The sequence below is a fragment of the Spermophilus citellus genome (genome assembly GCF_964194105.1).
Source record: "Spermophilus citellus genome assembly, chromosome: 3".
Classification (NCBI taxonomy): Eukaryota; Metazoa; Chordata; class Mammalia; order Rodentia; family Sciuridae; genus Spermophilus; species Spermophilus citellus.
Genome location: NC_138184.1, coordinates 104,272,706 through 104,389,494, shown reverse-complemented (window position 1 = coordinate 104,389,494; position 116,789 = coordinate 104,272,706). Strand labels below are relative to the sequence as shown.

Genomic DNA, 116,789 nt, shown 5'->3' with positions numbered 1-116,789 from the left:
TAGTTCCCCACTCCCCAACCGCCTGCTCTAACAACTGCTGATCTGCTTTCTCTCTCTATGGGCTTTTCTGTTCTCTATTTCCTATGAATGGAACCATATGGCTTGCATCTGGCTTCATTCATTTGGCATGATGTTTCCAAGGTTCACCCAAATTGCACCATGTATCAGTACTTCACTTTTCTGTGGCCAAAAAAATATTCCATTATGTCGATATATCTAGACATTTTGGTTGTTTCCACCTTTTGGCTATTGTGAGTAATTCTCTTCTTGCAAACAAAAGTTTTCTTAGCACTATTACATTTACATTTGGCAGGAGGTTGCCTCCCTACCTTGAATCCCTAGGCAGTAAATTGCAAACTAAATTAGAACATAAACTGAAATGTAACTTAGAAGTATACTTTGTAACAAATGCCTGGGTCTTGTGAGAAACAGGCTGACCTGCCCAACCCCAAAGAATGGGCAAGGAGACATCAGGTACAGAAAGGAAAAAAAAAAAAAAAAAGTGAGACTTTAATAACAGTCTTGCAAGATCTGGAGCCTGGGGGTCCGCAGATCCAGAGCAGTTACAATCAGTGTTTTATCCCCAGAGCACAAGGTCCCTCCCCTGGTTCCTCATTGGCTGAGTACTGTGGGGTGTACAGTCTTCTTGAAGTCGCCTAGATTTTACTGTCTCCTGTTGAGTGATTTAAAGAAATATACCTTTAATTGTACCCACCTCCCCCTTTGTTCTCTTGTGGTGGGAAAACTTTGTAATCCCAGTAGCTTGGGAGGCTGAGACAGGAGGATCTAGAGGTCAAAGCCAGCAAAAGTGAGGTGCTAAGCAACTCAGTGAGACCCTTTCTCTAAATAAAATACAAAGTAGGGCTGGGGATGTGTCTCAGTGGTGGTTGAGCGCCCCTGAGTTCAATCCCCAGTAGCCCCTCAAAAAAAAAAAAAGAAAGAAAGAAAGATACATTTAGCTGTCCCCTCCTCCCTTTGTTCTCTTATGACAGGAAAACCTTGAGGTGAATGCTTCTTTTTTTTTTTTAAGAGAGAGAGAGAGAGAGAGAGAGAGAGAGAGAATTTTTAATATTTATTTTTTAGTTCTCTGCAGACACAACATCTTTGTTGGTATGTAGTGCTGAGGATCGAATCCGGGCCGCACGCTTGCCAGGCAAGCGCGCTACCGCTTGATTGAGCCACATCCCCAGCCCCAAGGTGAATGCTTCTGACATATACACAGATCTAACTTCTTTACCTAAGTTACTCTCTCTCTCTTTTTTTTTTTTTTTTTTTTTTTTTTTGGTACTGAGGATTGAACTCAGGAGTTGCTTAACCACTGAGACATATCCCCCAGCCCCTTTATATACCATATTTGGAGACAGGGTCTCACTAAGTTGCTTAGGTCCTCCCTAAGTTACTGAGGCTGGCTTTGAACTCTCCATCTGTCAGGAGCTGCCACAAAGGAACCGAGCGCCCCTTAGCCTTGAGTGATGAGTTTTCTTATAGATTCTTGTAGATTCCTTGGGTGTTATAGATGTATGATCACATCATCTGTGGATGGTTTTACTTCTTTCCAACTTGGATGCTTTTCTTTCTGCCTATCCAGTTACTCTGGCTAGACTTCCAGTACAATTTTAGATAGCAGTGGTTTAAGTGGGCACCCTTGCCTTATTCCTTCTCTTACGGGAAACATTTCCAATTTTTCACCATTGTGTATGATGTTAGGTGTGGATTCTTCATAAGTGTCCTTTATCATGTTGAAAAAAATCTTGTCTATTATTAGTTTTCTGAGAGTCATGATGATAAAAGTGTATTGAATTTTGTCAACTTTTTATGCATCAATTAAATGGACCCAGGATTTCCCCTTTGTTCCGTTTATGTGCTATATCACAGTGATTTGTGTTCATTACTTATTTATTTTGTGGTTCTGGGGATCAAACCCAGGGCCTTGTGTATGTGAGGCAAGCACTCTACCAACTGACCTATCCCAGTTCATTATTGACACACTCCTGAGATACTGGGATGACTTCTACTTGGTTGTGAGTCTGAGCCTTTCAGTATTCTGCTCCATATAGTTGCTCTGATTTTGGTGAAGATATTTGCATCTATATTCACAAGGGATAAGGTCTGTAGTTTCCTTTTACTCTAGTATCTTTGCCTGGCTTTGTTATAGGGGTTTGAGGATCTTAGTCTCATAGAATGAGTCCATTTCTTAGGAAGAGTTTGACAAGGGTTGGTGTTAATTCTTTAAATTGTTAATTCTTAAAAGTTCTAACTTTCAAAATTTAGAAGTGTTAAAGAAGAGGAAACAATTCTCAATACACCCTGTGAGGTCAGTGTTACATAAGAAAAATGCAGAACAATGTCCCCTATAGATAGAGATACAAGAATTCCCAATGAAATCAAAGCCACTCTGGCAATATCACCAACTGGCCAGACTGGTGATATGAGCTGGGTTCAAAGGAGCTGGCTGTATCAATAACTAAGAAAACGGCAAAGAAACCTCACAACACACGAACATAAGTTTCTAAGGCAGGACAGCTTGGTGACCCAGCAGTCAGCTCCAGCGCTGGAAGGAGCAAGAGAGGGAGCACACCTGGAACCTTCTATTGGGGAAAAGACATTCAAGAATATTCCAATCGAATAAGGCAAGGGATTGGGTTTTAAAAGGTGGAGTCTTGCTTGCTGATGTCTTGAGGTCAGCAGATTGACATCTTGGAAAGACACACCCATCTCAGGTGCTGCGTGGGATCACAGGCAGAGTGAGAGGAAAGGCACACATATGTCACACAGCCCAGTCAGGCAGCAATGTCAGGCCAGTCCCCTCATGAGCGCAAATGTGTATAGCTCACACACACAGCCCATGGCTGGCTCGTGACATGACAACATCCAAAAGGTTTCATGCCTCATCCAGGTGGGGTTCTGGGCCTCTGGAATGCAGGTTAATTATATATCCCCAAATCAGTACCATTATATACCACAAGAGTGAAATAAAGGACAAAAGTCACATGATCATCTCAGTAGGTACTGGAAAGCATTTGAGAAAATGCAGCACTCCCTGATAAAGACACTCAACTAATTAGGAATGAAAGGAGTTCCCTAAACCTGATCAAGCATTTGTATGAAAACCCATAGTTAACACAGTGGTTGTCCCTTGTTTTCAAATTGTAGTAAGAACATCATATGAGAACTATCCTCTGTTTTTAAATGCCCAGTACAGAATTGTTGACTGTTGGCACGTTGTAGAGCAGACCTCTAGGACTTATTCATCTTGCATAACTGAAACTCTACACCCCTTAACAGTGACTCCCCAGCTCCCTGCCCTCCTGACCCTGGCAGCGATCCTCTCTGCTTCTGTGACAGCATCACTCTTGATAGTTGAAACAATGAATGCATTCTCTCTACACCAGGGGCAGGACAAGATGTCTCTCTTGTCACTCTTGCTAGATAGTCACTGGAAGCTCTTACGGAAGCAAGTCGGCAGTAAAAACCTGGAGAACCTGGAGGAGAGGACGAAGGACACCTGTGTCCACTTGCAGGGGGCATGATGTCCAATGGAACCCTCAGAGCACTGAACAACAAGTGCAACAAGGTTTTGGAATACAAGATCCATATACAAAAATCAGTTGTATTTCTAACACTTGCAATGAATAATCTGAAAATTAAAATAAGAAATAATTCCATTTAAAATAGCATCAAAAAGAATAAATTAGGGCTGGGGTTGTGGCTCAGTGGTAGAGCACTTGCCTAGCACTCGTGAAGCACTGGGTTAGATCCCCAGCACCATATAAATATAAATAAGCAAAATACAGGTATTTTTTAAAATGACACCATGTTTTTTTTAAAAAAATAAATTAATTAGGAATTGCCAGGCACAGCAATGCATGACTGTGTTCCCAGCAACTAAGTAATTCATTCTGCCCAGTTGCTCCAGGTTTTTTGCCTACTTGCTTCTGCAAGAGCTTCCAGTGACTATCTAGCAAGTGACAAGAGATGACATTTTGTCATGCAAGTTCCAGGCCAGCCTCAGCAACCTAGTGAGACACTGTCTCAAAATAAAAATTGAAAAGGCCAGGGTGGTAGCTCAGCTGTAGAGCACCTCTGGGTTCAGTTCCCAGCACTGCAAAACAAATACACCAAATGTTTAGGAATAAATTTAAGCAAAAAGTAGTACACATATTATCAAATGATACCCTGAAACTAATAAAACATTTTTGGGGGGTACTGGGTTTTTGAATCCAGGGGTACTTTACCACTGTACTTTACACCAACTGTTTTTGGTTTTTTATTTTGAGACAGAGTCTCAGTAAGTTACTTAGGGCCTTGCTAAGTTGCCAGGGCTGTCCTTGAACTTGTGATCCTCCTCCTCGACCTGCTGGGATTACAGGTGTGCACCCTCCGCTCAGCCGATAAAACATATTCTAATTCAGGAAGGTCTAATCCAATGGAAAGGCCTCCCAGCTCATGGAGCAGAAGCATAATGCTGTGGAAGTCGAAGCTCACAGATTTACACCAGCTTCAGTGCAGACCCATCCATGCCCCGGAAGCCTTCTGTGCTTGTAGAGGGGGACATCCTGGGCCTAAAGTTCATATAGAAAGGCCTGGACCCAGGACAGCCACAACCGCCTGAAAGAGGGCAGAGGTGGAGCACTCACTTCCCAACTCAGAATGCTCAGTGCCACGGTCCAAGGGTCACCCAGTGAGCCAGCAATCCCCTCACGGTGTGCACCTGGAATCAGAGACCTGTGAGGTGGAGTTGAGGGCCCAGGAATGAAGTGTGAACATGCAAAACGGAGTAAAACCAGTTGAATTTTGACAATAGTGCCCACATAACTTATTGAGGAAAGATTAGTCTAATGGTGCTGGAACAACGGAGTCACACTCAGAGGAACAAAGATGGACTTCTTACGTGACCCAGGTGTAAGGGTTAACCCCGAACACACCGAGGACCTGGTGCAGGAGATGAACCTGCAGAGCCGAGCAGGAAACGCAAGTGCACGTTGGTGACCTCCGAACCAACGGATTCTAGGAAAGGAGACACAGCAGGCCCTCTAGGGCAAGGGGGCTCTGCTCCGTTCTGCACGTGGGCAGCGGGTGTGGGCCTGGCGGGCACGGCAAGTCTGCCAAGTAGGCAGGTTGGCTATGAGCACAGCTAAACCCGTGTGCTGCAAAGAACCATGGGAAAGTGAGGACCCCACAGAGGGGACAAAAACACCTGCTCTGACTTGTACATTAAAGGACATGTCCAGAATGCATTGTTAAAAACCTTACAACTCAAGGGCTGGGGATGTGGCTCAAGCGGTAGCGCGCTCGCCTGGCATGCGTGCGGCCCGGGTTCGATCCTCAGCACCACATACAAAGATGTTGTGTCTGCCGATAACTAAAAAATAAATATTAAAAATTCTCTCTCTCTCTCACTCTCTTTTTGAAAAAAAAAAGTATAATTAAAAAACCTTACAACTCAAAATGTCAAATAACCAGTTTGATTATTTGGCAGATTCAAAAAAGTTTTCCAAGGAAGTCACACAAATAGCCTCGCTGTCCAAGAAAAGGTGTTCAACACCTAGAGCTGGGGAGTGGCTCAGCCAGAGCACGCTCTACTGGCCTGTGTGAGGCCTGTGTTTCGACCCCACAGTCTCCTTGGAAAGGGGCTCAACAGGTTGGTAAGGATGCAAATCTAAACCATGATGTGCCCCTTCACACTCACCAGGCAGGCGTCACCGAGAGACAGCATCGGGTGCTGTTGAGAGTGTGGATCTTTTCCATGCTGTGAGGGGCATGAGACCCCACAATTCCACTTCCAGGTGGACACCTTCAGCAACAAAAACAAAAACATGTCCTCAAAGAAATAAACATGCACAGCAGCATTATTCATGACAGCCAAAACTGGCTGGCGCCATGGCCATGCCTGTGATTCCAACTCAGGAGGCTAAGGCAGGAGGATTGCAAGTTTGAGGCCAGTCTCATCAACTTAGTGAGGCCCTAAGCAACTTAGTGAGACCCTGTCTCAAAATAAAAAGTAGGGCTTGGGGTGTAGTTCAGTGGTTGAGTGCCCCCAAGTTCAATTCCCAGTACCCACCCCCACCAAAAGATTTTCCAAGTGAAGAAAAATTGAGTTATTCAATTGAATTCTAAAGCTTTTGGTTTAGGAGTTGTTTCTCTCTGGCAAGAACAGAATGAAAACATTTATATGTAAGGCCGAGGACAGGGCTCAGAGGTGCATCCTTTGCCTGGAGGTGCATGAGGCCCTGGGCTCCATCCCCAGCATCCAAACAGAAGCTGTCTCTAAATGACCGTGTAAAACCACGTCACAAGCAAAAGTCTAAACAGGCTTCCTTAGAAGACGTCTTCACTGGCACAAATCATGGGACTGCAGCTGCCACAGATTTCCACTCATTAGCACCTGTGACCCCTGCACCGCAGTCACTTGCTGAGCACTGTCAATACGCAGAAGAAGCCCTCTCCCTTTGACATCAATGGCCCACGCCAGCCAGAGGCTGCCACTTTCCTTCCTTCACCAGTCATATTATTCACATTTATTGTGTGAGAACACTTACTTACCATCATCCACCTATTATTTTTCCTTTGCATTGCTGGGGACTGAACCCAAGGGTGCTCTACCACTGAGGTGCCCCTGGCCCTTTTCTGAAACAGGGTCTTGCTGGCCTTGAACTCGCTGGGATGACAGGTATATGCCTGTTCCCACCCTATTAAGCTCTGAATGTACCCTGTGTTGCTATGGCAGCAGCCTGATGATGTCCAGCATCTCGAGAGTCTGTCCATCATGCTGGACCAACCTGTTGCTGCTGAGTAGCCCCCGCCCAGCCCAGTAGATTTTGTGGATTTGACTCAACCCTCCAGCAACTGTGGTGACAGAAATCCTATAGCTGCCTGCACAGCAGGGTCTCCTGGCAGGTGGCTGTCCCTGGACAGTGCCCATCTGCCTGAGGACATGTAGGTTGTTTTCCTCTAGTCAGCTCTGTCCCTATGGGTTTGTTTGCCTGTGCCGGGTGTTTCTTACAGATGAACAGACTTGTTGCTCTTCTGAAATCATAGAGTCTTTCTAAGAAATGTCCTAACAGCCCTTCTGAGGTATGATCCACGTGTCCTAGGATTCACCCATTCAAAGTTCCTGGCTTCAAGTAGATTCACAGGGCTGTGTAAACATCAAAATGGTCTGATTTTAGAATATTATCTGCCCAGAGAAAAGCTGAACTATGGCCAGTGCCCCCTCTTTTTCTCCCGGCCCCAGCACCTTCCCTGCTGGCCATGTGCACACACCAGTCTTGAGCTGGTACAGGTGCTGTCTCTCTGGCCATGCTGACCATGGCTGTCTCTGGGCCCTGCTGGCCATGGTTGCGGTGAGAGAGATGCTGTACAGCTTCCTGCAGGGGGAGGCAGGGCCTTGTGGCTTTGGGAGTGTGGTCCTGGGAAGGCAGCCAGGGAAGGGGTGGCCATGTGGGAGGAGGCCCTGCTGGCCAAGGACATGCTGCAGCCCAGCCACCCCAGCCCCCTCCATGTCTCTGACACCCAGTGGTGGACACTGGCCCTCTAGTCCAGCTGCTCGAGTCCACCCAGCCACCTTGCTGCTGCCCCAGCAGGTCTTGTCCACCGGTCAGTTTGCATGCATGGGGATGGCCGCTCACCCTCTCTGGCCACTGAGTGGGGAGCTTTACTGTGCAGAAGAGAAGGTGTGTGAATGGGGAGTGCCACCCTCAGTCCTGTCTCCAAGCACCAGAGCCCCAGGGGTACCCAAAGTGCCCCAGCTCACTGCCCACTGCCAGGGAAGGGCCCTCAGTCCTGCCAGGCCCTGACCTCACCTGCCTGGAGCCAGCCTTCTATTCCCTCCTCCCTGGCCAGCGGCAGGCTCACCTCTAGGCTCTCCCTGTCCAGCACAGGTGGCCACAGTGTGACCAACAGAGGACACACAGGCCCTGCTGACCCTCCCACGCCCTCTTCAACCACCCTGTCTGGCCGTCTTTGCCCTCCGCCTTCTGTCCCCTTGTCTGGGGCTCTCTACCCTCTTCCTTACCTCTGAGTCTCCCTGACCTCCTTGCTGAGTAGGTCAACATCAAACCCCTAAAGAGCCCACCCTCCGCCTCCCTGCAGGCCACCAGGGCCCGGCTCACAGTAATCAGAGACGAGTTTGTGTCCATCAATCTGCACAGACAGACATACTTGGAAACAAAGTGAAAAAAAACCCAGGCTGTTCAGAGTCAGGTCAGCTCTGCAGTGGACACTGACAGGCAGGCCGGGGCAGGGCCTTCAGAATGGGGAAGGGGCCCTGGTGCCCAAGTGGACTTGTCATCTGGGGAAGCGGTGACCCATGTGCTGGTGAGGGTTGTCTTTGGCTCTATCTGCTTGGCCCTGAGCCAGAGGTGGCAAGATGCAGGGACCACAGCTAACTGGTCAAGACCTGTCTGGACTAACGGCAGCAGAGGTTCCAGCTGCCTCAGGCCCCCTGGGGGGCAGTCCTGCCTCCTCGTGTGTCTGTGAGTACAGTTGCATGCCGAGTGACAAGGACTCTCTGGGCTGAGGGTGAGGCAGGAAGGACAAAGAGGAGGTGGACACGACTGGGCAGCTCTGGAATATCTGGCTGTGGGCTGCCCAGGACCTCTGGGCTTCGGGGCTGGCATCTCTCCTGCGATCAGCAGCCTGGCTGGTCTCACTTCCACACAGAGGAGCCGTGACACCAAGGACAAAAGGTAGGCCCAGAGTCCTCCAGCAGCACCTGCTACCGTCATCAAGGAAGCCAGTCCCGGGAATCAGCACCTTTCTGTCCCTCTGTAAAGTGTCCGAGAGGCTTTTGCAGCACCCAGGGCCCAGGGCTGGGTCTTTAGGGCTCACTGTGTGCTCCTGGGGTGGTGGCCCTCCACATTGATGCCAGAAGCCAGGCCTGGGCAGCCAGGGCCACAGCACCAGTGGGAGGGGCCTTGCCAGAAGGCAGCTCAGGCTCAGGCTTCTTCACTGGGATCTGTGACATCCTGGGCAAGAGTCACCTTCGCCTTTAGGACCTGAGAGAGTGTAGCCAGCTGATGCTCAGGAGCCAGGAAGGTCCCATCTGAGGCTGGCGGCAAACACCAGGAGGGACCTCCCGTATGGGCGGTTCCAGCACAGCCAGCGCAGTGGCTGCCCCTCGGGGTCATGGGCAGCTGTGCCCCGAGTGCTAGCCCCATCGGGCTGGACCTCCACTTTGGCTTTCCCAACACACTAAACTTTAGGTGAGCACAGCCCTGTGGTGTGGCTGTCACCACCTCCCCAGCCACTGCTACCCTGTCCTGCCATCTGTCTCTAGGGCTAGGTTATGGGGGTCCTCATGGAAGGGGCTGGGCAGGGTAGCCCCTCAGTGCCTGGCCAGACCTGCTCAGCTCAGTGTCCTCGGGGCTGGTCCTGCTGTGGAGCTTCAGAACTTCCTTCTCATCTGTGCAGACCATGCTTGCTTTGCCCATCTGTCTATGGGACATTGGGTGGCGCCCCCGGGAAAATGTGCACTGAGCTGCCATGCGGCAAGGTGGCTGGGAACCTGACGAAGCAGCGTTCATGGTGGTGGGGGTGCTGCTTTCCATCAGTGCTGCACATCTGGGGACGGTGCCTGTGGGCTTGTTGGGGGCCAAGGAGAGGAGTGGGACTAGGGGGCGTTTCCCTGGTTCCGAGCACAAAAAGCACATCACTGATGTCCAAAAACATCCAGCTGTGAGCGTTTGGCTTGGCATGGTTCCTTTGGGCTGCACTGGGGGCTAATGTGACAGGAAGTGGCCATCAGAGGACACAGTAGCAGTTGGACTTGGAGAAGCTCTGCATGCCTGTGTTTCTGGCGACAGGACCCACTGTGAGGGACACAGCAGCAAGTCCCCAGGCCCTTCTACCCCACAAGTTCTTGGCCACAGAGCACTTCACACCTGCAGCGGGGACAGGAGGCTCAGGGAGGAGGGCCCAACGTGGGCAGAGGACCAGGGCCCATTGGCCCAGAGCCGTGGTGGGCAGGGAACGGAGCAGTCAGTGCTCCTGTGGGGAGGCAGGGCATCTGCAGGTCAGCTGGCAGCACGTCTAGCTTTCTCTGGTTCTGAGTTAAAACTGGGTGGAAATTGGAGTGGAAATTGCAGAGGTGGTGGCCAATGACCGAGGGCTAACCACAGGAAGCTGGGCAGTGCAGGGTCTGCCTATGTCTGTTTACTCCATCTCATGACCTCTCCTGGGGAGAAGAAGTGCGAGCTTGCCAGACAGAGTGGCCTGTGTCCACCCTAACAAGGAATAAACCGGCAAAGGGGCTTCCCCAGGAAGGGACCTTGGGCCCGATGCTCAGTGGTGCCCGGGACAGGCCATGGTGCTGAGTGAACAGGGCCCAGCCGCTTACCAAGGGTTCTTCTGCAAGGATGCCTGTCCAGTCTCAGACCTAAGCTGACACTGGCACCACAGTGGCCACCACGGCCAAGGTCACTGTTTCAACCCCTGCTCACCCTCCTCAGTTTGCCTCAAGAACTCCCTGCCTCCTCTGGTCCCAGGGGCTCAGAAGCCGTGGTTAGGGTGCACATGCCTCCCCCCAGAACCACCCCCCAGCCAGAAATGAGGCTGGCAGAGGTACCAAGCAGTCTTGGTAACCACACGACTCCAGGAAGGACCCCACACCCCTGAGGACATGCATGTGGCCAGGAAGCATGAGAGGGGCCTGGAGACACTGGTTGGCAGCCAGCATGGCTGGAACTGAGCCCAGGACCACTGTGGCTCCAGCTCAGGCCCAGGAAGCTCTGTGGGTCAAGCCTCTGGATGCCAACACGAGCACAAGGGGCCTGGGCTGCCCCTCTCGCCTCACGTCTCCCTTGCTGTTCCTACAGTGAGCCGAAGCAGGATCTGTGAACACGGGCAAGCCACATCCTGCCTCTGCGTCTCAAACACGCCAGCCTGTGGCCCTCAGCGGCACACAGATTCCACGGCAAAGCTCCTCATTCCCAGATGCTTGTCATGGTGGTGTTAGACTGAGAGGAGAAGGTCTCCTCTCCACAGGTGACCCAGCTTGGGGTCCAACGTGGAGAAACTTGGTGAACGTGTGTGAGAAACTTGAGACCAGGTGCAGTGGCCACGCCGTGATCCCACCCGCACGGGAGGCTGGGACAGCAGGATCACAAGTTCCAGGCCAAAATAAAAATAAAAAGGACTGGGGCTGCGGCTCAGGTAGCAGATGCCCAGGCTTAAGCCCCAGGGCAGAAAATAAATAAGTTAAACAGAGAGGGAGAGAGAAACCCAAGATGCCAAGCGTAGCTCTCAGAGCTGCCGTGCAGGGTGCAGGGGTGGACAAGGGGGCCGCTCTCTGGGGCTCTCGAGGGCTCCAGATGCCACCCTCACACGTGGGTTGTGTCCAGCAAGCTTTTTACTTTACTTCTTTATGTTTTGGTTCTGGGGATTGAACCCAGGGGTACTGACCACTGAACCACGTCCCCAGCCCTTTTTGTTGTTTGAGACAGAGTCTCACTAAGTTGCTTGGGGGCCTTGTTGAGCTGCTGAGGCTGGCCTTGAACTCTCAATCCTTCTACCTCAGCCTCCGGAGCCAGGGTCACAGGTGTGGCCACCACACCGCTCAAGGTAGCACATTAGAGGAGGAAGTGCTATGTTTCACTAAGCCTGGGAGGTGCCAGGGGCTCTTTCCTGGCTCTGCTTCACACCACCCTGCGTTCTTCTGACCCGTGCACCTGACTCTGGCATGAAGAATACCTGTGCTGCTCCATGGCTTATAGGAAACCTAGACCCAAAGCACAGACCCTCATGTAGCAGAGTGTCCTGCTGGGCGGGGCGGGGGCTCCGTCCTAGCTGAGGTGCTGCTCTGTCCTTAGGGGAGGCCCCCTGGGCACTGCAGGGTGACCCTCGTGCTCATGTGGGACGGGGGCGGGAGTCCTGTGACACAGTGGGTGCCGGAGCCCCAGACCTCCTGGGCCCCTCCCCTGTCCCACACCTGCCAGACCCAAGCCCCTCAGATTCACAGCATGTCCCTGTGACCACTGTCCCCAGTCAAGGGGGCAAATAGGGCAGGATGGCGTGTGTTCCGCAGCTGTGACCTGCCCTTGGGGACATTCTTGTGTCTGCTGAAACCTCAGTCCAAGTCCCCCCCTCCCCGCATCCTGCTCATCTTACCACGTCTGCCCTGGGGCTGGGGGTCTGCCATCTGTGGCCAGCACCCACCCAGGGCCCTGCCGAGCCAGCAGGCAAAGGCAGTGAGCTGGGTGGAGACAGAGCCCTGCCTGACCCCTGGCCCTCCCGGGAGGTCAAGGGCAGGTTGTCTGCTGATGTCTCCAGCAGTCTGGGAAGTGGAAACCCCCAAGGTCAGCTGCACTTTGCAACACCAGGAGACCTCCAAGGAGCCAAGGGGCAAGATGGCCATGACCGCAATTCACAGGGGGACAGCCAAACCCAGGTGACTTCGTCCCCTCTAAGTCCCTGGAATCCTGTCTGCCCTGGCTCAAGGGCACTACATCCTGCTGGGGCCTGCACCAGGGCCGGGTGGTGCCTCTCAGACTCAAGGCAGGTGGCCAGGAGGGGTCAAAGCCCAGCTGGGAAGAGTCCTGCATCTGTGTGACCCTGGAATGTGGCTGGCAGAGAGCAAATGGAGGCAACGCCAGGCAAGCAGCAGGTGCTGGGCACGGAGGGGGCATCTTCAGCAGCCCACCTGGCTGTGCTGTCAGGCACGGCTCACCCACCCTAGCCCTGCCTGATGTCCCTGCAGACCCCTGAGGGGCTGGCCACAGGTGTCAATGGATAGGCAGGGGATCCCTGGGACTGGCTTCCTGGCTGGGGTGCCCTGGATGGGAGGAGCAGTGTGCTGCAGACACTGAGGCCATCCCACGTCCACCTGTTCGCTGTGCGGAGCTCACCTCATGCAGAGCGCAGGTGAGCATGCAGCTCCGTCCCCCTGCGGCCCTCCGCTAGACAGCATGGCATGGTGGCGACCCTCACGCATGCTTTGCTGACACCCTGCCCAGTCCCAACTGCTGCCCGGCAAGGACGCCTGATGGGGAATGGAGTGTGGTTCAGTGGTAGAGACCTTGCCTGGCACCCACAGCCCCCTGGGTGCCATCCCCAGCAAGAGGAGGCCCATGCTATCCTGGGAGGAGGAGGCCCATGCAGTCCTGAGGGTGGAGGCCCACCTGGCCTGAGAGAGGAGGCCCACACTATACTGAGGGGAGGAGGCCCACTCTGTCCTGAGGGAGGAGGCCCACCCTGTCCTGAGGGAGGAGGGCCAGCTGTCCTGAGGGAGGAGGCCCACTTGTCCTGAGGGAGGAGGCCCACTTGTCCTGAGGGAGGAGGCCCACCCTGTCCTGAGGGAGGAGGCCCACCCTGTCCTGAGGGAGGAGGCCCACCCTGTCCTGAGGGAGGAGGCCCACCCTGTCCTGAGGGAGGAGGGCCAGCTGTCCTGAGGGAGGAGGCCCACTTGTCCTGAGGGAGGAGGCCCACTTGTCCTGAGGGAGGAGGCCCACTTGTCCTGAGGGAGGAGGCCCACTTGTCCTGAGGGAGGAGGCCCACCCTGTCCTGAGGGAGGAGGCCCACCTGTCCTGAGGGAGGAGGCCCACCCTGTCCTGAGGGAGGAGGCCCACCCTGTCCTGAGGGAGGAGGGCCAGCTGTCCTGAGGGAGGAGGCCCACTTGTCCTGAGGGAGGAGGCCCACTTGTCCTGAGGGAGGAGGCCCACTTGTCCTGAGGGAGGAGGCCCACTTGTCCTGAGGGAGGAGGCCCACCCTGTCCTGAGGGAGGAGGCCCACCTGTCCTGAGGGAGGAGGCCCACCCTGTCCTGAGGGAGGAGGGCCAGCTGTCCTGAGGGAGGAGGCCCACTTGTCCTGAGGGAGGAGAGCCAGCTGTCCTGAGGGAGGAGAGCCAGCTGTCCTGAGGGAGGAGGGCCAGCTGTCCTGAGGGAGGAGAGCCAGCTGTCCTGAGGGAGGAGGCCCACCTGTCCTGAGGGAGGAGGCCCACCCTGTCCTGAGGGAGGAGGGCCAGCTGTCCTGAGGGAGGAGGCCCACTTGTCCTGAGGGAGGAGAGCCAGCTGTCCTGAGGGAGGAGGCCCACCTGTCCTGAGGGAGGAGAGCCAGCTGTCCTGAGGGAGGAGGCCCACCCTGTCCTGAGGGAGGAGGGCCAGCTGTCCTGAGGGAGGAGGCCCACTTGTCCTGAGGGAGGAGAGCCAGCTGTCCTGAGGGAGGAGAGCCAGCTGTCCTGAGGGAGGAGGCCCACCTGTCCTGAGGGAGGAGGCCCACCCTGTCCTGAGGGAGGAGGGCCAGCTGTCCTGAGGGAGGAGGCCCACTTGTCCTGAGGGAGGAGAGCCAGCTGTCCTGAGGGAGGAGGCCCATGCTGTCCTGGGGGCAGGGCGTCTGCACTCTCTATGAGGCTGGAATGGGTGATGTTTTGGTGGTCCTCCCAGAGCCACTTGGAGTTGCAGCTGTTTGACTCGGCTTCCCCACCATCTGGGAGGGCCACCCCATCCTTTCCCCCACCAACAGACAGAGCACCCGATGTCCACAGCTCAGGCTGCCAGACACGCACTGCCCCTCCCGTGTGTGAGGGCTGGCCCTGGTTTTCTCTCCGCTCTGCGGTGACCTCTGCCCCACAGTGCCCAAGGTGCCTCCTGGCTTCCTGGGGTCTAGAACTGGGAGCCCTGCCTGGCTCAGCCAGCGGTGGGTGCACTCGCCCGGGAGGGTGGAAGGCCCTGTGTCTGCACAGGCAGAGGAGCAGGGGTGTGACTTGGTCTTCCTTCCTAGCTATTTGAGCTGCTATGAGAGACCGAGTTTTAAATTGTCTTGTCTGGAGCTTTTGAACTCCTGTCACTCCTCAGTCCTCGTGAGGCCAGTCAATTGTTCCCTGTAGTCTGTACCTTGGGAGGGGAAAGAGTCTCCCAACAAACCTCCTCCAATTCCACCCCTAAAATCCAGCATCAGGGTTCCTGCTGGCCCACTGTAGGTCCTGGTCTTTTCCTGGCCACTCCTAGTGCTGGGAGGTGGTGTAGGGGCAAGTGCCTTTGTCCACAGATGGTCGCTTATGGGGAGAGTGTCTGGGGCCAGTGGAGGGCCCATGGTGCTACAGGGCCAAGGGTCCCTGGTTGCACAGGGCGGGCCCTAGGAGAGCTGTGGACACACAAGCATGTAGGTGCTGCCCCTGAGAACTACAAACAGGGTCTCTGGTGCCAGTCAGGGAGGCCTCCCTTTGGGGCCCCCAGGCCAGTTCTGGGGAGAAGCAGCCCATGCACAAAGGCAGAGGTGGTCAGATCCCAGCACTCTGCCGATGCCCCACGAGCTCAGCAGTGGTGCAGCCTCACTAGGAGGAGGTGTTCACACTTTTCTCTTCTGCATTAAAACGAAGGCGCTAATGGCCAGAACAGGGCAGAGACGGCCCTTGGCTGTACCCTGCTAGGGGACAGTCTGTGGATGGCAGCAAGGACCCCAGTTTTCCCCTTTCAGGGACAGGCCAGACTCTAGAGATGCACAAGGGCCTGTGGGGGCCAGGCTAGGGAGGAGCTGGGTGAGTGCAGGGGTGGGGTCTTCTAGAGGAGTGGACCTACTCCGAACAGCGGGGTGGACACTGTCCATCAGGAGAGCTAGGCCCACAAGAGTGTGAGCCACAGACTTGGTGCTAAGCTGGTGGACTGGGACCCCCACGTCTGTTAATGATGGGAGACAGGGAGCTGTGGGAAACCTGAAGGGCGTCGGGGGGGGGGGGGTGGTGGTTGGAAGCCGTGGGGGAGGCTCATGGCTGCCTCTGTAGGCCTGTGCCGTCATGGCCCGAATGGTGTGGAGCCTGCTGCTGCTGCTGCTGCTGCTGCTACCACCACTGTTCCTGACAGGGATCCAGGACAGGAGGAAGGGGGGCCACAAGGTGAGGGCGGCCCTGCCCTCTGGGTGCCTTTGTTTTCTAGTGGGCCCGGAAAGGAAAGGCAGCCCAGTGGACTGGAACCGCAGCCAAGCCTGGTGTGGAGACCCAGGCCTCACAGGGTCAGGGTTGGGGTGGCGGGGAGGCCTGGCCTCCAGGCAGGACCTGAAGGGAGCTGCCATGGCACTACCCCGGACCCCTCTCAGTGGACCTACCAGGACACAGGAGGACAAGGGAGACCGCACCTGAGGGAAGGTGCTGGGTCCCAGAGCCTCCCTCACTCCTTCCTGGGCAAACATCCAGTTCCCCTGATCTCCCCCAAACCCTGCAGCCACATCCAGAGGATCTGATCCCTTGGAACCTCCCTCCCCTCTCTCCAACCTGCGTCTCTCCAGCACAAACCCTCAGTCGACAGGATACATGTGCCAAAAATCTCCCTGGGTGGAGACCCCTACGGGGTCTGCCTGCTCCAGCTCCTGGTTAGCTGTATGACCCTGGGAAAGTTACTTGTGCTCTCTGAGCCCCAGTCTCTTCACATATAAATGCCAGTTTGAGTCCCTAGTAGGAGGATGGTTGACCCCAGGAAGCCCTCTGGGGACCGCCCTCCAGGAGGCTGGGTCTACGGGGCGGGTCCTGGAGCAGCTAGCAGCGCCCAACCTTCCAGGTGATCCGAGAGCCCTGTGAGCACCACGAGGAGTGCCAGAGCAGATGCTGCGTCACCAACAACCTGAGCCCGCAGCGCTTCTGCACACCCAAGACCTTCTTCCTCCAGTGCCTGTCCTGGACCAAGGTGCGGCGGGGGCGCGGCGGGCGGCGGGCGGCGGGCGGCGGGGGAGGGTGCCGAGGCAGGAGGCGTGTGGTCCCCGCAGCCCAATGGATACAGCTGCCAGGATCACTCGGAGTGCCAGAGCGAATGCTGCGTGAGGAGCAGCCAAGTGCCGATGCAGTTCTGCACGTCCAAGACCGTCTTCCTGCAGTGCGTGCCCTGGCGCAAGGTGCGCGCCAGGTGGGCCGGCGCTGGGAGGCGCGGGGCGGCGCCTGGAGCGTCGCCTGGCGGGGATGGGGGGAGGCGGTGACTTTGGCCGGTTTCTCCAGCCCAACGGAGAATTCTGCCGAAGCCACAGCCAGTGCTGGAGCCAGTGCTGCCTCCACGTGCCCCAGATCAGCGCCTTCCGCTGCTCTGCCCGCAACGGCATCCTGGCCCAGTGCCTGCCCCTGGTGAGTCCACCCTGCCCGCGGGGTCTTCGCTGGACAGCAGTGCCTCGGGGCAAAGGGCAGGGGGCCCTGATGGACCCCGGGTTCATTTGTGAGGCGGGAGAGTGTATGGGGCTCTGGGTGGCGCTGAGCCTTCAGGTCTGGCTGCACACAGGTGCACATTAATGTAGGGCTGTCACAGAGGGGCCAGCAGCTGGACCAGGACCCAGAAGCCAAGCCCTGGGACTGGGTGGGACTGGCCGGAGTCACAGAGCACCAGTCCTCCTGCATGCCGGAGTCTGCGTGTCTGTGTGGGGTCCGCCACGTCAGGCAGGGGGTTGGCCCTTCTGGGGAGTCCCTGTCCAGCGGGGCTCCCCAGCTCCGCGGTCCTGACTTCTGGCTGCTCCTAGTCATGAGCAAGAACCTGCGGCGGCGCCGAGCCTGGACTGCCAAGAAACGGCGGGACTCCACGCTCCTTTCGTACTCCCGCGCGGGCTCTTGCGCCTGCAGGGAGCAGAGGCCTCGGTGGCGCGCGGGTGGTCGCTGGCGTGGTGCGCGGCCCGATTGTGCGATGAATAAACCCGTGACGAGGAGGCGGTGTCTTCTCCCTCCTTGCCGCTCAGGACCGCGGCCCCACCTCCGCGGAGGCCTGGGCGCCAGGGGCCAGGTCCACCGGAGACTCCGTAATTAAGCCGCAGAAACGCATGTGGCCACAACCGGTGAAAGCAGTAAGTTGGCCATTCAGCTGCAGAAGCGTCCTCGAGAGAAGCGCCGGTGGACGCAGGTCGGTGCTGCGCCTCCCCAAGCCCAGGACCTTCCCGCGCCCGGCCCTGGGCGCTCCCGAAGCCGGGCGCCCTCCGCCCCTCGCGGCGAGCCCTCCTAGGGTGGCGTGGGTGCCCAGCCCCGCGCGGTCTGCGCGGGTCCCGCTAGGCGTCCCACCAGGGCCTCGGCCTCGGGCTGCCGCGAGCCTTGGCTGTTACTGGAGAGCAGCGAGCGCCAGGCTGGGTCTCCAGCCTGGGTGTCGTTAGAAGCCCCGTGAGAGCCCCTCAACGTGGGCCTGAAGGACTACCAGAAACCGCCTCAGGAGAGAGCTCAGAATCCGGCGTAGGGCCCTGCAGCTCCAAGGGCGGCCCCTGGGTGGCGATGAGGCCTGGGGAAGCGGCCCAGGGCTGCTCCAGTAAGGGTGGAGGTCGCCCCCTCGGTCCCTGACTTTCCCCTTTTCAGAGAACCCTGAAGTGAACACCTGGCTGCTGATGCAGGGCAGGTGCCGGGTGAGGAACAGCCTCACAAGGAATGTGCCCTCTGAGGCCCAGGGAGAGGAGCTCTGCTCCCAGCCACTTCTTGCTGCTCTGCCTGCCTCTGAAGCAGCCCGCACCGCTGCTGACCTCGATGGGCCTCCCTTGCCGCCAGGAGTCACCCTGCTGCCCTTCAGAAGCCCCCCAGCTGTCTGCAGGCATGGCATGCCCTCTGGCTTTAAGGGAGAGTGAGTCTGTGACTTTCCTGACCATTGGAGGGGCCAGCGAAATTACTTTTTGTTCAGAAGCCATAACATGGAATTTTTTAAAATCCTGGTAAAATACACACAGCATAAAATAGGCCACTTTGTTATCTATTCATTTTGCAGTGGTGAGGAGTGAAGTCAGGGCTGCTGCCACTGAGCCTCATCCCTAGCCCTTTTTATTTTATTTTGAGACAAGGCCTTGCTAAATTGCCAAGGCTGGCCTCCATCCTGTGATCCTCTTGCCTGGGCCTCCAGGCTTGCATCACAGTGCCCGGCTAACACCCCCCAGTTTAAGCAGCTTTAAACGTGTGGTTTAGTGCAGTAAGCCCATACTGCTGTCACCACCACCTCCATCCACACTGCCTTGAAGTCTCCTTAGACTGGATGTTTGTCCCAGGATCCATGTTAAAATCCTTACCCCACGGTGTGTGGTGTGTTAGGTGGGACGCCCTCAGGAGATGGGAAGGCCCTGGAGCCTCGTGAGTGGGACCTGAGTGGGACCTGAGTAGGACAGGGTCCTGAAGAGAGACCTGAGAGCAGTCTGTCCCTTACCCGGGAGGACCCAGGCAGGAGGTGCCTTTGTGACCCAGCAAGTGTCCTCACTGGAAGCTGCCTCTGCTGCACCACCTCTTGACCTCCGGCCTCCGGAACATGGAGAATGGGTGCCTGTGTCTCTGAGCCACCAGGCTGAGACATGTCACAGTGGCTGAATGGACTGTGGTCCTGAATTGAAACTGATACTACTGGTTATTGGTGATGAGTCCTGTTTCCCTACATGTTGAAGTTTGAACATTAGAGAAGCAACCTAGGCAAGCATATGAAGCAGGTTTTATTTAAAAAAGGGTAACGTAGACTTCTCCCACGAGGGAGAAGGGGGCCATGACTGGTGTCCTGGTATCCCAAGAGGGGAGGTGTTCTGCCCTTTTTATGTCCTAGGCTTTCTTTGTTCTCCTGCCCTCTCCCCAGGAATGCTTGTGGCCAAAAGGTGGGAGACAGGTGGGATGAAGGGGGAAGGGCAGGTGGAGCTGCCAAGGACACAATGACAAACTTATAGCTCCCTGTGGGGAGGGGCAGTTCCTGGGACAGGTTACCTTGGCAACAGGTTGAAGCAGGGGCAGGTTCTTGATAAGGGTGGAGGAAGGGCTCTGAGGGAATTAACATTTCAGTCCCTCAAGGGACCTCTCCAACTTGCTGGACTCATTCAAAATTGGCCTCCTGGATCCCACCTGACTCAATTGACCTGATTGCCTGTGCAATTCTGGCTTCAGGTCTGCACCACTGTGCGCCAGACATTTAAAAAGGCCCAGGGCTGGAGCAGAGGCCACACCTGTGATGGGGGGGGGGGCGTCAAGGCAGGAGGGTCCAAGTTCAGACTACCTGGGCAAGTTAGCAAGGCCCTGTCTGGAAATAAGAAATGAGAAGCTGGGGTGCTGCTCAGGTAGAGCCCCTGGGTTCAGCCCCAGAGCCTGAGTAAGCAAAGCAGGAATGAATGGAAGGCTCCGGGGTCAGGGTCCGCCTGGCCTCGGCCTGGCTCCAAGCGCAACACGCGCTGCTCTTTGAGCATGAAGTACTCAGGCAAAGGTGGCTGGCCACTGTTGCTGTCCCTGCTCCACAGCTGCAGCTTGGGCCTCACGGACCAGAAAACAACCAGGTTTTCATGGGGCAGTTGGGGTACGGAAGCGTGAAAAACCAGCCTCTATCTCAGAGCAAAGCCTGTCCAAGGAAGGGACATGGCCTTTGTCCTTGGAAAAATCCACAGAGCACTCCTAAGCACATTCCCACCCAGCTAAGTTGTTTATCTACAAATAACAGGAGAGATCTGCTGTGCCAAGTGTCCCTGACTCAGTCAGGCTAGGTGGAGATCCATAGCAACCCCCTAGCAGCCACCAATCAGCATGAGACAGGGAAATACCTGGGATGCCAGATGACCCTCCCAGTTTATGGTGGTTGATAACATGATGGGAAACCATGTAGTTCAGCACGTATACCCCTCTTGGCTTAAACCAATCAGTTCAAACGAATACCAACCAATCACCCCTACCCAACTTGTTCCCGCCAGTGAATGTGCTAATCATGTTTTAGAGTTGTTATTTGATTTTCTGGTGGTGTGTGATGATTTGCTATGATGTATGTGAAGTCCCTGCCCTCTCCAAAAAATGTATAAAAATGCTGCAAACCCTGGGCTCGGAGCCTCTCAGCGTTACCAGTTGCTGTGTGTGCGTGCGGAGGACCGAGCTAGCTCGCAATAAACACCTCTTTGCTGCTTACATCGATCTTGGGTCTCTGGTGGTCTTTGGGGGTCCCGAATTAGAGCATAACAGGCGCAGGTGCTGTCAGGAAGATGGGGAGGCTGTGCTGCTGAGTGGCTCAGAAGGAGAGGCACCCTGGAGGGTCAGGAGGGGCTCAGCCAGAGGACAGCACTCCTGCAGGGGCTTGGGCCTCCACGAGGGGGAGAGGAAGGGCCTTGGGCAGCTCCATCTGCCATGGGGAAGTTGGAAACCTGCAGCTCCCAAGCCAGTTGGGCGGAGCTGCTGGGCTCAGCCTGGGGTGCAGGCCGGCCAGGTGGGGTGCAGGGGAGGGTGCAGATGCTGTGCTGGCAGGGACACAAGAAGGCTAGCCTGGGGGCCTGTGACTGAGGGTTTTCCCTGAAGCATGAATGACAAAGCCCATAGCCAAACCCCAGGAACCTCCAAAGGAGACTCCCAAGGAGTGGGGTTTCAGAAGATGGTAGGGAGGAAGGGAGCCAGGGACAGAATCAGAGCCAGATGGACAGAACAAAAACTCAAGGGTTTTATTCCTATTTTTTGCAAAGAAATAACAAATAATGATTGATGGAGAGAAAATACCAGCGTCAGGGATATGAATGGTGACAAAGTCACAGGTAAGGGAACAAAGCTCAGGAAGGCTGTTTCAGTGCTCAGGCCACTCCCAGCAAGTTCTAAACTGTCCAGGCTGTCCTCAAAGCCTGTGGACATGCCAGAGCCCAGTGGCCTCTTAGAATCAGAGGGAGCTGACGGCGGGCCTGGGCACACCCTGGGCAGGGGCCTACAAAACCCTGGCACCAGAGGACAGCAGCTGCCAGGTTCCTGTGAGGCTGACCCCTTGGGTGCAGCCACATCAGGAGGCTGAGTCCTGTGGGACATGTGCATGCAGCACAGGGGCCGCCTTCAGGTCCCACATGGGCTCAGGAGGTGAGTGGGGGTTGTTTGTTCGAGGGGCCCCCTAGAGCGCTTGACCCCTGAGCCACTGTCCCCAGCTCTTTTTTTATATGTCTTTTTTTTTTTTAAAGAGAGAGTGAGAGAGGAGAGAGAGAGAGATAATTTTTAATATTTATTTTTTTTTTTAGTTCTCGGCGGACACAACATCTTTGTTGGTATGCGGTGCTGAGGATCGAACCCGGGTCGCACGCATGCCAGGCGAGCGCGCTACCGCTTGAGCCACATCCCCAGCCCCTTTTTTATATCTTATTTAGAGACAGGGTCTCGCCTAATTACTTGGGGCCTTGCTGAGTTGCTGAGGCTGGCTTTGAACTTGGCATCCTCCTGCCGCAGCCTCCTGGGCTGCTGGTATCACAGGCGTGGCCACTCTGCCCAGATTCAAGAATATTTGAACTAGGAGTGCCTTCAGGGAGACTCAGTGGACACAGCTTGCAGGAGCAGATGTGAGTAACCCATGAAAACTCCCGGGAGAGGATGCAAAGGTGACTGGGGAGAGAACACTTGCTGTGCCTCTGGGGATGCTGTGGGCCAGGGGGGACTTGGTGGTGCTGAGGACTGCAGAGCATCCAACATCTGGGCTCTGTGCCCATGAGGGGTGCGGAGAGATGGCCACCCTTCCTGGAAGACAAGGAGTCACCTAAACCCCAGAAGTGGCAGTGGGAGCAGGAAGTGGGACCACGCCTGGGCAGCTGCACCTGGCTGAGATAATGGCCGGGGACTTGGGGTGGCCATGCCTGGATGACTACCCTGGGCTGAGGCCCAAGTCAGTTCTACAATCCGAGAGGCAGAGTGGCTGCCCCCCAACAATCCCCTCCTCCCTGAAAACAAGCACACTGGGGAGAAGTCCCACCAGGTGGCAGCACCCCTCAGGGTGGTGAGGAGGGGAGCCTACCTAGGGAGGTGAGGAGTGGGGAGGAACCCCACCTAGGGGGATGGGGGGGAGGAAGCCCACCTGTGGGGGACTGGGGGAGAGGAAGCCTACCTAGGGGGACTGGGGCGGGGAGGGAAGGAAGGAGGAGGAAGCCCACCAGGAGAGACTGAGGGGGAGGAGGAAGCCCACTTGGGGGGATAGAGATATGGGGGAGAATGCCCACTTCTGGGAAGCTGAAACAGGCAGCCACTATGCCCACTACCCAATATGCACCTCGCCTTCCACCTGGACCGCCCTGAGCAGAATGTGGGCAGGCAGCAGAGCCAGCACTAGAGGTCCCCAAAGAGACAGAACCTTTCAGGACAGGAGCTGCCTGTGGTCTGCTAGCAGCAGTGGACTTGCCTTGGGTCTCCTCTGGAGGTGGGTGGTGAGCACCCTCACCAGGAGGGGCCTGCCCAGCTGTGCAGGACACTGGCTCCCAGCAAGCAAGTGCCCACACTAGCCCCCGGGATCACAGCCTCAGGGCCTGGGTGCAGCTCAGGTGGGGCCTGGCCTCTGGGAGCTGCAGTTCTCAGGAGGGAGGGCCCCTTCCCAGTCCTGCCCCTTCCCAGCTGGGTCCATAGCCCGTCAGTGAAACGGGGCAGCTCAGGCCCAGGAGTCACAGGACAGGCGTGCTGCAGGGATCTCTCCCACCACCCACTGCTGCACACAGGTGATACCAGGTGGCACAGGCCTCAGCAAATGGCTATTTCTGTCGGGAACTCTCGCTCTCTCTCCTGCCCACGTGGCCCTGTGCTGGAGGCTCCCCTTTCCCACACTGCTCTGTCCATCCCAGCCCCTCACCTGAGACCTGCCTGCTGCTCACTGCCAGGCTGGTGGCCAGACCTCACCTGGTGTGGCCAGAGGCAGGCAGAGGGCTGCAGAGCTGAGGGCCCAGCCAGGCCTTGGCCTCGCCCAACAGCTTCCAGTCCAGGTCTGTTTCCCATTTCCAACCAGGACAGGCCTGATGCTCAGTTCTTAGGGAGGTGACCCTGCCCTTCAGCTCCATAGGGCTGTGGCCACATCAGGGTCTTGGCTGCCTGACCCTCACATTGGCTCCCCAAGGCCAGGCCTTACCCTGGACCTCACCCATCGTGGACCGTGCCTTTAATATCCTATTCCAGACAGTGAGGTCCTGCCCACTGTTGTGTGGATGCAGCCCTCTCCTGACCTCTGGGGACCTGGTTCCTGCTCCCCCCAGGGCTCCATGCAGGTGTGTCCTTTGGCTCTTAACTCTGGTATTTGGCTCCTGGGCTCCCAGGGGGCCTTGGTCAATGGGTGGCCCTTGGAGTGGGGTCCGAGGTTCTGCGGGTTACAGCAGGACCCTGGGGCAGCTGCGATGAGTGCCACAGTCCACCACTGCAGAAAATGGGTGGGGGGCTGTCTCTGAAGACTGGGTGGTCAGCAGTGAGACCAGGAGGGCAGGTGAGGCCGAGTGGTTCTGTGCACAGGGCCTGAGGAACTCGAGTGGTTGCTGGCCTAGGCACCACTCGGGTATCAAAGGTGTCGGCTCCTTCCACCATCCCGTGGCTTGCTGTGCTCATGAGCTGTCATTTCCCTGGCAAGTCCCCCCAGGGAGACGTCAGGGAGGGCTGAGGCCAGGCCTGACACAGGTGGGCGTGCCCAGGGGCCCAGCATTAGGCAGGAGCTGGCTCCCTGGGAAGACCTGCTCTGGGGTAGAGGCCACCAACCCTTGAAGTGCTGTTTACTCAGTGGGGGTCACCTGCTCCCTGGTGTGGGACAGGGACACATGTTCCAAGGGGGTCACCACTGCCTGCATAAAGACGGGCACTCAGAGACCTAAAAACCCTGCAGAATGTTCTGGAAATGACTCAGTGGCTGAGGCTGGGATGGCCAGAGTCTCTGTGACCACATCCAGCCCCACAGGGCTCACAGGGGACAGAGGCCTGCGCATGCTGCCTGTGGAGGGATACCCTCCTGCCTCAACCACACAAGACACTGCACCATGTTCCATCCACAATCAAGGCTGTATTTATCTTCGTTCTTGATATGGAAACAGAATGCTTAAAACAACCGGAGTCCACAATAGAAATGGCAGGCTGAAAATAAGACAGCACAGAACAGGCCCGGAAGCCCAGGAGACAGGAGCAGGTGTAGGGAGCTGGCCACAGCAGATGCTCACAGCGGCAGGAGAGCAAACCCAAACCCAAGCAGGGCAACATTGGGACAGGCTCTGGCTGACCTGATGGCTCCGTGGGGGAGAGAAAGAATTCTGGTTACCTTTTTCTCATAACTAATCTTTAGGCTCTTGCACTTCTAAAATCCTACTTATTGGCTCTGATTCTGAGGATCCACAGGTATGTTCCTTGAGGCCAGCCAATTCTAAAGCCCACATGAGCCAGAGCAGAAGGTGCCTAGGAGTGTCACCTGCCCAACGGCCACTACCTGGAGGCCCAACTGTGACCAAAGGCAGCCTCCCAGTGAGCTGCAGGGGCTGGAGGAAGTCCGCAGGAACCTCTTCCCCAGAGCCTGGGGTTGGGCCTTAGAGTGCTTGCATAGTTGAAGGGTGATGGCTGCAGGTAGACTTCCAAGAGTGTTTGCTACTGACAGCGAGTGAGTTTTGTGACCATGTTAAATCACCAGAGGGGCTTCTGGAAGCTTTATAAAGACTACCGAGGTTAAGAATTTAATAATGTCTTGTATTTATATTAAGACTATTTACATTTGTTTATTTAAAAAAAAACGAAAAAAAAAATCCTCCTCACACTTCTGCATAAAAGAATAAGGAGAAAAAAAACCCAAAGTTTTGTACGTTATTATTAATTCTTATTTTAATATATATCTGTAACTTCGGTTCCAAGTACCAAGGGGATGGGGTGGCCAGGGCCGGCCTGAGCGGGAGCCTCACAGTGTGCTGGACAAAAAGACCGCGTTCTCTCCATAAATAAGACAAAGAAACCCTGGGGCTGGAAAGGGATCTGAGGCCAGTAAATCACAAATCCCAACTAAAAATTCTTTTTTGGTTCTTTTAAATGTCTGAGAGCACAAAATTAAGAAAAATACAAAACCATTAAAAACGCTTCTCACCTGTGGGGGGAAAGATACAAAGGTGGATTTTCCCAGGGGCCTAATCTCGACTGGAAAACCGTCCCCTGCGCTCCAGGGCTCGCGCTGCGGGGACGCGGAGGGGCTGTGCTTGCGCGGGGTTGGCGCCAGTAGCGTTCGGGACAGCGCGCACCGGCTGGAGAGCAGCCCCAGGGCTACCGCGCCTCCACCTCTTGCGGGTTGCGCGGTGGGGAGTAGTCGCGCGCCTCGCTCGGGCCCAGCGCCAGCGGCGTAGTCCTGGGGCGCGCGGGGACCCCGGCCGCGGCCACCAGCGGGGGCGGCGCGCCGAGCGCGGCGGCGGGAGGGGTGCGCGCTAGCAGCGCGGCGGGCCCGAGGCGCGCGTAGTGCAGTGCGCCCAGCAGCGCGGCGCCGTCGGGGCCGGGTGCCCGTGCACGCTCCAGGTCCTCGCGGCGCGCGTCCCGAAGGCGCTCGGGGCTGTAGTCGTGCGGCTCGCGGTCGCGATAGGGGCGCTCGGCCGGCTCCGGGGGCGCGGGGCCCGCGCGGCGTGGCAGCTCCAGGCCGCGGTAGGCCTCGCGCAGAGGCTCCCATGAGAAGCCCGGTGCGCCCAGGCGCTCCCGGCCCGGGCCCGGCTGCGTGGACGCGGGGTGCAGGCCGCCACTCACGGGCTCTGGCGCTTCATCCTCCTTGCGCTCCTCCTTGACCTTCACGTCGCTCTGTGGCCGCTCGGGCGGCTCCGGCGGCCTGCCCGGCTCTCGGCCCAGCAGGCAGGCCAGGCGCAGGCTGTCGCCCAGGGCCGCCTTGCTGTAGGGCGACGGCGGGCGCGCGACTACCGTGGCGCCATCCTCCTTGGCAGGTGAGTGGCTCTCCTTGACCCGGGGCTCTGCCTCGCGCTCTGCCGGGGCCCTGGCGCGGCCCAGCTCGCCCTGGCCGCGCAGCAGGAGGCTGCTGATGGGATGGCCCACGGGAGCTGCAGGGGAGGCGCGGCTCAGCAGGCGTGTCTTCTCCAGGTGGTCTCTGGGGGCAACAGGGCAGACCCGTCACTAACAGGTGGCCCTAGACAGCTGTTGGCTGAGTTGCCTTCTAGCACAGTGGAGTCTGTCTGGGCAGGACCTTCAGTACCCTGGGTCCAACACCATACTTTCCCTGCCCCAGGCCAAGCTCACAGTTCTTGCCCACTGTGGCCACCACCCCAGCCCAAGGAAATGAGATGCTGGCTGGGCAGCCCTGAAGTGTGGCTTCCTTTTGGGCAAAATCCACCTGTGCTTTCAGCCTCTGCCATGGAAGACGGCTCTGGACTGAGTTCACTCACCCTTGTCCCCCAATACACACCTGTGCATACTAGGGGACCACAGGGCTGCCACACTGGCTAGTTCTGCTCAAAGTCATGCAGCAAAGGATCCTTGCCCCTCACAGGGAGCAGAGCAGAGCCACCAGGGCAGGCATGACTACAGGGCCACCAAGGAGAGCTGTGTGGATAGCCTCGCCCGTGAGGCTCCTGTGGCATGCCTGTGACTCCGGGGTCCCCTTCCCCACCTCCACTGAACCCTCAGAGGTGACACTGAGGCTGTAGCCTGTGTGCAGGCCCTGGGTCACCCCACATTCTCGTGGCCACTGTGACGTGCAACCCCTACCTCCTGTGCTGACCCTGATGGCTGCCCTCTCCCATGTATGTACCCATGATCAATGCCACCCTGACCCCAGAAACAGTCTGCAGCAGCAGGCAATGGCCCCCAAGTCCAGCAGGACCTCAGGGCCTTCCTGCTCCTGGGCCTTCCTCTTGACCTCTATCTCTCCGAAGAGATGCCCCAAATCCAGATTCTGGGACGATGACGTGGGGCAGTGCTTGTGGAGGGCCCTGCCAAGGCTCGCTGGGCCACGGGACAGTGATGGGCCGGTGATGCTGGGAGCTTCACCCTAGTACCCATGTCTGCTGGGCACCCATGGACACATGATTATAGAGGGTAGACAGGGCCACAGGTGGGAAGCAATACGCACATGACCACCTCTGCAGCCCGACCTCCCCAAATTCAATGCCGATACACAGACCAGGGACCACATGCCACCATGAGCCTGCGGCCAGCCCTGTGAGCCGGAAGCTAGAAGCAGAGCCAGGCAGGGACCCAGGTCCTCATGCATTCAGGCAAGAGCTCTGCCTCCAGGCACCACCACAGCGTCTCCTGGCTGCATCTCTGCCCGGCTCTGCTCTTCCCTGGCCAGCTGCTGGCCCTCCTGTCCATAGGGTGGGGTGGGGCTGCCTGGAATGTGGCCGTTGGGACCCTTAGGTTAGCTTTCACTGCACTCCCAGACTTCCTCGGCAGGTTGGGCCTGTGTTCGACACTGAGCTGTGCAGAGGGGGCAGGTGGGTGGGAGGGAGGAGGGCCTGGGCCTGTCACTCACCGCTCCCGCTCCTCCCGGCCCTGGTCTGGCTCTCGGTCGTGGCTGGTCAGGGCTGCGCTGTGCTCTGCCTCCTGGGGCTTGGGCCATGGGGGCGGTGTGGGGAAGGAGGGGGGCGTCCGGTGCAGCCGGCTCCAGGCCTCGTGGGGGCTGGGCAGGCCGTGTAGCGTGGAGCCCTCCTTGGGGGCAAAGATGCTGCCCCCTGGAGCTGGGGTGGGAGGTAGGGGCAGAGGCAGGAAGGTGAGCCAGGCAGACCCCCTCCTCTCCCCTTCCATGCTGACCCAGGACCCCAGCCCCTGCCCAGGGGTCACTCACTCAGTGCGTGGCTGCCCAGGCCTCCGAAGGCATGGCTGCCCAGGCTCCCCAGGCCCCCGAAGGTGCTGGATCTGCTGAAAGGGCCTGTGGGCAGTGGGAGCTCAGGGTCTGCAGGGCTGGGTGGGGCTCCCTGACCCCTGGCCCAAGGAAGGCAACTCCAGAAGCTTCCAGCAACAGGGCCACTTCCCACCCACTCAGCCCCAGCCCTGATGTCTGCAGAGAAGCTGGGAGGACTGTACAGGCCCCAGGGCACCCACCTGCAAGGTGACCAGCAGGCAGGAAGCTGTGATGGGCTGAGGGTCCGCAGAGGCTGGAGGCGGGGTGGGCGGCACCTGGGTGAAGGTCTGCAGTTGACAGAAGCCCAGAGAGCACACCTGGAGGTCCTGTCCGCAGCGTGGCTCATGGCTGGGACACCCCAACTTCCCCTGAGAACCCCCAACCTCCCATTCACTCCTCTTCATCCCACTGTGGAATAGGATATGTCTGGAGTAAGAGTGAAATTCAGGACTCTCCCAGATCTGGCCACAGGGAGGCCACCTGGGGTAAGGGAGGCTGGCTACAGTGGACTCCAGAGGGAAGAGGGCCAAAGGAAGTGAGTTCTCAGCCATGTGACTAAAAGTGATCCTAGCTACTTCAGGGATTGGGTCTTGGGTACTGAACACAGTATCCCCATCTGTGGACTTCTGAGACACAGGGCCCAGCCCACAAGAGTTTCTCTGGGTGCACTAGCACCCAACAACCAAGACTGTGGGCCCAAGAACCGAATGTGTGGGGGATGGGTCTGAGGTGCTGCTGAGCAGGACCCAGTGCTGGGGAGGCCAGGGCCTGCAAGTGGGGCATGTCCTTTATCTTGAAGGTGAAGCCTCCTACCCCGGGCCACAGGGGTCAGGGCACAGAGCTTCTGGTCTACACTGACTCCCAATAGGAAAGACAGTTCCACCCTCTCGACCAGAGACCAAAAAGCTAGGACCCAGCATCTGAAGCAGGACTGGCAGGTCAGAGCAGGACTCATGGTGTGAAGCAGGAAAAACAAGACAAAACAGGACCTGGAGGGTCAAAGCAGGCAGTGGGGAGTGGAGCAGAAACGGGCCCCTAGAATGCACATGCCAGCATGAAGGTGAAGACCAGCCTTCTAAGATCCCAATTCAAGTTCGAGAAAGGACAGCAATAGAACACACACTAGAGGGACAGGCTTTTAAAATACTGAGGGACAGACAGACTCTGCCAGGCCTGCGGTGGGGAACCAGAGGTGTGGGCCCAGGCAATTCTGGGAGCCACTGGGCCACCAGCTCCCTACTGGAAAAGCTCTAGTTATCAAACTAAGTCCAGAAGCAGCAGAGAACTTCAAGGGCCACAGAGCCAGCAGCAGAAAGGAACCTGCAGCTGAAAACCCTGGGCAGGGGCTGGGCCCAGGGAACCCTGCACTAAGTCCCGGGCTCCTCTCCAGAGCAGGAGAGAGGACTTGTGGCTGAACCGAGGGCCAGCCTCAGGACACCAGGCACAGCCAGCAGCGAGAGGCACTGCCCAGCGAGTGAGGCACTGTCAACAGAGGGGCCTCCACACTGCCAAGGTGAGGAGCTGCACCCCAAGGGTGATGGATGGCAGGGTGTGGACCAAGAGAGATGCAGGCCTCAGAATCAACATGCACTTCTATTTTCTAGCAAAAGTCCATAAAAAAATGCAATTTTACAAATGCCAATCACACATTAAGACGCAGAGCATTCAGGAATGATTCTGATATGCCCTGTCCATGGTTGGGAGGTGGTTCCTGAGTTGGCCTGTATGCTTAGCAGTACTTGGTGGAGACTAGCGGGAGGATTTAATTTAACACAGAAGAGCAAAAAGAGGGGACACCTGCGAGTCAGAGACCCAGACCCACTGGAGGTGGGGAGTACAGGGTAGGCCCAGTGCAGAGGAAGGGGCCAGCTACAGCACACAGCTGCAGACTGGGGCCACATCTTGGGGCTCCAAGGAGGTGACAGGCTTTGGGGACATGTGTGTGTGTGTGTGTGTGTGTGTATGCACGTGTGTACACACACAGGTTGGAGGTACTGTTCTCAGGGAGTCAGGGGTGCAAGGCTGGCCGGAGCGGGCCTCTGGGACTCACACAGGTCTAGAGAGGCCGCTCTGCACCCACAAGATGAAACTACAACCTTGCCTCATTTGCTGAGGTCTCTGCTGTACACTCCTCTCCCAGGCCAAGAACTGGTGCACACCCAGCCACCCTGTTGGTCCTGGGGACCCTAAGGCTGCTGCATCTCAGGGGGAGCAAGGCCAGGGTGGGCCCTTGGAGCAGCATCCTGAGAACCCTTCTTGGGCTGCTGGGCCAAGAGGAGACAGGGCAGTGGGAAAAGGAGACCCCAGAAGGAGAGGCCACAGGCCCAGCACAGGACCCATGGCTGAGGCCCCGACATGCAGATGAGGACCCAAGGCTGGGACGGGATGCCGAGAGCTGAGTGCCCTTTCTCCTGGCATAGAACAGCGGGCTCGGTGGCCCTCAGTCTTACCTATGCTGGAGAAGAGAGGGCGGGCCAGGTCCTGTGGGTAGTGGAACCCCGAGAACACACCTGGGGCAGGGGGCCTGCTGGACAGGTCCAGCTTTGTGCCCACCTCCAGCTTGTGGGGGTCCAGCTGCATCTGCTGAGAAGACGAGGCATGAAGGTCTGCTGTGGACCGGCTGCCCACAGGGACCTCGGGGGGGGGGCACAGCCACACCCCACACGTGCTAGCAGCCCAGACACATGCCCCGTGCCACGTTGCCAAGGGGAGGCCACCCTTCACAGGGGGCCCAGAGCCTGGGAGTGCCATTGTGCCTGCACTGCTTTGGGGGACGCGCTGCCTACACTGTGGCAAATAAACTCAGGTGGAAAAGCACAGTCATAGGCCTCAGTTACTCCAGTGAGCTTGAGTTTCCAGTGATGGAATTTAGTTATGTTTCAAAAGCTGAATTTATTAAAATGTAACAAAATCCAGACACACTCGTGGGTGCTGGCCACTCCCAGCTTGAGGGCCAGGCAGGTGGGAGGGCCCATGGCCTTCTAACCTCAGCTGATGTCGCTGAGAGGAACCAAGCCCCAGGTGCCCAGGGCACCACCAGGTGTTACTCAGATGGCTGTGGCCAGCTCAACCTTGCCACTGGCTCTCAGTGGGGACCCCCCTGCCTAGGCCTCCCCAGCATCCCTCCTTCTCAGTCCTCTGGGTGCACCCAAGCACCTGTACCCTGAGACGTGGCGTCTGCTCTAGTCCCTTCTCTGCCTTCTCCCTCAGTGTGTTTATGATGCCATGATTCTTAAGGAGTGTGCGTGGCAGAGTCCTGTGTCACAGGGCTTGTTCTGACAGCAAGGTACAGGGACACAGGGCCGACTTGGCATCCTGGAAGGACCCTCTCCTGCCCTGACCAGACACCTGCACGCACAGGACCCAGGGCTCACTCCCAGTCCTGCCTGGCTCCTCCCAGGCACCCCCACCCCCGCCGCTGGCCGCACACCCCTTCCCAGGCCCGCCCACCTCACCTTTGCCTTCTGCTGGTGGACATGGATCTGCCAGGCGATCTGCACGTGCACAGCGCACCACCGCCCCGGCTTCTGCGCGGAAAGGCCAGGCGTGCTCAGGGCTGCCCTCTTCCCAGCCACAGGCCACGGGTCACGCGGCCAGGTCCTCCCCAAACACACACTTACCCTGACCGCTGTCCGGTACGGGTCAGACACCTGCAGTGGACAGAACAGAGGAAGGGTCACTTGTGGGTCCTGCAGGGTACATTAGGGAGGGGACAGCCCCAAGCTGATGCTGCCAGGTCATATGGGGTGGGGGTGACTTCTGACACCTACCCCAGGGGCCTTCTGCAGGAGCGTGTGGACAGCACTGGCCCGGCCTGTTACCTCAATTGGGTTTGAAGTCTGGTGGTGAAGAGAGAACACGTCACCATGGCTGAGGAAGTCAAGATAACAAACCTCCAAACTTCCGGGTCCTAGGCTGGCCTATGCCCGGGCCACTGCCACCCAGGGGCAGCCTGGCTTCCCTCAGTCCAGGGAGTTCCACAAAGGTGGGAAGGGGGTCTTGACACCAATGGCTGGAGAGAGTGGGCCACCCCCAACTGGCAGAGCCACTTGTGTAAGGGCCATGACCACACTTAGGAAGAAACACAGAGGGCCCAGTCCCTACCCTGGAGCTGCAGGGGGCTGCCCTGTGGTCACAGTGGGCCGAACAGGGACAGCAGAGGCCCATCCTGCCCAACACCTGGCTCTTCATCTGCCCACCTAGGTAGCACTGCCCGCTCCGGAGCCCTCCTGTGTGAGACCAGCCCCTCCAGGTGTGGGCAGCTTGAGTACTGCAAGGGAGGCTACAGGGGCCTTTGAAGTCAGGGTCTGCTGGAACCTGGGAGGACTCGGGGCCTGTTGCAGGATTTGTCCCAGGTTTCAGGGCCACATCTGTATCCCCTCCCCGGCAGTCAAGAAACAGGTACAGACAGCAGGATGCCTGCATGCTGTGGAAGGCTCACAAGGCTGCCCTGTCCAGAGCTGAGGTGGTTCACAAGCTGGAGGAGGGGAAGGCCCTGTGCTGGCCGCTGTCCACACTGGGGACCTCTGAAGCCCACTTGGGAGAGTGAGCACCCAACATAGTCCCCTCTGTAGCCACCACCCCCTCCTGGGAACATTTCCAGTCCAGAGGCCTCCAGATCCCTAGAGCAGCTGCACAGACCTCAGACAAGCCAGTTTGGAAGATGTTCTCAGGTCAGTGGCCAGACTGTAACATGGACAAGAGGTACTCCCAGCCCTTCCTCCCCACCACCTGTGTGCCCACACCACCTGTCATGCACAGTCAGTACCTTGGGCTGAAAAGCACCCTGCAAGGACCCAAAGGGGCCAGGGTGTGTGAGCAGGGTGGGCAGTCCTGGGACAGCAGGAGGGAAGGGTGGAAAGAGCTGCAAGAGAAAGTGCTGGGTCACAGACCCTCTGGAGGAGGACCGCAGTGCCCCCGTCCTCTCCCTTCTCAGGAAGATGTGTACCCTAGGCTTGCCCCAGGAACGGGCTACAGAGGGAGACACTCACGTTGGAATGTCGGAAGTAGGGGCTGTCCAGCTTGGGTGAAAACTTGTCAAACTGTGGGAAAGGAAGTGGAGATGAGGCCTCCTGAACTGGCCTGATGCCCTCTATGGGCCCATCACCCGCCCACCCTGGCCAGTGGGCAGCCGCCCCAGGGTCCCTGAGATCAGCCCCTAGCACTGAACTCCGCTGGGGCTGGTAGACAAGGGCAGCCTCCCACTCTCAAGTTCCCTGCTACCTGGCAGTCTGTGCCGCTGGGTGGAGGAGAGGGCATGAAGCCCTGAGGGGGGGGCAGGGGAGCTGGGGGACACACCCCTGCCACAGACAGAGAAAGCGGCCCCACTCAGCTTTGGCTCAGGAGAGGAGCCTGGGCTCTGAGGAACACCAGGGCCCAGATCTGGCACCTGCTGCCAAGGGCTGAGCACCCAGCTAGAGTGCAGAGGCTGAGGGCCTGTTGCACACGTGTGGACACAGGCGCCTAAGGCTGGGACAAGACACAGAAATGGGCAGAAAGGCTGGGGGGGGGGACGAGCAGGATGGGGTGGAGGGGGCAGGGAGTGGCCACAGCCCACCCTCGGCCATGTGCACGTGTGGAGCGCGCGTCTGCGTGTGCCTGCCGTGTGCCCCCGCCCGCCCCGCAGCACGCGGCCTACGCACCGGCAGGGGTGCAGCGGGCGGCACGAGCGGCGTCGGGGGCAGCCCCGGGAAGGGGGCGAATGTGTGTTGGTGCTGGTGTGTGTGCTGGTGTGTGTGTTGGTGTGTGTGCTGGTGCTGATGGAACTCGGCCCGCAGCAGAGCCCCCGGGCCCAGGGAGGCGCCCGGCCGCTCAGCGCTCTGCACCAGAAACCGCGTGTTCAGCTCTTGCCTGAGCAGCTCGCGATCTACAAGAGAAAAAGAGAGAAGACAGAGAGGCACGTCGGCCGCGGGCTCCCGGCGGGGCGAGGCGGATAGTCACCTGGCACTCCCGGGTTTGGCAGGCCAAGCCGTGGCGGCCGCTCGCTAGGTGCGGGCCCCAGGGTGGAGGTAAGAGAGGAGCCTGTGACCAAGTACCAATCAGAATCCCCGAATGAGGCTGGCAATACATGATTGGCTGGTTGAATGAGATCAACAGGCTGGCATCTAGAGGCAAGAGAGAAGTTGGTGAGCCCGCACCCTGCGTCCCTCCCGTGCAGGACACCAGCCTGCCCCACCCAGCTGGCTGATTCAGTTCCAGCGAGCCTCTGGAGTCCCATCCCGGGGAGCAGGGGCAGGGGCTATCATTGCAGGACCCCCAGCCTCGGATCCTGTCACCACGATGTGGCACTGAGGGGTGGGGAGGGACGGAAACCCTGAAGGTCACCCCACCAGAGGCGGCCAGGGTCCAGATGGAGTAGGTCGATGTGGGAGGCCAAAGTGCAGGACCCTGGGCTGTCCGAGTATGGGACACAACCCGGGACTTGAAGCTTGGGACAAGGACAGCCTGCCGGGTGAGAGGGGCACCCTTCCCCCCACCTCTCAGGCCTCTGGGGAGTGCCTGTGGCAGAGTGATCCCTTTCAGCCACCTACCGGCAGGGTGTCCTGGGATGACCAGGCTGCTGGCGGGCAGCGACGGGGGCGGGGGCAGTGTCGGGGGTGTGGCGAACATGGCCGCCGCGTGGTGCTGGTGCTGCGCCTGGGACCGGAGCGCCAGGTGTGAGGTAGAGAGGTGGGGGCCGGACCCGTGCGGCGACAGCGACACGTGCTTTGCCAGGCCCAGAGGGGCGCCACTGCCCGTACTGCTGCTCCTGCTGGGGACATGGGGCTCAGTGCCACCTGCAGCCCCTGCAGACTGCCGCACCCACCCCTGCCCCTCAACCACAGACCCCACCCGGAGGCCCCGCCCACCTGAGGCTGTGCAGGTGCAGCCCGTTGGGCCCGGCCTGGCAGGGGCCTGGGCCGGTGAAGGTGCTCAGCGATGGAGGCACGTGCGTTGGGAGCGGGTCCCGCTGCTGCGGGGGTGCGGGCAGCGGCTGTGGAGCGTGGCAGGGCGCCGGGGTTTCCTTCTTCACCAGGGGGCTGGCACGGGTGCTGCACTCAAGCCCAGAGGGCGCAGCAGCCGGCAGGAAGGTCTCAGTGCTGAGCTCACGGCTGCGCTCCAAGCCCGACACCTTGGGCACTGCCCCAGCCTTATTCTCCGACTTCTCGCTGTGTGCGGGGTCTGTGTGGGAAAGGGCAGGTATGGTCCTGTGGCTGGCCCCACCTGCCCAAGTGCCACCTGCCAGAAACCTGGAAGTCCAGGCCCACTAATGCTCTTGGCAGCCACCAGGGGGTCCTGCGGCCACCGCTGTTTCCAATGGGGAATCAGGCACAGGTGGGTCCTGTACTTTTACCCAAGACCACACAGCCAGGGTCTGCTGGGTGCTGCCTCTGCTTCAGCCCCTCCCAGGAGGCCTCCCTTGGTTCCCAGCCTGAGCAGCCTTGCACCCACACAGGAAGAGTCCTTGCCCCCACAGTAGCCCAAAGGGGAGGCAATCAGGCCCCATCTTCCAGATAGGGCCCAGTCACCTTAGGGCTTGGTCTACCCCATGCCTGTCCTCACTGGCTGGTTACCATCCTCTTTCTGATCTCTCCAGAGATCAGGGAAAACAAGTAGCCCCACAGCCAACTGCTACCCTTAGCCCTCCCAGGTCCTGCACAGCTCTCTGAACCCCAGGGCCTGAGGCAGGGGCCAGCGGAGGACAGACTCACCTTTCCCAACTGCTGGTGAAAACAGCTTCTCGGAGCCCACAGAGGCCTGAGGAGAGAGCAGAAAGCTGGCCTGGGGGTGGAGGGGACAGGAGCCTGGCCCCAGCTCCCAAGGCTGGGCACCCACACCCAGGGTCTGTACAGGTTTCTGGCCTGTCTGGGTGCTGTGGCCTGGTGTAGGTGCCCTCCGTGCACCCCCATGCCTGAGGGCGAATGGCTGTCCTGCATGTGTTCACACTGGCCACCCAGGGACCCCTCTGCTCAAAGAAGAGGCCTAGGGGCAGGTACCCGGGGCCTGCAGACCTGTGCCTGGCTCTGCTGGGCAGAGGAAGGTGAAGCCCTCATCACCTCCTACCCTGGTTTAGTGAGCTGGGTGGGTGTGAGAGCCACCTGTTGGTTGGGAGGGACACAGCCCTTCTCCATGTTGGGGCTGGCGGAGTTCAGCCACAGTGAGGCGGCTAAGTGTCCAGGCACGTGACTACTGAGCAAGCTGAACCCCATGGGCTACCTGACCCTCTGTCAGTCCTAGAGAGTGTGGCCCTCAGTGGCCTGATGGGGGCAGGGGAAGGGAGAACGTGGCTTTGGAGGGCTCTACATGGGTTTCCCAGACGAGTTTGAGAGAAGCTTGGGCAGGTCCTTTTTCCTAGCCTTTGGTCTTTTTCACCCTCATTGAGTCATTGACTGAATATGCCCCTTGAAGCCTAGACGAACCCCAGGCCCTGATGAGATCTCAGGGCTGGAAGAGGGGGTCCCACGCAAGCCTCTATGCATAGAGCTCACTGTCCTCTTGCTGCTGCATCCAAGGGCACATGGGCAGGTGCCATCAGAACCAGCAGCAGCATGAGAGACACCAGATCTTTTGGTGCCTTAACCTTGGACTTCAAAACTGAGCAACAGATATATTCATAAGACCCCAGCTGGTCTGACTGGATTAAGACCCAGACACAACCCAGGTGCACCCCCCATGGCTACTGTACATTTGCAGAGTGGACACCCATCACTGGCCACCAGCCCATAGAGACCTGGCTTTCATCCCTGCCCTACCCTGGGTTCTCCCTGTACCTTCCTGCTCTGGACCTGCACACAAGTGCTGTCCCATGGTGGGCCCGCCCATGTGGTGTGCTTCCTACAAAGATCTTGGGGGCACTGCTGGATGGAGAGGACAATCAGGGAACACTGTGCAGTGCTTACAGACAGATGTGCTGCGGTCATGCTGACACATGTGCACTGTACACACGTGGGCATGCAGGATACTCTACAGGTATGTGCACTTATGTGTCCATCTACAAGCATGTGTACACACAGGTTACATGTGGCTCGTGTGTGTGTGTGTGATAGGGGTGTGAACTAAGTGTGCATGTTCACAAGTCCACCCTGCTAGCAAAACCTGAGGAAGGACCTGGAGGACCATGCCGCTGGAGTCTTGGACATGAGTGACCACCCCAGGGTTCTGAGACTCCAGAAGTGCCTCCCTGAAGGAGAAGGGTCCACAGGGTGGGCAAGGAAGGCTCTGCAGGGGGGAGGCAATAGGTCCAGCATCTGAACCCCACAGCTGCCACCCAGCCTCAGGCCAGGCCCACAGCCTGCAGATGCTCTCAGAAGGACAAGGACAAGATACAGATGAGGTGCCAGGTGTGTGCTGCGCAGGGAACATGGAGCAAGCCAGCACAGGGGCTGGGCCTGCCCCCAGGGCCTCCCAGGCTACCACGCTCCCTAAGCCTGTGGCTTCCTAGACCACCAGCACAGCAGGAACCCCCATGTGGCCACAGGGGCTGTTATTACCCCCACCTGGTCTCTGCTCCTGTCCCCATAACGACCAACTGGGCTGGTTTCAGCACTGTGGAGTTCTTCACATTGGCCAAGTGTCTCTAAAACCAGTTCAGAACAAGTTGTACCCAACTGAGGACATTCCAGAGCCGCCCCCTCTCTGTGTGCCCCAACTCTACCCTGAGGTTCCTGCACCCAGGGCTGCTGTGGTCCTCACCTAACCCTCCTGGTGTCTTGAAGCCTTGCTCTACCCTAGGCCCTTCCTGGACCATTGGCAGGGCTTACCCTTTCTGTGTCCTCTTTACTGTGGGCCTGCCTGTCAGATGCCCTATCTGAGCCTGGGCCACAGCCTGGGAGGGCTGGAGCCTTCCCTGCCAGACCAGCCAGCACAACAGCAGCTGCCCTTCCCCAGGGAGGCTGCAGGAGGTCCTGTCTGTGTGGCCACACTGACAGGCTGGGCTGCTGGGCATGGTGCCAGCTGCACAAGGCTGGATGGCCCAGCTCACCCACGCTGCCACAGGGCTCTTCTCGCCATGGCAGCAGATGAACAGAGGAGCCAGGGCCCAGGTGGCAGTCGCTGCCTGTGGGCCAGCAAGGAGGGCAAGGGCACTGAGGCCTCCCAGGCCTCCTCACACAGGCAAGCCAGTGTGACCTGCCATCCACAGCCAACCTGGAAGGCAGCCTCGGAAGTTCAGGGATCACCAACAAGAAGTAGGGGCTGTGGAAGACATCAGATATCTAGGCACCACATGGCTTTGCTCTCCCCTCCTCCTGCAGACTGCTGAAGGAAAGGTGTCACCTGAATGCCTGTGGCACTTAATCCAAACACTGGGGTTTCAACTCCAGTTGAAAGCTGGGTTCCCAGGCCATGAGATGGTGCCCCAAGTTCCAGGGAAGAATTAGGAGGGAGCTCGATTTTCCCCATGGAACAGCATCCCCACAAAGGCTGGCAGGCAGGTAAGCAGGTCCACCCAGACCTGCGCCCAACACTGCCACAGCCAGTCCACCTCAGCAGGCAAGTGTGCTCAGGGAAATAGAGGGCGGGCAGCCAGGGAGGCTCTGCAGGACCCTAGCATGGACCAGCTTCCACAGGCCTGAGAGGGCCTGGATGCCTGGCCAGACATAGTCCCACCAATCCAGGAAAGCTCTGAACTGACCGAGAAGCCCCCAGGTCCCAGGATCTCCTGGGGGGCCGGCACAGGTTCCAGCTGGCTTCCTAGAGCCAACAGAGACACATCTTTCTGGGGCTGACCCCCACTTCCCTCCCTCATCACTTTCCCTTAAATCAGGACTTCAGAGCTAGCTGGCTGGCTGGCGGGACCAAGGAGGGTGGGGGACCCGTGCCGGGCCACCGAACAGCTCTAACAACTTTCTGGGCATTATCTACAGGGGTGAGACCCAGGCACACCATCCAGCTCCAATCCTGGCGCTGACCCGTGTGCGGGCAGAAGGCGTCACTCTGGGCCAAGGCCACGGGCTGCAGGCTCTGGGTCCCGTGGGGCGTGGCGGCCAGGGTGGGCCCCACTAACCCCTTCAAGGTGCAGAACGCCGGGCTCCGGAGAGGTCCGCGCGCTTTGTCTGAGAGGCCTCGCCGTGGCCTGCCGCGCCCCGCCCCAGACAAAGAGCTCAGCTGGGGCAGGTGAGCGAGGGCCGGTCCTGAGGCCGCCTCAGGCCGGGCGCAGACAAAGGCGCGCGCCCCCAGGGGCCGGGCCCGCCCCCGTGCCCCTCGTGGGCCGCTCCCCGCCGCCACGCGCGTCGCGGGCGCCAGACTGACCTCGCCGAGCACAGGTCCGGCCGCCGAGCGCCGTCAGCCTGGGCCGTCGAGGCGGCCGCTCTCCGCCCCGCTCAGCCGCAGCCCGGACCCGGTGCGCGCGGGACACGCATGTCTACAGCTCCGACGGGCCAGGGGCGCGGGGGCGCGGGGGCGCGGGGGCGCGGGGCTACGGCCCGGAGCCGTCGGGGGCGGCACGGCTGGCGGCGGGCGCGCTGCGGGCGGCGGACGCGGCGGCGGCGAACGCGGGCGGGGGGCGGGGCGCGGGCAGGCCCGACTAATCCAGCCCCGAGGCGCGGATCTGCGGAGTCCTGGCCACCTAGGGACCGCAGGTCCCCAGTTCGGGCGCAGAGCGCCAGGGGGCCCGACTCTGTATCCTCTCCGCGACAAGTTATGCGCATCTGCCACTCGGCTTACGGAGGGCAAACTGAGTTGGGGAGGAGCTGGGCTTGAAGGGCCGACAGAACCCCGGAGTCCAGGTCCTCAGAGACCTGCAGCCAGCCGGGCCTGGGTTACTCCCACCAAGCAGGCTCCACGGAGTTGCTGCCGCTGCAGAGGGCTGCACAGCGCGCCCACCCGGCCACGCGGAGCTGCCTGTGGAGACTTCACAAGGTGGCCACAAAAAGATTCGAATGCGGATCCAACCACGGGCCCCAGGTGAAGGCCAAGTGTGAGTGCCACACAGACCCAGGCCCGCAGCGGGACCTCCCATGCCAGTGTACGCACATGCCAAAACCAGAATGCATGAAATTCCCATCTGCATAGCGCTAGAAAGAACATCAGGGGAGGGAAGTGGGGGGGACGTGCTGGACAGAGTGGACAGGGCCTTTGGGAGTCTAGCTCAGGCTCAGGACTTGAGATCAAGGAGGAGATGGGGGTCAGTCTTCTATTTCTGAGCATCCATTCAACAGAAGGTGGGAGCCAGGTACAGAACCCTGTGCAGGTTGGGCTAGCATTTCCCTTTCAATAGGTAGCTGGACATGCACAACCCCCCCCCCCCACACACACACACACAATCTCCAAGGGCACAGAAGAGATTGCCAACAACGAAGACCTCTGGGTGGGGATTTTAAGCCCTTTTCTTCTGCTTGAGTTATTGCCTAAATGCACATTCTCTCCTTACCAAACAATAAAACAAAACCACTCCCAAAGTCCTGCTGTCTCCTGCCATAAAAATCAACCTGTGCCTAAGCAGAGATAGAAGCCTGAGAGCCCCCAGCCCTGTGACCCTGACAGCCATCCCACACACAGACAAGTAAACAGCCTGCACCTGGCTGCAGAGCCCAGGGCTCAGCCAGGACAAGCCCCTCCCTGGAACTCAGGGAGAGCTGCAGGAGCTTGGGCCTCCAGGGGGCTGTGAGGCGCCCCAGTGGTGAGGCCTGCAGGTGAGGGAACGGTAGGCTCACACACCCCAGCTGGTTTTGTCTTTCCTGGCTATCCTTTGGGCCCAGTTCAGGGACTGCACTCTGTACTAACTGAGCAGCTGCCTCTCTGGGTCCCTTGAAGACCTATGCCTCCTACAGGTGAGGCCAGGACACAGAAGACTGGCACCAGCAGCCCAGGTGTGGCTCCCTGGATGGGGCAGGGGACCACAGCCTTTGCAGCAATTTGGGCTCCAGGAGCAGTGGGTTGGGAAAGCAGGGAGAGAAACTGAGCAGATGCTGCTGGAGCCTGGGGAGCAGGGTCACACAGCTAAGACTCTAGGACAAGCCCGGCCTGCTTGCCCAGGGTCGAGGTCCCAACACTGGCTCCTTGGGGTCTCACCCATCCACACACCCACCATGGGAAAATGGAGTGTCTGGCCACAGTCGTGATGTCCACTTCCCAGCATCACCTCTGAGGTCACCTGGGCACTGAGCTCTGGAAGTGGCACTGCCAGGGAAGCGCGGGGCATGGAGTCAGCTCTGAGAACCCATGGCCTGCCTTTAATTTTGTCTAGAAAGGAAAGTAGCTATGATATGAGGGGTTTGAAGAGGTTGGAAATCAGAAGGAAATGGAGTTAAGATAGCCAGGGAGAGGGCCATGGAGAACACTAGTTGTCTACCACAGATGGTGACCACAGGGCCAGATAGTACACGCAAACCCTACCCGTAAGTTAACAATAGGGGCCCTGGGACTGTCTGGGGCACCCAGCCTCCATGTAGCTTGACAGTGCCTGGGTGCCCTGGGAACCCAGCATGGTGCTGGGAGCACAGAGCAGGCCAGCCTGTTCCCCGGGCCGCTGCTGCTCTGCAGGAGACAGGCCACCAGCAAGGAGAGGCAGGGGCTGGATGTGAAGACCTGTGAAGGTGGCCATGTGAGTTGAGAGGTGCGCGCAACCTCTGCACACTAGAAGAGGCAGGGGCCTCAGTGGCCTGCCTTCCCCCTGCCCACCACACTGCCTGCATGGCCACAGCCATGCTAGGAATGTGGTTCTGCCCAAGCCTCTGTGGGGAGGGCGGCAGCCGCCAGATCCCTAGGGCAGAACTATGCTTGATGGTGACTGTGGAGAGGAGCAAGGCCTTGACTGACACCTGGGAGCTTGCTAACGAGCTGACCACACCGCTGGATGCACCCAACATCCCTGGCTGCAGCTTCTCTCCTTAGGACTGGAAAATGCAAGATCTGTGCAAAACGGCAGAGGAAAGTGCAGACTATGAGATGGGAGCAGTGCCCCTGGACAGGCCGTGCAGGTCTTGGAGGGGTGAGAGGGCCCAGTGGAGTCGGAGCTCAGGGCCAGGAAGCTGTGGGCCACCAGGGCTGCCCGGCCTTCTGCACAAGTGGACATGAGGATGAAGACAAGTTGTCTGTTGGTTCCCATCCATGCCCACTCTGAATTTCAGAACAAGAACAAGTCCTCATATGGAAACAGGGTCTTTGAATGTGGTCAAGGGAAGGAGGCCACTGCTCCAGGGACGGGTGTCCTGGCAAGAGAAGGGACAGACATAGGGAGGAGCCATGGAAGCGCAGAGACTATGGCCAGGCGGTCACAAGCCCAGGGATGCCTGAGCTACCAGGAGCTGGAACACACAGGGAGGCTACTCCGGGCTTGCAGAAGGACCTAGGGCTGTCCTTGGCCTCAGGGAAGGTGACTGTGGACCAAGGACGTTCGGCTGCAGGTTGCCACCATGGAGACCAGTCAGACAGCAGTGGTGGGCATGCTGGGGCCTGCCTGTGACAAGGCCTCTGTCTCACTCCAGCTGCTGGGATGGTCCAGCCCCTGCTGCTGCCTGGCACCAGGGGAAACCGGCAGGGGCTCTAGAGGGAGCATATGTTCCACTCAGCTTCTGGGGGAGCCAGGCCTGCTCCTCTGGAGAGGTGAGATGGGCCAGCACACCTGTGCCATGGACAGCCACCACCAGGCCTGTCCCCTCCCACAGCTCTGAAGAGCCAGCAGGTAGGATGTTGCCTGTGGAGCCCCCAGGGTGCCAAAGCAGCAGGACTCAGCCTGGACTTCGGGACTTCCAGCCTACCCTAAGTTTTCTTTGCCATGATGGGTGACAAGGGGGCTCTTAGGATGTACCAGAAGCTCCTGTCAGACAGCATATGTCAGACCAGAGCTGTCACATCAGAGGACAGAGGCTGGACTCAGTGGGTGGCACTGTGCTTGGATCCAGCAGCCAGACGGACGTGTGTTGCCCAGGGCCAGCCTTGGGCCCCTTGTCTATGTCCGAAGCTTCTGCCTGACTCCCAGCAAAGCTGGCCTGGATGTTCACCTCCACCCCGCAGCCTGAAGACCCCCATCTGAGGCTCGCTCAGGGCCCAGTAGGCCTGCAAGCCTCCACTGGGATCCAGTGTCCCCACTCAGGAGGACTCAGGGCCAGAGGGAGGCAGGTTCTGCAGGGGCTATGGCCCAAAGCACCCTCTAGAAGGGAGCAGATGACAAATACCAGGTGACAAGTGGCTGTCTGGGAGGGACCCGGGGCCACAGGGCTCGGCTTTCCAAGGAGCACATGGCCAGGTCTGGGAGGCCTGGCTGCCTCTCAGCTGAGGCTGCAGGGTGGGCAGCGGCCACCTGGACAGAGCCCTTGCTGCTCTGCCTCTCCTCTTGTCCAAATTCAGGTCTGACTTGGGTGTCTGCAGCCCCAGAGCCTAGTGGCTGGGATCAGGTGGGGCCTGCACCAAGTGCGTGTGCCCCACCTGGGCACACAGCCCTAGGCCTGCTCTTCTTCACCAAGGGCCATGTGCCCAGGCCCCTCCAGGACACCCTTGCTCCACAACTGCTCAAAGTGGGTCCTGGACCCATCCTGGGGATGTGCTGTTGCTCCCAGCTGGTCCCTCATGTGCCAGGGCCTCCCTCACACCCACCTTCTGGGGCCCTGCCAGTGCCCATGTGGGATGAGCAAAGACATATCCGTTCCAATGGATGCTATGTGGGTGTCCCGAGGGAGGCCACACTGAGGGGTCTGGGAGCCAGGCATCCTGAGCCAGCCTGTCCTGTAACCTCCCCCGACCCACTGAGGCTGTAAAGTTGGGTTTGTCACTTGTGACCCAAGGCACCCTGTGATGGCACCCTGGGGTAAGTGCAGCCCTGGTCCCTCTGTCCCTATTAGGACCCTGAGGAAGGAGCTCTCAAGATCGGGGCTGGGCAGGCCTGGTGCAACAGGAGCTGGAAGCTGCTTCCAGGGGTTGCTGTGCGGAAGCAGCTACTGCAGGGGTGAAGTGCACGCTGCAGGGGCCTGCGCCCAGCTGCTGCGTCCTCCGTCCACCCCAGTGCCTGGTGTCTGGCTCAGTTTCCAAGAACAAGCCCCTTGGTGGTGGGTCATGTGATGCTGCTTCAGCACCAAGAAGATAGGCCCAAAGAGGAGCCCAGTTAGGCACAGCTCCTGCTGGGGTCCAGGGTCAGAGTGAGGCCGCCCACACACCAGCCTTTCACAGGCCATGTTCACCTCCTGTGGTGCCTTCCACCTGCCCCGGCCACAGGCACCACTGAAGCTGGGAACCTGAAGGCCCACTCCACTGTCACGCCCCACCTCTGCTGCTGCCCACAGAGACCCATCAGAGCATCCCTGCTCTCCCCTTGGGAGCCCTTGAAGACCTGTTAGTCCCAGCCTGTAGCCACGGCTGGGGCACTGAGCACATGGCCTAGTGGCTGTCCACTGAAAGCCTTGGATGTCGCCAGAGGTGTGGGGCTGTGGCCTCAGGGCAGCCAGGAGGAGTACTGCCATCTCGCCAGGAGCTCTCAGCAGCTGACAGCCACACTGAACCCCTCGGGCTGCCTAGTGAGCCCCACATAATTTCATGCCTGTAGTTTTCCAACAAGAAAGCAGCCAGACAACAACCGCAGTCTCTCAGAACCATCTTCCTGCCATTTTCCTGAGCTGCTGACAGTGTCCCCAGCGCTAGAGCCATCATGCACAGAATCGGGTGGCATGGGGCAGGGCCAGAGGGGCCCTGAAGGTTGTGCAGGGAGGGGTGCTGGTGGCATGGTGGGGAAGGAGATGACAGGTCTCCTGTGTGCCTGTCTGTCCTTCTGCCAGGAGGGATGTCTGTGTCGTGACCCATGGCAGAGCCCCAGGCAGTTCCCAGGGATGGGGGCTGGCAGAAGCTTATGCCCAGACTGAGGTCAGACCCTGGTAGCTTAGGGAGAGAGGGTGCCCACTGAGGAAAATGGCCAGGAGAGCTGCAGCCATCCACCCCAGTTGCCCTGTCCAACTTGGCGTCTAGTTCTTCCAGGCATCTGCTCCTGCAGGCAGGGCTTCCTGGAACCCAGAGGGCATCTGCAGGGGCAGCAGCAGGCCAAGCCTCTGTGGCCACACTGCCTCCTGCCCAAGACCCATCTGTTTCTGGGCCACCATGTACCTAGGGACATAAACAGCCATGCCAGTCCTGTGAGAAGCATGAGGGCCTCCACTGGCCTGCAAGTCTGGGTGGCTCAGGTGTCCTTCCTGCACACCCAGACCTGTCCTGCTTCCACCAAGGGCCTATCTCAGGAAGGCAGGAACTCACCACCTTAGAGTTGTCCTCCCTTGACTTGTCCCTTTCTAGCAGGGGAAGGTACTCTGCACAGCTGTTCCCAGCGGGGAGGACATTCCTTCCACCTGGAACTCAGAGCTGGGCAGATGCAAATCCAGCCCAGATTTGCCCATGGTGGCCTCAAGCTCAGGGACCAGCACCCAAGGAACGGGCACCCTTGCTGTGGAGACAGCTGTGAGGTCTGGGTCAGCAGGTGTCCCTGCATGGTCAGGAGGACCCAGGTGGTGGCTCCTGAACAAGGCCCGGAGCTTGCCCAGACCATCCCTGCTGTCCCACCTGCAGGGCAGCTCTGCAGATGCTCAGGCCCGGCATCTGTTCTGGGAGGACACGGCACCTCTGAATACCCCCTGGAGCTCAGGAAGGGCAGCTGGGTGAGCAGGAAGACCTTGCCTTCCCCAGGGGCTCTCCAGCAGGTGTGCCCACCCTCTAGGCGCTGAAGGCCTCGGATGTCGCCAGAGGTGTGGGGCTGTGCCTCCCAGCCCACTGCAGTCCTGGCTCTCTGGGTTGTGGGGACACCAAGCCGGGAGGGGAGCTGCTCCTCCACCCTCTAGGCCTCTCCTCCTCTGCCAGGTTCTCCTACCACCACAGCAGCTGCCCTGGAGCCAGGGCTGGCGGGCCTCATTTGTAGGCGCTCCCAGAGTCACCTGCGTGGGTGGCTGGGGTGCAGTGTGGAGCCAGGGTGACTCTGCCCTCCCTCTCCAGGACCTGGCTTGAGGTCCAGCCCATTACACAGGACACTGCCAGCCCCTCTGGGCAGAGGCCTCCCTGAAAACCAGGAGTGGGTGCTCCCTGCAGGGCCACAGGAAAGCTCAGATTCGCTGGGGAAGGAGCCGCATGCCACTGTGTGGCCCTGGGTGTGCCTCAGGCCACACAGTGGGGTCCTGGCAGGCTGGGCTGAGATGGAAAGCAGGGTGACACTCTGTTTCCCCTGGAGGGCAGGAGGGCAGCCGCCAGCGCCTCCTGCAGACCCTGTTTTAAATATGGGTGCTGAGAGATGTTCTGGCCCTGCACTCGAACTGATGTCACCAGTGGGACCAGAACAGTGGCCACATTGGGAGGCGGAGCCCAAGAGCTGTGGTGGCGGGAGGGAGCCGTGCATGAGGCCAGTGCTCCAGGGCTCCTCTCGGGTGCTGACCCCAGACCACGTGCCCAACAGCAGGACCTCAGCATGGCGAGGAGGGCTGGCCTGTAGGGGGGGTGCTGCAGTGTGGGCAGCACAGAGACCTGGAACCTGTCAGTGCAGCACGCAGCCATTGCCCCGGGGACTGCCTGGCCCCTGGCTTTCCACGACAGCCTGTGGCCTCGACCTGGACTGGCCCAAACACACTTGGCCCAGGCTGCCCTCGGTGAGCTCCACAGGGCACCTGGTGCAGACAGGTCTGCGGGCATCCACTGGGGCCTGCACTCTGCGGAGCCTGGGCAGCCACCCAGGGCAGAGTTCCCATCTGGCTGGGTGGGGCTGGTGCCCCACCAGGGAGGTCACACTGCCATGTGCTACCCTCCAGCAGGGACAGCCCTGAGTGCCGAGCCTCTCACCCAGGCTGGGGGTGGTGGTGGGCAGGGGTAGGCAGGAGGGGGTGGGGGGAGGCTTACCTTGTCGTCCATACCACTCTCGCTGTCACACTGCAGAGACAGAGAGAGAGAGAGAGGTGGGTCAGAACCTTCTTGCCCCTTGGGGCACAAGTGGCAGGCACCTGTGGGTGTCCCCTGCCACATCTCAGCTGAGGGCCCTGGGCCCCACAGCTCCACAGCCCCACAGAGAAGGCTCTGGGGACCAGCGCCCCTCTGCACAGACACAGGGACCGCATGAGATGCACACCAGGGTACCATCCCAAAGGAGGGCTTTCATTCCTGGCTGTGGTCACAGGCTCCTGCACCCTGGAGGGACAGGCCCTGGTGTCAGTGGCCCCTCGGGGCATGGCTGTCTAGGTAAACCAGGTATGCCTGGGGCCCATGCTCCCTGTCCTGGTCTGAAGTTGGGACTCTGAGGCAGCCCCAGTACCCAGCTCCTCCTGCAGGAGTGTGAGTGCCAGGCCAGGGCCACCTGTGGCTGAGAAGGGGCCCAGGCCAGGTGGGAGTTCACAGAACATATCTTTGTTTTCCATTTTCAATAAGAAGACCTGAGAAGCTAGAGAATAATACAGTTTCCCCTAAAAGAATAGCAAGGAAAGGCTCCTCCAGGCTGACGTGCTGACGCCGGGCGGCATCCCCAGGCGCGGGCAGGGCAGGCCTCCCCAGCCCCAACACTGCAGCCGCGGCAAGCTGGGATTCACCAGCCACTCTCTGCTTAGGGACCAGCGACCTCCAAGGTCAGCTCTGAGTGGGGGTGGGACCCCAGGCAGCAGGGACAGGCTCAGGGGCCTTCTGTGGCTGACAGACTTCACACCTGCAGGCTGTGAGCTGGTGTGCCCAGTGGGCTGTGTGGAGCCCCCAGGCATGATGGAGCTGGGCCCGCCCAGGGCCCTGGCTGGGGACTTTGTGCCAAGAGCCGTCCACACGTCCCACAAAGGCACAGAGCCTGTGAGTGCACAGCGATCCCTCCCTGGCCTGGGTGGCAGGTGTGGGCTGGCTGCAGGCAGGCCCAGGGCCCCTGGTCAGGGAAGAGATTCTGCCACTCACCACTGCCCAGAGCTTGTCAGGAGAGAGGACAAGGATGTGGGTGGGGATGGGACTGCCCAGACCCCAGGGCTCAGGGGAACAGAAGGAAAGTGGGGAGGAGAGGGGCAGAACCTGCCTGGCCATGGCCACACTAGTGATGTGGGAAGGGGAGCCTGTGGCTGTGGGAGGCCCCAGAGTCCTATCTGTGGCCCCCGTGGATCTTACAGCGTGGGGGGGGCGCGCCCAGTGGGACCTTCACTTGCTCGATCCCCACATGGAGACCAAAGTTGCAAACTGCAATCCCATCAAACCTCCAGGGTGCAAGGAGCATCAGCTCCTGCTTGCCCTGCCTGCTACACGGGGCCACATGGATGTGCCAGGACCAGCATCTACCAGGACCACTTGCCATGCCTGTCCTCTTTCCTTTGCCAGCCCCCAGAGCCCTGCTAGAGACCCTAGCCGGCCACAGGCTTCCTCATGGATTCTGGGCCTGAGGCTGGGCTGGGCCAGGAGGCAGTGAGACTTGTGGAAGGCTGTTAGACTGTCCAGCAATAATGGAGGGAGCCTCCTGGAAGGCAGGAGAGAACAGCAGCCAGGATCCTAGAGTTACCAAGCTGCACCTGCTGCCGGCCAAGCCTGGGCAGAACCACAGTGAACCTGTGCTAGTCAAGGTCCGGTGAGGTGACTGGTCAGGGCAGGGTGAGAACAGTCATATCTGCTTTGGGAGCTGCCCAAGTGAGCAGACCTTCACGGAGCTGGAGCTGGAGCTGGGTGTGGCTGCCCTGGCAGGCCTCAGGCCCATGGGGAAGGGCGGAGATATGAGCCCTGAAGCAGAAGACTGCTCTGATGCTACCCTGCCTCCTCTGCTGTGCAGCCTTGGACAGATCCCTTGCCCTTTCTGTGTCTCAGTTTATGTTTCCGTAAAACAGGGACAAAAGCCTATCGTTATGTGGCTTAGATGAGTGAGTACATACAAAACACTGGAACAGTGTTGGACACAGTAGTCTAAAGTGTGATGGTATTCTCCTCACCACCACCACCATCATCACCACTTCCATTGCCTCCACCACCATCACCACTTCTACCAACACCTCCATCACCATCATCACCACCACCTCTACCATCACCTCCACCTCCTCCATCACCACCAACTCTACCATCACTTCCACCTCTACCATCACCTCCATCACCATCATCACCACCTCTATAATCTCCATCTCCTTCACCACCACCACCTCTACCACCACCTCCATCTCCACCATCACCACCACCTCCACCTCCACCATCACTGTCATCCTCATACTCATTACCACACCATCTCTTCCATCACCATTTACTCCTGCCTCTTCCCTCCTGTCACCACCTCCACCTTCTGTTGCAGGTGGCCTAAGGCCACCTGTAGCTCCTGCTCTGCAGAGGCAGGCTAGATGGAACCACACCCCATGCTCGGGTGTGGTGCACATCCAGCCAAGCCACCTGCTCAAATCAGCAGCCATCATTGGGTGATCCCAGGGAGGCAGCATACTGAGCTCAGTACTGTGCAGAGTCCTGCACAGACTGTGCGACAGCTTTAGCATCTGGGGTCATCTCTGTCCTCCACCTCCCTGGGCTGGTGGACCCTTGGGTATAGGGGTCCTCTAGAGACCCTGGCTACAGAGGGCAAAGTCAGGACGCAGGAGGCAAAAGTGCTACAGGAGGGGCAGGGAGGGGACAAGTTGGGGAGGACTCCTGGCAGGGTGGGGGAGGGGCCTGTGATGGAGCAGGGGGCAGCTGGGAAAGTCAGGCAGCCACTGAGAGCCACCAGAGGGACAGGCCAGGTGGGCTTAGCAGGGTGGCTCTGCTGCCAGGAGAGCCCAGCTGATGGCCAGGAGGGGATGAGAGCCGACAGTGGGAACTGGGTGGGTGTACGCTGAGGGTGACCAAAGGACCTGCAGATGGACCCCAGGAAAGCTTGGGTAAAAATGGGCAGCACCCACGGGATGAAGCAGAGCAATACAGGGAGGAAGAAGCTGACAAGTGGGAAAGATAGAGGAGAGAAGCTGAGGGGAGGGAGAAGCTGAGGGGAGAAAGAGATACTGAGAAGTTGAGGGGAGGGAGAAGCTGAGGGGAAGGAGAGACAAAGAAGTCCTACAAGGGCAGCTGGCAGCACTCTGGAGTGTCCGTGGCCTCCACTGGGCCGACAGCCTGCGTGGGGTCAGCTGATCCTCAAACCCAGCTCTGCTTTGAGACCAGGAGAGCTCTGGGCAGTGAGTGCTCAAGGCCCCTGGGAGGGTGAGCGGGCACCCGGCCTGGTCCCTCTCTGGCCTTCTACCAGGCACACACCTCCCTTCTGCTGTTGGCTATAGGTCCTGGGCCTCCACCACACAGCCAAGGGTGACCTGGCCACAGGCACAATCCACTGCCCCCTGTGCACCCCCAATCTCCCAGCATCACCCACCTTGCCTCTGGACCCTAGCCTGGTAGCCTCACTGACCACAGCTCCACTGGGCCTGGCCTGCTTTCTCGGGAAGGCCCCGCCCTCCACCTCTGCAGTGCCATCAAGCCTAGTGACCCCCTGCCCCTCTGACAGACCCCAGCATCCCCCTCCTGCCCTTCCCTTGGATGCCATGGACAGAAAGGCAGGTGTTGCAGACCTCTGCCCCGGCCTGGAGCACAGGGCCCGCCGCAGCCTGCCAGGCATCTGCCCTGCACACCTCAGAGCCTTTGCCTGTCCCAGCTGGGCCAGGGGACAGACAGCCAGAGCTGGAATGATAAGGGATGCTCTGCCCCCGGGAGCTGACCTTTCTGAGTGCACCAAAGGGAGACCTCACGTGCCTGACTCTAGTGCCCACTGCCTATGAGTCACTGATCCACATGCAGGCTCAACGAGGAGCCCCCAACACTGATCCCCACTGCAGCACGGCCAGGCCTCCAGCGCCTCCCAAACTCCCATGGGCTTCCTGCCCGCAGGCACCCTCACCAAGGACGACCACTGGCCGGGCCTCCGACACCCCTCCTGTATCTGGCCCCGCACAAGTCCTAGGGCTCATTGGGGGTGTGCAGCGGGGAGAGGGCAGGCCAAGGAATCTGGGGGTCTCAAGTGCTTGGTTGGACTGGACCTGATCCTTCAGCTCATCATGGTTCAGGACTTGTGGTCAGGGGCAGGACTGGCCACCTGGTGAGGACAGGAAGCCACTGGAACCCCAGGAAGGAAGGGGGAAGGTGGGGGTTCCTGGCCCAGGCCCCATAACAGTCAGAGCTGCCGTGGAAGCCAGACCATCTCCTTGGTGACCCTCTACCCAATCCCAGATCAGAGGGCACGGGGTGGGCACGGCTCCTGTGGCAGGATCAGGATAGGTGACTCCAAGAGCCTACACCAGCCCCTCATGCTCGGGCAGCAACTCTCATTAGCCTGGAGCTGGTGGGGCCAGAGAGGTTTCTGGAGCATGGGGAAGGGCAGGGGGTGGCCCCCAAGTGGACTCCGTGAGTGAAGGGCCACGGCTAGTTTCTGAGGCCAGGCTTGTTCTGTCCTGTGTGCTATCCATGCTGGGGACGCAAGGCAAGGGGCCTCTGGCCATGACCTGCTTCTGGACTATGTGGAGGCCACTGGGTGGCATATACTTAGGACACTTGCTCCAGAGCAGCAGACAGGAAACTGTGGGCACCTGCAAGTCAGCAGGGGCAAGAGGAGGGCGTAGGAGAGCGCTCTCTGGGGCCACCAGGCCACTGGGTCTAGGCTCCGAGGGCAGCAGCAGCTGCCTTGGTCTCTCTAACTCTCAGAGGTGGGCTACCCTGCAGCAGACCCAGGGGAGGCTCTCAGCCCATGGAGGGCCTATCCAGGGGCCAGGCACATGCCCAGGCCACCCTAGCACTGCTGGCCCCACCCCCCACTGGCTGCTACCTCACTCTATGCCACAGAAGAATGACTTGCTGGCTAAACTGTGGGCGGGAGGGAGTCCTCTGGCATGGGATACAGGGTGGAGGGGGCTGCCAGGCAGTCTGAAGGGTCATTTCCTGTTTCTGGGGGCAGAGTGAGGACACTCTCGCTAGCAGGGCTTGGCCTTCTGGGGGCAGCACCAGTGCATGACACTGAGTTCTGTTCTGTTTCCACATCTGCACTATGAGATGAAGCACTGAGGAAGGGATGGAAAGGGCAATGGAGAGCTGGGGCGTTCTCGAGAACCAGTGCTCTCCCAAACCACACTCGGCCCCCAGGTCCTCGCCACAGCCTGCAGCTCAGGGAGACAGACCCTTCTCAGGTTCTGCAGGCTGCCTCCCCTCCTGCCGCTATGCTGGTGCTGGAGCAGGCCAGCCTTGGCCTGTACCAGGGAAGCCCGCCAGTCCTCCTGCCCTCATCTAGCCCTGTGAATGGCACAGGGAGGAGCCCCTGCTCCCCACCCTCCTAGTTCCTTACCATCAGTACCCACTTCCTTGGGGTTCCCTGACCTCAGAGATGCCCTTGTCCAGAGGCCTCGCCAGTTTCACCTGTGGCTACGGCAGGGACCCTGCTCTGTCTCTTTTGGCACAGCCCAGGCTCGGGTGGTTCCTCCTGAAAGGCCAGCTTTCTTGCCCTCTGCCCTGGGGAGAGCAGGCCCAGAGGGCAGGGCCTTCCGTGGTTGGTCTGTGGTGCCCCTGGCACCTGGTGTAGAGCTTAGGTCACTCCCCGGGCACACGGGTGGACGACAGGAGGCAGAACAGGCACAGGCAAGTGCTGCTGCTCCTGCACTGGCCACCCCTCCAGCAGCTGGCCTCAAGACCCTGTGTGCAACAGTCATGAGGGGCAGGGGCTCTCCTGACTCCTGGGGACGTGATGTGCTTTCATTGCATTTGTACAGTCATAGCTGCTCGGGGGTGGCCCAGGGCCATGTGGTGACGTCATGACCTGCCTCAGAAGTGACCCAGGGGTTGTGTGATGACACCATGAACCTGCCTATCAGACTTTGCCCTAGCCTCGGGCTGGCCCTCCTTTCTGGCTGCCCAGCCCCAGATGAGGCCGGAGGTGCTTCCTCTTCCCACCTTCAGCATGGGTCTCCCATGCTGCATCAGTCAGAGCTCCACCTGGCCTGGCCTCTGCCCCCTCTCGGTCCACCCCTGGGCCCTGCTAACTAACTGGGACCTCACCCCCTTGTGGTGCCCCTTAGCATGCCTGGGCCCCCCTCTGCATGCTGTCCTGGAGTTCCAGCCCTCTGGTACTCTCTAAGCAAGGCCTGGACCTGCCGGCCACCCTGTTCACCACCTCACCAGGGCAGCTTCTCCTGAGCTTGGCGACCATCTCTGTGCACACTTCCAGTCACAGAGACTGGCCACAGGAGACACTGGACAAACACTGGCTGGTTTTCTTCTGTCTGGGGGCCACAAGTCATGCTCTAGCCATGAGGAGGGCAGGTGGTGGGGACCATAGAGGTCTTAGTGGCACTCTTAGGGACAGAGGAGGGGAGGGCACAAGGTGTCAGCTCCTTCCTGACCATGATGAGGGCCCTGGGTGGCTTTGGGCAGAGCTTCCGGGTGGAGGGCTCCGGCTGGAGGGCAGTAGAGGTCTTGGCTCCAGGCCCTGAGCTTCTCTGGAGGAAAAGAGTGGGCTAGAACCAAGTGCCCACCTCACAGGTTGGCGGTCACAGCAAGGACCACCTGCAGCTGTTCTGCCTCCTCCTCTCTGTCCTGGTCACCTCCACCCAGGGGCCTCTGCAGGAGCAGCTGCAGGTGTCCACAGGGCCTTTCCCCTTTATGAAGGGAGCCCAACCCTGCTCTGTAGGAAGCAGACCCCCTCAGCCTTGGATTCAAGCAGCCAAATTAGGAAGATTGCTTTCTAACTAATTTCATGGCATTAACAAAGATCTGATGGTTTATGCAGGAGGTAGGGCCTGCTTCTGGGACACAAGCCATTGAGGGTGAGCAGTGACAGCGGACTTGCTGGAGATAAGGTCTTTGCAGAATTAGCCCACTTAGAAAAGGGTCTAGGAAATCAGGTCAGCTGACAAACATCCCTGCCACCTGGGACAGGGATGCCCTGGGGAGGGTCAGGCCATGTGTGTGCTCCTTGTTAGTGGGCTCCAAGCTGCTGGAGAGGCCCGGAGCTCGCCTGTACACCCACATGCAGACACAGGCCCGATATGTGCCCACAGTTGCCCCTGGGGGCTCTCCTGACACTTGCAAGTGAAGCAGGCCACACCCGCAGGCACATGGCAGTCATGCGCCAACACACAGGTGTACCGAGGGCCCCAGGTGAGCTGCACACAGACATGAGCCAGCCAACCCGAGGGCACAGGTCTGAGGCCCCTGGGGCCCACCCTGGGCTCACGGCATCTTGCAGCTCCCACCCGGCCCCTGCTGCTCCAGCCCCTCTGCTGCACACAGGCCACCCAGGTGGCTGCAGCTCCTCAGCCTCTGAAGACGGGCCTGGCCCCACTGTCTGCCTGGGGTCTGACCCCCATGCCGACTGGACGAGAGGCTCACTGGTGTGACGAAAGCCTGCAGGGCCAGGACTGACCACCTGTGCTCTGCACCAGGCCACCTACAAACAGCAGGGCCCTGTCGGAGTCGAACACACAGGCCTGCATACCCAGGGCCCATCTGCATGCACCAGGGCTTCCGTCACCCAGAGGACCATCTGCAGACCTGGGACCGCCTGGGCTGCTGCTCGGAGGGGAGCGACGCCTGCCCTGCCACCATCTGTCACTCCTACAGCAGCTGTGGGGGCTGTGCTGGGGCAGCTGGCAAGTCAGTCACAGGCTCTCCAGAACCACCAACCAGGCAGCGTCTGGGGAGGAGCCTGGGAAACAAGCAGGGATCTGGAAGCAGAGGAGCAGCCAGTGGCTGGGGCAGGAAGAGACCGGCCACCCCAGGGCCACAGCTGGCCTGGAAGCCTTGGCCTCCAGGCAGGGCACCTCCCTGAGCACAGGACCTGTCCTCGCCCCAGCTGTGGCCACTGGCAGGACCTCTGTGGTGCTCACAGGGACACGGCACCTCCACCTCGGGGGCTTGGCCCAGGCACCCAGCACTCTTCCTGCCCACGAGAACCCCAACTCCCTGGAAATCTGGGGTGTGGCGGTGGGACTCAGATCCACACTCCCTCTGCCAAGTGCCCCAGACATGAGATGGCCGACTCCACGTCCAGCCACCTTGCCTGTCCTGGAGAAGCCCAGTTCTCAGCTTCTCCAAACTACACAACAGCCTGCAGCAACTGTGGGACCTGCCACCACAACAGCAGGCTTGGTGTGTCTGGCATAGCCCTGACCACTGCTGGCCATGCCCTGCTCACTGGAGCTGTGGCATGTGGGAATACACAGGCCATGGCCTGCTCACTGGAGCTGTGGTGTGGAAGCAATGGCCATGGCCTGCTCACTTCTGTCCTTTCCAGGTCCCGCGGAAGCCCAGCAGGGAGCTGTGGCGCTCTCTGTGCTTGGCCCCACTGAGTAATTACTAGGTGAAACACATACCCGGGGGTCGCTGTGGCCACAGGGATGGGGCTGTGGATTGCAGAGATGGCTTTTATGGAGATCTGGGCTTCACACTATCTACCTTCCTCCTGACATTGAGGGAAAAGGAAGGGTTGCCAGGAGGGCGCAGGGGCTGCTCTGAGGGAACCTGGAGCAGCGGATCTGGCGGGGCCAGGTGTTGGCTCAAAACACCCATCGGCACAGGATGTCACTGGACGGCGCTCGCAAATGCACTTTCCCAGGGCCCCAGTCCCCCTCCCCTGTACTGGCCATAGGCAGCACCAGCTCCAGGATGATGAGTCCCTGTGCCCATCTGTGCTCAGGCACCTGAGGCTATGCCTGCTGTGCCCATGTGGGCTGAGCACCCTGTGGCTCCTGGCAGAGGCCCTGCATGCAGCGCCTCCTGGGTGTCCCCAAGTGGCACATCCCTGTGAATCATGGCCCCAGGGCATGTGCACCCTCCACCCCCCCAAGGTCACGGCCAGAAGCAGATCCCAGGATGGTGGAGCCTGGGTGTGGGAGCTGCTGGGCAGGTGTGCTGGGGGCGGGCTCTGTGGCAGGGGCCACTCAGCAGGGTGGAGGGGCCTGGAGACTTACGGAGTAGCCTCTCCCAGACGCGGCCTGCGCTGAGCTCTGCAGAGGAAGAAAGGATGATCAGTAGTGGACCACAGCACCTCCTCCCAGTGCCCACCACCCCAACTGGAGACAGGCCCACAGACCCTCCCGGACAGGGCCTCAAGGACTTGGCTACAGAAGGCAGGACGGAGCTGAGTGCTGGCCAGTTCTGGGCAAGAGACACTGCAGGGGCGGTTCTAGGAGCAGCACACCCTGCTGGATGGGTGGGTACTGTGCCCCACCAGGACTAAGCAGTGGGTGTCCTTGCTGACCCCGGGGCACAGTAGAGGTCATGGCAGGAAGGCTGGAGGGCTGGGGTGGGTATGGAGGAGGACCAGAGGGAGAGGGCAGCCCACTTAGTAGCAACCCCTCCCTCTTCCCTCAGACCCATCTGGCCACCCTGCAGAGTGGGGAGGAGGTGTCCTCCTCTTCCCAACAGCCCTGACCGGCAGCTGAGGGGTGGGGGCCTATGTGGCTCCTGAGCTCTTAGGCGCAGGCGGAACTGTCTCCACTCTGGCTGGGCAGGCAGCTAGAGGAGGGCTAACTGAGGCAGCCCTGGGCCCCAGACAATTGCCAGCCTATTTCCACATCTCCAGGCAGCAAGACAGGGAGCCTTGCCATTGTGCCTCCCCCGGTGCCTGCAGGCACCCAGGCCCCACTTCATTCAGTCCTGGGGGAGGGGGGCCTGCCACCTGGGGCCTCTTTAGAACTAGGGGAGGGGTGCCCGCCCCCTCCCTAGGCCCTGGCTGGGGTTCAAGCCCCACCACTAGTGGAATCCCAGCCTGAGTCGCAAGCCTATGGACCTGAGCCACCAGGGCTCCCTTCCCCCTGAACTTCAGCTGGCCACCCCCAGGGACCTGCAGCCCCGGGTCCAGCCCTCTGGGATGCTGGAGGGTCATTCCTAGTCAGGCCAGCCTTGCAGTGTCTATGACACACCTCAGGACTCTTGTCGGGATCTGTCGGAGGCTCAGCTCCACCAACCACTCAGCATGGGGCACCTGGCCTCCAGTTCATCCCTAGAGCACACTCTGGAACCTTGGGGTCATGCTGGTGGCCATGTGGGTATTGGGGTGGTGAGTTTGGTATTCCTAATAGTCCCACCCACAGTCCCTCTCGTGGGGACATCCTACGGAGTAAGTCATGCTTCTAGAGCAAACCCCCAACTGCCTGCAGCCAGACCAGAGCCCCAGGAACCGGGAACCGGGTGGTGCCAGGGCACTCACGTCGCTAAGCTGGTCCTGGGGACTGCTCTGCCGGGAGCTGCTGGCTTCAAGAATATTGTCGTCGTCACTGTTGTGGTCACCCCCTCTGGACACAGCAACCTTCATCTGGGGACAGGGAGAGACAGTCTCAGGCAAACACACACCTGAGCCCATTTGTCCCAGGCCCTCCTGCTTCTGCATCTGACTTGGGACCCACGCCGCAGCCCAGGGACCTCCCTGGTTGCTGGGGCTGGTCAGGGGAGACACTTCCTCCTGAGCTGAGGGTCTGGGGTCTGTGGAGAACAGCAGAGGGCAGAGCCTGCAGACCCTGAAGCCCATGGTGACCTGCGCCAGGAGGAGATGGGACAGAGCACACCTAAACCCCCATGGGCTCCATCCTACTTCTTGAGCTGCTGACTCAGGGCATCCTTGGGGTCCCTGCCCACATCCTGTCCCTGGCCAAGCAGGAAGCTGGTCAGGAGGCCCCAGGACTCCCACATCCAGTGCCCACAGTCAGCACAGTGCCTCCCTGGCCATGTGCCTTTGGGCCACTCTGTGCCTCAGTGTGCCATCTGCAAGACCCACTGACTGGCCTCGCCACCACACCAGCACACGAGGCCCAGGTCGGGCGAGGGCCCTATGGCCCTGCCCTGCTTGCCCTGGCTTCCCTGAGGGGAAAGAACATTCATCCCCTTTCCACAGATGACCACCACGGCCCCAAGGGGGATGGAGCCACAGCCAGCGCTAGGCACTCTATCTCTGGAGGCGACGCCACAGGGCACATGGGCGAGGGCCATGGCAGGATGCCTGCTCACACCAGGGCTCAGCCTCCAGGCCTGCTCACAGTCTCTGGCACGTCCCCAGCTGTCCTAGTGAACATGCTGAGGTCACGGCCAGCCAGCTTGCAGGACGTGTGCTCGCTTGCCTGCCTGCCCGCCTGGCCCCCACTGCCCCTGGCCGCTGGGGCAGACTTGGCCAAGTCAGCACACATGTTGGCCGGAGACCTACCCCAGGGCCCTGCCAGTGTGCCTGATGATGCCAACGCCAAGAGGCGGAGCCAGTCCTGGTTCACAGCCAGCCAAACAACCAGCGGGCCAGCCAACCAACCAACAAATCGTCCAACCAGCGATCCACCCACCCATCCACTTACCCAGCTGATCAAAACCCAACCAGCCAACCACCTGACCTGTTCGTCCCTCCATCCGCCCACCCAGCCAGCCTTCAGAGTTCCTACATTCTGGGTAGAAACTAAGACAGATGTGTCCCCACCCTCCTAAGCCTACGAAGGAACACCTCCAGTAACTATAAAGGACGGCGTGGCTAGGAACAGTGGCTCAGGAGGCTGAGGCAGGAGGACCTGAGTTCAAGGCCAGTCTGGGCAATTAGTGAGATGCTGTTCCAAAATAAAAACTATGAAAAGGGCTGGGGATGTGGCTGTCAGAGGGCCCAATCCCCAGTGGCAGGGGCTGAGCACACAGTGCTGAGGGACAAGAACAGCAGAGGGAGGGTCCAGAAGGGCTGTTCCCCAAGGCCTGTGGCTGGCCGGGCTGGGCTCTGCTCACCACATTCTTCTGACACACGGTCATCATGACAGACCACTGCTGGCCCAGGGCAGCGGCTGGGTCCACACACTTGAGGACAAAGCCGGCCAGGTCTGCTGGCCACTGGGCAGAGACCTCAGCAACCCAGGAGGTCTGGGCGTGGACAGGACATGGCCTCAGGCATAGCCTCAGCACTGGACAGCTGGCCCCTTCCGCCCAGCAGAGGGGCTCTCCCTCAGGACCCACCCTCAGTCAGGCGAGGGAGGCCTTCCCTACCAGGTGGGGCACTAAGCTCCTGCTGCTCTGCACATGGGGGAGCCCCAGCCTCTGCCATCCCTCTGGGGTTTCTGAGCCCCTTCCCAAGCCTCAGATCCCTGCCAGTTCTGTGGCCCTGCCCAGGTGGGGCCTCAAGCTTGGCCTCATCCAGCCCCACACAGGGAAGGAGGGACCTGCAGGGAGCCTGACCTCAGCCTTGTGCCCACCCTGGGCAGGGTTGGTGGGCCCTGGCTCTGGCACGGCAAGCTCTGACTCAGCCCTGCTCCCCACTCTGGGGCGGCGACCAGGTGGGGCCCTCAATGGGGCCTCCCAGCCCTCCGCAGGGGTCAGAGGACCCTGGACCTGGGAACCTCTGTGTGTGAAGGGCCACGATGTCTGCAGCTTCTCTGGAAGTTCAGAGGGGACGAGTGGGCAGCGAGGGCAGAGGGGTGGGAGTGGCCAGGCGCAGCGCCCATGAGCCTGGGAACCTATTTCTGCAGGTCTGCATTACTCTGTCCACCTCAGCTGTGCTCAGGCTGCTTCCAGGCTGGCAGCATGCACCCTGGGTCCCTGCTGGCCAGCACTGGGGCTCCAGGAGCCCAGCCCTGAGCCTTCATGAGGTCTAGGGTGCCTGGCCTGGCAGGGCCCGCAGGAGCAGCCCCTGGCTTGGGTGTGCAGGTGTGTGGGAAGTTGGGGAGGCGTGGAAGGGTCCTGGGGGAGCGTGGAGGGAGTGAGGGGTACACCAGGGACTCTAGACAGACTGGCCAGCACTGCTCCTTGGCCTCCACTCCTGCCCAGTGACACCAACATGCCTCCCTGTGACGCCCTAGCCCCCAGCCACATCCCAGCCCAGAGCTCACGGGGCAGTGGAGGCCCAGGCTGTGTCCTACTGCCCCTGTGGCCGCAGGCAGTGCAGCACGTGGAGGCACAGGAAACCCAGCAGGCCAGTGGGGACCTGCACCAAATCTGCTGGTGTCATTCATCTGAGCTCGCTGCCAGCCAGGGCAACAGGGTTTGCCTCAGGGCAACCCACATACATGGCCCCCAGACCCAGCCAGGGCCTCAGTGGACACCTTTGGGCTTGGGGAGGAGGCCGTGCCAGACCCCACCAGCTCCTCGGATGGGAGGGGCGCTAACTCCCCCCTGGCAGGACCAGGGCCAGGCCCACGCTGTGTGGTATGAGCCAGCCTGGCGGGAGGGGCTGCAGGGGCACCTGCCTTTGCTATATGAGCCCAGCCAGGCAGTTCAGCACACGCAGACTTCCTGAACACTCCAGGCAGGCTGGGAGACAGCCCTCTTCAAGAGCAGAGTGGAGGCTTCTGCAGCAGAGGCCTTTCCTGGCCCTTCCCAGCCCCCAGCTCAGGCTGCTCTTGAGGAAGCATCTGCCCATTGGCCTGGGTTCTCCCTCCCCAGGCAGGAAAGAGGGTTCCACTCAGGCGGCTGGGGCCCCGTGCAGCTGGGCTGCCCAGGACTGGGGCCTCGAGAAACCCTGCTGCTCAGAAGGGCACAGGAGGGAGGGCTCAGCAGCGACCCTAGAACAGGCAGAAGTCACAAGCCCCCCAACACACACCATCCCAGTCCACAGATGAGCACACACAGGGACATGTCCTGCCATGTGTGTGCCCAGGGAGCCCACAAAGATTGTGAACGTCACCGACTCAGCCTTCACGCTCTGGTGTGCCCTGCAGCGGGAACATGTCCCACCAGCCCCCAGAGCCCCTTGTGCAGATGGAACAGAAACACACTACAGTGCAGTGTGCCACCTGCACAGCTGCGCCTGACAGCCCTGGTGAGAACACCCAGGAGACACTCAGGCTCCAGTAGAAGGAGCGGGCAAGTGGCCCACCCAGTCTGCACTTGCAGGCCTGGGAGCAGGGGCGGGGCAGCCTGCCCCTAGTGTTGAGGGTGAGGGTGGGGCTGCCCGGCTGCTGGGCTGGGCCTCTGTCCAAGCAGGAAACAGGAACCTGTTGAGCCAAGGCAGAGAAGACTCACCAGCTGCTCTCCTGCGGGCACTGGTTGCAAGCTGCACCCCTCCCCAGCTGCTCCTGGGGACGCAGCCCTGCCCCCACGTGCTGGGGCACTTGGCTCTCAGCCCTGCTGCAGGCAGCCTGCTCCAGGGCCCTCCAGGGATTTGACTCCTGGAGTCGCAGCCTGGGGACCTGCCCAAGCTCCCAGTGACCCTGAGGTCAGTGTGCCCACGCAGGGTACTGAGTCCCTGGAGAGGGCACACTCAGTGCAGGTGATGCTGGCCCAGGTGGCCCTTGCCCCCATCTGGTCACAGGTCCTCTGAGGACCCCCACTTGTGTCCTCCCAGGGCTGCTGTCCAGCTGTGGAAGGCCCCAGGCGTGGCTGCAAGCCCCACTGTGCTGGGCCCTGTCCATGGTCCTCTCCACACATGCCCACAGTCCCTCCGGCCTGGAGAGTGCAGTGCTCACTCTGCTCAAGCCTGCCCCATGTGGGGCCAGCCTCAGTGTGCCCAGCCAGGAAGGGGCCTGCTGGTACCCACCTGACACCCGCAGTGCCCACACACTGCGCATAGTGCTGGAGTGGAGACTGTCTCTGCAGGGACGGGGCAGCACATGTTCCCTGGGGAGGGCCAGAGGAGGCAAGCCCAGCCCCAGAAGGGACTGGGCACCTCTGGGGCTTCCCAGGGGACCCAACCACCCCACCACCCCACAGGCTGCCTTGCAGCCATGGGGTGCTCCTGCACACGGCCCAGTCGGCTGGGGTTGGGCTGAGGGGTGTGGTATCACCCTGGCACGGAGGCCCACCCTGAAGGCCCACTGCTTCAGGCCACATCCCAGGCTTAGCACACCCTGCTGAGGGGAGGCAGCACCTCCTAGCCCTGGTGCCAGCAAAGGTCCCTCCCATTGGCCCACAGCTTCTCAGGTCAGCACAGGGTACCAGTTCCAGAAGCCCTCCTGGACTGCACGCATTCCCAGGTCCTTCTGGAGGGAAGTGGGACTGGGCCAATCTGACCCTGTATCCCCAGGCAGGCGCTGGCAGCACAGTGGCCAGCCTGTGGTGCTGAGGGAGGTGTGGGAGCCCGGGGGTGGGGGTGGCCTAGTATGCCAAGGTCTGGTCATGGGGGCGTGCCCTGCAGGAACCATGGGACCCTTCCTGTCCGTCCTCATTTCCTGCCACCACAAGGTGAGCAGTCTTCCTCTGCTGGGATGTACTGTGCTGCCACAGGCCAAAGCCACAGAGTCAAGGGACACGGACTGAAACCTGTTCCCCTTAGGAGCTGACCATCTCAGGGACTTTGCCACGGCTGCATGAAGCTCACAGACTGCTTAATGGCCTCCCTCTTAACAGCAGCCTGCCAGAGCCCAGCAGGCAGAGCCGCCAGCCTGGCACAGAGAAGAGGGTCTTGGTGGTGTCTGAAGACAGCCAGGGGTCCTCAGAGAGTGCCGAGTCAGGACGTGAGCTGCTGTTCCTGAGGAGCACCCCCTGCAGCTTCCCCACCTCTGCTGGGATTCCGAGGGGTAGGGAGATGGGGGCAGACGGCAGTGCAGATGGGCAGTGTGTGGACAGGTGGGGGTACGGATGAGTGGGTGAGTGGACAGGTGGATAAGTAGACAGATGGGTGGACAGGCAGGTGAGTGGAAAGATGAGTGGTCAGTGGATATGTGGACAGGCAGGTGAGTGGATGGGTGGGTGAGTGGATGGGTATATATGTGGACAGGTGAGTGGGTAGATAGGGGGATGGATGGATGAGTGGACAGGTGGGTGATTGGTAGGTGGATGGGTGGTGCGTGGACAGGTGGATGGACGGATAAGTGGACAGATAAGTGGACAGACAGATAAGTGGACAGGTGGGTGAGTGAACGGACAGATGCATAGAAACAGGGATGGGCAGATGAGTAGATGCATGCATATGTGAACGGGTGGAGGGGTAAATGAGCAGATGAGTGGACAGGTGGACGGAGATGGACAGTACATGACACGAGGAATTCTATCATAGGGGACATGTCCCTGGCAAACTCTGGTGGCACAGCCGTGTGTGAGCATGAGAATGTGTCTGCAGTGCTGTGTCTGTGCGGCTGTTGCTGGGGAGGATGGGGGGCAGCTGCCATGTCTCACCCACAGAGCAACGTTTGGACTCAGGCTGGTACATGCCACCAGCCTGGAGCAGGATCTCTGGGCCCTGTCTGGGCCCATCATGTCCTGGGTCTACTGGGCTGTGTCTTGCTTGGGTGGTATTCTCCTCTACCTGATGGACTGATGATCTGTCCAAGCCACCACTGCCTCCCTCCTGAATGGCCACAACAGCTCCCAAACACAAAGCAGCCTCTTGGGCTGTCCTGGCGTTCCCTGCAGGTGCCAGTCAGTAGGCACCACTGCCTTGCTAAGGCTCATGGGCTACCCTCTGCGAGGCCCCTCAGCCTTGCCGGCCCCACACTTGCTTGCTCAGAGTGCCCTGCCCAGCAGCCATCACGTGCAGGGTATGCTCTGTCCTGCTGTCTGTCTTCCTAGTTAGAATTTGGCACCCAGAGCCTAGAACAGACTGACAAAGAAGCTTCAAGTGGCGAGCTAAGGGAATACTGTCCAGGTTGGCCCAGCTGTGGTGAGGAGGGTGCCATGCCCACGCAGCCTCGCTCTCCAGAGGCTGCAGGGAGCAGGGGAGGACTGGCACCTACAGGCCCAGGTGCTGCCCCACCCTCAGGGCCATCTGTCCCTGGACTGACTCAGGTCCCGTGGGGCTGTCGGGGGGAGCTCCAGCACCATCGAGCCAGCCTGCTGCTCACCACAATGGCCAGCCTAGGCCTCAGCATCAGAGCCTCTGACTGACTGGGGCGCTGCCCACAGCCTGGCCTCACCTGTGCAGTATGAGGCACCTGTGTCAGCCAACAAGGACAGAGACAAGCCCCTGGGGTCCGGGCCTCAAAGCCAGGCGGTGCCAGAGGAAGGAGTTACAGAGTCCGTGTGACAGTGGCCACACACACAGCATCTTCCACCTGTCATCTCAACAACCCGAAGACAAACATGCTGTTATGAACATGCCACTTCACAGGTGAGGGGACTGAGGCCCAGGGCCCCGTCAAGTGCAGAGCCCAGGCTGCATGCTGGGCAGCGCCAGCACTCCGGAGACCGGCCACCCCAGCTCACGGTGGGCTGGGGGCAGCAGGACGTAGACAGTGTTTTCCAGGCAGGGGAGAGCACAAGGCTGAGGGCCCACCCTCTTCTCAGCACCTGAGGCACATGAAGCCGCAGGCAGGCAGGGCAGGAGGGTGCTGCATACTGGCTTCCCAGAAGGTAAGCACCCTATCCTGGTGATGGGCACTGCCCGGGGCCAGCTAAGGGCCACATGGGCCTGGTCACAATCCTCTTGACACCAGAGGGAGGGCCCTTGTGACCCCACATCACAGTTGCGGAAACCGAGGACCAGCCCAGGGCCACAGAACCAGTTCCCTAGAGGCACATTGTCTAGGAGCAGCAGCAGGCACTTGAGGCCAGGCTCCACCTGCCCCGACCAAGGGCCTTCAGCAAGCAGAACCCCAGCACAGGCGGCCATGCAGCAGAAGGACAGCTGAGCAGGAGTTGCATGGCCAGACCCAGGTGGGGGGGATCCTGGAAGGGAAACCAGAAAGGCGTAGAGTCCACAGGGGGACCTGGCATATCCAGGAGGCTGGACTTCACCTGAGAGTAGTGGGAGCCTTCCAGAAAGCCTTTCACAGGGCAGCGCCTGCTCAGGTGGGCTGCTGGGAAGACCCCAGGGCCTGTAGACAGGCTGGCAGTGGAAGCAGTCTGCGGGTCCGAGGGCTCGAAACCACACAGGTTGTCTGGGCTTGGATCTTGGAGCAGCCGAGAGCTCAGAGTTAACCCTGGGAAAGTCCCCAGGCGGCCTGGGTTGTGGTGGGGCTTAACGAGTTGTCACCAACTCGTTAATGTCCAGCGCAACTCTTGATGTCCAGAGCAAACGGGCCAAGAACACCTCGGGAGGTCCTGTTCAGGTCACCCGTTTGTGGAGGAGCTTGTCTGGTCAATGTCTCTGACATCATATCGAGTGCCCATCTGTGTTCCTTTTTCTTGGGTAACCTATAGGGATTTCTCAAGTTTGCTGGCATTTTCAAAGATGCCACTCTGGCTTTATTCTTTTTCTTTGGTACTGGGGACTGAACCCAAGGCCTCCCACATGCTTGGCACACACTCTACCACTGAGCTGCACTGCCAGCCCTTATTTTCTGAGGCAGGATCTCTTGAAGCTGCCCAGGCTGGTCTGGACTTTGGCATGCTCATGTCTTGGCCTCCTAAGTTCCTGGGATCAGAGGTGTGTGCCACTGTGTCTGAGATTTTGCTGGACTCTGGAAGTGGAACCTCAGGCTCTGACTTCACATATCTCCTGACATCTATGGCACTTAAAATGTTTCCCTCTGAGCACCACCCTGCTGTGTCCCTCACACTTGGGTGTCCTGTTCATTACACTCCAGTGAAGTCCAGTTATGGAGACTTATAAAGAGAAAGCAGAGCTCTGCTCACTGTGTGGGCATGAAAAGTGGAAGTGATGTCCAGCTGCTGGCCGAATCGCCTGGGCAGGTCCGAGTTTCGTCCACTGTGACGGGGAGGGAGATTTAGAAACAGGTGTGCTCTGGTTTGTTACTGCTGGGGCCTGGGGCCTGGCTAGGCAAGGCCACACTGGGCTCTGAGCACAGCGGACCTCCCCACTGGCCAGGAAGCAGCAGGCATGGAGAACCACTTGGGGCCTCATGCCCTTCTGATAGCTTCGGCTCTGAGCCACATGGTGTGGAGCCAAGGTCATACCTATATGCCAGTTTCCCAGGACTCAAGACAAAAGAAAGAAAAATGAAAGAATGTAAAACATCTCACTGCTAATTTTCATGCTGATAATGTGTTAAAATGTACTGTTCCAGGGCTGGGGATGTGGCTCAAGCGGTAGCGCGCTCGCCTGGCATGCGTGCGGCCCGGGTTCGATCCTCAGCACCACATACCAACAAAGATGTTGTGTCCGCCGAGAACTAAAAAATAAATATTAAAAATTCTCTCTCTCTCTCTCTCTCCTCTCTCACTCTCTCTTTGAAAAAAAAAAAAAAAATGTACTGTTCCAAGTACACAGTTGAAGACATTATCAAAGCCGCCTGACAGCGACCCCTTTCAATGTGGCTTCCAGAACATTTAAGACCCACGGACAGTCCTGCTGAGCAATCTTGGGCCTTCCAAGGCTGGTGGCCCTGGCCACAGCCCATGTGCCTGCTCCTGTCCACGTACCATCCCGGGAGTGGCTCCTTGCCAGACCCTGGCCCAGGACAGGTGTGGTTGGACATGGAAAGTGGTTCCCTGTCATTACAGCACCTGGCTAGGGGCGGAAGGCCAGTAGCCTTTCTGCCTGGCCAGTTTCGGCCCAGCCCAAATGGTCTGGGGGCTAAGCTCTGCCACTGTGGCCTGGGGTTCTGGCCACTTCGGGTCTCAGGCCAGGCCCTGATGCCTGCTCAGATCCCCAGGCTCTCACCTCACTCAGAAGGCCCTGTGCTCCAGGCCCAGGCCTCTGGCCCTCACGCTTCCTCAGGCACCCAGGCTGGTCCTGCCACCTGACTTTCGTGCTGTCTCCTCCACTCTCACCCCTCACCAGCCACCCCCCACGCCAAAGCACTTCCCTGGCGCACTGTAGGATGGAATCAGGGAGGTGACGTGCAGCTGGAGGAGGACGTGTGGGGCCTACTCTGCCTGGAAGACTCCCTGAGGCTCCTGAGCGTCACCTGGAGTTGGGGCCAGCCAGGGTGTCTCTGCGCTCAGGAGTGGCACAGGCCCACGTGGGCACAAGACTTCTGCAGGGCAGGAAGGGGCTCTGCCACCTACACAATTGGCTGTCCCTCCCTGGCTGCCCTGCCACTTGTGTACTGATGTGGCCCGTGTGGACCAGTCTGAGGCCCCTACACAGGGCCTGCCTTGCCTCTTAGGGAGACAGAGAACCGCTCCAGTCGTTTTCTGGGAACCCATCCTAGACACCTCCCACAACAAACTGCAAGGCTCGATGTCCTGTCAAGGACTCCACTGGCCTCCCCAACCCACACCCTTCCCCACAGCACCTCTCCTGGGGCAGGGAGGGCCACACCGCATTTCCCTATGCTGGGTGACTAATGCTGATGGCCACTCAGGCGCTGTGCCCAGTCTCCCCTTTCTGGAGGGCTTTCAGTTAGTTTAGATGCCCACTGATGCCCCAGACTCACTCCATCCACAACCTTCAGGGTAGGCCATGCCAACTGCCTTTGCAGCCCACAGCACCAAGACCCCCAAAGCCACAGAACCAGCTCCACTCACCTAAGGCCACACCCAGCTGCAGGACAAGCAGCCCTGCACAGCTGTGTCCTCCCTCGGTCAGCAAGATGGGTCCTGGAAACTAGAATCTGCCACCAACACTTTGAAATTGCCAAATCTACAGAAAACTTGGGTCTCCAGCTGCCCAGAAATGCCAGACCCAGTGGCGTGGAACCTGTGTGCTCAAGGACAGTGGTGGCAGCCACTCCCTAAGGCCACACACATGTGGCATGGCCCCTGGGTGGCAGCTGGGCCCTCCCTGTGGTGGCAGTCTGGACCTGAGGCTTCTATTGAAGCTGGAGGTCAGGCCCAGGCTTTGTGAGTCCTCTGGGTTCAAGGGGAGCCCAGGTGCTCCCTCAGTGAGTGTCCACTCTGCTGGTGCGACCTCCATCCTCTCCCTGCAGTGCTACTGGCCCAGCTAGGCCCCGAGGGTGCAGTGGCGCCTCCCTTGCCTGCAGGCAGGACAAGGCTCAGACACACACACACACACACACACACACACACACACACACACACACATTCTGACCCCTCTAGCCCCATGTCCTCACAGTAGAGTGACGAGCTGTGGGTTTTCTGAGGGGAAGGTGGTCCAAACTAGTACTCCCTTAGCACATGATGTCAGGGGACACCAGGAGGCATTTCAGGCATCTGAGGGCAGTGGAAGGTGCCAGGGCAACTTTGCAGGTGATTATACCAAGAGAGAAATTCTCCCTGGCCTACCATGAAATGTGCAGAGTCCAGCTTAGGCTTGTCCCAGCCATGGGCCAGGGCTGGAACCCTGGGTTCCCTGCCCCCTAGGGAATGCAGAACCCCTTAGGCAGACACAAGTGGGCAAAGCACCACAGGCTGCTCCCCCTGGATCCTGACCCCCCCCAAAGCACTGGCCATGTGACGGCAGCTTCAGAGGACCCTCGATTCTGCCCTGATGGGATTCCCCTACTCCCTAGCCTAGATGGCTCCTCACCCTGCTCATGACCAGGGCACCACAGCACCCACAAGGGGACACAGCCAGGGCAACCCCTCCTTGGCCAGGCCTGACAGGTGTGCCCCCTTTGGGGACTTCATGGGTGGAGAGCAAGTCCAGATGTGGGAAGAGCACGCGTGGGGATCAGACACACGCTCATCTGTTTAAATTACGAACACGAATGCTGTTATAAAAAATAATAGCATGGTACTTTTATTTTCTTTAATCAGAAAAATAAGCCTGGAATTCCAGGGTGGAAGCCCTAGGTAAGCACCAGGAAGGGGGCCTGCCCAGGCAGGTGGGGCTCAGAGCCACCTTGGCTGGCGAGGCGGCAGGCTGCAGCCCTGGAAGGACCCAGCAGGCAGCTAGGGTCCTCCTGAGCAAGGGAAAGGCTCGGCATTGGTGGAAGGCCTGGCCTGGAACAAGGGGATCCCTGTTCCCTCCTCCTCGCAGATGGGGCTGGTATACAAGGTGGCTGTGCACCAGGTGACTCCAGCCCACTCTTGGCTCAGGGGACCAGTAGGCTGGCCACAGCTAGCTCCCTGGGCTCCCCAAGGCCTGGGACAGGCAGGGCGCAGGCTCCTCCCTCCTGGGACACAAGCTCCCTCATGGGGCTCATTCTCCCCTGGGACTTCAGGAGACCTGAGTGCAGAGCTGACGTGAGACGGGGGTTAGAGGCCTAGGGTCAGGGGCCAGGGGACCCATAGGAGGGGCGGGGTCCACAGACAGCCCTGTAGTGTGAGATCTGTCAACTGGGGCAGCCAGCAGCTGACAGAATGCTGCTGGGGTAGAGCAAGAAGGGCCCAGAGAGTGGGTTCTCCACCTGCCCTGGACACTGCAGCTCTCCCTGGAGACCCAAGTGGCCCCCTAGCAGTGCCCCCACTTGAGTGGAGGCAGAACCCTGAGGAATGGGGTGGCATCCCCTGGGTCTCAGCCCCTGTGTGTCCTTCCTGCAGCTTGGGGACCCTCAAGTGGACACTAGCGTCACCTGATTGCCAAAGGAGGGGGCTGGGCCCCAAAACTTGGCCACCCACATCTTGACCAATTTATCACTAGGAATTTCTGCCTGGGGGCAGGGAATGCACACTGGCCGGACAGGGCGGGCCCCATGGGAGCAAGCCTGTGGCTGGCACCCCATCACACACGCCCAGACACAAAGAGCACACACAAGCCTACCTGCACACCACACGCACGCACACATGCACATCTCGCACAGCTGCACACGTGATGGAGACTCAGAGATGCAAAGACGGTGTTGGCAATTTAGAGGCACAGGGAGAAAGGCTGAGGGACCAGCAGGCTCCAAGCCCTCAGGAGGCTGTGTGCCTCCCCCCAGGGCACGCACATCACAGAGCAGCACACACGTGGGGGTCACCACAACACCAGGAGGCCTTGACACCAGCAGGGGAGGGTGCGATGAAGTGATGTAAAAGGCCAGGTCTCCTCTTTCCTGCTGCGATGGCCTTGCTTGACCTGATCATGGCATAGCAGGGCTCCTCCTGCCTCTGGCTGAGCCTCCGTTTCCAACAGTAGTCAGCCAGGCCTGTCTGGAAAAGGCCTCAGGCCAGTCCGGCACAGCATCCAGGCCTGCTAGGCCCCACCAGGGCAGCCACAGGGTGACTGGAAAATTCATCCAGGGAGCTACTTGGCATCAGGCTCCAGGGCTCACAGAGGGGGCCTGGCGGGCCACTCCTGGGGCACAGGACCGGGTCCACCGTGACCTTGGAGGCCGGCAGGGATGGCCCAGAGCCAGGGGTGAAGGCTGGGGCTGACGGGCTGGCACTAGATCCAGCAGGGACCGCCGTGGCTGACAGAGGGGTCCCAGGAGAGGCCGACGGGGTGGGCCTGGTGTCCCCAGCAGTGAAGGACGAGTGGGGACAGGAAGCAAGGGTTGGGGTTTGCAGGGCTGGCTTGGACCGAGAAGTGACCGCAGGGGCCGGCAGGGTTTCTCTGGGCCCATGAGTGGTCGCTGGGGAGGGTGGGGCTGTTCTGGGCCCATGAGTGGCCGCTTCTGTTGGCATGGCTGTCCAGGGCCCAGCAGGGAAGGTTTAGGAGGCCCAGTTGGCTCTGCAGATTTGATTAATTGCTGGGGCTGTCTGAGGCCCAGAAGAGACCGCCGGGGGCGGTCAGGCTGGCCCAGGAGGGACCTTCGGGGCTGGCTGCGCTGACATGGGGCTAGGAGTGCCCGCCGGGGGCAGTGGCACCGACATGAGAGGGAGCTGCTGGGCCGGCGGCGTGGGATGAGGAGTGAACGTGGGGGCTGGCACCGCTGGCACTGTCCTGAGGCAGCCCTATGGGGCTGGCCATGGAGACATGGGGTGGACCATGACCGTAGAGGCCGGCAGCAGTGCCGGTTCAGCAGGGACCACAGGGGTCGACAGAGGTGACAAGGGTTCAGCAGGGCTTGCCGGGGCCGGCAGAGGTGACATGGGGTCAACAGGGTCCGCCGTGGCAAACAACGGTGCCACGGGGCCAGGGGAGACCGCAATGGCCGACAGCGGTGCCATGGGACCAGGAGGGACCGCAGGCGCCGGCAGCGCTGCCTGGGGCCTGGCAGTGCCCAATGAGGCCTGTAGGGCTGAGCCAGGCGTGACCGCTGGGACTGGCAGAGCTGATCTGGGGCTGGAAGCAGCCGCTGAGGTTGGCGGTGCTGACCGGGGCCCAGAAGTGACCGCCGGGGCTGGGAGGGCTGTCTCAGGCCCAGAAGTGACCGCTGGGGCCAGCTGCGCTGGCCTGGGGGTGGCCGCTGGGGTGGGCAGGGCTGCCCAGGGTCCGGGGATGCCCGACGGGGCTGGCAGCGCTGACACGGGGCTGGGGGGGGCCCCTGGGGCTGGTCGGGCTGGCTGGGCTGGAGCTGCTGCTGGTGCTGGGCCGGGCCGTTCTGGTGCCAGGGGCTAGCTGGGAGCGGCCCCCCTTCTGGGGAGCACACCTGCATGGAAGAAAGAGCACGTGTCCACCTGGGCAGGTGTGCCTGCGGACCCCCCCATCCAGCCCAGGCCCCTGAGGCATGCTGTTCTCTCCAGAGCCCAACTCCCAAAGGAACTCAGGCGGAGCCCAAAACACTGAGAAGGCGCAGACCCAGGGACCCCGGGAGGGTGCAACTGCAGCTGAGCCAGGACCGAGGGCAGACCCACACATAGGGCAGCCCCAGCCAGCATCCACCTGCTTTGACAGGCCCTTCCCCAGCCAGGCAGGAAGGCCTGGGGGGTGGTGGCCCAGTCTCCTGGTCATTCCTCCACCTAGACCACCTGCCACAGTCCTGTGGCTGAGCACTCCCTGCCCCCGTGCCACAGTCTGGCAGATGGTGCTACCTGTGCAGAACACTCAGCACTAAGCCTGGTCCCCATGTTCGTTACAGACACGCTGGACACCCCTGGATACCCGTAGTCGGCGGAACCTGACAGACGCAGCGGGAAACGGGGCCGGCCTATCAGCTTGGCACTGTCATCCACCCGGCCAGCACACACCCTCCCACGGCCTCTCAGCAGCAGGGGCCTGGGCAAGTCCCTGCACCTCCATGAACCAGGAGACCAGCTCCTTTATCTCTGCCAATGCCCCCTCCACATGTGCCCCACACCCTGAGCCCAACAACGATGGAGTGCGTTGCCAGGCATGCCCAGGTGCCGACGGGTGGTGTCCAGGTGCTGGTGTGGCCTGGGGACAGACCTGGCTGCAGAGTTCCTGAGGTAGGGAGGGACCAGGTATTCACCTGCTTAGAGGGTTGCAAGGGGACCTTCCTGGCCCCTCCTTCACAGCTGGGCTCCAAGTCCTGCCCAGGGCTGTCCGCCTCCAGGGGTTGTCTGTTCTCACTGGGCTCTGCAGATGGACAGGTTTCTGAGTCCCTGGGCTTTTTGAAGAGGCGACGTTGTTCCCATTTCTCCTTCCGCTCCTGTGGCTTCAGGGCCATATCCTTCTGCAGGGAGAGGAAGGGAAAACCTGTCAATTGGTTGGAAATTCCCACGGGGCCATGTCACTGAGGCCTGGGCCCCTGGCTTTTGACAGTACATACCTGGAGGTGGTGCCCCTTGAGTAGGTGCCCAGGCTGGGGTCACACCTCAGGGAGGGAGCCTCTATCCTGAAGAGGCCACCTCTGAGGGAGATGGCTGTGCAGTACCCCATGACTCAGGGGTGGCTGTGCAAGTTCCCCAGGTCCCAGCAGTGGGACACAGGCCAAACTCTAGCCTAGAGTACAAGATGGGGCACTGCCTTCCTTCCGGGCTGCCCTTCAGAGGCCGCTGAGACCAGAGGTGCCTAACACCACACAGCAGCCTTCCCAGTCACACTCCACAGGAGGTGCTGCCCAGGTGACACCCAGGCCCCACAGCAAACACCCCCAGATGACACTGTGTAGCTGTGATCTGGATAGAGACCCTAGCCGCCGTCACCCTTTGGGTTGCAGGACCCAGGAGTTGCTAGGTGCCTCATAAGCAGCTGTCTGGAAATCTCCCGAGTCCCAGCTGGTCTGTACCTTGTGCAGCCCCGAGTCTGCACCACCCTGCCCTGCTACAGCACTGGTACTTCTGGCTCAGGGTGCCAGCTTCCACACTGGGTACCCAGCAGCGATCAGCACCTCATGCTAGCCTGCAGCCAGGCATGCAGGGGAAGCGGAGATGCACATGCAGTGTAAGCTGCAGGAGGCAGCAGCCAGGGAGTAGAGCCCACAGAGGGACAGATCCCTCCCAGAGGAGGAGTGGACACAGAGCCAGGAGGGCATGCAGCAGGGCTGGCAGGCTTTTCAAGGCTGAGCTTCCTGCCCAGCCTGACTTCCCAGGACAGCCACAGCCAGTGCCAGGCGGGAGGACCTGCTGCTGCACAACAGCACTTCCTACAGCATGCCCTAAAATCCCCAGGGCACCTGAGTGCCATCCTGCACGCATGGCTCTGGGATCTGACACATGGGCCTGGTCTATGTGTCTGCTCTCTCCAGACCACACATGGCCACAGGGCTTTGCTGTCACTGTCTGCTCCCAGCTGGGTCTGGTGAGGGCTGCCTGTGCTCGGGGACTGAGATTCACGGACACTCCCCTGCGCACCTTGTGTATGATCAAAAACCTGAGCAAATCCAGGGGCCAACTCCTGCCAAACTGAAGGCACTGCAAAACACCTGCTCCAAGGACCCTGCCAGGCTGGGACTGGTTTCCAAACAAGCCGCAAGACAGGAGTGAGCAGATGGGAAATCAGCGGGGAGCCATGAGGGTGCAGGACACCTCAGGCCCTGTCATCTTTCCAGCCACCCCACTGTTCACATGTGGCTGCAAAGATGAACTTGCCAACCACAAAAGGTCTGAATTAGCCACATTTTCCTGTGAACCTGGTTTGGCATTTCTTTGTTTTGGAAAAAAAAAAAAAAAGACTGCTACTGGCTCCTCTGCCCATTTCCACTTGTCCTGGGTCTGACCTCATTCCTGTTTTATATTGACCTCCCACCTCGGCTCAGCCACATTCAGAGGACAATAGTCCACCCCAGGTCCTTGCCCCTGGACAAGAGAGACTCCAGATGTCCCCGTGCCCACAGGACTCAGTCACGCTCACCTGAGAGAATAGAGATGAGCCCCAAGTGGCACTTGTGGGGACATTCCCAGCCTCAGTTCTGAGGCTCTTCTGGTGCAACTGTGAGCAAAGGTGATCCTTTGCCCTATGCACTCACAGGGCGTGACAAACGCCCAAGCTTGGACAGATAGTGTTGCTGGGGATGAGGAGAGACTTGCTGTTTAGGGCATGAATCTGGCTGGTTTTGGAGTCCCCACAGCAATGCCACCACACTAGTACCTGTCTCCAAGAACCCTGACCACAGGCTGCCCCAGGGCAGGAGCCCTTGCTAGCCCCACACACACCTGGGCCACCAGGAGCACAGATCCCCTGGGGCTGTGGCCGCCCACAGCAGTGACTCCATATTGACCCTGCAGGGTTGGTGCTATAGCTACCATCCAGGGCCAAGGCAGACAGCAGCAAGCCACCCACAGCCCCCTGCCTTCCCCCCCAGGGCTGAGGGATGGCAGACCCTGAGCTAGGAGTCCTACCCACAGCGGTATCCGAGCGATTCCAGGAGGGCATGGGTTGCTACACAGGGCTCCGGGGTTCCGTGGGAGGACCTGGAGGGCTCACTAGAGCAGGTCTGGAGCCTCCGTCATGGTGGCAGGTTGGACTTGTGTAAGGGGCTCCGCTAAGCACTCCACGCACAGCTCCACTAGCTCTGATCACTCCAGCAACAGACGAGGACCCCTTGGCAAGGAGATGCCTTCATGACAGTCTGGGATCTGCATCTTAGGCACCACCTGCCACTTAGCCCAACCCTGGGGAACACTAGCTCCTACTATCCCTAAAGTGTCAAGAGGCTGCAGCTACTACAGGGTCTCAGGCTACTGTTCGGACTGCAAGGAGCCTCTGCAGGGCCTGCACCCCTGTAGTTGTGCCTGTGGCACCTACCTGGGTTAGCATGAGCCCCCTGCACTCAAGCCCACAAAAACAGGACCCTGATGAGGCAACAGGGCCAGGACCCCAACCTCTCTGTTCCTTTCTCCAAGAGGAGCACTGGGCTGGGTGCACCCTATCATGAGTTGTCAATTAGATTTTGCTGTAGTGATTTTACATGACTGTTTTTTAGTTCCCCTAAATGTTATTATTATGCAGGCACAATAAAATTTCTAATTGCACTGCAGTAAATCAACTGTGGAGAGAGAAGTAATTATAACTCAGCAGACAGACCCACTTCCCTCCACAGGGCAAGGTTGCTTATTACTAGTGTGCCCCTGGCAGCTCACCCACCTACTCCAGCCAGCAGGCACCCACTTGCTCCTGGAAGCACATGGGGCCTCCCCCTTGGTGGGAAGGAAGGCTTGGCCATGAGGAAAGCCCATCTGAGACCCAGCTTCCAGCCCCACCTGACCACCATATCGCCCTAGAAGGACTACGCCTGAGACCGAGTGGCTGCACAGAGGCCACAGTCAGGAGGCAGGGACCTTGCTCCAAGACCTCAGGCCTTTGCCTCTGACACTTGCATGGGGTCTGGGTGGGAACAGCCCTCCCCACCTAGCCCTCACCTGGCCCGGCTATAAGCTGGGCACCTGCAGCTCACTTCTCCTATCTAACTACCCATTTCAAGCTGCAGCGTCCACACATTCCTTCCTATCTTACATGTTCACTAGTCTCTGAGCTGTAGCTGGCCCCCACCCAAGGTCTTCACTGCCCAGCATGAAAGCCCTGAGAGTAGCCCCCACTGCCCTGGCAGGGGATTGTGTCTAATTGTCCCTCTAGCTAAGAAGGTGGGAGCAAAGCTCTTCTACCAGGACGGCGCTCCCTCTCCTCAGATCACATTCCCCCAGTGGGCAATGCTCTCTCGTGTCCCGCCAGGTACATCCAGCATCACTCAACTCAGCTGCCTCAATTTCCCTTCCTGTTGGCCCTATGTCACATGTACCCAGGGGAATGTCCCCACAGGCTTCACTGACCCCCTTGCCTGCTCCAGAAGCCTCTGGATCATGCCTGGCTGCACTTCCCGTCTACCCACCCTAAGACCACCTGCTGGCCCACGGCCTTTGGCACCTGCAGGCTCTCTGGAGCTGGCCAAGGCTCCTGAGTGCCCAATGGATAGTGTGGGCTGCCATGTGGAGCAGGAGGCAGGGCTGGCTACACTGCCACTGTCTAGTGTATAGGAGGGGTGCAGGGCCAGGGCCCTCAGAGGCCCAGCCTGGAGCAGCCATTCCTACAGCATGTCCTGGGCAAACTGCTTTGAGACCCTGCTGCACAGCACCCACCAGGGCTCTATGGAACAGGATTTGTCTCTTTAGACCTCTGTCCAGCCCCTGCACTGTGCCTGGTGCTGTTTGGGCAAAGAGGTCACTTAGAGACAAAGAAAATCCCACCATGTGCCCAGACAAGGAGCAGATGGCAACAGGCACTGGATAGGGCGACAGTGCTGCCCGGGGAGAAGCCAGGGCCATAGGTGGGCAAGAGGAAGAGACAGCAGCGGGGGCTGGAGTGAGGACCAGGCAGGGTGGACCAAGGACCTCCTGCCTGGAGTCTACATCAAGCCACTGTCCATCTGCTCTGACCCTTTGTTTACTGATGACCGAGCTCACATTCACACTGCCCCCCTGACAAGTGGTTTTGAGGTCAGCCTCCATGATGCTCCCAGCCCAGCCAACATGGCCTTCTCTCCAGCTCCAATTTGCTACAAGGCCACGATCACAGTCAGACAGGGCCTGATTCTTGGTCAGGATCCCTCTGGGGGTTCTGAGGGTGAGACCAGGCCAGCAGTTCACCAGGAAGGAGGTACCAGTGGGCTGTGGGTGGGAGCCAGGCACAGTGCTCTGCAGGGTCCTGTGGGTTCTTCAAGGGCCCTGGAGACTGGAACTCTTGACAGGTCAGGATGGAGACAAACACAAGCAGGTCACCAAGGGCTCCCAGCCCTGACCCTGGCACATGGCCCATTGTGGTCGCTTTTTAACACAGATATAGGCCCTATGTATTCTTTGAGCACACAAACTCTTCCACAATTAAACTAGACACAAATGAAACGGTTCAGATTTACACAAGACAAGGAGAAGCATCAGGTGCAGGGGCCCAGGCAGGCAAGGCTCTGCAGAAGGGCTAGACTGCAGGGCCTGACAAGACTACGCAAGTTGAGACCTGAGCGGCTGGGCAGCAGGAAGGGGAGGTGGCCACAGGCCTAGGGCTCTGGGTCAGGGCCAAGCCCCTGCACAGAGCTGATGCCTGCTTCAGCCCACCCAGGGCACTGGGCCTCTCAAGTCCCTCTGATAGTGGACCCTGGCCTCACTCCTCCAGGAGTCAGGGTAAATGGGTCCTTTGGTACCTTTGGTGTGGCCAGTCCTGCTGGCTGCCTTGGGGCAGGGCTGAGCCTGCAAGCCCCTCTGCCACAGCAACACACTCCACTCCCCCAGCCCTGGGCCCTGAGCTGCAGGCGGGCACAGGTCTGACTTCTGTTCCACTCTAGGTCTTTCCCAGTCCCAGCACAGCTGTGACTCACCTGTCACCCAGAGTGGGCCAGCCAGCTTACCCACCAGAGCCTCTTCTGCAGCACAGGGGTGGCTAGAGCCAGCTAGGGTGTCACTGAAATGGCAGGCCTGTGATGTGAAGGGACCAAATGAGCCAGGCTGCGGAGGGAAGGGCCAGTGCCCCAGCTTGTGCTGGTCACCATGGCCAGCCGGCATGGATCTGGGCATAAGGTCCAGTGGGACACAGTCAGGGTCTGCCCAGGGGCTGGGGGTTGGATACAGGAGAAATGGAGGGCACAGGGGGATGGAGAGTTCCTGAATGTGTCCACTAGACTCTCATCTCAACTCTGGGAGGCAGGGGTAGGTGCACTTGACCTCTTTACCCTCCCAACAGATGAGGAACCTAGGGCACAGGAGGGGCAAAGGGTTGCCAACATGCAGTAAGAAAGAGATCTGCATCTGAACCCAGCATCTGGTGGAGCTCACGTTTCCCTCCCTGAGATAGTGTCCTAGGAGCTCAGGGCAAGAGGACGCCCTGCCTGAGGCAGGCATGCACAGAGCACAGGCAGGGCCGGGTCATCGGGGCCCTGGAAGCAAGGTGGGTTTTATTCAAAGTTGAGAGGAAGCCCCTGGGGGGTCCGCATCAGGCAGCAGACAGGGTCCAAGAAGCCACGTTCACCCCCAGCTTTGCCCTGGAGAGATGGTCTTATAATCCCCACTAAGACTGGAGGGAAGAGCTGAGCCCCACCCAACACTGGGTGGCCAGGGCTACCTTGGCCTCCACCTGGCCCTGTACACATCAGTCCCTGCAGTTACTGGACTCCTTTCCTGCCATGGGGATATCTCAACCTAGACCTTGGATGGGATAGGGAGGGACAGACCATGTGGGCACAGATGTGTCCAGCCCAGGGACAGAGTAGGGAGAGGAGCCCACAAATGAAGGAGTGCCCAGGCCAGAAAGGAGGTGGCTCCCTGCTCTTAGGGTGCCCCATGCCAGTTTTCAAATCCTGACTACCACTTACCAGCAGGGTAAGCTTGGGAAGCTCTATCCTGGGCCTAATGCCCTTCTGTACAACACAGAACCCTCCTCCGGGGCTGTGGGGGTTGCATGGGAGAGATGAGTAAGCACACTGAGTCCTGGAGCAACACCAACCCCAGGAGGTATTGGCCATGCCCTTCACTACTGACCCCATACTCCTGTTGCCGCTGAGCGACCCTCTCACTACCAGCACTGCTGCTATTAAGAGAAAGGCTCTGTGGAACAAGGCCAGGCTTGGAGCAGCAGCCAGCCTCAATATACACACACAGCTGCTCTGCCCCTTACAACCATAAGGCCACCGCCAATCTCACAAGAAAATACCTGGCTGGCACAGGCTAAGCAGGTAGCACCTCAACCTCCCAGGGCTGCGTCAGTGTATGTGGTTCCATGCCCTGGTCACTGCTTGTGAGAGTCCATAGGACAGTGCCCTGCCCCTCCTAAGCCTGACGAAGTTGCTGCAAGTAAGAACTGGAGCTGGGTCTGCCAAGACTTCTGCTCACCAGGCCAGGCTGGCCAGGCCTTCTGCCAGGGGTCCTCAGATACACGTGAGTACATGTGTGCTGTGACTGGGAGGATGCCACGGAACCTCCAGTGTCTGCCTGATCTGTAGAGTTTGCCAGCCCCACCCTGACCTGACACAGCAGGAGAGACTGCAAATCCCACAAGCCTTCCACAGAAACCAGATGAAAAAGGTCCTGGTAAACCAAATAAAGCTGGTACGTGGGCTGCTACATTTTCTTTTATAAACTATTTGGGCAGAGCAGGACACCAGAATAATATCCCAGAGTCCCCAAAATTCTGGAGCAGAAGGCACCCTGGGGACAGCCACAGTGCACCACCCAACCTCCAGAACTGCTGTCCCTCCCATCTCCTCCAGAGGTCTCCTCCCGGTCAACCCTAACCTGCACTGCCTGGCTTCCGCCCCACGGCCTAGAAAGTTTCCTGCTACAGCCTCTCCTCCCCGCAGTGGCCCCACCTCAGCCAGTGCTCCAGCTAGTCCCCGCAAGAGGCCCTTTCTCAGACTGAGGGCCCTTGTATGACTCCCAGCCTCCAGTGACAGCTTCTTTGCTGCCTCTTGACACTCGCTAGTACAGGTATTTCCCGCAGGCTGGCACAGGGCTTGGGGTCGGCATACAAAAAGTGCTCAATAAATGCTCAAGTTAGGGAGTGAAGGACAGGTAGGAGCTCTACTTCACTGGCCTATTGGCTGGGCCAGACCTGCCTACACACAGCAAGCTGACCTTGGCAGCAGAACAGAGGTGTAGATGTGGGGGCCTGCTGAAGCCTCATAGATGGCTGCCCCAGGACTGTGTCCTCAGGACATGAGAGAGGCAGGCACTTCTGGTCTCCAAAATATGAGCAGCAGGACTGGTTCCACCTATTGGGCAGAGGGCTGAGGATGGGTCTCTGAGCAGGGCAGGCTAGTGGCATACCCTCCTGACTTCTCTGGAGTCTTGCAGACCCACCTAGCCAACCTCCCCCGTGTCACCTGAGGACTTCCTGAGACAGGGGCCTGGGAGCCAATGGGAGAGGAGGTGGGTGGGCATCTCTCCACCATGCGATCCTTGCCAGGCTGAGCAGATCCCCCTCCGCACATGATATGGGCTCAGTCCCCAAAGATCAGAGAGAATGGGGCCTAACAGGCAGGTGGAAACCATCCCTTTGGAAGGGCAGGGAGTAGGGCTCCAGGAGCAAAGCCCATGGGGAAGTTGGAGGGCCAGGGCACTGGGCCCACAGGCCAGGGACCTCACAGACCACCAGGTGCCTGCTGCTCCAGTGGAAAATCCTGACCGGTGTCATACCCTCCATACATCCCTGCCCCAGTTCCTGCCCAGCCCCTAGGTCCCCAAACCACAGTGTGCATGGGAGCATGCAGGGTAGGAGATCCCAGGGCATCCTGAGGCAGCTTGGAGACCCAATGTGTCTTGGCAGGACCTGGGGACATGGAAGAGCATCTGAGACCTGTGGGCTTCTAAGACATTAAGGAGCCAAGGGTACAGGAGGTGAGGTGAGGTCAGGGTGAGGCTGCAGAGGGTGAACCCAAAGAGGACAGCCTGGGTCACGAGGACTTGGGTGGGTTGTACTGTTCAAGATCCTGCACCCAGGATATACCCAACTTGGGCCTTGGCAGGTGGGCAGAGCTGGGCCAGGTATCTCTCTTCTGACTGTGGCCCAGTTCACAGGTCCCCTCCTCAAGGGGCCTCCTGACCTTAACAGCCAGGCCAGTCCACCCCATCAGCCACTCTCTCCCCAGCCTGAAGAGCCAACTCCTGGCCAGGTGTCCCTTGGCCACCTTATACCTACAGCCCCTCCTCAGTCCATGCCAACTAAACAGGCCTGCATACAGGGAATCCTGCCCAGAACCCAGCAGTGGTGATTCCTGTGCCACTTACAAAGTTTCAGAGTAGAGGAAAAGGTGGAAAGTTTTCAGTCCAAACCCAGCAAAGCCGCAGGACAAGTGGCCACAGAATAACCTCACCAGGAGCACTGGGGCAGGCCTCCAACTACAGCAGAGCAGCCCAGAGTGACTACACCTCAGGCCCAGGAACACCGACCCCCACCCCCCATCCAGCAAAGAACTCCTCTTCAGTGAACGAGGCCCAGACAGGGATGGAGCCTGGCAGAGCATGCACGTGTGATGCCACCTCAGAACCGAGGAACAGGAGAGGCCCACCAAGGGAGGGAAGGGATGCAGAGATGACACAGACAGTGCCACTGACCTACAGCTGCAGAAGTGCTGGCAATTCAGTAAGACAGGAAAACATGCAGCATGGCAGTGAGAAGAGCAGTCATCACGCCCTGGTAGCCCCAGGAGAATCCACCAGAAACTGCCAGCACTGCTGAGAGCCCGTTGCCTAATGTGCACAAGAGTGCCAGTGCCTCTTACAGGGACACCAAGACGACAAAATGAAACCAAGTTTCCACTCAGAGCAACAGACACTAAACACACAGGACCTCCAGCCCTCAGAGCACCTCCGAAAAGGGCCACTGGCTCACTGCTTCTCCAGCTGCCACGCACACCTGCGGAGACAATGCTCACACACAGGAGACCAGTGGGGGGGCGGGGGGGGAGGCGACACTTGGCTTGTCTCCTGGAGGGGCAGAGCAGGAAGAACTCAGGTGGGGCAGGTGGCACTGCTGAATGACTTGCAGGAACACTTGAGGGGGGAACCTTCCAGGCATGGAGGGCATGGCGAATGCCAAGGTCAGCTGTTACCGTGCACAGTGTGTGGGGGGACCAAGGGAAGCAAGTGGGGCCACAGGAAGGACCTGAAAAAAACTTGGATGCACAAACTAAGAAGTGGCAGGCCCAAGAAGCCATGGGGATGGGGCTGCAGGGAACAGGACCATAGGAAAAAGAAGTGAGGTCCTTCCCAGCCATAGTGGGTAGGTACAGGCCCCACCCTGTGCAGTGCCCACCATGGCAGCCAAGAAGCTGTGGCTCCCTGTAGGCCGAGAGGCCAGGATGGCTTTGCTTTCACATGCTGTGTCTGTCCACTCCTGGGAGGGACTGGTGTCCATACTGCCCTTGAATAACCCAACAGCATCTGAGGACGGGTTCCAATTCTGTGACTAGAGGTGAAGAACCTCCCCTCTCTGGGCCTGCTTCCCCACCTGCAGAACAGGAAGCAGTCCAGGGGCACTCCAGGCAGCAGGCTCAGACTGAATGGAAAGCAGCCCTCTGTTCCCCTGAGGCTGAGCCATTTCCACCTACTAGGCATGGTCAGACACGGGCACATATCTCTCAGCACAAACTCAGCTCCTGGAGTATAAATGTCAGGGTCCAAGTGCCAGATCTTGCACACAGTTAAGAGCTGGGAGGCCTGTGTCCCACCTCCCCACAAACTGGGTCATACTTCCAGACAGATCCTGATGCCCCCATCCAGTCCACTAGGGGCTCACAGAGAGGCCAACACCTCAACCTCTAAGACACAGCCAAAGGAGGCTGGCTTGGGGTTTTCTGTTTGTTTTTTATTTTTTATTCTTCAGTTTTAGGTGGACATAATATCTTTATTTTACATTTATGTGGTGCTGAGGATGGAACCCAGTGCCTCGTGCATGCTAGGTGAGCACTCTACCACTGAGCCACAACCCCAGCCCCTGTAATTTTTTTTTTAATGAAATACTGAAACAGGGCCTGGCTGTTCTCAAACTCCTTGCTCAAGTGACCCTCCTACCTCAGTTTCCCAAGTAGCTGGGACCACAAGTGTGTGACACTTAGATGTGGGTTTCCTCAATGCTGCTCTGCCAATGGCAGGTCAAGTTGGGCTTTACAGTATGTCTTGTGGATGATCAAAATAACTCGTGATGACAAGAGAAGGTAGTGATGCAAAAACCAGAGACAGGCAGCTGCTGGCCTTATAACTGGTGTCTCAGCATCCTCCTTCCCACCTCAATCCCTGGAGCAAGGTGCAGGTCAGGTATAAGGAGCAACCTCCCCCCGTGGATGCACACCTGACTGGCCCATGGGAGGGCGAGGTGCTCTCTGTATTTCTACCTTTTCAGAGCTTGACTTCTGAATTGGGTGAAGTGATTTGCTGTTTGAAATCAGCAAATTAACAACAATAACAAAAAGATCCTCATGGATGACACATGGAGGCCATTCTAGAAAGTGGTTTCCACCTGGAGCCAGTGGCACAAGTGCCCTCTGGGAGCTGGCCACACCATTCAGGTGCATGGACCAGAGTGCAGGGGCCAAACATCTCCCTTGATTTGAGAGTGCTGGGCCAGCCCTTAGTAACAGAAAGTGAACACACTGCCTGGGGCAGGAATACGGCCTGGCCTACCTCCCTGGAGATGCAGGCACCAGCATAACCTGTTCTGTGGGCCTGAGGTCAGCACTTACATCTGACACAGTCCTGGATGCTCCTCTCAGCCCCATACAATCTGCAGGCAGAGAACAGCAACACTGTTCTTGTTGCTGACATGGGCCTTTCTGTCACAGTAGTCACAGGGAATGAGAGGGACACCTATCCAAATTGTCTTTGCTTCCTCAGATCTCCCAGCCCCCACTCACCACCCCCACCCTGTTAGAGAAGCAGAGTCAAAGGTGACCCTGACTCAGGTCTGCAGAGCCCCTGCCCTGTCCACTTCCTCTGCATATCTCAGACCTACCGCAGGTCTCTGATCCAAGTCTGTGGATTATTAACTGCCACATGTGCTCCTCCGTGCCCTACAGCTGACAACCACCACTGCAGCTTTTAGGGAGCACCTACTGTTCCCACAGACACAGGCATAACAGGCAGGGTTTGCTGCCCTTTGCAGGGGCAAGCAAGCATGTGAGGATAACAGGGTGGGGAGCTGCCTGGGCATGGGTGGGGTCCAGAGCAGGGGCAGGTACTGACATCCTCAGGACAAAGGTACTGAAACACTTCTTATAGGCCTACAGCTGTTTGGCTATACCTGGAAGGAATGAACTACTTCTGGGGTTACATGGGCTTCACTTGATCAGTGTCATATCCTGGCGGCGGGGGTGCCCAGGCCTGGAGATGGAACAACTGTGAGCATAAGTAGGTGGCTGTGGTCCTGCTGATCCTGGGCATATAACCAGCAACTCCCTCTCCGAGTGTCCCATGTGGAAAGTTTGCAGAGCAGTGAACCACACACTCCAGACTATGCATGTTGGGGCAACCAGCTCCCCTTGCTGCATGCCCGAGCATTCCCAACTGTGCAGCAGGGGTAACTGGCAGCCCTTGAGGGTCATTAATGTCTGTAGAGATAGCCTAGCTGAGTGAATGTTAATTTTGAGCCAGTTATCACTATCAATGTGACTATGAATTATCTGAACTTTGGGGAAAATCATTATACTTTAGTAAGAAATGAGGTCAATCAAGACCCTTCTGAATGGACCTAGAAGCTGACTTTCCCAGAAGCCCTGTACTTTTCAAGGCAGGCTCAGAAGGGCAGTGAAAGGCATATAAGACTGACGGAGGTGCTGTGTCTGTGTAGATGCCAAGGAGGCAGGCTGGCTCACTGTGACCTAGGGGAGCTGTTTCTAAAACTCACGAACTGCAGCCTGGGGAAGATGACAGAGAAAAGGTACAGGCAGAGCCGACACAGGCAGAATACTTGTGACCTTAGCACAACCGGGCTTCCCCAAAAGCAGCTCCTCCTTTACTCCTCCATTGCTATGTGCACAAGGCACTCTCCACATGCTAAACTGTTCTGGGGATCTACATTCTTTAGGAGACATGGGATCAAGTGCAGGTGACACTCAGAGCTAGGGAGAAGGAAGATCACTTCAGATGAGGTCTGATATGACATCTGGGCTGGGCATCAAAGGCACCAAATATCCAGGGAGAGGACAGCAGTGAGGCTGCAAGGCCAGGGCCCTGAAAGGGGCCGATGTGCTGGAGCAAAAGGGAGGCTGTCCAGGCACTGGGGCCTTCAGCCATGGTTGGAGTTTTAGTTTTCCCTTCCCAGAAGCAGACATGTGGGGCAAGAAGATAGTTCCTTCTGGAGCATGAGGCCACAGTGCAGGAGCTTAGCACAGTACCTGGCTTGCAGGAAGTGCTCAGGAAACTGAGGCAGAGGATCCTGAGTCATCCATTTTCAGCAAGAGCCCCAGTGTGTGCCACCACACCCTACAAAGCATCTTAGCTGAGAATCCTGGACCCAGGACCTATCTCAGGTTCCTCGGGTATGCATGGCAGGCAGTCTGATAGGCAGTGTGGTGAGCATAAGCCGTGAGCATAAGCCATGAGATCCCACTTTGTGCTCACAGGTTCCTCACTTCTGTCCATCTATCTGTCAGGCAGAAAGCAGCAATTCCATCCCAGGAGCACATCCCCTGGCCACCAGCACCTGACCCTGTGGATCCCAGAACCAATGGATCCCAGAGTTGGGATGTAAACCTGGAAAGCACTCCCACTCAGGACCAGCAGTGACCATGCCCCCTTTTCCAAAGCTTGCTTAGCTTCTGAAACTGAGGATCCCAAATCATCAAACCCTGAATCCTGGGGGGAGAAAAGAGCTGAGCACTGAGATGCCTGGGGACCCAAAGCCCAGCCAACAAGGATCCCCAAACTGCGCCACTGAGTCCACCTAGATGGAAATCTGCATTCCTGGGCCCAGCAGAGGCCCTGGAAGAGTGCAGCTTTGGGGGTGCCCTGAGGGCCTGTTCTAGGCAGACAGCGGCTCCCAACCTTTACACCTGTCTTCTGACAGTATCTCATTTCTTGCTCTACTCATCTGGGTTCAGGCAAGAAGGGCAGTATTTGCTCAGCAAACATTGTCCATGATAACTCAGCCAAACGTGCAATATTTTTTACCAATCTATTACCACTGCAGTAAGCAGCCATCACCAAGAGGGGTCTCAGGATTGGCCCTCCCTCTCCCTTCTAAACAGAACCTTGAAGGGGAGGGCAGAACAGGAAGAACCCTAAGTATCCATCTTATCGCTGCCTCCCCAAGCACAGCACTGCCCAGAGGCCCAGCACGCTCGGACACAGTGATAACTTGGCAACAGAAACATAACCGAAACAAGGCCCACGGTGTGACCCGGCCTCCCGGCCGCTCGGATGCCCTCGCACGGAACTAGGTCTTCGCGCCGACTCTGCGGGGCGCGCGGTCCCGGGCCGGCGGCGGGCAGGGCTCCCGTGGTCCCGGCCGGAGCTTCACGCGCCCACCTACCTCCAGGGCCTCCAGCGTGGTGAAGCTGGCGATGGCGAAGCCGTCGATGACCTCCTCCTCCTGCGAGCTGGACTCGCGGCGCCGGCGGCGCGGGGGGCGCGCTGCGCGGGGCGCGGGGCGCGGGGGCGGCGCGCCGCGGAGGCCCGCGTTCTCCTTGCCGGGGCTAGGCTCGGGCTCTTCGCCCGACGACGGGCTCTGCGCGCGGGCGTCGCGGGCGGCCTCCCTGCGCCGGCCGCGGTCCCGCTGCGCGCGCGAGCGCCGACTCGGCCGGACCTTGGCCTCCATGGCGGCCCGCGGCGGTGACCTTGGCCCCGCGCCGCCTGCTACGCCGCGCAGCCGGGCTGCAAGGATGCCGCGCGGGCTCCGGGCCGGGCCGGGCCGGGCATGCCGGGCGCGGACGCTCAGCGCCGGACGCCGCGCGGCCTGGGACCCCCGGCCCGGGCCCCGCACATTGGCGGGCGGCCGCGATCAGCGAACCTCGGCCAGGCCCCCGAGGGCGCGCCCCATGGCAATCGGCGAGCGGCAGCGGGCGACCGGGCGCGGAGGGAGGCAGGGCTCTTGGGCACCAGACTCGTGAGGCGGTGGCGGCAGCGGCAGCGGCGGCGCCCCGAGCGGATAACAACTGACGCACTTCCGCCCGGCTGGATCGCCAGAGGAAGTGGGCCTGCACCAGGAGCCCGCCCGCCTGCCGGGCCCCGCCCAGTTGGCCCCGCCCCCTCGGGGCCCGCTGGGCTCAGCCCCACCCCGCTGGCCGGGCTCGCTATCAGACCACGCCCCTCGGCGGTCCGCTGCGCCCCATCTCTCCTTTCAGACCCCAGCCCCGCTCTGCTCAACCCCGCCCCGTCGGGCCACGCCCCCTTAGCAGGCCACGCCCCCGCGGAGTTCCTCCTCCCTAGTCAGACTCCGTCCCCTCCGCTCTGTTCTTCTCAGCCCCGCCCCGCCGTCCTAGCTTAGCTGCACCAGGCCCCGCCCCTCTGCTCTCTGAGCCCCGCCCCTATAATCACGCCCATCAACCAGGCTCCGCCCCTCAGGCAAGCTCGTGGTGGTCTGCGCGGTGCCTCCTATTCCCACGTAGGCGGGGCAGGGTTCCCGAGGCAGGCGGCCCGGGCTGCTGCCAGGGGGCGCTCGTACCGGAGCACGTGAGCAAGAGCGGGCCTCCTGCCCCGCCGCCCGCCGGCTTCTCCTCAGCCCCCGGGGTCGGAGGCCACGTTCGGCCGTGTCAGCCTTCCTGGACTCCGCGGTGACATGACCTTGGGCCCGGGACGCACCCACGGGGACTCGCCTGGGCCTCTGCTCTGCCAGGCTGCTGGTGCTGCAAGCCAGCGGTGGGCTGCGGCGGGTTGGAAAGGCAGGGCAGGGGCGCCGGGAGTTGGAACCTACACTTAGGGACAAACTTCCTCTTTCCTCAGGCGGGGCTGCTGAGGTTGGAGGGCTTGACCCGAGGCATTTCCTGGGGCACTTGTGCAGACCCTAGGCGAGCAAGGTGGTCTAAATTGGGTAATTCATGCAATACCTACCAAATGCCTCCTACGCCCAGACCTGTTCACCATGCAGTAATGAATGAAACAAGGGACACTTTCAGAACTGGTGGCAAGACCCTGAGCCCATGGCCAAATAAAAAAACCACGGGAGGCCCAGCAGAGAGGCCCTCTGAGAGGGGAAGGCTGGGGCTGACATCCATAGCCTGCAGGAAGGTGCAGAGCAGTGGAGATCCTTTTGGCAGAGGCTCCAACCCTGCAAGGACACCTGAAGAAGGGCGTACCCTTGTCCGCTGTCCCTTGAAAGGTCAAGGCCTCTGAGTGTACAGGCCAGGAGGTGTGGTCTGGGTGTCACCGGGCTGTGTCAGGGTTCTCCCTAGGGCAGCTGGGAAGGTGACTCAGGATTGACCTAGGCCCTTCCTGTCACCCCCCCCCCAGCCTCCTTAGAGCTTTGTAATGAAAGCACCCACTCTTCCCCCAGACCCTCCCTTTGATTAACAGGTGAACCAGAGCAGGCTCTCATTCCTGTCTGTCAGTCCTCTTTGAGAGTAGGAGCCTGAGAGTGTGGATGAGGGTCACATGCTCAGTGCCTCAGTCTCAGAGGCTTCTTCCAGGAGGTACTGGGAACCACACCTCTCTGGAGACTGCCCCACCCCCAACCAGCAGAGCTTCCTGTGGCCCCTTTCCTGCATTCCCTTTCCTGCATTCCCCTCCCACTGAACAATTGTTTGGACTGCTGAGGTTCAGGATTGGAAGTTTTCAAATATAGAAATAAACTTTGCTCATTTAGTCTCCAGGGATGCTTGGATGTGTGTCCCCAGTGAAGGGCAGGGTGTCTGGACACTCTGTTTCTGCATTCCCTCTGGTTTCCTTAGCTTTCCTGGGGAGGAGTCCCCAGGTGCCTTTATTCATTTCCAGGTGGCACATAGCCCATGTGGAGACCATCTGGCATCTCTGGGATTCCTGGATCAGTTGTTCCCCAGGGAAGTCTTGCTCTGAGGAATCTTCCCTATAAGCAGAGAACATATGGGCCCACAGGAAGCAGTTGGAGGTTAGGTCTGAGGGTGGTCTGGTACCCAAGCTTCTAAGCCTGATGGTGTGCCCATGCTCATTTGCCTTCAGAGGCACATCTTAATAGCTGCATACCCTGCCCAGGACTCTGAACTTGCCCTTGAGTGTTTGGAAGGGCCCTGCCAGAGCTTGCCCCATAAACCCCACTGCATCCCCCACTTCCTTCCCTTTGCAGTTTGAGGTAGAGCCACTTGCTCCTTGTTTCAGTTAGTGTGTATGCAACCATGTACCTGGGGAAGGAGAGGCTGCTTGGGTGCAGAACTCAAAACGTGCAGAGCTGTGACTGACAGACACATGCAACTCCCAAGGCCTGGCAGAACTGGATTTTACATTTTGCTTGGTTTTAATCTGAAACTCAATGGCTTTACGCAGCTAGCAGCAGGTTTTGGGCAAGGCAGTTCTACCACTAGACTGCTGGATCCATCCTTAGCTCCCATTCACTGGCAATGTGTCAACAAATGATTTAACTTCTCTGGGCTCAGTTGTCCTATCTGTGGAGTGGGGGGTGGGGGGTGGCATAAGTTAGCAGCCAGCCTTAAAAGGGCATCTGCATGATAGCAGAGAGGAGGCTCAACTTCCCTTGTCCTGGATACCCAGAATCCCTGAGCCCTGGGTCTGAGCTGGGCTTAAAACCCCCTTTCACAGCTCTCTGGGTGTGCTGGTCTGTGAACAGCAGTTTGAATGACCAGCACGTGCTGCCATTTGTAGGCAGGACCCAGAGTCTTGATCTCCCTGGCCACAGTCCCTGATTGACACCCCTCCTACCAACTCCTCCCTTGCCAGTCATCCCTCCCCTTTCCTTCTGCCCTCAGCACTGGCTCCCAGTGCTCTTTCCGGGATCCTGGGACTCAGCTCTTTGGTACCAGCCCCTATTCCAAACCTCAGGACCCATTCTTCCTGTCAGCCCATGGGAAAAGGGAATGGAGTCCTCCATCTGCAAGGACCCTGCAGGCAGGGAAAGCTCCAAGGGCAGTGGTTTCTGTAGGTGGTTGTCAAAGAAGAACCAACTTATCACTGGGCATCTGTAGCCCAGACCCCACCCATTCCCTGCCCCCAGCACAGGCCCTCACCTGGCTACCAACCCCCAGCCTAGGTCCCACCCTTTCCCATCCCCCAGCCCAGGTCCTAACCTGTTCCCTGCTCCCAGCCAGGCCCTTACCTGGCTACCATCCCCCAGTCCAGGACTCTACCCTTTCCCATCCCCCAGCCCAGGCCCCCACCTGCCACTTGCTGCTCCCTGGCTAAGTGCTCTCTGAAAGGCAATGCAAGCAACAATTTGCTTCCAGTCTGGCCTGCCCTTGGAGCCGGCATGCTCTTCTGCAAGGCACAGTGCAAAGTTGATTGACAGTGCAAAGTTGATTGAAGTTGTATGCAAACATTCTTAGCTGGAAAACTCATTCCACTTCTAAGGGATCAGCCCATGCACCATCCTTGAGCCAGCTGTTTGTTCTACCACCAGGATGGATATCTGCATGTCTGTCCCTCTGGCCTCCGCTCCACCTCCTTCCCAGTGTGTTTTGGCTCAGAGCAGGCTTCCATAGATACAGTCTGGTGGGAAGTCTGCCCAAGACTCACCCTCCCAGCTAAATGGTCAGCTGTGATAATGCTGCATCACAAAAGCCCCTGGACTCTCAGTAACAATACAAACTGCTGTTTTCTTGCTCATGGGGCTATAGGTTGGCAGGAGGGTTAGGGCAGGCCTGTTCAGAAGGCCTCTTTCTCTGTGCGCAGGGTGGAAGGGAAGGCCATGGGAGCACCCTCTCTCCTGAGCTCACAAGGCCACACAAACTTTGAGCAAGCCAGTACCTCTGTAATGGGTTCCCTTGATGCTTGGACTATATCCCTTGTGGCTTTGAAGCGTACATGATTTTTTTTCCCCCTAAACTTCTCCTCCCTGATCTTCTTTTCCCTAAACTTTTCCTTCCTGATCTTTCCACGCTACATTTTCTCTGTTCCCTGCCCCCAGCACAGGTTCCCACCTGGCTACCATCCAATGATAACAGCCCTACTGATGGGCACAATCACAGCCTTTGGGACAGGAGTCCCCTGTGTTTCTTCCTTTCTTTTTTTTTTTAAGAGGGAGAGAGAGAGAGTTTTAATATTTATTTATTTATTAGTTTTCGGCAGACACAACATCTTTGTTTGTCTGTAGTGCTGAGGATCAAACCTGGGCCGCACGCATGCCAGGCGAGCGCGCTACCGCTTGAGCCACATCCCCAGCCCCCCCTGTGTTTCTCCTTCGCTAGCAAATCAATAAGTCTTCTTTTTCCTTTTTCTCAAAACCATGTCCTCCTTACTGGATTGGCATGGGGACAAGGACCCAGCTTTTGGCAACCCCTCTTCCTGCAGGCTCCTTCCCTGTGCAAGTCACAAGGCCAGCACCCAGGGGCAGGAAGTGGGCCCCTGCTGGGCGTGGGCATGGCACTGCAAAGTCACAGTTACAATTTGTTACTGCAGAAAATTTTAAGTGAAATTCAACAACTGAAAGACTCTGTTATTTGGCTAAGAGAACAAGTACAAGACTTAGATGGGCTCAGAACTTCAATGTCATGAATTTCACCCAGTGTTGCGTTATTAGAGTTCCATGTAATGATACCGAAATTCAATGGCAAAATGTAATTAATTAATCACCCAATGGGACACGATCCTTTTCATAATATTTCTTTGGGTGTGTTGAAATTACAACCTCAGGTTCTGGTCATGGTTGATATAAAAGCACCTGCTTTTATTTATTTATTTATTTTTGGTACCAGGGATTGAACTCAGGGGCACTCAACCATAAGCCACATCCCCAGCCTTATTTTGTATTTTATTTAGAGACAGAGTCTCACTGAGTTGCTTAAGGCCTCACTTTTACTGAGGCTGGCTTTAAACTAGCGATCCTCCTGCCTCAGCCTCCCGAGGTACTTGGATTACAGGCATGCACCACTGTGCCAGGCCACCCCAATTTATTATAGCCCTTTCAGAGTATGGAATGAAGGACATGGAAAACAAGTCCAAGGCTACTTCTCCTATCTGCAGCTGTTTCCCCACCTGACTTATCTGGGGTAAAATTGAAGCTTGTCGCGCTGCAAGGTCCTTGTTGTCTGGAGCTGGTGGGTGTCGAGAGATCCCATTGTCCATTGGCTGGGAGTCAATGTACAGCAGTCTGAGCAGAAATGGCTGCAGCCATTTCTGCTCAGTAGACCATGCCCAGCAGTGCCTAGGCCTGCTGCAGACCAGGATGTGGACAGGGTTGCCCCACCCCAAGGGCAGTGGTTCAGTGCACCTTGTGAGGCCACAGTGGCTGCTGGACTCCCTCAGAGCCAGTGTGATCCATGGGCCCTTTCAGCCTGTTGCCTGTCCCACCTGGAAGAACCTTGGATGGCATCAACCCCGCAGGATCCTCTGCAGTGGGTCAGAAGACCCCTCGGAGACTCCCACAGGCAGGGGTCCAAGGGGCCCTGGGAAGATCATCCCAGGGAGTGTGGGGTGCTTCAGCCTCAGGAAAGCAGGTGCCTGGGCTGGGGCTGCCTCTAGTGGCACTGATCCTGGACAGGGCCCCTGCCCTCACAGCCTGGGACTTTGGTTAAAACTGCAGGGTCTCTGCCAGCATGAGCCAGGCCCCTGGCTAGGGGAGCAGGACAGGCCTGGTGGCCACGACATGGGCCGAGCTTTGTTAAACCGGCCTGGGGCAGAGGGAGCAAGGACAATCTGGGGCCTGCTCTCAGGCCCCAGGGCCAGGAGACAGGTGGCCGATGGCTAGCAGCACTGGGGCCGGGGATTCTGGGTCTGTTTGCAGACCTGGGATAGCTGCATAGGTGGAGAGGGGCAGGGCCTGCCCTGTGACTCCATTTGGGCCTTGGCTCCCTGAGCTCCCTCCTTTGCCTCCTGTTGCTGTGCTTTGGAGAATATCCCAGTCTGGACTCCAGACTGTCACTCAGGCCCTGTGGGCATAGCAAGGGCTTCTAATGGGGAGGATGGAGTGGCCTTCCTGCAGCCTGGTTCCTAGGAGGAGAGGAAGTTGAGTCCTGTGGTCATTGGTGCCATAGTGTGGGTTAGTCTGAGAATGGAGCTGACCCTAGGAGTGAGCTGAGGGCAGAGGAGCCTCTGGATCCAGCTATGCCTGAAGCCACTATGCTCCAGGACTTTGCAGTTCTCTAAGGCAGTGATTTCTTCCTTGGCTTAAACCCACGGGTGCTGATCTCCTGTCACACATGACTCAGTGTGCTGATGCAGGCGTGACCATGCCAGGTACATGGGTCAGGAGAGAATCCTCAGCCCAGAGCTCAGCAGTCAGATCCAGCGGTTGGCGCCAAGTCCAAGAACTGTGCCCATCCCTGACAGGGTGCCACCCAGAGCCGGTCCTCAGGCTGCCACAGGAAAAGGTGGATACATGGGTGGTAGTGGCCGCACCGTGGCTCCCACTCCATGGCCACCTCCCATGTCCCTCTGTGGGGCTGGCTCTGCCTCTGGCCATGCCTCTTGTGGTCCCTTGGGGAGGAAGTGACCTGCTCCTGCTAGAAGGCCACCCGCCTGGCTCCCACGGTGCTGTGAGGAGGCTGTACCAGGCCAGCCCACTGGTCCCTGGAGGAGCTAGGGACGTGAGTGGGATGGGTGCTGGCGTGGTGCTGGGCATGTCCTCTGGAGTCCAGCTGAGATGAGGAATCCAAGTCCTTCTCAGTGGTGTGGACCTGAGCCGTGTGTGCTGAGTGCGAGGCTGCGAGGGTCTTGGGATCGCTTGTCACTCAGCTCCTATATGGCAGTAGCAGGGACCAGGGCAAAGAGTCTCAGCCTGTGGCGGCTGGTCAGGAACCTGACCCAGGTGACCAAAGGCAGTGGCCAGGAAGCAGAGCAGCACGTCAGGAAGGGTGTCCGGGTGGGGAAATGGGGGAAAAATGCAAGCGCCTGGGGTCAGCAGTGGAAGCAGGCGGTGCTGGATGCCAGCCTCTCTGGACGTGGGTTTCCTCTCTCCGAGAGGTGGAAAGCCCCACCAGTGTCTCCAGCGAGGGGACTGTTGGGGTTGAGGTGCCCTTTTAGTTGGTGGTTGGTATAAAGACACATCAGGATGGAATGGACAGGTGTGGGGAGGTCCAGCCACCTGTCTAGCAGAAGAAAAAGGATCTGGTGGTGGTGGCAGAGGAGGGTGGACTCGAGGGCCCTGGGCTGACCACCATACAGTCTGTTGGTGGGCTCTCCTGGGGTGGAGGGCACTCAGTGGATGCTCTGCACTTGCACAGGTGCCAGTGTCAGCAAGCTGAGGATAGTTCTGAGGGGGCTGGTGGCCCCTGGCATGGACATCTGGGGACTGGAAAGTGGCCCAGATAGGTGATGGGAGAGGGACACGTGGGTTGGAGGACCCCTAGGGATGCTTCCAGGAACCCAGAAGAAATGTCCAGTTTGGGCAGCATCAGGCTGAATTGTGGTCCCAGAAACATGTGTGCTGAGGGAAGGAGCCAGATGCAAAGGCCAGGTCACTGCAGACCATTGACACCAGTGTCCAGGACCAGCCAGTCCAGGGACGCAGGGAGTTCCAGTCTGCTGGCTCCAGATTTCTGCAGGTGAACGAAGGATGCTTGAGGGTGTGGGGCACAAGCAGGACACTGCTGCCCCTTCACCTCCAGCCTGCAGATGGGATCAGAGCTGAGACTAGGCTGGGAGGTATCGCTGGGCATGTGGAGGCCTGCAGGCTACTGAGCACCTGCTCCACGTGTCTCCCTGCCATGTCAGGGCGGTCACAGAGGGGTGCATCAGCAATGTCCAAGCCCTCTCCAGGAGTCCTCCAGGAACTTTCTGGGTGGGAAGACAGTAGGCAGGGCCTTCGGAGCCCTGGGGCTGAGCACCTGGAGTGGCTGCTAAGGGGCAGATGGGTGTCCTTCCCAGGCCATGAGAGCTATGGAAGCAGATGGTAGTGATCCTGGCGCAATCTTCTCAATGTTGTAGAAACAGATTCAACACTTTAAAAGGCGACTTGACAGTGTGTGGAAGAGTTCTCCAGTTAAAGATAGGGAGTGGATGCGGGGACTCCGCAGGTGCAGGGGACCCTGCCACACAGGAGGGGGACCCAGGGGCCTGGCCCTGCACATGGAGCTGGAGGAGGCTGAGCTGGTTCTGGGCCATTGGCAATGGCTCCCGGACTGGACTTTATCATGCTGAGAATGGAAGCTAAACCCCCTGGCCCATGTGGCAGGTGCCTAAGAAGCCACCGGATCTGTCCTCTGGCCAGCAGGGCCTGCTATGCCCACACACCCACATCTCCTGGTTTCTGCTTCTATGCTTTGAAGCCGCTTCTCAGGACCGCGGGAAGCAAGCTGGCTATTTCTCCCAGCTCCGGGATCTGCACAAAATCCATTTTTCCTTTTTACATCATCTGCTGATTTCCTATTTGGGCAGCGGCCAAATCCAGCCAACAGGGACCCTGGCAGGGTCCCTGGCATGGCTGCTAGTAGTCATTTCCTTTGTGTCTAAAATGGGAGCTGAGTCTTCCCCAAAGTGGGGAGGGGAAGGGGTTCGGTTCCTGGAGCAAGAAAGGGTACTTGTGATTCCCCGTAGGAGATGCTGATGTCCCATGCTGTCCCAGCCCCTCAGAGAAGTCAAAGCACTGTACTGCCCAACTGCCAGTCCCTCCTGTCCACGCACGAGCTCGTGTGTTCCCCGGGGGCTCAGGTGTCCCACTCCACCATGGGCCCCATGTAGAGGGCATGGTGTCTCACCAGGACCTGCCAGCCCCTGCCTGAGCAGGCAGATGGCTGTGCTTCACCCCGGGGGGCTGTGGAATCTCCAGCCTGGCAATGGGCTCATCCCTGGGACCCTGCAGAGCCCAGCTCTCAGCCTCAGGGCTCAGACCCCCATGATAAGGTGAGGGCCATGCGCTATTTGTTACTATTTTTATTGAAATCATGAGGTGCTTGGGCAGTGGGACTACGTGCCATTTCCCCCTTCACATGACCTGTTTAAAATCAAGTCACCTCTGACAGGAAAAACCTGGAGGCTGCAGCTGGTAGCTACGGGCACCCTGACCCAACCACAGGAAGGCAGAAGGAGTAGGAAGCTCTCAGAGGTGGGGCCCAAGCAGCCTCCTCGTGAAGGGGAGCAGGGTGGGCAGAGGGGAACAGGGCAGGTCATGCTCAAGGGGGTCACGGGGGATGTGCCCAGTGAGGCCCAGTGAGGCCCCAGGAAGCTGCAGGGATAGTTTGGGAAATGCACAAAAGGTGCTCTTCCCTGCAGGTCACGGAGGGGGATGGGTTTCCTGTCCTCCTTTCCCTGGCAGGACTCCCTCCCATGGTGACCAAATGGGTGAATGGCCTGCAGAACTGTGGGTGGCCCTTATCCATCTGACTCCAGCCCCTGGATCTGACAATGTGACAGTGAGTGACAGGAGCATCTCCAACTTGCAGAGAGGTGGATTTGGTGAGGATCCCAGGCGAGTCCCTGGAGTGGAGCCCTGGCCCTGTGGCCTTCCCCTGGGCTGCCCCTCCTCAGGCCCCCTCAGGATCAAGGCTCCTGTTCCTGCAGTACTGGCACAACAGCTTCTTGTTTTGACAAATGAGAGTGAAATCATGGCTGGTGGCTGCCCTAATTTGCATTCCTGATTACCCATGGCTTCCAGCTTCTCTCCACTTGTTTGCTAGCCCTGGGGACAAAGAACCCTGAGTACAGCCTGCTGGGGAGGCCCACTCCGAAGCTGGGGAAGCTGCACTTGGGCCCGAGAACCCCTCCAAGACCTGGCTCACAGCTGGAGTGTCACAGTGGCCTGCTGTGCTTTCTGCCTTCTGCAGAACAGCTGCTGACCATGCGGTCCATGCCTGGCCTGGAACCTGTGCCCTTGTCCCCACCCGGGGTCAGGGCCACCCCTGCTGCTGGTCCTCAGCAGCTGCAGTGCGGTGGCCTCTTGGGGACCTTGGCTGCCATGTGGACGTGCAGGAGGAGGTCTGCAGGCCCCAGCTGCTCTCTGCTCCTCCACCTCCCTCCGTCCTTTCCACTTTCTCCTGCCGGCTTTCTGCTCTGTGCTGCCCCGGGACCTTTTTGCATTTACTATTCCCTCTCCCTGTGGCCTTTTCTTTTTTTCTTTTCTGTATTGAGTTATAGCTAACAATTAACAGCTGTATATATTTAAGGTGTGCAATATCTGACATATGAACTCATTGTTAAATATTCCCCATAAACAAGTTAATCAACACATCCATCACCTCACAGTTACATTTCTCTTGCTTTTATAAGAACACTTAAAACTACTCTTAGTGGATTTCACATACGTGAGACCCAATTCCTAAATCGGTCTCCAGGCTGCACTTCCGCTCTCTGAACCTAACTCATCTGCAAAGGCAACTTTGTATCTTGACTAACACCTGTGCCCTTCTCTGGCTGCCTCAGTCCTCCTCCCTGCTTCACGGAGGTTGGTTTTTAGAGTCCACGTAGAGGGATTTGTCTTTCTGTGCCTGGCTTCTTTTACTTAGTGCTACACCCCCAGACTCCACCTCTGCCCATTTCTATTTGGGTAGTTTTCTTCTACTTCTGGGTGTTAGCTTTGCAAATGTCCTCTCTGGCCAGGTGTGCTGCCTCTTCCCTCCAGGCCACCTCCTGGATGGCACAGAAGCCTTTGAGTCTGGTGCAATCCCCCCAGGCTAGTGGTGCTTGTTGACTGGGCTTTGGGGGACATATCAAAAGACACCATTGTCCAGCACAGAGTTAGGGGAACAGTCCCCACGCTTAGCCTGGGAGCTTACTGCTGCAGGTCTTCCTATGAGTCTTTCATCCACTCTGAGCTGGCTTTCCTATCGTCAGGAAAGGGTCTAGTCTCACCTGCTGCGTGTGTATACTCTGTTCTAGCAGTAGCATTCTCTGGAGGCTCTCCCCAGCCCCTGCTGAGTAGGCTTGGCTCTGTGCCAGAGGCCGAGGGGATCTGTGAAGTCTTTCCTGCCCTCCATGGGCCTGTCCTTAGTTCGACCTTCCCACCTATTCTACTTTCTCCAGAGCACACAACACCCCTTCACCTCTTTGTACATATTTAAAATTCTTCCTTATCTAAGTCAGATTTCTACAACTGAGGGGAGGCATGCCTGTCCTGTTTGTTCATTGACCTGGGATATTGAGAGCCACAGCCGAGTTGGTGTGGTGTTCCTGGAAGGGCCGAGTGGGTGGCGTTCACGGGAGTTCCAGCAATAAAGGAGTTCCTGTTTGAACCTACAAGTGCCTCGTGGAGGCTCGGTTATTTTGTGCCCAGCCAGACTGCAGCACTGGTATCCAGGTCACCACCATCATCCCCATCATCCCCATCACTATCACCACCACCATCATCACTGTCATCACTGTCATCACCACCACCACCATCATCTCCATCACCTCCATCCCTCCATCACTTCCATCACCATTATCACCCCCATCACCATCATCACCTCCATCACCACCATCACCACCATCACCTCCATCCCCTCCATCACCTCCATCACCACCATCACCTCCATCACCTCCATCACCCCCATCACCTCCATCACCACCATCACCATCATCATCATCACCTCCATCACTATCACCATCACCATCATCACCATCACCACTTTCACCTCCATCACCTCCATCATCTCCATCACCCCCATCACCCCCATTACCTTCATCACCTCCATCACCTCCATCACTATCACCATCACCACCATCACTATCATCACCATCATCACCACTACACTGAGGTACTGCTGCAGGTCAGGTCAGGAGCCCTCTGAGCTCTCCTGCTTGACTGCCTTCTTTGTCATATGACCCTTTGAATGAGGGTCATAGAGGCTGATTTTCTCACTCAGCCACAAGTTGTGGTGCTGAGATGCAAACAGAGCTTTGTCTCCCTCTTTCCAAGCCATGTTCCAAGGAGAGGAAACAGCAGGGCTGCATTTGGAAAGAAGGGGCCAGCAGGAGACCCAGCCTCATGCTGGGGGTTGGTCACATTAATTCTGGCTTCAGTACCAGCAGCAAGGACATGAGAAGTGGTAAGTGATATTTCTGCTGCTACAGGGACTCTGAAAAGACTGAGGGCTGACTGCAGCCACTGTCCAGGGGTTTCCTGCCCTGCTTTGTGGAGCACAGTGATCAGAAATTGTTTTTGTGTTTGTTTTTTGTTTTGGTACCAGGGATTGAACCCAGGGTGCTTAACCACTGAGTCACATCCACAGCTCTTTTTAATGCTTTATTAAGTTGCTTAGGGTCTCACTAAGTTGCTGAGGCTGACCTTGAACTTGCGCTCCTCCGGCCTCAGCTTCCCAATCCTCTGGGATCACACATATGCCACCACACCCTGCATGATCATAGAAATCAGATGGGTCCGCATTTTCCCGCAAAGACTCTAGTGCAGCTGTGTCCAGCACTGTGACTGTTGGGCAGTTCCAAGTCTCGCTCAGAGGCAGGGCTGGACCTTGATTGTGTCTGTGGGCAGGTGTTGGCCTGATGTTGGGTAAACAAAGTCAGGGTACGGGTGGTGTGTGCAGCTCAGTGGGGGAACTGACTTTCAGGGAGGTGACACTATGGCTAGGAAAGTTCACTTGTCTACCATGGTGTCCCAGGACAGGGTCAATGCTGTCATTCATTTATCTGGCACATGTAAACTGTGGCCCTACTGTGTGGGGGGCCTGCCTGGGCACTGGCAATAGGTAGAAATCAGCAGACAAGGCCCTGCTGGGTGGGTGTTCCTGCCTGTGCACCCAGAGGGCCCACCATCCAGTCCTAAGACTGCGCAGTCAGACATGCTTAGAGATAGATATAGGTCTCTGTGGAAGCTGAGCAAGGTGCTGTGACCTGGATGGGGCCAGTTGTGGCAGGCACAGGCCACCCCAGGGTCTCCAGGGCTGGGCACCCTGGGCAAGTGTCCTACCTGCAGAGGAAGAGGAAGGACCCGGGCCCCAGTTTCTCTCTGCCTGGTTTCTGCTAACGGGTCCGGGTCCACCCTTCCCTTTGTTTGTTCAGATTTCATCCAGTGGGGTGGGGAAAACAGGCCTCTCTATTGTTAACATTTCAGTTTTCCCTGTAACATTTTGTTTGTTTGTTTGTGGTGCTGGGGCCTTGAACCCAGGGCCTTGTGCATTCGAGGCAAGCACTCTACCAGCTGAGCTATATCCCCAGCCCATGGTAATAGTTTATTATGAAAGATTTCAAGCCCCAAGAGCCTCTCACTTATGCTGGGTCTGTGGCCTGGACGCCACTGCTGCCCATTTGGCAGCGTCTGTCTAATTGCCCAGGACACTGCTACCCCAGGGCCCCTCGGCTTGTGGCCAAGTCCTTGACTCTGTGTGTGCCTTCTCCTCTCCCTTCTCTTAGATCCCTGGACGCTGCACTCAGAGTGGACCTTCACCGACCCCCATCCTGGGATCTTTAACCTGATCACACCTGCAAAGCTCCCTTTCCAAATGAGGCCTGGTTTGCAGGTTCCTGGCCAACGTGAGTTTGGGGGCCACCGGCCACCCTTTGCTGCCCATCTTATTAAGGATGCAGTTCAAGGTATATCTGACTTCCACACCTCCACCCAAACTCTTCAGCCGCCTTTCACTATCTAGAAGTCAGTGTTTGCCTACCACCTTTTCCTGAGATAAAAATTTAATACAGTTAGAGCCACAAATCTCAAGCGCACACTTGTGGAGTCTTGGCAAGCACTGACTCCGTGCTCCATGATCCTCTTAGGAGGTCAATCGCACACAGCTGCAGAACACCTGCATCCCCTGGGCGGTGCTGCCATGTCCCCCCAGCTCTTCGCCAGTTCTGGAATGTGCATTTCATGTGGGCATCCCTGGGGGCCACCCGCAGGCTGTATCCCCTGTATGAGTGTGCCATGGTTGGTCATTTGGCTGTTGACGGGCACCTGGGCTGCTCTGGATTTCCGCTGTCATGAGGGTTCTTGGTTTGTGGCTCCTGGACTCACCTCCTGGTGGTTCCCCTGCTGGGCGTCCCAGGGAGCACCCTGCTGGGCACAGGACAGGGGGAGCAGAGTGATCCGTTGTTCCCCTTCTCCTGTCAGCATTGCCACGAGTCCCAAGGGCCAGCTGCTGGGTGGCTCTGAGGCTTGCATGTCCCTTGGTCCTGGGGTTTGCAGTGGCTCCTGGCTCGCCTCCCTCTACCTCTGGCCCTGTGCTAAGTGCCTTCTGTGTGCTCTCTAAAGTCCAGCTGATATATGGGGTTTGCACCCACGTTGGGCCCTGAGGTTGGGTCCTGAGCTTGGCCCCTGAGGAAAGCTGCTTCCATCTGCATCCTGCTCTGGCCTCTCTGTCCCCAAGAGGTGCCCTGGCCACAGCTCGTCCTGATGCAGAAGGGGAGTCTGGGACAGGGTCCTGTGCAGCCCCAGGCTGGCTGGAGCAGAAGCACTGGTAGAACTCAGAGCTGGAAGGCAAGGCCCTTCTCCCTCCCACAGGAGGACGGGAATGCGGCCTGAAGTGTGGGGGGAGACTGGGATCTGGTCCTGCCCAGGGCCTTCCTGGCACAGCCAGCTGGCCCTGTGGCCTCCTCCAGCCCCCTTGGATTCTGACAGGTGCAGGCTGGTCCCCCGGTCATTCCACTGCAGAGCCTACTCAGCAAGTGTGACCCTGCTCTGCCCCTTGGTGGACTGGAAACAGTTGACCAGGGGCCAGAAGCTTCCTGGAACTCTTCCCATTATCCACCAGTTTGATCGGCAGTGTGTAGCCCCCAGATCAACCAGGAAGACGGGTCAGGCTGGCTAGACACTTGCTGGCCTGGGGGCCTACTGCCTGCAGGCTGGGGCAGGAGAGCGCTGGGTGGCCCCATGCCAGCAGCCAGCAGCCCAAAGCCCTGCAGGGCCAGGGGGTCAACTGCAGCCAAGCCCTGAGCTGCCAGCCAGCCTGGCCGCCCTGCAGAGCTCTGGGGCTGCAATAAATCCTGTCGTTTGATGGTAACAAGGCCTTGACGGCGCCTGGCTGCTCAGCTCAGCCCCACAAATTGCAGGTATAAATTTCCCAGCTCCTCACAGGGATTCCAGAATTCAATTAAGCCAGTGTCTTCCTGCAGCTGGTGCCTGGAGCAGCTGGCTGGATGGTGGATGAGGAGCCTGGATCGGGGGCTACCTGAGCCCTGGGGACAGAGCCTGCACAGGAGTGCCTGGCTTGAGCTGGGACCTGTTGTGGATGCTGGACACTCCCTGAAAAAGACTAAACCCTGCCTCGTGGGACCATGGTCCAGTCGAGAGACTGGTCAGTGGAGGGGGAGATTGGTGCCTAAGGAAGCCACATGTATAGACATGGGGTCAGTGCTGCCCAGGGCCTGGCAGGCCCAGAGAGTGTGCATGGTGTGTCTGGGGGCCAGGGCACTCCCCCAAGTGTGGTGACGGAGGGACGTGGCCGTGGATAGTGGCAGTGTCTGCCGCCCTCACCTCCCCATCTGCTCTGTGAAAACACCTTCAGAGCACTGACTGCAGCCCCGCCTCTGCTCAACCTCTTGGGTGGCTCACATGTGTCCTGTTTCCAAGCAGGGCCACGTAGGGCTCCTCATGGATAGGCCGCTCGGGTTCTCGGGATGGCTGGCCTCCTGAGGGGCTGGGGTCCAGAGCCTCCTGGGGACCCTTACGGCTGAGACTGGAGCATACAGGATAGCCAGGGAGAGCCTCATCTCTGCAGGGGCTGGTCCTCATGTTGAGCTCACCCAGCTGGCTGTCCCAGCCTGGCCTTGGGGGCGGAGGAGGCCAGGCTGTAGGTTCCTTGACCTTACACCACTGCTCTGGGCTTCCAGGACAGACACGCTCAGCCCTAGCTGGAGTTGCTGGCACCTCCCTGCTCTGCACCACCTGATGGCGTGGGGAGAGTAGCACCCAGGACAGTCTGAAGTTCCACACCAGTCCGGAGACCCTGGGCCCAAATGGCCCTGCCAAAAAATCCCACTCTGAGGCCTCTTGCTCCTTCCAGGCCGAGTGGGAGCTGCTGTGTTTTAATTTTGGCAACTTTCATGGTGTCTGAGTTTGCTCTGTTTCTGGATCTGCACCAGGACTGGCCAGCTGATTTCCAGACCAGTGAGCCTCCTGCCGTGGAGCCAGGCTCTGCGCCCACTGCAAAAGGTCTGGCTGGCCCGGGGTTGCCCCTCACCCAGACAGCAGGGTGCGATCGTGTATCTGAGAGACGGCCTGCACAGACCAAGGCCCCGCCAATGGCCTCTGTCCTTCTCTCAGAGCCCAGTGGCTGACACTTCATTATAAAGGAGATCCAATTTCCTCCAGGGTCTGCTGCTGACAGCACTTGGCCCAGAGAGCTCCTGGGTGTTTAGTCTGTGTGGTGTGTGAGGATCCATCTGAAGTCCCTGGGCAGGGCAAGTCTGGGCCAGGTGAGAGCCCAGGCCTACAGAGAGCCATGCCTGGCCCTGCCCCGGGAGAATGGCTCCAGGGCAGAGGCTAGCTGGGTTTTGCCATGGTCAGGATTGATTTAAGTTAAAATCCCCATGGGGGTCCACGTGGCGGTGCAAAGCCAGGTAGGGAGGACAGGGTGCCACAGGGATGTCATAGTGGCTCACTGGACACATGGACAGAGGAGCCAGCCTCCACCTCTGTCCTGATGTGGGGTGTCAGCACAGTTGTAGAAATGTAGGGCAATGACTCTGTGAATGCAGGTGTCGGAAATCACATAGGACCAGATGTTAACTTGACTATGTAAAACTTCTAATGGTGCAGCCTAAATGTTTGTGCCTCACAATCAAAATAAAAAGACAAATAGCAGATTGAGAAAAGCAGCTTGCGTGCACGTGGCCGAGCATGCTGTCTGTGTACAGGGCGTTTCAGCACATCAGGAAGGAAGTGTCAGTCACCTCAGCAAGCTGGTCTTGGACATCAGGGAACACCACAGGAACAGACCCAACTGGCCAGCCCACCTGGGAGGAGAGAGGCCCATCAAACAGACAGACTCACATTGAAACAACTCTAGGAAGCTGGTTTCAGTCTTTGAAATTGGCAAGTAACTTTAAGAGGATAATAGCCAAGGAAGGGCAGTGGAAGGCCCCTTGCTGGCAGCCTGGTGGCCTCTCCTCAGCACAGGAGGGCAGTGCCCAGCCTGGAGTTCTGTGGGACAAAGGCGAGGGACATTTCTTGGTCCTGGCCTACGGTGGTGGAGGACGTGCTCCTCAGCACACTAGGGGCTCCTCTGGAGCAGGTCACATGGTGATCACGTCTCTGGAAGGGACTGCACCTGCAGAAGGCTTCACATGGTACTTACCCCTGGGTGGGTCAGGCTGCCCCCTAGGGTGAGCTCTGTGTTTCTGCACACCAGGTGAAGGGCATGGGGGGATCTCTCCTCCACCCCACAGGTGTGCATGGGTTGCACACAGCCCTCTCCAACTCCTGTCTGTGACTGGACAGGTGAGAGCCATCTGCTGCTAGGCAGAAGGGCTGCGGGACCCAGCCATCCTCAACACATGTCCTGAGGGCTGTCCACCTTGGCTTCGGGGGGAGTGGGAAGGGACAGCAAAGTATGGAGAGGGCTGGTGGCCGGTGGTGCAGCCACACAGCTGGGCCAGTCCTGAGACAGTGCTGCCAGCCCCTAGCCACTAGACTCCTGGCCAAGGCAGCCATAAAAAAGCTCTTATGCCAAGAGCCCCTGCGTGCCCTGGCCTGGGCCTCGGTCTACATTCTGCTCTCTGCTCTCTGGTCCTGGCCCAGCTGTTAGAGTCCTAGCAGCTACTGCTGCCCCATTTGGAAGTTCCTGAATTCTTTTCCTGGAGAAGTCAGGTGAGCCCCAAGGTGCCTCCCTGGAGGCAGGGGAGGGGAGCCTGAAGGTCCAGGTGAGGGCCTGGCTGCTCCTTCCCACCAGAGGCAGGGGCTGGAGACAGACCCCTGTTTGCCTTTCCCTGCTCTGGGCCCCCTCTGAGAGCATCCAGGATGTGGTGGGCTCCCTCCCTCCCTGCAGATCCAGGGAGACCCATAAGCACTTACCATGGCCTGGGAAACAGAAGCCAGCTGCTAAGCTCCCCTGGGCGCCCAGCCTCCCAGCTGCAGGTGTGACGGCCCAGCCCTTCCCCACCACACTGGGGATGGTGGCACTCCCTGCCTGCTGGGAGTTGAAGGGAGGGGTGGGTTACCGCACCCGCTGTGGCCTCATGGCTGCTGGTGTGGGGCCTCCCCACTGGGGGCAGGGGAAGCAGGTGCTGATGAGCAGGAGATGTAACCTTGTGTCTCGAGGTTTATACAGAAACCCAAAGGGGAAGGAGGTGACAGAAAGGGGGACCCTAGCCTTTGTGTTTGTCAACCTGGATGGTTCTGAGGGGTCCTCGTTGGGGATTTTGCTCCTCGGTTTGTCCTCCATGTGTCCTTATGGAGCACTGAGGTCCGCATGACCCCAATATGCCTGCTAGCTTTGGCACTTTGGTTGTGGCCCCTCCAGCCTTGAAACACAGATGAACTGAGGAAAGAGGGGCCAGAAGGGAGGGGAGGGGAAGAATGGGCACAGCAGCTGGAGAGGAGTGGGCGGAGCCAGGTTCAGGCTGGACTCTGTGCCCAGGAGCTTCTCGGGATCCCTTAGCCCTGGCTCTGTCTGCTGAGCAAGTTGCAGGGTGTGATTCCAAGTGGCCCAGCCCACCCAGGGAGGGCGAGGGACCCTCCCGCACTGAGGGGCCCAAGGCTGGGCCACCTGCCCCCACTCTAGCAGCTCCAGCCCTGTCCCTCCCAGCACTGGGCTGCCAGCAACTGCCCCTGCCAGGCCCCAGGAGGGGTCCACACAGCCTCTCCAGCTTCTGAGAGGGGCCCACGGACAGCCCCAAGTGGGATGAGAGCCTCCTGTGAGGGTGGCTGCAGGGGCTTGACCCTCCCTTCTTAGGCGATGTCACACTGACTCCTGCCACCTGCTCCTGGTGAGCCCTGGGGAGCTGGGTGCAGGCAGTGAAGAGTGCTGCCAGGAAGGAGCTCTGATTCCCCACCCTGTGCCTACCACCCCCACCTGGCTGCTGTCCAAGGCCCTGTCCTGCCTGTCCTCTGCCTTCGAGGGTGTGTGTGGTCAGGGCCACTACCTGGCCTTGGCAGCCCAAGGCAGATACAGGGAGATCAGCCCACAGCCATAGTGACCCCCGCCCAGCACTAGCCTTGAGAGGTTGCCTCTGAACCTCTCCCCCTGCTGTCTGCCCACCCCTACCCAGCCTGTGCCCCACCTCTCCCGCTGCGTTTTTGGGTGCTTCTCCAGTATGATATCTCCATTCCCCATCCTGTGGAACCCAGCCATGTCTAGTTTGTGTCCCTTGATGTTGGTGGCCTTGAGAGGGGTGTTTGACTCAGGGAGGGGAGGGAGGACATGCCATAGGGCCTGGGGCACTCTGAGGACACCTTCCAGCCCTTGCAAGCCACCAGCGAGGAGAGTCTCCTTTCTGTCTTTTCCTTCCCCTTCATGTTTCTGTATAAATCTTGATCTTTGATGGCTCACTCTGTGGACACTCTGGGAGCAGACACACCTGACTGGCTTGAAGACAGGGCGCCAAAGCCCTTGGCCCCAGGTCCTTCATGAAAAGAGCATTTCCCTTGGTCTAGGACAGCTGAGCAGTCACAGCCGGAGCTGGCGAGTCCCCAATTGAGGGTCCGACCCCACTTCTGGGGGTGCGTTCCCACTAGTCTAAGTTCTGCCTCACCTTGAGTTCTGTCCACCCACCTGGAGGTCTGTCCCCCAGTCTAGAGGTCTGTCCACCCGTCTGGAGGTCTGTCCAGCAGTCTGGAGGTCTGTTCACCCACCTGGAGGTCTGTCTGCCCACCTGGAACTCTATTTGCCCATCTGAGGCTCTGTCCACCTGTCTGGAGGTCTTTCAACCCATCTGGAGGTCGGGCCACACGTCTAGAGATGTGTCCACCTCTCTGGAGGTCTGTCCACCCATCTGGAGTTCTGTCCACACACCTAGAGTTCTGTTCGCCCACCTGGAGGTCTGTCTGCCCACCTGGAGGACTGTTCACCAGTCTAGAGATCTGTCTACACACCTGGAGTTCTGTCTACCTGTCTGGAGGTCTGGTGGCCTTGAGAGGGGTGTCTGATTCACATGGACAAGGAGAGGGGAGGGAGGACATGTCTGTCTGGAGGTCTGTGTTCCATTCCTGGCACCTTCTGGACTCTGCTTCCCTGTGTCCAGGTGAAAGCAGGCAGGCACAGAAGCATGCACATCAAGGGTCCCCTAAGGATGTGTCCAGAACTGGCAAGTCTTGGATTCCTGGCAGCCCATCTGGAGGTCAGTCCACCTGTCTGGAGGTCTATCACTCATCTTGAGGCCTGCCCACCTGTCTGGAGGTCAACCCACTCATCTGGAGGTCTGACCACCCACCTGGAGATCTTGCAACCTACTGGAGCTCTGTTCACCTATATGGAGCTCTGTCCTTACTGGATTTCTGGTGTTCTTACTGGATTCCTGGTGGCCTTGCTGGATTCCTGGTGTCCTTGCTGAATTCCTGGTGGCCTTCTTGGATTTCTGGTGGCCTCGTTGGGTTCTTGGTGTCCTTGATAGATTCCCGGTGGCCTTGTTGAATTCCTGGTGCCCTTTCTGGATTCCTGATGGCCTTACTGGAGGTCTGTCCACCTGTATGGAGCTCTGTCCTCCCACCTGGATGTCTGTCCACCCATCTGGAGGTCTGTTCACACACCTGGAGGTCTTTCTGCCTGTATGAGGCTCTGTCCACCCGTCTGGAGGTCTGTCCACCCACCTGGAGGTCTGTCCATGCATCTGGAGGTCTATCTGCCCATCTGGAGTTCTGTCCGCCTGTCTGGAGGTCTTCCCACCCATCTGGAGTTCTGTCCACACACCTGGAGTTCTGTTCGCCCACCTGGAGGTCTGTCTGCCCACTTGGAGGTCTGTCCACCAGTCTAGAGATATGTCCACACACCTGGAGATCTGTCTACCTGTCTGGAGGTCTGGTGGCCTTGACAGGGGCGTTTGACTCACGCTGGACAAGGAGAGGGGAGGGAGGACATGCCTGTCTGGAGGTCTGTGTTCCATTCCTGGCACCTTCTGGACTCTTCTTCCCCGTGTCCAGGTGAAAGCAGGCAGGCACAGAAGCATGCACATCAAGGGTCCTCTATAGAACTGGCAAGTCCTTGGGGACAGAAGCAGATTAGAGGCTGCCCAGGCTGTGGGGGTCAGTGCTTAATGGGGACAGAATTTCTGTTTGAGCTGCCAGAAAAAATTGGGGACTAGATAAAGATGATGATTGTACAACACTGTGAATGTAATTGGTGCATTTAAATGGCCCAAAACACTATACATCTATCATAATAAAAAAGTAATTCTCTGGGTGAACTATAGTCTCCCCCCCACTGCCGGTACCAAGGATAGAACCCAGGGGTGCTGTACCACTGAGCCACACCCTTTTTGGTTTTTATTTTGAGACAGGGCCTCACTAAGTTGCTCTGAGCCTGGCCTTGAACTTGCCATCCTCCTGCCTTAGCCTCCTGAGCTCACAGGTGTGGCCATCTTGCCACTCGTCTTAAACATGAAAAGTAGAAGTAGAAGAGAAGTAGTACCTGAGGTGCTTGGGAGGAAAACTCACTGACCTGGCTCTGAGCACTTGGATGCCACAGTGAGCGAAGGGCAGGTCTCTAGCCCACAACCACCTGCTGAGCAAGACAGGCTGGGCAGCCACCTGGCCTCACCATTCTCGGGGATTCCAGGCACACAGGACCTGGGCTCTGTCTGGTGTTTTTTGTGTCTGGCCTCCCAGTGGATCCACTGGTCACACCCAGGGTTTGCCACTTGCTCTGGTAGTTCACCGTCACCAACTCCATGAAATATGACAGCCACTGCTCTGGTCATCTCATGCCACAGGAGACACTTTCTGACGCTGCTGTGCACCATCACCTCTCACCTGGCTGCGGGCAGGTGGCTGGATGCATCTGAAGTGGCATGGGGTGGGAACGGCCGGGGAGTGCTGGTACCAGCCTGTACCCATGGCTGTGTAGCTTCCTCACAGCATGGTCACAGCAATCCCGCATGTGCAGGCTTCCCAAGGGGAGGCTTTCCTGGTGACCAAGGCTGAAGCCACACTCCCTAAGGATAGGGACTAAGGACTCAGGCAATGCCTCCCGCTGCCTGCCACCTGTGTAGGGCTGGAACTGGGATCCTGCCTCCCCAGATTCATGCCCTGGGGTCTCAGCCCCAGTACCTCAGAGGGGAGTTGTTCAGAACAGGATTGCTCTGGAGTGTTCAGCTGAGGTCAGGCCACACTGGATCCCTGGTGTCCTTCCTGGATTCCTGGTATCCCTACTGGATTCCTAATGCCCTCACTGTATTCCTGGTGTCCTTGTTGAATTCCAAGTGTCCTTGCTGAATTCCTGGTGACTTTCTTGGATTCCTGGTGGCCTTGTTGGATTCTTGGTGTCCTTGTTGGATTCCTGGTGGCTTTCTTGGATTCCTGGTGTCCTTGCTGTATTCCTGGTGTCCTTGCTGTATTCCTGGTGTCCTTACTGGATTCCTGATGTCCCTACTGGATTCCTGGTGTCCTTGCTGGATTTCTGGTGTCCTCACTGGATTCCTGGTGTCCTTGCTGGATTCCTGGTGGCCTTACTGGATCTGGTGGCCTTACTGGATTCATGGTGGCCTCGCTGAATGCCTGGAGTCCTTCTACAAGGGGTTCTGAGAAAAGACAGGCACACGTGGGTGGGGTATTCAGAGAGGTTGTGGGGGATTACAGTCATATTACCTCAGGTGAGCAATCGTCAGGAGAGCAGAGAGGCCCAGAGGAGCTTCCCCCATAGCTGCCAGAAGGAGCAGCCCTGCTGTGCCTCACTGTCCAAACTCCAGCCTCTGGAATAGGAGAAGGCAGAGTCTGCTTTTCAGGTCACCAAGTTCATTGTTTTTTTTTTTGTTGTTGTTGTTGTTGTTTGTTTTGTTTTTTTAATTGAAGATGGACACAATACCTTTATTTATTTATCTTTATGTGGTGCTGAGGATTGAACCCAGGGCCTCACATGTGCTAGGTAAGAACTCTGCCACTGAGTCCCAGCCCCAGCCCCTCACTGGACTCTAACACATCCCAATGGACTAATACACCTGGCACCTCAGGGCCAGCCCAGCATCACTCTGGGAAAGGCAGGCATGAGAGCGTGGACGGGGAAAATGATTGGCATCTGCCATCTGCATGCTTTTGATCTTTCTGGATGTGCACCCTCGATTGCACAGTGGTTATTTATTATTCTTGCCCTCCGTAACTCATGTCTCCCCACATACTACGTGCACCCAGCCCAGCGCAGACCCTCAGCCTGCTTGGTGCCCACTCTGGCTCAGAGCCTGATGTCTTGTAACCAGGGAGGGCTGGGGAGACGCTCCCAGGTGTGCTTCTCACGAGCTCCTCCTGCCTAAGTCCTCTGTCCTTTCCAGTCAAAGAGCTGTGGACTGAGCAGCCAAGTTAACTGCACCCCATTCACACAGGGCTGCCCGAGGCAGAGACAGTAAGAGCCCAGCAGACTCTCGAGCCCAGGAGGGCAGCGCTGGCTGGGCCAGTGGAAAGTCTGATAGCCGCCAGGTCTGTGCCAGGCGAGAGCCACCTGCCTCTTGGAATGACTGCTCCTTGCCTCAGGCTCTGCCTTCTGGGTCTGGCCCCAGCTCACACAGTCTTCCTTTATGTAAGAGATAGCCTGTGAGAGAGATTTCTCAGCCTGTCTCCTGAGTGCAGCGCCTGAGCCCCCTCTGCCAGCCCCTCCACAATAGAGCTGTCTTTAAGACAGTTGCGGGTTTGCCGCGAAAGGTATTGAGCCTCCCTGTGCCAGAGAAAACCTGCACCTTCAGGTGTCATTTTGAAAGGCCCTTCTCCACCCTGGGCTGAGAGTCAGGGTGTTGGGGTGGTCAGTTTGCACGGGGCCTGCTGTTATAAGTACTTATTTAATCATCGAACTCCTCCCAGAGTGCGGCCTTGAGACTGTGGGGGCTCCGGCAGGGACTCGGCACATGGAGACAGGGTCCTTGTACTGTTGGAGGATTTTGGTGGAATTAACACTGGGGAATGGGGCCACTTCAGGCAAGCTGGAGGTGGTGGGCAGAGTGAGGCAGCTGGTGGGAATCGGCTTCTGAAGACGCAGCACCTGGACCTGCAGACTCTGAGCTGGGCCTTGTCCTAGTCCCAGGAAGGTGGCAGTGGCATGGCCTGGCCAGGGCCAGGGCCAGGGACTCCCAGCCTCTCCTCACATAGGGACAAGCATTCTGATGTGAGTGGTGTCAACGGGCTCAGCCCAGTGACTCAGAGGGGGCCCTGTGTCTGCCTGTGGGGACAGACATGGTGAAGGAGAGATAGGTGAGTCTATCCGACGATAAAGTGAGGACACCCAGGAGAGGCCCCAGTGGCTCAGAGGTGAGCAAAGAGGCTCATGGCATCCCCAGCCCATGCCCTTGGAGAGCTTCCAGGCTGTGGTGCAGGGAGGGTCCCTGTGGAGCCCAAGACCCCCGAGGAAAGAAGCTTAGGGCAAGAAGCTGGGAGGCTGGGGGGTGATCATCAGAGGTTCCCTGAGAACTGTCCCCAGAGCCATCTGTGGCCTTCTTCCCTCCTTGGGGCCCCAGCTCACTCTGCAGGGCCCATCAGCCCCAGGCCAGGGTGCCCACCTGGGTGGGTCTCCTAAACACAAGACACTGTGTTTTCTAGTGTGTAGGGTGTGAGGTCTGGATGTAGCCATGTGTCTGGAGGAGAGGGGCCCAGGAGGAGCCGAGTGAGGCGGCCCTGGGCCTGCACGCACCTCATGCCCAATCTGCCCTGCACAGCCCATCCCAGCCTCCTGCCACCCATGGGTCTCCAGAACTCCGAGGGGCCAGGACATGGGAGGGAGGGAAGGAGGCATTGCCAAGTTTCCTTTCATTTTTATTTTTTTTTTAAGAGAGAGTGAGAGAGGAGAGAGAGAGAGAGAATTTTTAATATTTATTTTTCAGTTCTCGGCGGACACAACATCTTTGTTGGTATGTGGTGCTGAGGATCGAACCCCAGTCGCACGCATGCCAGGCGAGCGCGCTACCACTTGAGCCACATCCCCAGCCCTCCTTTCATTTTTAAAAGATACAAAAATGGCGAACGTGCCTTGTAATACGTCAAGCAGGAAGGGGAGAGCCAGGAGGAGTCACGTCTCCCATAGAGGCTGCCACCCGCGTGCTTGCCCTTGGCCACCCTGGGAGGGTCTCCTCGCAGTTCACCAGTGAAGACCTGCAGACTTACATCTCAGCCTGTGGAGCCCAGGGCCCACTCAGATGGAGCCGGAAGCCCTCGAGGGTGAGGGATGAGGAGGGAGCTGCAGGGCTGGTCCCTGTCAGGCCCCTGGGCTCAGCTGGGCATTGGGCAGATACACACAGTGCCTTGGGCCCCTCCTGTCCATCTTCCTGGCCAGAGGGAGAACCTCACAGCTCCCCAGGGACCCACACTCCTCAGTGGCCAAACTGCCAAATGGTTCATCTCTATTAGTGGTGGGGCGGGGGGGGGGCACTCCTCTCTGCTGCTTCCAACACTGCTCCTTGTACATGGGGCACCTTTCCTCCCTCAGGCTACAGTCCTACAAGAAGGGTGAATGCTCCAGTGTTTGCTTTGGCCCCATTGCCATCCCCAAAGTTGTGGCTTCCAGATACCCCAGCAGCACACCACTGAGACGCACCAGGGCACGTCCATGGGTAGATGGCAAAATGGCGCCATGTGTTTGTAGCTGAGCATCTTCTTGGTTCTGCTTGGATTTCAGGTCCTCTCTTGGGCATCTGCTGTATTCTTGGCTCCCCAGGGGCTAGGCTTGTGCTTGTTTGTTTGCAAGAGCTCTTTGCGTATTAGAAACACTGGCCCTGTCACAGGTTCAGTGATTGCCCCCAGTTTCTCTCCGCTCACTTCATTCTGTTTGTGCTACTTTCTGTCCACGGGTATTTGTAACGTTGAGGCAACCCCCAGTCCCTTGTCCACACAGTGTGGTGGAATGTCACTGGCCTCATTGGCCATGAGTTTCTTCCCATGGCTTCCTCCAAGCCCCTCCCCTCCACTCTTTCCTCCTCACTGATGACTTGGGCCCCTCATAGCCCCAGCTTTGCAAGTGATTTTGAGACAGGCTCCCCGGCTACAGTTGTGCAGCTGTGTGGTGGGACTTCCTCTTCCTCCAGGCCCCCAGGCTGGCCAGAGAGCTGAGGGAAGCAATCCTGGGACAGGCAGAGCCAGGTCAGGTCCCAGGCCCTTCCAGTACTCAGGGCTCTCTGGAGCAGGTCTGGGGAGGTCAGCCAGACTCCTCTGCGGGCAGCATTGCCTGGGGCCCTGAAAACCCTCATTGGGGCTGTTAGTGGTGCCTGGAACCTCTACTACGGGGGCTGCAGGGCCAGGGGGCAGGGCCAGGCATGGGAGTCTCCTCCCTGTGCTTCCTGAAGCCTCCCAGCCAGGCTCTGAGAAATGTCCCCATCACTGAGTCAGCCCAGCTGGGCTGGGGTGAGTGTGTGGATTGCCATGGTAACAGGTAATGAGGCAGATGCACAGGTGTTCCCATCCATAGAATAAAGGAGGCTGGGCACTGCTGCTGGCTGGAGCATCTGTCTCTGGACAGGCACCCAAGGCCCATTTCCAAGCTCCCTGGTCCTGAGGGTCCTCAGCTATATCCTGGTGCCCCCAACCCCAGAGGCCAGACGCCTTCCTAAGTCAAGGTCACGGACACTGTCCCTCCACCTGCAATGACTGTCTGGTGGCTGCCTGCCATGGTCTCTTGGATGTAGACAGAGGCTGAGGGTGGTTACGGTGCCTCCCCTGCTCCAGGACAGGGCTGTTCCACTCCAGCCCTGGACAACCATGACAGCAGGACCTAGCCACCCATACCCCACAGCCACGTCCCACACTCTGTGCCTGCTCAGCTGGACAGTGTCCAGAGGGACAGGTGGGAGGGGCTGCAGCCCAAGGTATGAGGAGCTGGAGAACACAGTGTGAGGGGCTGGAGGACCCAGGTGTTTAGGGGCTGGAGGACCCAATGTGAGAGGCTAGAGGGTCCAGTGTGAGGAGGTGGAGGACCCAGTGTGAGCGGCTGGAGGATCCAGTGTGAGGAGCTGGAGAACACAGTGTGAGGGGGAAGAGGACTCAGGTGTGAGGGACTGGAGACCCAGTGTGAGGGGGTAGAGGACCCAGTGTGAGGGGGTGGAGGACACAGTGTGAGGGGGTAGAGGACCCAGTGTGAGGGGTTGGAGACCCAGTGTGAGGGGGTGGAGACCCAGTGTGAGGGGGTGGAGGACCCAGTGTGAGGGGGTAGAGGACCCAGTGTGAGGGGTTGGAGACCCAGTGTGAGGGGGTAGAGGACCCAGTGTGAGGGGGTGGAGGACCCAGTGTGAGGGGGTAGAGGACCCAGTGTGAGGGGTTGGAGACCCAGTGTGAGGGGGTGGAGGACCCAGTGTGAGGGGGTGGAGGACCCAGTGTGAGGGGGTGGAGGACCCAGTGTGAGGGGCTAGAGACCCAGTGTGAGGGGCTGGAGACCCAGTGTGAGGGGGTGGAGGACCTAGTGTGAGGGGCTAGAGGATCCAGGTGTCAGGGGCTGGAGAATCCAATGTGAGGGGCTGGAGGACCCAGTATGAGGGACTGGAGACCCAGTGTGAGGGGCTGGAGGACCCAGGTATGAGGGGCTGGAGGACCCAGTATGAGGGGCTGGAGACCCAGTGTGAGGGGCTGGAGGACCCAGGTATGAGGGGCTGGAGGACCCAGTATGAGGGGCTGGAGACCCAGTGTGAGGGGCTGGAGGATCCAGGTATGAGGGGGTGGAGGACCCAGTGTGGGGGGCTGCAGCCCCAGGTGTGAGGAGCTGGAGAACATAGTGTGAGGGGGGTGGAGGACCCAAGTGTGAGGGGCTGGAGACCCAGTGTGAGGGAGTGGAGGATCCAGGTGTGAGGGGCTGAAGGACCCAGTATGAGGGGCTGGAGGACCCAGTGTGAGGGGCTGGAGGACCTGGCCACAGGACATGCAGGGGCTCTGGAGGTGAATGGTGGCCTTGAGGGCAGGAGGAGGGGGCTGGTAGTGGTGAGGTGTGGGCGGGGTACTGCAGTGTGCTTGGGGAGCTAGTGGTGAGGGTGGTGATGGTGATTGTGTCAACTCTCATCATTGCGACCAAAACACCTGATGAGCACAATTTAGGGGAGGAAAAGTTAATCTGGGGGTCCTGCCCTAGAGGCCTCAGTCCATAGGTGGCCGACTCCATTGCTCTGTCCCCAAGGTGAGGCAGCCTATGCTAGGGGAAGGGACCAGTGGAGGGAAGCTGCTTAGTTCATGGTGGAGTCAGGGGGCAGAGAGAGGAAGAGGGAAAAGACTAGACAGAGAATGACCCCTATAGGGCAGCCCCAGTGACCCACCTCCTCCTGCCATGCCCCACCTGCCCACAGTCACTGCCCAGTCAGTTTATTCAAACTGGGCTGGCCTGATTAGGCTGCAGCTCTTGTAATCTAATCATTTAACCTCTGAGTATACCTGCATTAACAGGGGATTTTTGGGGACAGCTCATATCCAAACCATAATCGTGATGATGGTGATAATGGTGACAGTGATGATGGTGATGGTGATAGTGATGGTGATGGTGATGTTGGTGGTGATGGTGATGGTGGTGATGGTGAAGATGGTGATGATGGTGATGGTGATGATGGTGATGATGGTGATGGTGATGATGGTGATGGTGATAGTGATGATGGTGATGGTGATGATGGTGATGGTGATGATGGTGGTGATGGTAGTGATGGTGATGGTGATATGGTGATGATGGTGATGGTGATGATGGTGGTGATGGTGATGATGGTGATGTTGGTGATGGTGAAGATGGTGAAGATGATGATGGTGGTGATGGTGATGATGGTGAAGATAGTGATGATGATGGTGATGGTGATGATGATGATGATGGTGATAGTGACATCAACATCTGTTCTTAGAAAACCCATCCATCATCCCCCCTTAAATTTAAATCTCAATAGACCTGCTTTGGAGACATCAGTGGGCAATGATGCCTACCTCAGCCACATGAAGCACACAAATTTTGAGTTACTTCCTATTTCTTGAGTTGCATCCTCTAGTTTACTCCCGTTCCCACCTTTCTCTTTACTTCCCAGACCCTTCCACTGTGGGTTTTGAGGGAGAGGGGAGGATATTCTGGAAGGAGCAGAAAAGGATTAAAGAGGACCCCCGTAGGGGCAAGCCCTCCCTCTGCACGCAGCCATCAGTGAGATCACTAAGCCCTCACTTTTCCCTGACATTCCTGTCTTGCTCCATCGAAGCCCGGGTCTCTCTGTGGACACGGCTCACCTCCCCGCCCCACAGCTCTCAGAGCTCCATCTGTGCTGACACAGATCTGAAGGTCAGGAGGGGTCTGTGGCAGTTATCTGCTGCTGTACCACAACCACCCAAACTTGGTGGCTCACAGTGACAGTGCTTTTGTCACACCTTCCAATTTGGAGGGTCAAGGCAGGATTGGCTTGTGATTTTTTTGCTTCCAAGTGGCATCGATGGTGTGATCTGGGCTGGAGACCACGTCAAGCCAGGACCCTGGCAGGAACGGCTGGATGGCCCGGCTCAGTGGGCTGTGGTGTGTGTGCCCACTACAGCCTCTTCCTGAGAACTTGGAGTAGACAGATGCCCACAGGGAAGCTCGGCTCCTAGACACCTGGAGGAACATGGTCTTCTGTGCCCTCTGCTCAGGAGCCCCACACATGGCTCCCACTGACTGTGTTGTCTGGGCACCCTCAGGCCAGCAGCCTTCAGGGGATCTCCACCTCTCAGTGGGAGCTGGATCCAAGACTCTGCCCCCCTCCTCTGAACCCCTGTGTCCTCCATAACCCCCACTGCTTCTTCCAGACAACCCCTCCCCAAGCCCCAACTTTGTCTCAGGTCAACAGCCCCATGTCCCTGACAGTCACAGACTAGTTCCCAGCTTGTGTCCCCTGGGTCTCCAGCTCCCTGATATTCCTGTCCCAAACTTCAGCCACAAAGAAGGTGGTCCTGCCAGCCTGCACCTCCAGTTCCTTGACCTCCCCTAAGGCTCCATACTTACCCTCTGCCCCCAACATATGCTGCACCCTCTGGCCTCAATTTCAAGCATGGCTGTCCCACCACCCATCCTGGGGTTCCTCCTCACGCCCTTCCTGCACCAGAGACACCTATCCCCCACGAGGGCAGACACCTGGCCCCAACCTTTGACCCTCCCCATCCCCACACTACCCCTTGTCAGAGTGGTTTCACAGCCTGATACTTAATTGCCTGTGTGTGTGTGTGTGTGTGTGTGTGTGTGTGTG

At 58.6% G+C, this 116,789-nt stretch overlaps 1 protein-coding gene across 9 annotated transcripts; it reads right to left on the bottom strand.

The window, feature by feature from the left end:
• Window positions 1-25,726: 25,726 nt before the first annotated feature.
• FBRSL1 (fibrosin like 1) lies at window positions 25,727-86,925 on the bottom strand. 9 transcript variants are annotated; one of them, XM_081283531.1, is made up of 20 exons: window positions 86,104-86,855; window positions 72,188-72,391; window positions 57,466-57,570; window positions 56,225-56,260; window positions 47,208-47,237; window positions 36,125-36,170; window positions 35,282-35,594; window positions 34,964-35,184; window positions 34,469-34,537; window positions 34,076-34,299; window positions 33,425-33,475; window positions 33,202-33,297; window positions 32,204-32,272; window positions 32,054-32,083; window positions 31,889-31,960; window positions 30,884-31,016; window positions 28,634-28,720; window positions 28,377-28,460; window positions 28,065-28,269; window positions 25,727-26,681 (listed from the first exon to the last, which is right to left on the bottom strand). In XM_081283531.1, the coding sequence occupies exons 1-20, from the start codon at window positions 86,386-86,388 to the stop codon at window positions 25,862-25,864; spliced, it is 3,180 nt and encodes a 1,059-aa protein (XP_081139657.1). In that variant the 5' UTR covers window positions 86,389-86,855; the 3' UTR covers window positions 25,727-25,861. The 9 variants fall into 9 exon arrangements, with proteins under 9 accessions (XP_081139657.1, XP_081139658.1, XP_081139659.1 ...); XM_081283532.1 differs by having other exon boundaries at window positions 30,884-31,013; window positions 86,104-86,850; XM_081283533.1 differs by having other exon boundaries at window positions 28,634-28,708; window positions 86,104-86,849.
• Window positions 86,926-116,789: the final 29,864 nt, after the last annotated feature.

Coding starts and splice junctions, on each gene's coding strand:
- FBRSL1 (XM_081283531.1), bottom strand. CDS start 86,388: ATGGAGGCCAAGGTCCGGCCGAGTCGGCGCTCGCGCGCGCAGCGGGAC. Junction 33,298..33,424: donor CCTACTTCCGACATTCCAAC/GTGAGTGTCTCC, acceptor TTTCTCTTGCAG/CTCTTTCCACCCTTCCCTCC. Junction 32,273..33,201: donor AGGGTGCTTTTCAGCCCAAG/GTACTGACTGTG, acceptor CTTCACCACCAG/ACTTCAAACCCAATTGAGGT.